Genomic DNA, 117,925 nt, shown 5'->3' on the forward strand with positions numbered 1-117,925 from the left:
TCTACCCCTTTCTATACTCCCTCCTTCTTCTTTTTTTTCCTATATAAAATGTTTTTAAAAAATGCAATAAAGAAAACCTTTAAAATAAACCAACACAATGCTTTGAGCTGTTAATCTTCCAGAATCCCGTAGTCCTATATCCATTATAACCCTAGCTAGGCTACCGTAGGCTGCTGAGAGCCATTATTTTTATATCCATGATACTTATAGCTCTGCTACTGAGCCCTAGGGCCAAACTATTGGATTATGACCAGAATAGGGATTGTTGGCCAGGGACCACATCGCCGAGTCGATTCAGACCTCGACCCAAGGTAAAAATCAAACCTACCCAATTGACATCTGTCTGATTTTCGCCAGATATTAGTTGGTTAACCCCATACATGGGCAGATAGGCTGCTGACTCAAGGTGGCCATACACGGGCCGATAAAACCTGTCGGCAGCTTATTGTCCCGTGTATGGGGCCCCCCGACAAAAAATCCCGTCGGATCGTGGCCGCATCTGTTCGTTGATGCGGTCCCGCGATCCGACCCCCGTTTCCCATGCGTTAGGATCCGATCGTTGGGCCCTAGGGCCCACGATCGGATCAGCCCGATATTGCCCACCTCAAGGTGACATCGCCAAACGAGCAGATCTCTCAGTGTATGGCCACCTTCAGTCTTAAGGACTCAAATCTTCCTGTGTATGGCCACCTTAAGGCAGAAATGTCAAATTTGTGTTTTATACCACATGTAGCCCCCCTCTCTCTCTTTCACCTACTTGGAGGCCCTCTACTACTTTCTGAATTTAACACCAATTGGTGGTAGGGTTGCCACCTTTTCTGGAAAAAAATACCAGCCTTCCTATATATTTACTGTATCTTTTTTCCCTATTAATAACATTGGAATCAACCATAATTTTTACCGGCCAGGCCTGTAAAATACCGGCCAGGTGGCAAGCCTAATTGGTGGCCCCCGTGTTTTAACCTTATAACCTATTTTAGGGGCTTTGGTATCAAGTATTCAAGTTATCTCTTGTACCAATGAAATGTGTTAGTTACATTTATAACTGGAGCCAAACATAGACGTGTGTGCCGTATTAAAGAGTGCATGCAGTCTTTACAAATAAAAATAACATTTATATACATATTTTAAACTGCCCTATTCTCCAGTATAAACATAGCCTTTCTTTTTGTTTCTCCAGTTAATTTGACATGCCAGTGCTAAGGGATGCTGGGAGCTGTACGATACTAAGGAACCCCGTGGCTCAGCTACTAAGGGACGGTGGGAGCTGCATCATGTGTGGGATACCCCTGGCTCAGTTACAGCTGGGGGCTTCAAGCAGTATTTGTGCAGCAGTTTGACCTCATCCTTTGGCTAATTAACCGGTTACCAGCACAGATACAAAAATAGCAACAAGGGTTTTTTTGTGTGAGAAAGTTTATATAAAATGGCCACTTTCTCATGATATATATTTATATCAACTGTTTCTCCTGACCTTCAGTCATGGCATGCGTCTGCTCTGTGTTTTGATAAAGGAAGATAAATGCATTTTCCAAGCCAGTTATGTAGGCCCAGTAAAAAAAAGCTGAATTTGAAGCATTCTTGCTGATTTTGATGCCTCTGATCCTCCTGAAAAGGAAATGATTATTAACAGAATTATTAGCATTCTTAAAGGGGAAATGTTATTATATTTGCTAAACTGCTCTCAAGATCATGAGCTGGAAATACACCCAAGGCATCAACCCATTCAACTAATACACGTTACATGTATGGGACCTGTTATCCAGAATGCTCGGGATCTTTCTGTATTTGGATCTCCATACCTTAGGACTACTAAAAATCATTTAAACATTAAGGGGCTGATTCATTAAGGGTTGAATATCGAGGGTTAATTAACCCTCGATATTCGACTAGGAATTGAAATCCTTCGACTTCGAATATCGAAGTAGAAGGATTTAGCGCAAATACTGCGATCGTACGATCGAAGGATTATTCCTTCGATCGAACGATTAAATCCTTCGAATCGAACGATTCGAAGGATTTTAATCCAACGATCGAAGGAATATCCTTCGATCAAAAAAATTTAGGAAAGCCTATGGGGACCTTCCCCATAAGCTAACATTGACTTCGGTAGCTTTTAGCTGCCAAACTAGGGGGTCAAAGTTTTTTTTAAAGAGACAGTACTTCGACTATGGAATGGTCGAATAGTCTAACGATTTTTAAGTAGTCGTAGTCGTAGTCGAAGGTCGAAGTAGCGCATTTGATGGTCGAAGTAGCCCAAAAAATACTTCGAAATTCAAAGTTTTTTTACTTCGAATCCTTCACTCGAATTTAGTGAATCGGCCCCTAAATAAACCCAATAGGATTGTTTTGCCTCCAATAAGGATTCATTATATCTTAGTTGGGATCAAGTAAAGGTAATGTTTTATTATTACAGAGAAAAAGAAAATTATTTTTGAAAAATTGGACTTTTCCAGCCGCACTCTTACCTATAGCGGGAAAGGGGGAAGCAGCCGGCCGGGAAACTGGCATGGGGCGGTGGGAGTAGGTGGGTGGGTAATAAGCAAGCAGGGAGTAGGCACTCGTATGGCAGGGAGTTGGTGGTGGTTGGGAGGGAGGTTGGGGGTTGCAGTGCACGAGCCCCTCCGATGATTTATTTAGCGGGGGGTTCACAAATAGTGGGCAAATAGTGGCTTTTATTACATATAGGGGTTAAAGTATATTGGTATGGGGGGGGCAAACTATGCACCGTGGGCAAAAAATTATCTTTTTAAGGGTCTGTTATTTATGATAGAAGCTTCAGTTATTGCAGAGAAAAAAAACCGTCATTGCTTTCTCACTTATGTATAGGTATAGGACCTGTTATCCAGAATGCTCGGGGCCTTGGGTTTTCTGGATAAGGCATTTTTCTGTAATTTGGATCTCTATACCTTAAGTCTACTAACAATCATGTAAACATTTATTAAACCCAATAGGATTGTTTTTCATCCATTAAGGATTAATTATATCTTAATTTGGATCAAGTACAAGGTACTGTTTTATTACTACAGAGAAAAAGGAAATCATTTTAGAAAATCTGAATGATTTGACTATAATGGAGTCTATGGGAGAACACCTTTCTGTAATTCACAGTGCTTTCTGGATTACAGGTTTCCAGATAACGGATCCTATATCTGTACCACTTTATGCAGGCTTCAGAACTTCCCCATCATGCTGCACCCTGAATATCAGTAAATGTTGCCCTGGATCATCTCCAGACAATGGCCAACCTCTTGTTTTCAGAACTATTCTTCACTCCTCTACACAATGAATATGAGCACATTATAGAGGCAGTTTATTATTGGAATATAAACCTCAGACTCGTTTGTTCGAAATGATGATCAAAGTGTCATTCAGTAAGGAAACACTGCAAACATGGTGTAAGGTTTGTTAGGGATTAAAGCAACTTCATCTGAAAATTAACTTTAAAGGAGAACTTACGCCTAAAAATAAATATGGGCAGGAATGATGTATTTTATATAATGAACTTATTGTACCAGCATAGAAGTTCTGCAGCCCTTTAACAGCTATGATCCAGCCTTTCAAACTTGTCCACAGGAGCTCCCAATCTTAACCAACTATGAACACAGTTTGGTGGTATATACATGTTATTGACACGCCCTGACATATATTCTGGGAAATTAGACTGACAGTTCTTTTAACCTACAATGTGTTAACGATGAAACCGGAACTATATTTTTTTCTGTGTTCTGGGGATTAGCCTTGTATTTATCATGCCATGTCTTCTGGAGTATTATATGGGATTGGCCCCGGAACACTATATAGTAATCTGTGCAGAAATGCCTTTGATTTGCCTTCCCAAATATAAAAATGTCCCTCTTCCTATGATGATATTGCACATGATCAGTGTGCCCTGGGGCAGCTGCTGAGAAGCTTAACGTTTGCTGGAAATCATCAAGCGGAAAATAAGGTTCCTCAATGATAGAAGCTGACGCAGACTGCACTGATTTCTGACCTGCCATGTGGTGTGGATGTGAGTTCATTGCTCATTACTAATCAGCCTACTGTCTAGTGGTGTAACTATAGAGAAAGCAGACATGGAATGGATGTCATGTAGCACTTATTATTTCTACCTTAGGAAGCTAAACTAGTCATTCTCATGCGCTAAACTGTTTTTGAGTTGCTAGGGTCACTGAACCTAACAACCATGCAGTGGCTTAAATGACGGGTTGAAAGAAGAATAGGGAATTAACACAGGAAATAGGAAAATAATAGAAAACAGCAAATCTTTCCCATGCATAGAAGTCTGTTGGTAAGCAGAACGTGAACATTTTGAAAGTCAATAGTAACTTATTTTGGATTGCATCAGCCTGCAAAATAATATGGAAAGGTGAACTTTGCCTTTATGGTTATGGCACACCAGAGATCAAAACACTGGAGTCATTTATCAAATATAAACATGGGGAGACACGTTTGCACCTGGGCAGTGTCCTATAGTGATCAATCACTGGTTAGATTTGATTGATTGCAATGGATTTCTGACCAGGAGTAAAGTTACTCATTGTTGATACAACTCATATAAGCCCAACTATATTGGAACTCCACAACTACTAGCTAGGAACTGGTAATGGTTATACACTAACAAAGCGCAGTCTCTAGCTCTTTGCAAGATGAACATAGGGCTGGAAATCATTCTTTATTTGCTTTATAAAACAGCCATAACTAAAGTACATGATGTACTACAAGTCCCAACATGCTGAGTTACATTTCAAGAAAAAAGCACTAACTTGCATATAAAGTGTATATAACAAATATACAGTGATACCATCCCCTGCAAAAAAAATAAATAAAGTCGCTATTGTGATGGATTACCTGTTCAGTAACGTCACGTGACAGCCAAAGGAAATGTATTGAGTCTCTTTTATAAAGATTCATTTTATTAGGGTTTACAAAATAATAGGCACTAAAAAGGGGCTTCACATGAAAAATAACATGGCATGAAGCCACGGCCACCACAAAAGGGTATGATGGGAATGCTGATCCAGGTTGCTCTGTAATGTAGGGCTGGGAAAGGTGGCATCTACCACTGCAAATTACTGGTTACAGTAATAGAACCTTCCTGTGGGCCACATGTACAGTACAGAGCTTTGCTACTGCATCCAATAGGAAGCCACCCATTCAAGGTGATTAGATCAGTGTTAGTGAATAGCGGCAGGGACAACATTGCTTATATTTTCCATAAACAACTACCGATCTGGCCCGAAGAGCCTTCTTCCATAGACATGTTCGGGAATTAAGGAAAAGGTTATGTAAACAGCTTTATAAATGATTACCAGTAAACTAAAACGAGGCTACTAGTTCATGGGTGCAATCAGGGGCACGTCTAATAAATGCAAGTTGCTGAGCTGCACTGTGCCCATGATTTGACTTTCCCATGATCAGGTAACCTTAAAGGGGTGGTTCACTTTTAGTATGTCATAGAGTGGGCAATTCTAAGCAACTGTTCAATAGGTCTTCATTGTGTATTTGTTATAGTTTTTGAATTATTTGCCTTTTTCTTCTGTTTCCAGCTTTCAAACGGGGGTCACTGACCCCATCTAAAAAACAAATGATCTGTAAGGCTACAACTGTATCGTTATTGCTACTTTTTATTACTCGTCTATTTTGGCCCGCTCCTTTTCATATTCCAGTCTCTTATTCAAATAAATGTAGTAATTTGGAGATTTCCAACTCGAAAATCACAAATAAAATGAAAAACAATTGCAAATCGTACTAAAAGTTAACTCAAAGCTGAACAACCCCTTCCAAGGGACGGTTCACCTTAAATGTAAGTGCTAGTATGGTCAAGGCAGTAGAATTAGTACACAGGTTGCAACTGGTCTTATTACTTATTTTTGGGTGTGTTTTATTTTACATTATTTACATTTTGTGTTTTGCAGCTCTTGGAAATAAAACTGTCCAGTTGATATGGGGCGAAAAAACCTAGCAACCAGGTAGCAGTCTTGAAATCAAAATGTAAGATAAACCGAGAAAGAAAAAACAGGCAATAAAAATGAGAATAGCAATAAAATTGGACCTTCGCTGTCAGTCTGGTTGCTAGGTATGATGACTCTGGCAACCAGATGGCAGCTGCAGAAAAAAGTAATACGGGGAGGGGGGGTTTGTGGGAATATTTTGCATAGAATATACCCACCTATAAAACATACTGGGTACATACATAAGTTAAGGTGAAGTTCCCCTTTAACATAGAGACTCTATCATACAGTTATGGTATATGGAATGTAACCAGTTGTTAGAAGTATTACAAACTACAAGATGAATGTCTGCCCGTACAGTTATATGACAATCAGGAATTGCCGTAAAGTATCCGCTCACTTGCACGAGGAATGTGGTCCCAGGAGAGGACATTAATGGCCAGAGCATTTAGTAAAGTTTTTCTCACACTGACCCAAGTCAATTTGATCATCAGAACAGAAAAAACGTTTTTTTCTATGAAAAAGACATTTCTATGAAAAAGACATTTCACAGAAAAATTCTGTGAAATGTCTACCAGCCATAGTGAGTGTTCCTGTGTATCTGAGAGGCAGGGAGTGTGTGATAGGTCAGTATTTACTAGTGGGAAGTCCAGTATGAGTCTTACTATGGAAGAATATATAATGGCAAGAGCTGTTTGGTTTGTCTACTGGCCATCAGGGGAACCTCCCTTCATTTTGCCAATAACTGACAGTCAGTCCACACCCTTGGAGTTTTGTGCCCATCTAGAAGCCACGTTTATTGTTCCATAATGAAAGGTCTTTGCATTAGAGGCAAATTAGTGTCCCATTTTTCATTCCATAGGATAACATTTCCCTGGGTGGTTGGGGGGAGGCCACAATCCCTTTAGTGCAACGATTAGACTTTGGAATAAGATGTGGAGCTGAAGCTTGGACTCAGAATTGATGATAAAAAAATCATTTTAATCTCTACAGTCTAAGAATGGGAAATACAGAGCAGGTGTAAGACATATTCCTGCATCAAAAACCCCAATTATACAGGCTGGACCCAATGTTCAGGCCAGAGCCATAGGTTATGAGCTTCTGTGTGAGTCTCTAGGGGCAGATGTTGTTTAGCAGGAAGCAGTTTCCAAGGGTAAATACTACCCTAATCAGGTTACTTTCTTGCTGCCCCCCTCAGTTGCTCCTCCAGGAGACTGTCCAACATGGGGAGATGCAGCCCATACAGTAGCCCATACAGTAGCCCATACAGTAGCCCTATTTCTTAGGAAACACTTTTGTCCATCAGGGGCCAGTTCGTAGCCTGGGGGTAAGTTATTGAGGTGCCACAATCACTGGACAAGAGGCTGGCGGCCGCTGGGCAAGATGAGTTGGCTCCTGCTGCAGTTGCTGTCCCTCCTCATGCCCCCGGGGTAGCCGGGCAGAATGCCAGCAGGGAGGCCCTGGTAGAAGTCGGGCGATGTGACCCTGCGGAACAGGCGACCACACTGAGAAGCTCCGCCCCCAGGCGCCTGTTGCCCATCCCAGGTGTTCGCTCTGAGCAGGGCAGAGCCCGGCACCTCCAGCAGCTCCTTCTCCGGTAGCGACTTCTGCCTCCAGGAGGGGAGCGGCTGCTGGTTGGGGGGTGCAGGGGCGCAACTAGTTGAGCGATTGAGTAGCGCGCGGGCGGGTCTTTCCTCTTCCTCCGCCTTCCTGAATGGCCGCGCAAAGCGCTCCAGCACCTGCCGAGAGAGAGGCTTGGGACTCCTGCCGGCCCCGTCCCCTTCTTTGCCAGGTCTGCTGCTCTCGCGGCCGCTCAGCGCCTTCTCACACTCCCGGTTGCCGGATAAACGAGCCGCCTCCAGCGCGGACACCCCGGCCCGGTTCTTGGCATCGAGGCGGAGACCGAAGCGCTTGTAGGAGCGGAGCAAGAAGTGGAGCTCGGCGCTGCGGCCACACGATGCCGCGTACATCAGCGCTCTGTTCCCTGCTCGGTCGGGGATCTCGGGGTCCGCGTTGTGTTGCACGAGCATCTTCACCGCATCCAGGTGTCCCAGCTCACAGGAAAGACTGAGCGCCGTGCGTCCCGCCTCGTCCTGCGCGTTCACATCGGCGCCTTTATCCAGCAGGAGGCGCATGAACCTGGTGCGGAGCTCGGACTCCCGCAGACACACGGCGAACATGAGCGGAGTGCGACCTTGCTCCCCGGCCGGCGAGTTCACGATCTTCCGATCCAAAGCGTCCAGCACGAAGCGCGCCAGGTGCACCTTCCCCCCGTGCATCGCGTCCAGGAAGGTCCGAGTGCCCGAGCTGCGCTTCAGGTCCCGGGGACGGAGCATGTTTTACGGTAATTGTCCCCGCTGCGCTTCCGTAGGAATAAGTAGTCGTTCTTCAGCAGCACTTATTACACAGTTCAGAGCACGGCTTCGGTCAGTCCCCAAGTCGGGTGAGTCCTTCGGCCTCTCAAGACATCGCTCTATATAACTTCTTGTCGCCATGGCAACAGGTACCGGTGATGCTGCAGGCTGGGGAGGGGGCCGGCCACACAGAGAAAAAGTTACAGAGTCTCTTCTCCCCGGCACTTAGTGACGAATGGTACAGCCGGGGAACGGGAAACACGCCCTCGCTTTGGGGGAGGCCAGGAAGGGCTTATGGGTAGAGTTGTTGTGAGGTGAACAGAGTAGATTAAAAGGAAAATTGATCTATCGTCAGATGTGTAAAATTGATTGAAAAAGGGGATCTGACTTATGTCAGTATTTGTGGTTTTGTATAAAGAAAAAGAGGGAAAGTATCCCCTTTCAATCAAAAGATCTTAGATTCCTGCTGACTCCCAGTCTCTAATTGGGTGACTAAAAAAAAGGGGGTAATGTTTGTCCCCTATGTCTTTCTGTGTTGGACTTAACCCTTCAATCCAGTAGCTCCTTCTGTATTTATTTCCCCACTCAGTAAATAACCCTACAAAGTGCAAGTGCTTCATTTACATAAATTAATCAATTAACCTCTCTTGAGGCTTTTAAAAAATAGATTTATATTTATAACGTCATTTTGTGCTTCAATACGGTGCCGCTAAAAACTCCAATTCATTCAAATTCATTTTCAATGAATTGCTATATATAGTCATTTGTAAATTCTAATTCAGTTCATGTTACGAATGTGAATAATAAAATGTAGATGGTCAATTCCAATTCCAATACTAAAGTGCTAGAGTGCCAAAAAAGGATTTGATAAATTATCTGTTAATTGAAAATGAATTTGAATGAATTGGAGTTTTTAGCGGCACCGTATTGAAGCACAAAATCACGCTATAAATGTAAATCAATTTTTTAAAAGTCTCAACAGAGGTTAATTGATTCATTTATGTAAATGAAGCACTTGCACTTTGTAGGGTTATTTACTGAGTGGGGAAATAAATACAGAAGGAGCTACTGGATTGAAGGGTTAAGTCCAACACAGAAAGACATAGGGGACAAACATTACCCCCTTTTTTTTAGTCACCCAAATAGAGACGGGGAGTCGGCAGGAATCTAAGATCTGCCCTGGGTGGTTCTTTTGATTGAAAGGGGAAACTTTCCCTCTTTTTCTTTATACAAAACCAAAAAGAGGTGAATAGAGTGGGCAGGGGTGCTAGCGATTTGGGGTTTTCGTGTCCATATTATATCCTTTTGCAAAACACAGTTTTTGGGTGGAGATCCCCTTTAATAGGGTTATTCACCTTCAATCAGTTGTTTTCCGATAGATCACCAGAAATAAAGACTTTTTTCCAATTACTTTCTATGTGTCACCATTTTCCTAATATTGTAGTGTAAAGTGTCTTTTTTCACCTTCTAAAGCAGCTGGGGGGTCGCAGACCCCCGAAACTGTTGTAAATGGATAGATTTAGTTGATACATTTCTTATGTTTGTCCCTGCTGAGCAGAATCTCTGGGTTTCATTACAGGCAGCTGTTAGACTTGATACAATAGTTGCTAATACTCCAGAGATGCTGCTGAGAAATATATCGACTAAATGTTGCAAAATTTAACAGTTTAGAGTCTGCACCTGAATTACTGAGCTGCCAGACTCAAACACCACAGACAGGAACATTCAACTTTAAACTTAGATTTTGGAAAAACAGTAAAACATTAATAATGGAAAGTAATTGAAAAAATACTTTATTTCTGGGGAACAATCTGAAAACAACTGAACTAAAAATAGTGTTTGGAAGGTGAACAACCCCTTTAAAGGACAAGAAAGTGGTTAATCACTTGTAATTGCTCATGTCAGACCCAGGGAAGCAGCAAGGGTCGTCGGGGTGTTTGCTCTGAAACAGATGATAGAGTGTCAGCAGCACAATGACTGCTCAGAAGGAAGATTCCTATAGGAGAATGGCATCACTGCCCTGATCATTTTCTTTGTTAATCAGTGGCGGAACTAGTTGTCTGGCCATATATCGTCCAGCCCTTTGGGGTTTAAAAGCAATATGTCTGTATTTATTACCCTCAGTCACAGACATGTTACCTCGGACACCAGACAAATCGTTGCAGAAAGCAGTTTCTTGCTTTGTCTCTGCCTAATCTGCCAGTCGGTCGGTGGCAGTGGGATGGCACTTTGGATGGCATGATGACTGTGCACTTTGGATGGAGTAAGTAGCATTTTGCTGCCAGTCTGTAGGAGGGCACCGTGCATAAATAGGACTGTGTCACAATTCAGACATCTCCCCGTCCCCTCCTTTGTTACAGAAGAGGCGTTGGGGAGTGGAGCAGTCTCAGGAAACCTATCATTCTTTCTATTTTCCTTCCCACGTTAAACAATTTCGCTGCTATTAATCCATCAAGCCCCGGGGATGAGAATAAGCAGCTTGCAGATGGCAGAGAGAAGACGTGAAGCTGTGGCGGAGATGGATTTCTGTCTCCCCACTCTCAGTGATGGCTAATACCCCCTCATTATTGGGTCCTTTCGTTAGCGTTCGCTTATATAATGCAATGGCAAATGCTTTCTGGTACCTTTTTATTTATTTATTTTTTACAATTTTAATTTGAGTTTAACAACAGTTTAAATTTTCGAACACACACAAAGTTGTGCAGTTATAACATATGTATATTAATGTACCAGTTGCATACAGTAGAACCCCCTGATTATACGTTTCCCCTCATTTTACAGTGTTGTTTTGTGGTCCCACCTATATATTATGCATAATAGATTTCACTGATTTTACATTCTCCTGGATTTGACATCATTATTTTCCGGTCCCCTGAAAAACGTAAAACGGGAGCTCTACTGTATTTATAATACATATAGAAAAGAAGAAGAAGGGACAAATATCCCAAACATAAATCTCAACATTTGTTTGCTGAATCTGTCCACTGTCAATGATATATTATCTGAAGGATACTCGTCCAGGATTTGGTTTTATTAGGAAATGTGGGGCAGGTAGGAGAGGTTCCAGGCAGAGAAACCTGTGTTAGAGAATGTGAAATATTTAAATTTCAGATCTATATAGAGAGTATCCACTACGTTCTATCAATATTTTTAACAAATTAGTTATAGTATCTGCTAGGTGGGTGAATTATATAAGTATCTTATACACTTTTACATTATACACGATATAGGTCAGTTTCATGGTCTGGCAGGTTCCATCATTTTTTACAGTTCATACAATGTCTAATCATTTATTGAGGTCGCCAAGTTGCCCAATGGTTCAGTTTTGCTTTAACAGAATCTGTGTGTAGGCGAATGTCCTGCATTTCTGAAATTCATTCTGCTAATGTAGGTACCACAGTTGTTTTTCACTTTTGAGGAATTATTATTTTGGGCTGGATTCAGAGCATATTGTGTTAGAGATTTCTAGTAGGAGGAGATCGTATATTCATTTTTTAAAGATTTGTAGGCAAAAAGACCTGATTTAAGTTAGGTAGGTTCACAGACCTGTTTTAAGTTAGGTAGGTATTGCTTACATTACTGCAATGCTGGAAAAAGAGGGTCATGTGATGTCAAATTAGCACTACCCCATGCCAGAAACCTACCATCATGAAAAAGTGGCTGCTGTACACAAGTTCCAATGCATGTTGTGCACCTTCTAGGGCCCACTTGGAGATACTTTGGTTCCCTAACAGACCAGTCTGGTCCTGATATTGTGTGGAACAGGCAGATATCCATAGTGCAAGATATAAGGCCATGAGATTGGTAGATACTCATTGTGCAAGATATAAGGCCATGAGAATGGAAGATACCCATAGTGCCAGATATAAGGCCATGCAATTGGTAGATACCCATAGTGCAAGATATAAGGCCATGCAATTGGTAGATACCCATAGTGCAAGATATAAGGCCATGCAATTGGTAGATACCCATAGTGCAAGATATAAGGCCATGCAATTGGTAGATACCCATAGGGCAATATATAAGGCCACGAGATTGGTAGATACTCCTAGTGCAAGATATAAGGCCATGCAATTGGTAGATACCCATAGTGCAATATATAAGGCCACGAGATTGGTAGATACTCATAGTGCAAGATATAAGGCCATGCAATTGGTAGATACCCATAGTGCAATATATAAGGCCACGAGATTGGTAGATACTCATAGTGCAAGATATAAGGCCATGCAATTGGTAGATACCCATAGTGCAATATATAAGGCCACGAGATTGGTAGATACTCATAGTGCACGATATAAGGCCACGAGATTGGTAGAAACCCATAGTGCTAGATATAAAGCCATGAGATTGGTAGATACCCATAGTGCAAGATATAAGGCCATGAGATTGGTAGAAACCCATAGTGCAAGATATAAAGCCATGAGATTGGTAGATACCCATAGTGCAAGATATAAGGCCATGAGATTGGTAGATACCCATAGTGCAAGATATAAGGCCACGAAATTGGTAGCTACTCATAGTGCAAGATATAAGGCCATGAGATTGGTAGATACTCATAGTGCACGATATAAGGCCACGAGATTGGTATTTATTTGTTTGCTCTCAAACCTGCGTTTAAACTTGCGATAAACGCAGAAAAAAACACCCGTGTGTAAGAGCCCTTAAAGGCTGAATGGCAGCTATAGGCAATATTTGAGAACAATTTGTGCACAAAACACTTACATGCATCATTGTAAGGATGGGACCAGCTCTCATTTGTAAGAGCCCTAACCCACATTCTGGAGTTGACCAGCTACTATAAATGATAAAAAGCCATTAAGTGGGGTCAGAGTTCCTGGAATATGAGAACAGGCCAAAAATGTCTGGGGAAAAAAATGATATATATATGTCCCAGAATTGCTTTGATGATGTCTTGATAAATATGACCTGCAGTAGTTCCAGTGATTGCACTTTGGTGCATTATGTAGTCATTGCGTCATACATATATGTCTGTGATCCAAAGTTGTGCCAGGATTATCTCACTGCCCTCCTTACCATTTGCCAGTATTCTCTCTCTCTCTGTATAGCCACTAGTGCCTGTCTCACTTTCCTCCACTGGGACAGCGGGACACTGGGACAAAATCGGTGGTCCCCAGCTCAAAATCTGGCCAAATCTATCACCGCTGCCCCAGACACTGAAAGAATAACAGTTCACGGGGAGAGAGGCTTGGGTGGCAGGGCTGGAGGCAGGTTGTCCCTTTGCCAGGCTCTGTATTACTGTGCCAACATCATCTCACTGTGGGATTGTGCTCTAATTGTGTCATGTTGGCAACTTACTCTTCCTGAGCTGATCCTATGCCTTCCCTGTTCCAATGTTTATCCCACTGTTTTCTACCGACATTGCCAGTTGTCTGTCACTTAATTCATACACCAGTTCTAATTGGTACCAGTCCTGCCGTGCTGTATCTCTTACCTGCTTTATGCCTTTGGCATCTCACCCCTTTCCTGCTTTCTCCTTTGTAGAGAAATGTCCCAGCCCTCTTTTCATTTTAATAGGACTTCTAGGTGAAAATAGATATTGTTGTATTTTCACCCTTTGATAAATGGCCACGTTGATACCACATATCACCATTGGTCAGTGCCAAATCACAGACACACACAATGATGCAGACGGGGTAGGGTTGGTTGCCGGTCAACATTTTGTCAACCATCACATCACTATTATTTAACGGAGAAGGAAAGGCTGTATTTACTTGGGGGTGCCAAAAGTTAGGCACTCCCAAGGGATTGTATTTACTTACCTGACAGACCAGGCCGGTGCTCCTATAACCGGAAAACTGCACTGGTCCGGGGGTTCTTCCAGCAAACACCACAGAGTGATCGGCTTCTTTCTTCAAATTTCCCGGGGCAGACGCATACTCAGTAGAATGGAATAGCCAACTTTGTCGTTAAAGTTCGGCTTTTAGCTCCGCTGCGCATGCTCAGCTGCAGGAAGAAAGAAGAAGCAGGAAAAGGATCGCTCTGTGTTGCTCACTGGAAAAACCCCCGGACCAGTGCAGTTTTCTGCTGATAGGAGCACCGACCTGGGGTGTCAGGTAAGTAAATACAATCACTTGGGGGTGCTTAACTTTTGGCACCCCAAGTAAATACAGCCTTTCCTTCTACTTGTACCTTATCAGTGATTGTAGAATCTGTCTGTTCCCTGAACTGGTGGTTTTGAGTCCTAAAACAATGTAGCAGAAGCCATATAGACTTTAATGCAGCATCATCAAGTGCTGAAATTCTAAATAAATATTTGTGGAGTAGTCTGTGGCACCTAGCTCAAATGCAGCATGTAGGGAAGAAGCAAAAAGTTATACCCAAATAGGGACGAACACTTCTGATGCACAGGATACTTTGTATTTAGCCCTTAGCATCAAGGAGCAATGTAAATAGTTAACCTTTAATGTAGTTGTGATTAACACAAAACATTTTGGGCTGATTCCCATTGCAAGTTGTGTTCATGACTACAAACAGGCTAATTACATGCTGTTACTTGTCCTCCCCCTCATCCTTGCTAGTGGCTCTGCTGCACTTCCACTGACACTGACTTTTAACTGTGATGGTTTAAGTGTCAGCTAAGAAATAGTACAAAGTACATCTGTTACCGAGGAGTTTCATGGCTGAAGGCCTCGTATTTTTAAACAGGTCATGGAACTCCGAGGTAACTTCTAATATACAGGTCATGGAACTCCGAGGTAACTTCTAATATCCTCATATTTCCTAGCAACCAGGCAGCATTGTTCTTTGACTTTTCTTTCCCTTCTTTTTGATTTATTTTTAACTGTCTCCTTATATTTTATTATATAATTGACCACCATCCTTCCACCTCTTTTTCCACCATTTTCTAAAATAGTTTTTGCCTCATTCCAAATATTCATCTTTTCTTCCCTCCATCCTACGGCCTCTTTTGTCCCCCTCGTTCTCTTCTTTCCCATTCCCACACTTTTCAGGGGTCATTATTGGGCATGGCTGGTGTGCATTAGTGAATATATATATATATATATATATATATATATATATATATATATATATATATATATAGTGACTAATAAGGATATTACAAGTCACAGAGAAGTTCAATGACCATATGAAATCACATGGTCTTAAAATAAAAGTTTATGGGGCCCTAAAATGATTTTGCCATTCATTTCTAGTTCCATTACTGGGAAATTTGGAAGACTGGGTTCCGTTTTTAATGGGGAAATAAAACTATACAATATATTTTGTCACAGAACTTTTGGGTGACATTGTATATCTTGTTAAGGGTACATAAGCTGTGAGGACTGATGGCATGCAGAGCACCATGGAACTGCCCAAGAAGACCTTGACACACCTGAGTCCCTATCAGCTTTGCACTGGTATGAGCAGTTTGGAAGCTGTAGGAAACCACATTAATGAGCTGAGCAGTCGTACAGAACATTTTCCTCCACTGTGAATTGTGGTTATTATGTTCCCCTTTGTGCCTGAGACATTGGCTCTGGGGACTGCTTTATTGTTTACAACATTTGCTGGGATTCAAAGCCCAGGTGCCGATGGCTAATTAGAACGGCTTCAGTTGCAAAACAGCAGGCAGGCCGAGCCTAAGCCTTTATATAACAATAAGTGATAAACCCACAATCTATCATGCATTGAGCCAGCAAAGGACCGTATCATAAGGCCATCCTGCAGAACAGATCTGGGTACTTTAAGGCCTTATGGTCAGCCTGCAGAACAGTGCTTGGTACTGGATAAGTGGTGTATTTAAAGGGGGTTGTTCACCTTTAAATTAACTTTTAGTATGATGTAGAGACTGCTATTCTGAGACAATTTGCAATTGGATTTCATTTTTTATTATTTGTGGTTTTTGAGTTATTTAGCTCTTTATTCAGCAGCTCTCCAGTTTGCAATTTCAGCAGTCTGGTTGCTAGGGTCCAAATTACCCTAACAACTGAATAAGAGACTGGAATATGAATAGGAGAGGCCTGAATAGAAAGATGAGTAATAAAAAGTAGCAATAACAATACATGTGCAGCCAACAACAAAGTGACTAAGATAAGATTTAATGAGATTATATCTGACTACTGGTATTGGGGTGTCCACTAAATTAGCAATATGAAAACGAAAACCACAAGGGACTTTTAACTCAACAATGCAAGTGTCAGAAACGATCTAGAGATAATGCAAGTAGATACACATTAGAATAAAATAAAAAGCAATTTTTATTCGCCACCATGCCATAATAATCACATAGAATTAAAACCATTTAAAAACTAAGCAGCGCTGCATATGAAGCTGAAGGGATCCCTTCTCTAAGGACATAACCCCAAAGGCTGATTGTATTAATCAGATATGGGAAAATCGCATGCTATTGTGTAAAAAACTTGGTAATCCGTTAGTGTTAAAGGATAAGAAGGCTTTGGAACAATAGATACAAAATTGTAGTTATAGATTTCTTAGTTATAGTTATGGTTCAATTTAGTGAATCCATGTTGGTCCTGATAGGAAAATTCCAAAACTTAGAAACAAAACAGCATTGCCCAATATCATATAATGTGAAAATGAAGGGATTGCAAAATGCCCACAGGCCAATGTTTAGTTCAAAGATAGCTCCAATATTGAGGGTTATTGCTTTCTATGCGTGCTGGAGTCTGTATAATGCTAAGAGTGCGCTGGCTGCACCTGTGATGCACAATAATGACTAAACAGTCCAGATAATCTCCATTGGCCATATAACTATCGCAACATATACTTCCAATTAGTTACAGCGGGTTTGCAAATGATGTGTCCTCGGCGCTGCTATCTGTAGCGGACATGTGACAGTCAAACGAAATAAGGTTTATACCGACCGTATATTGGGTAGCGCTCGCAGGTGGTTTCAAGATTGAATTGAATTAGCCGCATGGCATCTCTGCCACAGTCCTCCACTTAGCACGCTAGACTGCCGTCCAGAAGAGCCCCCATACAGCGGACGCAGCACTGCACCTCAACCAGTGCTGCACTGATGGGCACAATCATTAGTACGCAGGGGCAGATTTTCAATAAGGCTTGGGGAGGCTAAGCCTCCCCAAACCTGCTTGGCAGTTAAGAAAAATGGAGAAAAAAAGACGGCACCCTTACTTACTCTGCTGGTCTGTCTCCATCTGGGGCAGAGAATGTTACTAGTAGCCAATTTTAAAATATTCATGGAAGGACAATTACTGTTTGCCTCTAAGCATTCACGATTACAGCACTATCTTCTTTTTTCCCTGTCTGCTACAGCTTCCTGTGCCAGGTCAGTAAGGGCTATTCCACACGGGGAGATAGCGACGCGTTTGCGGTCGCGGCGACAAAGCGCCGCGACCGGCGCAGGCGACAGTTTTGTATGGGCGCCTATGTAAAAACGCCTGTGCTAACCACACGAGGCGATGCGCTTTTCAACAGTCGCCTGAAAATGCCTCGCCAGGCTTTTTCAGGCGACTGTTGAAAAGCGCATCGCCTCGTGTGGTTAGCACAGGCGTTTTTACATAGGCGCCCATACAAAACTGTCGCCTGCGCCGGTTGGCGACTGGCGCGGCGCTTTGTCGCCGCGACCGCAAACGCGTGGCTATCTCCCCGTGTGGACTAGCCCTTAAAGGAGCAGTCACTGTCAAAATAGAACATTATGGGGGAGAAGAGACCGTAGGTAGGGTAGAAAAAAGTATTAAAAAGAGCAGAAGAAAATATTAAACAGAAAAAGAAGAAAATGGGTCACAGAATGTTATGGAGACTGGGAAGAAGTACTTAAAATACACAGAAAAGGACACATAAATGTGCAGAGAAGCTGAAATTGAGAGCGAGTGGATTTGGGAAAAGTGGCTGATAAACTTGCGGATGTGAGAGGAGTAGGAGAAAAAACATTAAGAATGAAGGGAGGTTCTTGTGATGTGGAATATAAAAAAAGCACAAAAATTAACTAAAAAAAATGCTGGAATAACAAATAGAAAATGAAGAAAAACTAGGGATGCACCGAACCCAGGATTTGGTTCGGGATTCGGCCAAAATTCGGCCTTTTTCAGCAGGATTCGGATTCAGACGAATCCTTGTGCCTGGCCGAACCGAATCTGAATCCTAATTTGCATATGCAAATTGTGGGGAGGGTCGGATTTCACGTGACAAGGAAGTAAACCAATTTTTTCCACTTTTTCCTTCCCCGCCCCTAATTTGCATAAGCAAATTCAGATTCGGTTAGGGATTCGGCCGAATCTTCCAAGATGGATTCGGGGATTTGGCCGAATCCAAAGTAGTGGATTCGTTGCATCCCTAAGAAAAACACGAGAGAATATGTAAATAGAGGGCAGGTAATAAAGTATGAAGCAACAAAATAGAATATGAGAAGGGTCATCTATATTTTTTGTACATCCATAAATGTATATGGTTGTGGGCCTATGATTCATGTTGCTTCATGCATAGCATTGGCTGTGTTGGTGGTACAACAATGGCAAAGTGTTTAAACTGTACCCTAGAACTGTGCTGGGGTGCTTTAGGTATCAGTGCCCATGGCCATGTATAACATGCTTGTACTGTATAATATTCTTGGGGTGCCAGTACCCACTAACTTTTATTATATTTAGGAGGACTGTACCCATTGACTTGCCATATAAAATCTTTGATACCGATCCAGAAACCAGTTTTTCCAGAAAGCTCCAAATTATGGGAAAGTCACCACCCCTAAACTCCATTTTAATAAAATAATTTTTCCTTTTTCTCTGTAATAATAAAATAATTCCTTCTACTAGAAGCTATACTAAGGTATACCAATTGTTAGGTTTAATTAATATTTAAATGTTTTTTAGTAGACTTTAGGTATGGAGATCTAATTATGGAAAGATCCGTTATCCGGAAAATCCAGGTCACGAGCAGTCTGGTTAATAGGTCCCACATCGTAGTGCCCACTGCTTCTCAACATATCAAATACTTAGTTTACTAACATACACTAGCTGTCTGCCTGTCAGTGCTTTTTGCTTGCCCTATAAGTGTGCCCATCAGACACCAATGAAAATGACTAAAATTAATTTAGACTAATTTATCTCAGACTCCATGCTTCCTTAGTTAATACTTATCAGCATTCAGGATTCAAAATTCACTTTTAGGGCAGAGACACACGCTGCTATTTCGGAAGATTACAGTTTCAACTGTAAGGAAATGGAAGGCCACAGGCACAGTTGCTGTTAAACCCAGGTCTGGCAGGCCAAGAAAAATACAGGAGCTGCATATGCAGATTGTGAGAATGGTTATAGACAACCCAAAGATCACCGCCAAAGACCTGCAAGAACATCTTGCTGCTGATGGTGTATCTGTACATCGTTCTACAATTCATACATCTGTATGGCAGGGTGATGAGAAAGAAGAACTTTCTGCAATCACGCCACAAACAAGAGTCGCTTGGTGTATGCAAAAGCTCATTTAGACAAGCCACAGTCATTTTGGAACAAAGTGCTTTGGACTGATGAGACAAAAATGTAGTTATTTGGGCATAACAAAAAAAGCACTTTGCATAGCGGAAGAAGAACACGGCATTCCAAGAAAAACACCTGTTACCTACTGTCAAATTTGGTGGAGGTTCCATCATGCTGTGGGGCTGTGTGGCTAGTTCAGGGACTGGGGCCCTTATTAAAGTTGAGGGTCGGATGAATTCAACCCAATATCAACAAATTCTTCAGGATAATGTTCAAGCATCAGTCACAAAGTTGAAGTTACGCAGGGGTTGGATATTCCAACAAGACAATGACCCTAAACACACTTGGAAATCTACAAAGGCATTTATGCAGAGAGAGAAGTACAATATTCTGGAATGGCCGTCACAGTCCCCCGACTTGAATATCATGGAAAATCTATGGGATGATTTGAAGCAGGATGTCCATGCTCGGCAGTCATCAAATTTAACTGAACTGGAGAGATTTTGTATGGACAAATGGTCAAAAATACCGCCATCCAGAATCCAGACACTCATCAATGGCTATAGGAGGAATCTAGAGTCTGTTACATTTGCAGAAGGAGACTCAACTAAGTATTGATGTAATATCTCTGTTGGGGTTCCAAAATGTATGCATCTGTCTAATTTTGTTATGATGCATATTGCATATTTTCTGTTAATCCAATAAACTTTAACAAACAATGGAAAGTTGTGCTCACCACTAAATTTTAAAACCCATTAGGCGGGGTGCAATGAGGCTGTGACCACAAAATACATACCTTTTACCTGCAACTCACTTGCTGATTTCAAGGTTAAAACTCCCAAACTTGGTTGCCCTTTTATTGGCCACCACTGGGATCACCTGACTATAGCTGGGACGGGTGGTAAAACTTAGTCCCTGTGTAAAATGTATAATGAAGCAATAGAATTTTTTATGAATTAGATGAAAATGGAGCGTAGGACTGGCCAGATATGGGATGACTTTGACGTAGTTGGCAGCTTAAATATATTGCAATATATGGACAAACAATCCCTGTTTTGTTTAAAGGGTAAGGCATTTTTTAGTAGCAGTATGCACAAAATGTCTCAATATAATCCAATAAACTTTATGTCACTGCTGAAATACTACTGTTTCCATAAGGCATGTTCTTTATTATACTTTGAAAGCTCAGCCAAAGATAAACAAAACTCCAAAGAATTAGGAGGGATTCCCAAACTTTTAAATATGACTGTATTTAAGTAAATCTTGCCCTTTTACATCTCTTGCCTTGAACCACCATTTTGTGATGGTCTGTGTGCTGCCTCAGAGATCACCTGACCAGAAATACTACAACTCTAACTGTAACAGGAAGTTTGGAAGCTAAAGACAGAACTCTGTCTTTTAATTGGCTCGTGTGACCTAACGTATGGTTTGTGTTTGTGTGCACCGTGAATCTTAGGATCCCAGGGGGTGACCCTTATTTTTTAAAATGTCAGTTTTCTATTTAGGATTACCCAATGGCACCTACTACTAGAAAAGTATAATATTATGAAAATGGTTTATTTACATGAAACAGAGTTTTACATACAAGCTGTTTTATGCAATATCTTTTTAAAGAGACCTACATTGTTTGAGGGGTATAGTCTTTCTTTAATGGGGTCCTCAAGCCCATTTTCTCCTCATTATGGTCGCGATCAGATCAGCCTGATATTGCAGCCTGATATCGGGGAGAGATCGGTGTATTTACTGACCTCACCAAATAAGCGGATCTCAATATGTACGGCCAGTTTTAGGAAACGGTTCCCTCTAGTGGCCACTCACTGCTTGGCAGGCTGTCTGCTCATAGATATTGATACAGTATACTTTCATTTATGGAAACCTTGTCTTGTTGTTCCTCAGTGCTATCATGGATCACATTCACATTTCCCACCTTGTCTGACCTGTTAAAGAAGAGCAAATAAACAGAACTGTTTAAAAATGACTTATCATAGTAAAAGATATGTTACTTTAGCAAAGAATGCAGAACGGCATATAGAGACTTTGGCCCTGGACAGCATATTTTAGTAGTAAATAAATTCCAGCTAGGATACATTCATTTCCAAGCTAGATTTAGAATTTGCTTAGTATCGATGTTGCTCTCGGTTATGAAAAGATCTTTTCTTTAATCTCATTCAGCAGCCATTACATTCTTGTGAGGAACCCCCCTGAGGTTCCTTGACTGACCTATGAAGAGGACCTGTTGGAATTATCAGCAGTGTGTCATATTTTAAGGGTCAGTGTAGAACTTCAGATATGTGTTGCACCACTGTGTTATTTCTCCTGTATTTGGGAATAACAAGTATGAGTAACCCAAAATATTCCATAGGCTGAAGCTGAAGCCATTATCTAACTATCTATCTGTATATCTATCTGTATATCTCTCTCTCTCTCTCTCTCTCTCTCTCTCTCTCTCTCTCTGTCTGTCTGTCTGTCTGTCTGTCTGTCTGTCTGTCTGTCTGTCTATCTATCTAATCCAGTGATCCCCAAACAATAGCTCGTGAGCAACATGTTACTCCCCAACCCCTTGGATGTTGCTCCCAGTGGCCTCAAAACAGGTGCTTATTTATGAATTCCAGGCTTGGAGGCAAGTTTTGGTTGTATAAAAACCAGGTGCACTGCCCAACAGAGCCTCAATGTAGGCTGACAATCCACATAGGGGCTACCAAATGGCCAACCACAACACTTATTTGGCACCCCAAAAACATTTTTCATGTTTGTGTTGCTCCCCAACTCCTTTTACATCTGAATGTTGCTCACAGGTTCAAAAGGTTGGGGATACATGATGTAATCTATCTATCAATCTATCTATTAATCTATCTATCTAGACGGCCAAGAAGGTTCTGAAGCCTCTAATGGGAAAGAGGAAATTTTGCCTTCCAGTGGGGGAAATTATGTCACAATGTTCATTGAAAGATCAGTTTCAAAGATGTTCTTTATAAACAACAGGAAATTATTTAAAAAAAAAACAGTTTTTAAAAATGTGTTCAAAAATTCAATTTGTAATTGGTGTTTGGGTTTTATAAATAGGAGAAGTTGGAGAAATCAGATATTCTGTTGTAATGGTTAGAAGGGGCAAGGATCACTGTAGGTTCACTGGCTTCTGTAATGAGAAGACTCCATTAGGATTACCCAATGGCACATACTAATAAAAAATATATTTTTATTAAAATGGTTTATTTAAATGAAGCAGGGTTTTACATATGGCGTAACTAGTTGTTACTGGGCCCCATAGCAAATTCAATTTAGGGCCCCAAAATATTTATAAACTGGCCTATTTTACCAAGATATATTAAAATTGCTAATTAATTAGGGTCTCACTGGGCCCCCTACACTCCTGGGCCCCCCTGCAACCGCAGGGTCTGCTTCCTCTATAGTTACGCCCCTGCATATGAGCTGTTTTATACATGATATTTTTAAAGAGATCTACATTGTTTGGGGGGTATAATTTTCTTTTAAGGCAGACGTTCCCAAAATTAGGGATTATCAACCCTTAATGTGTAGGGAGACCAACCTGTAATGCAGATAGGATGAGATTTTGGGAGGATGCTTAATTGCTCTCCTAAATTCTCCTGAAACACAGGCTGACAGTTAGGTACAGTAGGTTCCAGTTTGGGATGAGCACCCATTTTCTGTCCCTGGATCTATATTAATTCATTTGGGAGTCAGATGAAATGGGAGTAGGAATGGCCAGACCAGGGATGACTTAAAAAAAAAAAGGGGGGGGGTATTTTATTAGTAGTTTAATGCGCAAAATGTCAAAGGGGCAGATTTATCAAAATGTGAGATTAGAGTTCACCACACACACACATTCTGGGATTTTTTAGAAGATTTTTTATCAAATGGTGAACTATAACTTTCACCCACTGATAAATACAAAAATAGAAAAATCCAATAAGAATCAATACGGATGAATTGATGAATCTGCCACTTAAATGGGTGGTTCACCTTTAAATGAACATTAAGTATGTTATAGAATGGTCAGTGCTAAGCAACTTTCAATTGGTCTTCATTATTTTTCTAGTTTTTTTTAATTATTTGTCTTCTTACTTTTTCCAGCTTTCAAATGGGGGTCGCTGACCCTATCTGAAAAACAGCTGTTCTGTAGGGCTTCACATTTATTGTTATTGCTACTTTTTATTACTCATCTTTCTATTCACCCCCTCTCCTATTCATATTCCAGTCTCTTATTCAAATCAATTTATGGTTGCTAGGGTAATTCGGACTCTAGCAACCAGACTGTGGTAATTGACAATCGGAGAGCTGCTGAATTAAAAGCAAAATAACTAAAAAAAACACAAATAATAAAAAATGAAAACCATTTGTAAATTGTCTCAGAATATCACTCCCTACATAAAACTAAAAGTTAACTCAAAGGCGATTAATAAAAAGTAGCAATAATAATAAATGTGTAGCCTTACAGAACAGCTGTTTTTCAGATAGGGTCGGTGACCCCCATTAGAAAGCTGGAAAGAGTCAGAACACAAATAATTAAAAAGACTAGAAAATAATGAAGACCAATTGAAAGTTGCTTTAATGTCCTTAAATTGTTAATATGGGTGAATGCAGATAATCTCTTGTCCACATATCAGAATCCTTCTTCATGGGTAAAGGGGGGACCAACATTGGACTACAGAAGGGGGAGGCTTGTACCCAAAACATAAGGAAAGCGCTGCAGTAAAGGATAGTGAGTGAGGGGACCCTTCATGCATTCATTTTTTTGCTTCTGAGCACATTTTTGTAGTTCAGCTTGTGTTTTCTGGTACAGGAATAAGTGATTTCTGCAGAAGCTGTTTGGAAGTAATATGCCGGCATCAGGGTGCAAGACTAAGTGGCCAATTCAGACTGACACACTGATTAGTTTGTGCACATGGTTAGATATTGCCAGACCAATGAACGCCGAAAGGGTGCGGCTGGTGTTCCAGGAAAGTCTTTCAGCAGTTGCATCAGATGAGGATCAGGTGGAGGGGTGTCCCGCTCTGTGACCAGCTCCCCAGGCACATTCTGTGCTACAGTGTTTAATGGAAAAAGAACCACAAAAGAAAGTGTCTTGGGAGAGGCGCTCGCAGCCTGCAGCCCTTGATTGGACTCATAAAGGCATAAAATACAGTTCTGCATGATCCAAATGTATTTTCCTATGTACGTGGAAAATGCTTTAATATACACAATTTCTACATCAGAATAATTTCTATGTCAGAATAATTGGACCAAGAACAAAACAAGGCTTAAACTGACTGTTCAGAAAGGAGGCAAAGGCAAAATGTCCCAACTCTGATAAACAAAACACTGGAGGTTGCTGGTTTGTAGTGTACAGGGCACCCAGTATGTATCTATAAAGGGTGCAGCCCATGCTGCTACTGGGGGGCCTGGGAGTTTACAGTTCCTGATTACAGACATGTTACATTCACTACAGGTTCTGATCATTCCCTGAGGCTCCCGGGGGCCCTGCCCAGACAAATAGCCTCTGAGACATGATACATATGATGTGGAACCAATAGCACAACAGAGTCTACATAATGTGGCCCTTGCATGGTGTCTGCCACTGCTTCTTCTGCCATGCTTGTTTTTTGGAGGGTGACTGCTGAGTTGTGGTGTCCAGTCAAGGGCCACACTCAACGTCATACAAAGATTAAAGGAGAAAGTCTTTTTTGGTTCCAAAAGTCAGGTACCCCACTCTGTGGTGTTCGCTGGCAGAACCCCGGGTCGGTGCAGTTTTCTGGTGATAGGAGCACAGGCCTGGGGTGTCAGGTAAAGTAAGTAAATTCGCACCCCCAAGGTAAAATTATTTTCCTTCTCCTTTAACTTCATTTTGAGTAACTACCAATACTAAATGGAACACATTACATTTAAAGACACACAGCACTAAAGTGTGACCTGCTCCTGACAAAAGACTTGAGTTGTTTACAGATCACAAGAGGATGATATGCAATGGGGGCTGTATCCAGCACTGGTTTTTCCCCATAGGTGAATCATAGGTGTTTGTTTTGTCTGAGGTCTCAAAGGACAACCCAAATTCACTGTGTGGATCAGTGCAGTTTTAATAAATGGGCAAACATGGCATTTGCCCTGGGCCCACCAGCAGACTTTTCACCTGGTATAAATGAGTTTTCCACTCAAAGTCCTTTACTCTGCACACACAGCTATGAACCTTTGAGTTATTCTATAATTATAGTTATTTATTTTATATACAGGTATGGGATCCGTTATCTGGAAACCCGTTATCCAGAAAGCTCCAAATTACAGAATGGCTGTCTCCCATAGACTCCATTTTAGCTGGATTTTTAAAGGGGAACTCTACAAAAACATAACAAACTTTTTGAAAAGTAAACATAATTTCAAGCAACTTTGCAATATACATCAATTAAAAAATATGCAGACTTTTCATGATTTTTAATGGTTTGGAACAGTTCCCTAAGCCTAGCCCCTTGCTGAGCTGGCTGACTACTGTTACTTTGTATCAACAGCCATCTGTAATTAGACCACATCCTCTAAACCCCATAATTCCCTGCACATGTGATTTCAATAAGGAAAGGAACATCATAGTACAATGCATTGTGGGTTATGTAGTTCCTGCATGTAAACTGTGGAGTAGTTGTTACAATCTGTAACATCAGTGTTTAGTCCCTCCTTCCCTGCCAGGATTTCAAATGATGCAGAAAGAGAAAAACGGCATAGAAAATGGCATTTAATCATACTTTTTGAGGAAACAGGTAACTGTGATGGATATAATAGGGGTTTCTGTGTTATGCAGGCCTCTTTATCAAATTTTGGTTTGGAAGCCGGAGTTTCCCTTTAAACATGATTTATTTTTTCTCTGTAATAATAAAACAGTAACTTGTACTTGATCCCGACTAAGATATAATTAATCCTTATTGGAAGCAAAACCAGCCTATTGGGTTTATTTAATGTTTACATTATTTTTTAGCAGACTTATGAAGATCCAAATTACGGAAACATCCATTATCCGGAAACCCCAGGCCCGAGAATTCTGGATAACAGGTCCCATACCTGTATTTTATGAATTTAAGGGCTAGTCCACACGAGGAGATTCAGGGAGATTTTGTCGCCTGGCTACTAATCGCCTCGTCTTTTGAGCAACTATCTCCCTGAACTGCCTCAGCGTTTTTCCCCATAGGCTACAATGAAAAGTCGCCTGCGCTTACTGCACATGCAGCGATGTGTTTTCAATAGTTGCCCAAAGTTGCCTCAGTGAGGCAATTTCAGGCAACTATTGAAAACACATCGCCGTGTGTACATTAGCGCAGGCGACTTTTCATTGTAGCCTATGGGGAAAAACGCTGAGGCAGTTCAGGGAGATAGTTGCTCAAAAGTCGAGGCGATTAGTAGCCAGGCGACAAAATCTCCCTGAATCTCCTCGTGTGGCCTTACCCTAAAGGTATAGAAAGTAGGGATGCACCGATTCCACTCTTTTGAATTCGGCCGAATCCTTCACGAAAGATTCGGCCGAATACCGAACCGAATCCGAACCCTAATTTGCATATTCATATTAGGGGTGGGAAGGGGAAAACATTTTTTACTTCCTTGTTTTCTGACAAAAAGTCACGCAATTTCCCTCCCGCCCCTAATTTGCATATGCAAATTAGGATTCGGATTCGGTTCGGCCAGGCAGAATGATTCGGCCGAATCCTGCTGAAAAAGGCCGAATCCTGGCTGAATCCCGAACCGAATCCTGGATTCGGTGCATCCCTAATAGAAAGTAAAACCATCACTTCATTAGGGTTTCACATCCACTTTCTCAGCTGGTTATCTACGTAACCTATAACATATTAACCACCATAGGTAAAAATACAAATTGTGGAATAATGTTACAAACTGTAATTATTATATAAGAAATTTAAATTAGAACAAAGTGCATTATGATAAAAGATAACATAAAAAGCCCAGGTACAAACTGATGATGCCGGGGGGCAAGTAGTAATGATGGGGCAGGTGTGATGATGTTGGGGACTGAGTTATGACATTGGCAGTTGGTGGCTTTCTCTCCAGTTTTCACAATGAGGATAATCGGACAGAAAGCTTTGAACTGGACAGGTTCCTGGCTGTCATCCCTATGTATAACTTTTTACAGTAGCTTCTTGTACAGATGGTTTCAGGTAGATGGTGTCATTGTTGAAATGCTTGTGGATTTTTCTAGGAGAGGTTGTTACCCCATACTTCCCAACGTCCTGTTTTGAGCATAGTCCCGGATGTGTACTGATATGTCCCGAGTTTCTCTTTGATCTGTGCACTAAACTGCCAGAAAAAGATGCAAAGTTTATAACTTAATTGGCTCTTGGCAGAGATCCCAGAATATATACTTAACATACATTTGAAATGGTTTTAGATAAAATAGAACTTACACAACTTAAAGGGCAATTCATCTTCATTAGCAAAACCGTATCACATAAAAAACACAGAAATGTGTTCAAACTTTCATAACCTGCCAAATTCTGTAAAATGGACATGGTAATTAGGGGGTGTGGTCACAAAAGTGGGCGTGGTCATAACAATTCGCTGTGCTACGCACGGCAAATCTTTTTGGCCCTCTTTCTGTTTCCAAAATGTTGGGAGGTATGGTTACCCTGGGTAACCCAAGTGCAGCATGCAATGCTTGTTATATATGAAGGAGCTAGGCAGAGGTGTAAATAAGAACCATATGTGTTGTTGGTGGATCAGTCTGATTAGCAGCAGCTTTTGCTATAAAAGTCATCACCGCTGTGCAGATGCTCTAGACATGGTGTCACTTTAATTAATCAGCCTCACGGGGCATTTAAATAATAAGAACAAAAGGTTCCCTCAACAACCAATCAGCTACTTGCCTCCAGCATTCCAACTGTATGAGAAAAATGCTTATTATTGGTCGCTCCATGTTACGGGACAAGCTTTGTCCATATCACTACAGAAGACTGACTGTACTAATGGAATGAATGTTTAGTGTAACTGTTCATTAATCAGATGAAACACGTTTAATCAGAAAAAAATTGATTTATTATAACCATTGGTTTTCTAACACCCATATTGTTTATCCTATACACCAGTTTTACAACAAAAACAGCAAAACTATTTACGATTTGCTTCAGAAACCAAACACTTGCCACCCCTGTAAAACTAATAGGAAATAAAACGTCATATAAAAATAAATAGAACTTGTAAATAAAACAGGCAGAGGTACAATATTCATCAGTACAGTTCTCTTGGCGCTGTGGCTCCTGCCTCGTGGCAAATAGCAGTTGAGGATAAAAAAATAAAGACACGTCCATCAAGTTCCACCTTTTTTTTGATAAGACTGAAATCATTTGCTCTTGTTGCTATAGAGCTTTGCAATGAACATTCTTCTTTGTGTGTTTTTATTTTCCATCTGAGTTGGAGCAGCCATGTTGTTTCTTTATACTGACCATTGGATCAGCAATTCTAAGCTTTTAAATATATCATGTTATTGGTTTTTTTTATCTATAGGGCATTTAATGTACCAATACACCAGGTAGTAGGCATATGGCAGGTTTATATAGTCCCTCATTTGTATCACTGTATACTTTTATATATATAAATAACATCCTTCAGCTCCTTAGAGAGATTATGCATCATCTTATGCACAACTATGTAACTCTGTGCACTGATGGACTTTGGTCTTTTTAACCCAAATTTAGCTTACCAACATGGCATACTCTAAACCTCCAATTTGTAAATGTGGGAACTACTCTGATTTCATGAGTACAGCATATATGGTTTGGTGGATATTTGTGTCTCTTACCATACTGAGAAAGATTAATTCTGGAGAGAGTTGAGAGATTGGATTGCAGAGTTGGGAACCTGGGGAAGGTAGGAAAGGAGGAAGGGGTGGGAGCCAAGTCTTTGCACAAGAAAAGGAAAGCAGTGGTAAGAAAAATGAGCTGGAGTAAGAACTGAAAGTTGAGGAGTGAGTAAAGAGATTAGAGTTGGAAGCTTGTTCAAGATAAGATGAAGGAGACCTAGATTAAAGAGACATGGTAACTTGATCAGCCAAAGACTGTTGAGAATGTGGGCAAGAGTTGGGGGAAAGAGAAATGAACCAAGGTAGGGTAAGAGAAGAAGTCTGAAGTGAAAGCAAGAGAAGAAATGAGGAACATGGGTAAGAAATGTGGTCCAGTGGGTTAGATACTAGACCTGGGAACTAGGGTGAGAGAAGGCAGCTGATTATGAGGAGTGAGAGAAGATAACTGGTAGCTAGGGGCAATAGGAGACATCTGTTAGCTATGGAAAGTAGGGATGCACTGAATCCACTATTTGGGGGGCGAATCCCCGAACCCATGGTGAATCCCAAACCGGTGCATCCCTAATGGAAAGAGAAGACAAGACAGCTCTAAGTTTCAAGAAGAGAAGAGAGATGCAAGAGTTTTTAAAAGCGAAGAGCAGGAGATGAGATGAGGGTCAAAGTACTAGAGCAAGGGAAAGTGCATGGCTTTGGAAATATCGTCATGTATTCATTAAAATCCTGTATAGACCACATTCTACAATGTTTTTCAAAGAGAATACCTGATACCCAAACGCACATGAGAGACACCAACATATTGTGGAGGTCAGTATAATCCTCATTTCCTCTTACAATTAATAATGAATGACCAGAAAGCAGCACTTCTCTGTGAACATCAGACCTACTTCAAAAAGGCTTATGTATTTTCATGCAGAAAAGCTTATAGTTTAGTACATATTTTGAGAACGTTTACCCACCCATAGTCATTGATACATAACATTTAGACCAGTGTTTTTTTCTGGTCCATTGTTATAATGCAACACTTGATCAGGCCCTGCAAGTATGATGTCATAACAGTCACTCTTGTTATATTTACAAGACTATCTTGGATATTATTGACCCCAATCTCACTCTAGATTGCTTTTAACTCCTCAGGATGAAAGACTATGAAACTTTCCTCTAAGCTATAGTTCATCGATGACCACATTCTACCCTATAGCAGTTTGTCAGCACCACTTTCCAGTATGGGATTGTTGTAATTTACACCAGTTTGATGTCCGTGCTATAAAATGTTTAGAAAAATGACGCACAGGACTACCCATGGTGTCATAAGACACCTCTGAGTTTACAAAATAATTAAATGAAAACAGACTCCATCTAAATTTTTCTACATGACTCACAGGCTAATTGTCCTCATGCTTAGAATCTATCTTCTGCTGAATGATTCCAGCCTGCACAATATCTGTGCCAGTTACCTGGATTTTACTTGTCCAGCCACATCCCAAAGTGTTAGAGTATTTTTTGGTTTTCGATTCAACCAACAGTCAATGTATAGACACCATCTCTGCAGGTTCTTCTTCTTTGCTGTCCTCGCTACATGGAGAACATTCCTCTAGGGTTGCTGCTTTATCTGTATTTATGGAAGATTTTTGCAACAAGTTCTGTGTTTCACTTAGTGCCAAGTCTGGTGTGGAAGTTTCAGTTCGCGCTGGATCTGAAGCAGCTGTCCCGTCCCATACAATCCCCATTGCAGATAATTTTTCATCTTTTAGATCATTTGTCTTGTTTCCTGTTAGACTGGACACAAAGGTCTCTACATTGCTCACTTTAGCTATGAGAGCCTCCCATTTCTCCACTGCAGAACTTTTAGGCTCCTTTTTAAGACTTTTGGCTTCAGTAGGGAAAAAGTTCACCATCGCGTTATACACCAAGTCTCGCACTTCAGCGGCCAACAAATTTATTTTTCCTATGTATTCTTCCTGTAATTCCTTTTGAACCTGTTGAGCACACACATTGAACAAATCAATAGGTATTGGAGTATTTTCAGCTTATTTTCCTTTGACCTGCACCTAGGAGCACCGCAACATTAAAGTCAAGTACTGATATCAGGAACTTATAGAATCCCTTTAAAATATTAGAGGGTCATAGTATCTTCATTTTGTATTTTATTTTTTGTACTTTTCTGATGGGAATATGAAAGGGTAGATTTTTTAAAAGTGTTTTCTCTTTAGATTGCATAAAGGTATGAGCCTGCTCTTCTAGCATTGAGTATGCTGCCAACAACAGGCTGGGGTGTCACAGTGGGGTGTAAAATCATTGAGAAAAAAAGGGTCTGAGAAAGGTTTAGAGACCAATAGATAATGGCATACTTCTGTACAAAGATGCATAACTACTTTTCCCATGGGGGATATCTGAAATGTAAATAATGTAAAATCAGTGTTGTGTTTACTAAGGTTCCCTAAGTCTAAGATGAATTTTTTTTCTTAAAGGAAAACTATACCCCCAAAATGAACACTTACGCAACAGATAGTTTATATCAAATTGAATGACATATTAAAGAATCTTACCAAACTGGAATATATATTTACATAAATATTGCCCTTTTACATCTCTTGCCTTGAACCACCATTTTGTGACTCTATCTGTGCTGCCTCAGAGATCACCTGACCAGAAATACTACAACACTAACTGTAACAGGAAGAAGTGAGGAAGCAAAAGGCAGAATTCTGTCTGTTAATTGGCTCATGTGACCTTACATGTGGTTTGTATGTGTGCACAGTGAATCTTACGATCTCAGGGGGCGGCCCTTATTTTTTAAAATGGCAATTTTCTATTTATGATTACCCAATAGCACATACTACTAAAAAAGTATATTATTATGATAATGGTTCATTTACATGAAGCAGGGTTTTACACATGAGCTGTTTTATTCAGTATCTTTTAATAGAGACCTACATTGTTTGGGGGGTATAGTTTTCCTTTAAAGATGAGAAGCTATTGAGTGTGGGCCAAATCCTGAATGTACCTTAAAACTATGGCAACTGGGTTAAAATGTGTGGGTAAAAGGGCTATTCATTGCAGATTTCTTTGGTGGTAAGGACAACAACATCCAATGAAGATTTCCACTGTTAATGATTCCATGAGCTGCCCAGAGAGGCCCTTAAGGGTCAGGGCACACGCTCAGATTCAGGGAGATTAGTCATCCAGTGACAAATCTCCTCTTCTTCGGGGCAACTAATCTCCCTGAACTGCCTCCCGCCAGCTAGAATGTAAATCGCCGGCGGGATGGCACTCGGATCGATTCGTTTTCCGAAGTTGCCTGAAGCTTCCTTGTGAAGCAACTTCAGAAAACTAAGCACTCCAAGTGCCATTCCACCAGTGATTTACATTCTAGCTGACGGGATGCAGTTCAGGGAGATTAGTCGCCCCGAAGAAGAGAAGATTTGTCGCAGGGCGACTTATCTCTGCAAATCTGAGCGTATGCCCTGACCCTTAAGTTGATAAATATCCAGTGATTACTTTTTCTGCACTAAATGGCAGCCGCCCCAACTTTTTGTTGAACATACCTGATCTTCCCTTTCCTTGATCTTTTGCAGACCTTCAGTTTGATTTTTCTCTAACGTTTGTTGGTTTTTAGCCCATTTATCAGATACCTGAAAAGGACAGAAGAAAAGATGTTCTTGTAACTGCCAAATGGATATACACGGGTGGTTATCAGCATTGTGGGTACCATATTCTCCACTATAATGTGCTCTGTACTCCACTAATAACAATGAATATATTTACTAACTGAAATGAAAAAAATGTCTGTGATTTCTTTATAAAATGTACAAAGCTTTGGCTTGAGAAATTCACTTTTAAATGTCCTGATATTCTTATATTCTTACAACAAGGGTTTATTTATATTTCTACTCTAAACAGTAGGACATGAGGGTCATAAGTCAAAGTAGAGCTCAGCTACACAACCAGTGCAAGTCACAAATTTCCATACTTTTTAACCCACAATACATAGTTATTTCCTAGAATTCCATTGTAATTGCAAGTACCTGCAAAGTAGCATGCATCAAACTTAGAAAGTATTCTGAAGTTCTGAAATGAACTAACACCAGGCCTGGACTGGGAGTCAAAATAGGCCCTGCCATTCCAAGTACACAGAGGCCCAAACAGCCCCCTACCAGCCCACTATATGGTAACTTTCTATTGAACCACACAGCAGCCCCTCTGGCATTTGCCAGAACCCACAGATTGCCAGTTGGGGCCTGACTAACACTGTAGAACCAACTCACCAGTTGTAGAACCTGCACCACTTCTTGGATATGGGAGTTATTTATCTCTTTTTTTAACCTTAAAACACAGAAATAGAACACTATTATTTTGTGAAAATAATTACTCCGTATACAGATAAGTAATGATCAGAAATACATTGAGCTCTATGCCTGTGACTGTCACTTAGGGACTGAAGGATCAGATTTAATAAAGGTGGATAAAAAGTAGGGCTCCATTTATAAGTTTTCCCACAGGAGGACACCAATGTGAAGGTTCAACGACTGTTACTCAGTATAATATGTATTTGATCTATGTTCTTCTCAACAAAAGGGCCCCTCGGGTTCTGTAGCGGGGGTAAGTTCAGGTCAAACTTCCTCTCCACTCTAGCAAAGCAATTTTCATAGGGGCTTGTGTGTGTATTTACCCCACCACATACATCTGCAACTGCAATTACATCTATCTGGTTCTTAGATGGAGGGATTAAAAGGAGATTCCCAGGATTATTGGTCCGTCAACTCTACATGTGGAATGAGAGCTTCTGCTCCATACTAAAATCTTAATCAAATTTTAAATTCATAATAAATATTATTTGTTTCCTGACATTTCATTTCTATATGGGGATAGCAGCACTTACCTAGAGACTGAGCTATGGTAAAGTACAACCCAGCTCTGAGCAGCATCTGGACAGGATCAGGTTATACACAACTAATAAAGCAAGGGAACTTCCTGTTTCCTCTGAGGCTCCCACTCCCCAGTTCATGAGCAATGGATTCTCATCTCAGGGTGACAACGATTAGAATAACTGAATTCCTTACCTGTCCTGGGAAGCTTTTTCCATGGTATTTTTGCTCACACACTCCAGCCTGTCCAGCCTCTTCATCTCCAACTTCTTCTTCATCTGTTTAGTATCACTGCGGAAAGACGCATCAGTCGCATGCATGGACACAAACCTCCCTGTCTTTTACGTAAACCAAATCCGAACTCTGACAAAAGGCAGGTCTCCCCATTCCTAGGCCTTGTGCCTCATTTAAATAACACATTTTAGGATATATTTTTAAATAATGAATTAGAATCGTTTCCTTGGAAAAGAAGCAGGTAGTTCACATTTAGAAGCCTATTGCCAGTTTTTCTAGGAAAGGAAGCCCAGCTTCTGATGGGATAATGATTGGTAACTTGCTAAATATTTAGATAATTCTTTGAGCGAATCACATTCTGGTCCCTGGTTAATGGCCCATTACATCTTGTGGTATATAAATGAAGAGTGAGGTTGCCCATGTGAGGACAGGCATATTGAAGGGTAGGCAGGGAAAGACAGCACACGTGATTGAAAGCAGTCTTATTGTGGTTAGTTGCTCCACATGAAACTAGAACCATGTTCATAGACTTACATATGGGGAGGCAAATATCACATGCTGAAGTGGTATATTGGGGAACAAACAAGCACCATACCTTTCTGCAGATTCCTTGAGGGCTTTTAGCTCCACCACTTGCATCTCTTGTGCCAGCTCAATCAGCTTGGAGATTTGCTATTGATTGTAATAAGGATTGTTATAAGATTAGACATAACTCATACAAAAACAGAACTTTTGTAAATATAGGAAAATGTGGGTTCTGTCATGGTCTATTCACATTCTGTGGCCATGTTTGCACCCCCATCTTCCTCTGCTTGAGTACATCCAGTGTTGGACAGGGAAGTCCATCAAACCCACTGGACAACTGGTTCTCATAATGCTTTCCCTCCTGTCTCTTCTCCCATTGCTTCTTATTACATCAAGAGCGACTTATTTTAATTATCTCTTCTACTTTCCCTTTGCATCTTTTATTTTTTGGCCTTCACTCTCTTCTCACCTTCTTCTTCATACCCCAGTTTTCCCACGTATCTCTTATATATAAAAACTCAGCAGGCCAAATGACTGGCTAAGCACTAGGACCCACTGATGGGTGCAGTTGTCTGTGCAGGTCAGACTGATACTGAGTACATCCCATAGTGGACGTACCTCATTAGAATGCTGCTCTTTTTTCCTTAGAATAGTCTCATACTGCTCCTCCCCAAGACATGTCAGTTCCTCTTCCATCTTCTTCTTCATCTCTAGAACTTGGGGGTCCCCCTTGCCAGGTATTTCTCCAGCTCCCCACACTGCGCCATAATCCTCATCAGGTATACTGCAAGACAAAGAGTCAGGTGCATTTAGAAGCTTCTCATTGGCTGCTAACGGGTACTGGGGTTGGCTTTGCTATTGGGGCAGCAGTCAAGTACAGATAATGAGAATCTGTGATCAATTACCTCTTCTTTTTCTGCCCTTTACGTAAGCTGTTTTTCCTTTTGTTAGCCTGGGTGTAGAGGTCAGAGAAGACACTGGTATATTTCTGTATAATCTCCTCTCTTCTCTTCAGAGCCCTGCGCTCCAGCTCCTTCAGCTCCTTCTCTTGCTTCTTCTGAAGCTTTAGGAATCCCTTCTGTTTCTGCAACTCCTCCTCATTGGCAGTTTGTAGCTCTAAAAGTGTTATATACCAGTATCAAAACAGAGTTTAGCCATGGGCTGGCGATTCACCAGCCTCAAGTCCTCACACCATCATTACACACAGGTCATCTTTATTTACTAAAGACTAGCTAACAATAATTATATTAATGTACTCTGCTGTTTTGATGAAAATATTCAATATTATTTATTTTTATTTTACAGTATTTACTATTAATTGATATTTTGGGGGTCAATATTCACTGTCGATGATTTCATCTATATTCTTGTAATGAATTAAGGAGGGGGTCAGTAGATAAAGGACCAAGCAAGAGGGTTTGACTCCATATCTCTGCCCTTATGGTATCATTTGCTTGCACATGTAAGACCCCAGCATGAAACCTACAGGAGATAACTTCATTGACATTGAAAATGAAATGAAAGTGTTTATTTGAAGTTATTTCAACCTTATTTTGGGAACGTCTTTATCCTCCGTACCTGTAATTTCTTTTGCAGCCTCCTGTACCCCACTGCTGGGCAAGCCTGAAATATACAGAGAATATTTATACGATCGAGACCAGCGTTGGTCTAATCAGATACATCTGCACCAAGTAATAACTCCATCTCCTGCCATACTAAAAAGTAGTTTTGGGCTAATATAAGATACAGTTCTGAACGGAAACAAGACTGTACACCCATACCCACTTTACCTGCTGGTCCATTTTGCCCAGAATTGTTCAAGGATTTACAGGGCCCAGGGATACCATTGAGCTGGGAAGTGCTGGAGATCTGTGTTGGATCAACAAGAATGTTTTGCAAAGAAAAATAATTGTAACAACACAACAAAAGGCAAGAAGGATATATTTACACAAACCCAATGCTAATGAATATTTTTTTTTTTCCATACAATGGATTCTGTCTAGAAGTGTTGCTTCTCGACTGAGCTATTTCAAAGATGGAAGCATCCACACAACTATATTTATAGGCTGCTTAACCAATGCTAATTATATAAAACCAGAATCAAATACTCACCTCATCAGAAGATGTTGTTGTCCCACATTTTACTTTAATTGGCTTGCATTCATTGGCTTTGGAATGTTTGATGGGATTAGTCAGAGCATGACTGAGATCTGAAAAACAAAAAATTACACCATTCTAGTTAGTCTTTTTACATTTCAAAGGTAGACACATAATATATAGCACCAGAGAATCCCGCTTGTGTAGGTACTGTTATGGAAATCCATTAGAGGGCACAGACTGTTTCTTCGAAAATCGGCTTTATTAGTGCACACACAGTGGTACAAAAGCCGATTTTTGAAGAAACAGTCTGTGCCTTCTAATGGATTTCCAGAACAGCGTCTACACAAGCAGAATTCTACCAGCGCGGAGTTGCCGGCGTCTCGTGATGGCAATGTCTGGAAGGACACAGAAACAGGGTGAGCTCTGATGCGGTCCGAATCATATCTTTTCGCTAGACACATAATCTATCACCTAATTATACACAATAAGAGATAAACATGGTTTCTCTTAAATCTACACAGTAGCCAACCTGTGGCAGTAAAGCTGTTGTTCAATTTCAGTGACTATCCATAGCCATCTTTAGCAGAGGATAGATGTTGCCATACTTGCTTCCAAGAGACTATTATTCGCACTTCTACTATAGACACCATCTCTCCCTACTATACCTGCTATCCCACAGTCACACTCCCTTCCCAGAGACTATTATCCCACTGTTACTATAGGCACCATCTCTCCCTACTATACCTGCTATCCCACAGTCACACTCCCTTCCTAGAGACTATTATCCCACTGTTACTATAGGCACCATCTCTCCCTACTATACCTGTTATCCCACAGTCACACTCCCTTCCCAGAGACTATTATCCCCACTGTTACTATAGGCACCATCTCTCCCTACTATACCTGCTATCCCACAGTCATAGTCCCTTCCCAGAGACTATTATCCCACTGTTACTATAGGCACCATCTCTCCCTACTATACCTGCTATCCCACAGTCACACTCCCTTCCCAGAGACTATTATCCCACTGTTACTATAGGCACCATGTCTCCCTACTATACCTGCTATCCCACAGTCACACTCCCTTCCTAGAGACTATTATCCCACTGTTACTATAGGCACCATCTCTCCCTACTATACCTGTTATCCCACAGTCACACTCCCTTCCCAGAGACTATTATCCCCACTGTTACTATAGGCACCATCTCTCCCTACTATACCTGCTATCCCACAGTCATAGTCCCTTCCCAGAGACTATTATCCCACTGTTACTATAGGCACCATCTCTCCCTACTATACCTGCTATCCCACAGTCACACTCCCTTCCCAGAGACTATTATCCCACTGTTACTATAGGCACCATGTCTCCCTACTATACCTGCTATCCCACAGTCATAGTCCCTTCCCAGAGACTATTATCCCACTGTTACTATAGACACCATCTCTCCCTACTATACCTGCTATCCCACAGTCACACTCCCTTCCCAGAGACTATTATACCACTGTTACTATAGGCACCATCTCTCTCTACTATACCTGCTATCCCACAGCCACACTCCCTTCCCAGAGACTATTATCCCACTCTTACTATAGGCACCATCTCTCCCTACTATACCTGCTATCCCACAGTCACAGTCCCTTCCCAGAGACTATTATACCACTGTTACTATAGGCACCATCTCTCCCTACTATACCTGCTATCCCACAGCCACACTCCCTTCCCAGAGACTATTATCCCACTCTTACTATAGGCACCATCTCTCCCTACTAGACCTGCTATCCCACAGTCACACTCCCTTCCGAGACTATTATCCCACTGTTACTATAGGCACCATCTCTCCCTACTATACCTGCTATCTCCTAGTACCTTCCTTGTCCTAGAGGCGAATGTCTGCACTACTTCAATAGGCATTCTTATGCTGAGCCTAGGGCAGTTGCAATAAGCTGTAGGTGTGAAAACACAAGCCACAACACAATGTGCACACAAATAATTGTAGGGCTGACAGAAAAAAAAATTAGAAAAATTACCTGCCCAGACATCTGGTACATAGTCTTTTACTTCCACATACACAAAGAGAGAAGGCATGGTAAGAGGCATGTTACTCTCACTGCGAAGGCAAATATGATGGTATCCTGGGAGCAAGACAAACATACAATATATAATTCATAATATTTTATGACATTTCTAGGTCAGATTTTGCCAGTGGAAAAAAGAACTTATAAATTCTAGAGAAACGGGAACTATTTTTGGTTTAGACCCATTTCTGCCATTGGTATTACAGACATGCTGGAGATAGTAAGTGAGTGATTGGTACCTGATCTGATGATATCAATAGGAATGATTCGATGGCCAATAAACTTCCCTCCTTCTTCAAATACTGCAACTCTAAGGGAAGCCAACTCTGGCATTAGAATCTGAGGGGGGGAAATAAGGGATATGTTACATTAAAGTAAATCACAATTTTATTTGTATGTCCTGCTGTTTATTAGGAACCTATTTTGTGTTAAGTTTTAACACCAACCAGGAATTGCCCCAGAATGGGTTTACCTTTTCAAACACAAACAGCTCCTCTTTCCACACTGGGTTAATGGTGTTTGGTACAGATGTTAATTTGGTTTTGTATTTACGCTTAGGGTCTCCAGGCAGCCCAAACAACTCTACTTCTACATAGGTCTTCACACATTTTTCACAGAGGAATTGTCCTGAAAGGATCTATTGAGATACAAAGAAGAGCAATATATTGTAATAATACAGGAACATGCAAGGGGAGTTAGACCCTGCCCTAGTTCTAGGGACGCCATACTTACTGTTATTGAAACTGTATTGGCCACCACTACATCAATCCGATCAACTGTAAATGGATCAAACTGTTTATCAACCCGACGCATAAACTCGTGTTTCAGAAGGTAACCGCTGCGGCCATTAAACTCAAACAGCGCCATGTTCTGCTGCATAGGTATGTCTGAAAATGGGTAATGCATTAAAACTATTATGGTTTCAACCACTTATATAGTGCAAACATGTAATGTAGCTCCACACATGGATATAAAACATATAGACCAACCAATACAGGCCCGGCCTGCCAGGGCTTCTAATCTACAGGTAATCTTTTGCACCCCTTAGTGCTCTTGCACTTCTGTCCAGTATTTAAATCAGTGAACTCAGTGTCTCACAAGCAACATGTTGCTCTCCAACCCCTTGGATGTTGCTCCCATTGGCCTCAAAGCAGGTGCTTATCTTTGAATTCCAGGCTTGGAGGCAACTTTTGGTTGCATAAAAACAGAGCCTCCAAATAGGGGCTATCAATTGCCAATCACGTCCCATATTTTGCTCCCCTGTGAACTTTTTGCATGAAAATGTTGGTCTCCAACTTTTTTTACATCTAAATGTGGCTGGGGACCCCTATTCTAAATAATAACCCCCTTAATGCCTTGATGTCCAGACCAGGCCTATAGTCAGTACTGTACATTAATAATGTGCAGGTTGGGTTTTTCTCGACCCGCACTCGCCTGAAGCCTGCCCCTACCTTCACCCGCACCCACCCACACCCGCCTACCGGCTTCCTTATATAGACCCGCACTGACCCGCCCATGATGTCACAAAAGGGGCAGGGCTAGCAGGAGCAGCGTCTATAAAACAAGAACTTAGAAGCCGGCAGTGCTAGGTGGCCACCAGTGAAGAGGAGTGCGAAGTTGGCCCGAACCCGCCCAACCCACGGGTCCCACGGGTATCAGGCAGGCCAGCACATCACTACTGTACATTATTCAGATAAACATTAGCTGTGTCTCTCTTTGAGCCTCTTATAGACATTATCAGTAACATCACTACAGCTCACCTCTGGTGCCCCCATCGTTTAAAGAAGACAAGCAGAGCTTTGTTTTAAAATAAACAGGAATATAATGTAGATCGTATATGCATGGATGGATTATAAAGCAGAAGATTTGCCATCTGTCACTGACCCATGGTTTGGAAGTTGAGTGCCACCATCTGACAGCCGGCATTCCAGAACATCTGGGGCATATAATTTGACGAGTCCATCCTGGTGCCTTTGGGATAAATACGGCTCATCTGCCTCTTGTTATATCTGCGCCAACTGTATAGGAATCAGCCCATAGCAATGCAGTGCCTTCAGTCGAGAATTTCATTTTATTTCAATATTTTAGTACTGAGATTTGGAGCAAGACGTAACTCAACTGCTAAATGCATTTACTTGAAAAGTAGTGTGTCTCTATACAAAAGTAAGGTTCTGGTTATAGAAAAGGATACTCAACAAACTGTACTGGGAACTTGGTCAGTAACTCATAGGCTTTGGTCTCCACGAATGAAGAGACAACATAACTTTGGTTCTTCTCTGTTTTTGAAAACACGGAATTAGAAGATAAAGCAATATTATTAGCATGTAGCCCTACAATAAGTAAATACTAAGGATCAAAATATAGTATTACTTTGTAGACCTATTTCTATGTATTTGTAGAAACAGAAGAGGAAATTGGTTCATTGGATCTTTGGAAACCAGGCAAGAAAGTCTGTCAACTTCATGGGTTTTAAGTTATCCTCCAGAATCTGCCCTTGTGGTGAAATGTGTTGGGCAAGCTGATATCGGTGGACTGTGGTTTAGAGTGGCCCCCACCAGTCCCAACATGATTAGGTTTGGGAACTGAATGTGGAAAAGTGGGTGGTTGGAGATGGACAATATGTGGTGAGCCGGCTAGGTGGATAACTATAGGCACTCCATAGTGTGGAGTTCTTTATAGTATGTGTGGCATTATATCTTAAATTTTCATTTATTCCTAAATGGGTCCACTAGGGAATGGCAAACAATGTATGGACTTGACATTGCAAAATATTCCTGATTGCCCCCAAAATATTCCCAATATTCCCAAAAATGATTTAAGATTATGCTGCCGGAGCTCACTCTCACACATTAGTCTTACGTGCTGAGACTTCAAAGGAGTCGAATTTGATTGGCTGAATGTAGTTGACCAAACTTGACATCTCCTCATAAGCTGTGGCCTCCTGACTTGCAGTACCCTGTGTGAATAAAAAGCAAAGATGAAGGATATGGGTATAGGAAAAGGTCTTGAATATGATTTTTGGAATTGTATTTTATTTTTATAAAGCTGAACAGATATGGGATCTATTATCCAGAATGCTTAAAACTTGAGGTTCTCCAGATGATGTTTGTTTTCCGTAATTTGGATTGCCATACCCTAAATCTACAAAAGATTGTTTAAACATTAAAGGAATTATATACTAAACCTGCTATGTTTTACATTTGAATATTGTAATCTCACTAAGGATTGTATAAAATGTCACAACTGCCAAGCAAAAGTATTGTAATAAGACTACCCACAAAGTTCTGATTTGTATTTTATTTTTATTTGATTTATGTTTTGTAAAAGCAATAAAAAAAGATTGCAAAAAAAAAAAAAAAAGGAATTGTTCAGTATAAAAATAAAAACTGGGTAAATAGGCTGTGAAAAATAAAAAATGTTTCTAATATAGTTAGTTAGCCAAAAATGTAATGTATAAAGGCTGGAGTGACTGGATGTGTGACATAATAGCTAGAACACTACTTCCTGCTTTGCAGCTCTCTTGCTTTCCACTGATTGGTTACCAGGCAGTAACCAATCAGAGACATTGTTCATTACTGTTTGATTCTGAATCTGAGCTGAATGCTGAGGATCAATTGAAAACTCACTGAACACTTATGTCCCATGTGGCCCCCCTTAAAGTCACTGACTTTAGTAGTGTTCTGTCTATTATGTTAGAAATCCAGTCACTCCAGCCTTTATACATTACATTTTTGGCTAACTAACTATATTAGAAACATTTTTTTATTTTGCACAGACAATCTATTTACCCAGTTTGTATTTATTACATTGAACTGTTCCTTTAAATAAACCCAACTAGATTGTTTTACCACCAATATGTATTATTCATTTATGTTTACAGAACATAATATTAGAATTCTTTGCCTATCAGAGATTGTCTTCCTGTAATTTGGAGCTTTCTTCATATTGGGTTTTTGGATAAGAGACCCCATACCTGCATTTGATTGCTATAAGTTTGGCGATTCTTGCTGGGAGATTATTTTACAGCCTAAATGATGCTGAAATATTTAAGGGCTTAGATTAGTTTAGAACTGCTTAATAGAGTAGAGTAGAAAAGAGTATGAGAGAAAACATACCTCATCTGACTGTATCTGCTTCATCTCTTCTTCATCTGTGTTTTCTGTCATTTCCTCATTTTCTGCCTCTTTCCCCTCTTCTGGCCCCTCATCTAGACATAAACATTACATTTTTATCTCTTTGTAGGGTTCACAGCATCCATACAATAACTTGCTTACATGGGAAGCTAAGAGCATTAAACCAACTTCTGGTCTTTGCCATCACAGGTTCAGGAAAACCTGTAAATGACTTAATGATTCTGGATAAATTCAGGAAAAAATATGGGCTGTAAATATTTTTGGTTTATCACATTTCACCCACAGTCTCTCTCATTGCAATATATATAAACTATTGGTTCGCAAACTGCAGGGCTGGTTCATGAGAGAGTCTAGATCAGTGATCCCCAAACTTTAGAACCCGTGAGCAACATTCAGAAGTAAAAGGAGTAAGGGAGCAACACAATCATGAAAAATGTTCTTGGGGTGCCAAATAAGGGCTGTGATTGGCCATTTAGTAGCCCCTATGTGGACTGGCAGCCTACATTGAGGCTCTGTTTGGCAGTACATTTGGTTTTAATAATTAAATTATTTAATTAAAAAATAAGCTCCTGCTTTGAGGTCAATGGGAACACGAGCTACAGGTTGGGGATCACTGGTCTAGAGCAATAGGTTTGCCCAATCTGAAGGCCAGTTTTTGTGGAGAAATTCATTCGGAAACCTGAAACCTAAATTCAGCCTGAAACCTTAGTTCTCAGCCAAACCAATTTGGAATTTTGAAAAACACTGCCTTAAAGGAATGCTCTGTGCATATCCCACGCTCTCATGCTTTACTGCATGTTGAAATGTACATGGTAAATCAGCTTATGAAATATAGCAGAGATGTCTATGTGCGTAAATGTGTCAGTGTAGATAAATAAAGGATAGTCGTAACATCAACTAATTTTTTCAAAGCTCTTGAATTAAGACTTGACAATTTGTTGTGGACTGGAACAGTACATAGTAAGGCATTTTCAACAGACACTTGGACAAAAGCTTTGCTCCAGCAGTGCTGACATGTCAGTAGGAGTCTATGTTTGCTGCATATTCATACAAGATAACATAAACTGGGAATCAACAATACAGGTCTGTATTTAGTAAAAGTCCAATGCTGCCCTAGGCACTGGACCTGGGCAGTGCAGCTTTCTAATGTCCCCAATCCTAGAAATGAACCATATATGAGATATGTATAAGCACACAGACAGGAGACTCCAGGGGGCAGATGTATCAAGGGTCGAATTTCGAGGGGTTAAATCCCTCGAAATTCGACTAGGGAATAGAATCGTTAGGGAATTCAGGCGAATTTACGCGCTGGCGAATAGTCGAATGGGCTTATATTCGAATATTCGATCGAAGGATTTTCATTTGATTGAATGATCGATCGAATGCCTTTTTATTCGATCAAAAACGTAGAAAAAAAGCCTATGGGACTTTCCCATAGGCTTTTAAAGCAATTCGGTAGGTTTAATCTGGCTAAGTAGGCAGTCAAATTATTTTTAAAAGAGACAGTACTTCGGCTATCGAATAGGCGAATAGTCGCAGTGTTTTTTCGCTCGATCTATTCGAATCATTCTACTCAGGCGATTTACGCCAATTCGATAGTCGAGGAGCACAAAAAACTCCTCGAAATTCGAGTTTTTTTCCCTTTATTCATTCACCCGAGCTTAGTGAATGTGCCCCTAGGTGTGAGAACATTGTCATTTGGGACAGGGGAGATGTGGAACACATTTTACCGCATTGCTTTATCCAAACAGATCTTTACTGAGTTGGCTGTCTGTTTACCCCAGTATATGGGAATAATTTATTTTCTATTTATGTACCGGAATTTTCACTGGAAAGGGAATTAGTCCGCTCTGTAGAGAAGGAATCGCAAACGTTTGCTTTTTTGTCGGTGTTTGCAAAGGACTGATTCTTTTTATTCTTTATCAGGATCTTTCCCAGCAGCTCCTGAGGACTTGGCAATGGGCTTCCTGGTTTTAACTGTGGGGAAAAACAGTTATAGGATCAAATTCAGATCTGTTCCTTATCCAGCACAGACATTTCCGCTTTCTGAAGCATTGCCGTGAAGGGATCATTCAAACCGCAAAAGCCAGTCCATTAACCCAAGTGCTTCAAGTGTATCCAGTGTTATCAACTCATCCCCTTGGTCCAGAGGAACAGCAAAAGTATATCAAGCTAATGCTTAATTTGTACTGATTTGTTTTTAATTGGATTCCTGACGTTCTGCCCAAGCTACATGTAATGCTCCTAAACACATTTAAAGAGATACTGACAATATTTTAAAAAAACATGCAGATATTATTCCCACAACGCATATGCTGATATAAATGCCAGCATATATGACAGTACAGCCGCTTGATTATGCTGGACCAACATATATAAATCTGCATTCTCTAACTCAAGCACAACCCTACTCCCTAAATTGACCCTGGTCAACTTAATCCCAGGTCCGGTTTTAGGTTAGGGCAGAAATTTATTTTCCAGGAACCCCAGTACAAAATACACTGTGAACAGTAAAATAAATGTAAATCACTTCTACTATATCCACAACAGATGTCCAACTTTTTGCCTACCAATTGCTCCTAACCTGCAACTTCTAACACCCCACCAGCAGCTGAATGCAGTCAGGGGGTCCAGGTAGTAACAATAGCTGCTCACTTTCCCCTGAGCTTGGGGCTCCTGAAGGACTTAGTTAGGTTTGTACATTTAACAACATATAGATAAGGGAAACATTCTGGAATCACATGCACCTTGCACCATGTACAACTTACCGGATACTTCTCCAGAGGTTCTGTCAGCAGCATATCTCCAAAAATGGATCGGCAATATTCTGCCATTTTTGCTTGTTGCTTTGGGCTAAACACATGAGCAAAGAACACACATGCACAAAAGGGAAAATACATTAAAATCCTGTATGGTCGGATTTAGTACAGCTAAATGGACATGTGCATGGAAGCAGGCAAAGAGGTGGTAATAGGCAAGTCACTATAAAGGACTTTCTATAAGAAAGGCTAAATAGGGAGTCTCATTTTATGGTAGCCTGATGGCGTTCAAGGATTCGTTCATTCATTTATAATGGGAATATATGCTCCATCTATGCCATTCTCCACTACTATTTAGTCTGGTTACCTTTGACCTTTTGGAGGAAAGTATACCTTATTGGCCCAAGGGTGTTATGACAATGTCTATAGTTTATAGGAGTGAGTACATGGCTCTTCTTCTTTGGACTCTTTGGACTTTGAGCAAATCCTTTAGTGAAGTTGGGCAGCAGGGTCCAAGTTAATGAGGTTTTAGATACAGTGACACTTACAGCTCTTCAAATAGTACACCCCAGGGATGTAAGACTGTAATGATAGCTTATCAAGTGCAGCACTTGGCTTCAACCAAGTAGCTCTAGGTAGCTCTATCAGGCTACACCTTATCTAATGTGAAGGTAAACTTGTTTGGAAATGGACTCAAGCCAGGTTTACTCCATGAGGGGGCATCGCCTGGAGGAGATCTGGACCATTAGCAGGTATCTCATTAATGGTGACCTTAAGTTACAAGTCCCATCTCCTAAATGGTGTCTGTGTCTGCATGTGTACCATTTATTTGAATGTCACTACTTTCTCAACATGGGGCTTGATTGTAATAAGTGAGCACTGCAAAATGCTAAATAAACATCGTAAAGTAGCGCTGGTGTAGTAAGTCATTACTAATTCTGTTTGGAATGACCCCCCGGCACAGGTTCTGTCTATGCAGCAGAAAACTCCCTCCTCATGTTCAGTGTCTCCGCTAGTACTTCATATTAGATATGACAAAGATACAGCTACTTACGAATCCACATGGTTCTCAAAAGACAGAATCAATGGATACGGAGACGTTTTGAAAGCAGATTCTGCAATGGCTTCAATGACATCCTATTGGTAAGTAAATTGTAAAGTGTGACTGAAAATCTAATGTTGGCTAACTGTATGCACAGAACCTTTCATTATTCCTGGAAGTAGCACATTTAATATGATTTACAAGGACACATGGCTTGCTATACTGGAGCCTCTCTGTGCCTTATTCACTTTATAAAGACCAATGTCAGGGAAGGACCCAGATTATTGGTATGATTCCGTATGAACAATCAGAGAACCTCCACGATGAACCAGTTTCCCCTTCTACAGGAATAACATGGCTTTGAACATGCACTTCTTGTAGAGTTAAGTAATTCTGTGGTTGCTCAATTGAACCAAAAGCCTGGTAGTATCAGTCTAAAATGATATAACACTAAATTAAGTACGATTATATCAATTCATTTGAAGGGTTTACTTTAGATCTACCTTTCAATTAGGAAATATCTTATATCTGGCCTGTATTGTGGCCTAAAGTTGAGAATCCCTGTTCTAGATCATTAGTTACAGATCCATAACTGTGTCTCCCACCAGTCTCCTACCTTAAAAAGGATCTCAGTGGTCATTGTGAAGCCATGGGTAATGATTGGCTCTTCGTCTGGTGGTTTCCCCTTCCAGCAGTCAAGCTCAACACAACGGCAGCCAGAAAGCAGCGTCTGTCTGTACATTTCCGGTGACGAAACTCCAGAAAACTGACCAGCTGGGAGGTTAATGAAAATAACTAACTGTTAATGTTGTAGTGATGGGCATTAGAAATATATCTTTGTTCTGTTATTAGTGTAATTAAAATAATAGCATATTAAAAACAGAGGAGGAGGGAAATTAAGTGATAGAAAGCACAAAAATGGCTACAAGCTCATAGCTCCAGGTCCAGCAACCAATCAGCAGGAAGCATTTACTAGTCTGTTGATTAAAAGCCATTTATTTCATTACCCTCCAGCCCAAAACTGTTACTGTACTGCTGGGATCACAATAAATGTTCCTCTAAGAATCCACATCCTATCTCAATGACCAACACTTGAAAGCTCCATAAAAGTGCTGCCAACCCTATCCTCCAGGCTTCGCACCTTCCTTCTCATTGACTAAAGGGAAATGATTTCATCTCGTAATTCTGCAAAACAAGCAATTTGAGACGCATGCACCCCTGAAACTCGACAGTGAAATGCAACAAAGGAATACGACCGATAAATGCAAGATGCAACGGTGATGTCAAGCGATAGAAAATGAACCTGTCCAGTCTGGAGGATGGATATAATAAAGGCAAACCGGGAAGTGTTTTTTTTTTATTTTATTAAAGAAACTCATGATCTAGAAAGAAAAGCACATCAACCTGTTTTACTATGTAATAGTTATGAAAAGGAAGGGTATTATATTATTATAGAAAAAGGGAGCAAAGATGTTGGATTGAAATAAGCAAATACCTGTGAGGTACGTGTTGTGCGAGGAGTTGATGAAGTAGTGAGAGACGGGCTGCCTCATGTTTTGGTAGATGGGAATTTTATCTAGAGACGTAATGCTGTTCTCAGACCCACAGAGGAACCAGACCATTCCTTCTGGAGACAGCTGTCCTAGAGGAGAGAAAAGGTCAATATATCGTGGTGACAACAAAATATGTAAAATCTGATAAATTGTATTTCAGACAAGGCTTCCTTTAACTCATCTTTGGTTGATCATATTAGTTTAGCAGGAATACTAGCAACCACAGGGCAGGTGGTTTATTCAATTACCTGGTGTTATGCCCGGTGCCAGCACGCTCATTTAATCCCATTCAAAACTGATGCATTATGGGGCAGGAGGGAGTCTGAAGCACAGTCAAGGGATCGGAAAGCCTACCCCCCCTCCTTACCCAACAACAGTAGACTATCTACAGTCCCATCCCCATACCTCCCAACATTCTGGAAATGGAAAGAGGGTCAAAGAAATTTGCCCCACGCAGCGTGGTAACATTTTTTGACCACACACTTTTGCAGCCACACCCCCTAATTACCATGCCCATTTTACAAAATTTGCCAGGTTATGAAAGTTTGAACACATTACTAACTTCTCCCAAAGGACAAAACTGTTACAAGTGTTATCTTAACTATATATTCTGGGCTCTCTGTTAGAAACATTGTATCTTTTTTGGCTGTTCAGTGCAGAGAAATCGGGACTTTCGTGACAGTTGGGAGGAATGCCACCCCCATTCAAGGCTGTTCACTTTTCCTCAAGGGAGCCCTTCAACTTGTCCCCTGCCTCATGTTTTCCCCAATAATACAAATGACCTGGCTTGAAATGGTCTGTATGAGAGAACTATGTTAATAAATAATTTTAAATAAATACATTTAGCCTATGTTAATAAATAATCCCCATCATCTTGAGTTCAAGCAGTGTAATTATCATGAATAAGAGGGTGGCTATCTTGAAGTCTTACTTTGGAAAACTACCTTTACATTAAATTACACCAGTCCACCTATTACATTAAGATATAAACCAGGTTTTAGCAGGATTAATTAGACTTAAATAAAGACAGTAGCCCTACATATTTATATATTAACCCTCCCAGGGTAATTTGTCCTTTATTGAAATCTCCCATTCTGTTATACATTATATTCAAGGATTGACACAAACCTATATATCATCATTGCACCTGTGTATTGTAATTACAGTACTTTTTTGGCTTTTTTGGTTTATTGTTGTGTTGTGCTTTCCTCCTCAGCACTGCTGGTAAAGTTTAGCTCACGGCATCGAGGCAGACTATGTGAAATGGTTCTACTGCTCTCTACTGGGAAGCCTAACAAATAGCACTGGCAGTAAATAAAAATAAGAAATATCTGTATAGCTCGGCTAAACTTCTCCACCCCCCATAAAATCGAATCACATACAAAATCAGTAGAGATACCAGTTCAGTATCATGTCTCCCTTGCTACCCTACAGTCATTAAATTCAGCAAGTTAACCAAAATCAGTATTTTTTTATCTACTTTAAGTAAAAACTGGAGGAAAACCAGCATGACAGAAAGATTTGCCTGTGAGAAAAATATACATATCATCATATACTGTAGTTCTTCTGCTACCCTCTTCATTTACTCTTTGTGAATAGTTCCTGAGTGTCATAGTGGCTCAGTAGCCAACAGATACATCCCCCTCCTGCATTGCTCACCACCTTTCTTCCTTTCTGTATAGAGATCTGATTCTCAAAGCCTCCATCTCCATTGCAGCAGTCCATGAATGGTAGGGAAACCGAGTCTGACTTAGTGACATAGGCCTCATATACACCCTCTGACTGTGACCTCTGCAGTTCTTATATATTATATTTATATTCTAGAGAGCACCAGAGTATCCATATGTTGGTATATATCCAGTTTGTCTGCTCCACACTACTTCTTTCTTCAGTCCTTGTGCCTTACTAACCCATTCAATGAATTTAGCATTGTAGGAATTTGGAAGAGGCTTCTGAAGAAGTGTCCATGTCCTCAACAGAATCCCAAATATTTGACTAGCAAAATCAATTTGTCATTTTACTGTTCTCTTTGAAAAATCTCATGGCAATATCTTGTTTTTTTTACTTCCATATTCATCCCATATTGCCATATTCTCATCAGCCCTTGATGTCCTTCAAGGTTCTATAAATGGCCCAATCCTATATATGCACATGATTTTTCCTTAGGAAACAAAATAGAGGCCCTTTGCTTGTAAAATGAATGCAATGACCCACAGGACGATTAGTTGCTGTTTTTTTTTTTTTTTAAAAAAAACAACAGATTGTTCCGACTAATTGCGATGGCATTAGTAATGGCAATTTGTACTGGCCACTTACCAGCCACTATATTCAGAAAAAGGTCCAGTGGAGAATTGGGGCTACAGTGATGACTTGTATGTTTGTGTATAGGAGAGGATCTTTGGCAATTAGTTGGTGCATCAGGGTTTTTACGAATTGAGGCGACTAATCGTCCAATATGCCATTGCCCTTAAATTATAGTCTTTACAATAGACTGGACACTTTGAATTTCATTGTCAACACATGACTTTAGGCATCAACAGGCATACCAACATACTGTACTTATGTACAGTCTAGACTTGTCTTTGGGGGGTAAACATTGGGTCGTCTACCTGGGTCCCACATAGCTGGTATCCATAGGGCAGCAGTTGTAGGTGGAAAAGGTGAAGGACATCAGGTATACCAGGGTATTATAGCAATAGTACCACAATATGTCAGTGTTGACCATCCAGTAGTGGTAGTTAAAGAACTATACAGTAGCTCAGAATCTCTGTTGCAGAATATCCCACAACAAAATAAGAAAGGATAGACCACTAAGGTTTAGGGTCAGGGCACACGCTCAGATTCGGGGAGATTAGTCGCCCGGCGACAAATCTCCTCTTCGTCCGAAGTTTCCTCGTGAGGCAAACGAAGCGCTCCAAGTGCCATCCCGCCAGTTATATTCTAGCCAGCGAGAGGCAGTTCAGGAGATTAGTCGCCCCGAAGAAGAGGAGATTTGTGTTTTCTTGAATGATTCAGTTGCTCATGCTCAGATCTTAGACAAAAAAAAGTCAGCAATGGAACAGAAACTCACCTCTCTGTACATTAATAACGCTGGGTTCATATTTCTCTATAAGCCCTTGTACTTGCTCTATCTTCGCAGGAGGAAAAAGCAGCTCGTTTAGGCGAGAATCCCTCTGCTTGTTGTTGATAAATTTGGTGAGATGTTCCTTGGTCATGTAGGGTTTGGCCTTGGAGTGACTGGGTGCCAGGGAGAAACACAGGGAGCTTAATATGTAGTTTACATTTAAAAAAACAAAAACTTAAAACTGTATTTTGTATATCAAGATGTGAAAAACTTTTTACTCAAATAGGGCTCTTGTATTGATGTTCTCCAGGTTGGCATCACGATTGTCCCACTTGATGCCTCTGCTATTTTCGATAATGTTAATTACCTAGTACAGGTATGGGACCTGTTATCCAGAATTCTTGGGACCTGCGGTTTTCTGGATAATGGATCTTTCTATAATTTGGATCTTCACACCTTAAAGGGATACTGTCATGGGAAAATGTTTTTTTTAACATCAGTTAATAGTGCTGCTCCAGCAGAATTCTGCACTGAAATCCATTTCTCAAAAGAGCAAACAGATTTTGAAATCTGACATGGGGCTAGACATATTGTCAGTTTCCCAGCTGCCCCAGTCATGTGACTTGCACCAGCACTTTCGGATGGAACTACTTTCTGGCAGGCTGTTATTTCTCCTACTTAATTTAACTGAATCAGTCTCAGTGGGACTTGGCTTTTACTATTAAGTGCTGTTCTTAGATCTACCAGGCAGCTGTTATCTTGTGTTGGGGAGCTGTTATCTGGTTACCTTCCCATTGTTCTGTTGTAAGGCTGCTGGAGAGGGGGGTGATATCCTTTCAACTTGAAGTACAGCAGTAAAGAATGACTGAAGTATATCAGAGCACAAGTCACATGACTGGGGCAGCTGGGAAATTGACAATATGTCTAGCTCCATGTCAGATTTCAAAATTGAATATAAAAAAAATCTGTTTGCTCTTTTGAGAAATGGATTTCAGTGGAGAATTCTGCTGGAGTAGCACTATTAACTGATTCATTTTGGAAAAATCTTGTTTTCCCATGAGAGTATCCTTTAAGTCTACTAGAAAATCATATAAACATTAAAAAACCCAATAGGCTGGTTTTGCTTCCAGTAAGGATTAATTATATCTTAGTCTGGATCAAGTACAAGCTACTGTTTTAAAGGAGAAGGAAAGCTATGGAGGCATTTTATTGCCAATAGATTAGCTGCAATAGTGAAAGCTAGAATGCTATATTTATTTTGTAGAATATTTTACCATACCTGAGTAAAAAGCTCTAGAAACTCTGTTTGTTTAGGATAGCAGCTGCAGTATTAGCCTGGTGTGACATCACTTCCTGCCTGAGTCTCTCCCTGCTCTGGGCTCAGATTACAGCAGAGAAGGGAGAGGAGCAAACTGAGCATGCTCAGGCCAGGGGCAAGGAGGTTTAAGATGACGGCAGGAAGTCTGATACAGAAGCCCATGTGTACACAATAGAAGGAAAGAAATGGTGTTTCTTTTGACTCAGAGCAGCATTACTTTGAGGATTTACTGGTATTTTTAGGTGGCCCTTTCTGATAAGACTTACTTAGTTTTAACCTTTCCTTCTCCTAATTTGGATTATTTTGATAGAATGGAGTCTATGGGAGACGGCCATACTGTAATTCTGAGCTTTCTGGATAATGGATTTCCAGATAACGGATCCTATACCTGTACTTCAATTCTTCCAGATTTCACAATGATTTCCTGGATGGCATAAAGCCATTACTCTGAAGTTTTCTATCATGTCAAACCTATGCTACAGGGAAAGAGATAGTACCTGGGAACTCTATACATTGGGGGACAAAAGGGACATTTTCCAGATAAAAGCTGTACCATTTTCATTTTATACATAAGTAAATTACAGTATTTGGGTGTCAGTTGGTATATTCTGTTAATGAACTCACTAAGAGGTAAAGATCTCATCAATTTCAGGCCGAGGGCAGAGTTGCATGAGAAACGTTCTGAAGACGGATTCAGGGAAATCCTCTGGGTTGATTGCGTCATTCTGAGAGCAAAATAGAGGCACTGAATACACACAAACATGTTGTTTATATGAAGACATGGAAAATGCTGAACAACGGTGGTTAATATAAACCCATCCAGTTTTCTGCACAGATTGACAATTTTTGAAAATTCAAAATGTGAGTTAGGCCAAAAATAGTCAGACACCAGGAGACCCAGTGCTGCAGAGGACCCATGCTGGTCAGGTAGTGAGGGCCTGAGTTTCATGGATAGTGGTGATTATCCCTATCATTTTAAAAATGATCGTTTGTCTAGTGCTGTGGATGAGGAAAGGTGGGAATTCCACAGTCAAACCCTTGTCCTTATCCCACCAAGACACATGACAGATAGACTGACAACACTGACAGAACGGCTGTTTTTATAGAAAAAAAAAAAGCTAGCCATCCTGATACAACTATCCAACGGCAAGTAGCGCTATTGCAGCTCTCTGGCCTGCCTGGCACAAACCTTTAAAAATGAATAAATATACAAAGTAGGGATGCACCAAATCCACTATTTTGGATTCGGCTGAACCCCCGAATCCTTTGCGAGAGATTCGGCCGAATACCGAACCGAATCCGAACCCTAATTTGCATATGCAAATTAGGGGTGGGAAGGGGAAAACATTTTTTACTTCCTTGTTTTGTGACAAAAAATCCTGCAATTTCCATCCCGCCCCTAATTTGCATATGCAAATTAGGATTCGGTTCGGCCAGTCAGAAAGATTCGGCCGAATCCTGCTGGAAAAGGCCGAATCCTGGCCGAATCCCGAACCGAATACTAGATTTGGTGTATCCCTAATACAAAGCAGATCACCGGTTTCATGTATGGCTATGCATGTGATCCCCAATTCCCACAGACAGACCCTATTTCCTATTGTTCTATCCCTGGCAAAAACAGTATCCCTGAGCAAAACAATATGATCATTTTGCAAACTAAATGGGCACTTGAAATCTAAAAGCTAGAAAAGCATTTCATTGGTGCCCATCGAGTTGGACATTAGATGCAACATGTCAGCCCAATCGGTGCATCTTGGGTAAAACGTCTTAAACCTCATCTACTCTTCCATTACTAAGCCCATTAGGGGCAATACACTGTATATATATAAAGTCTTTTAAGTTTAGAACAGTATTGCTGGAATGTCTGGGGGTTATTTGCATTACTGCATAGAAAGATCTACCAATAGCACTTACTTTGCCCTTTGATAGGTGGCAAGAGATTAACGCTTGTTCCACTCTCTTTCTGTCGGCAGGAAACATCTGGTAAAAACTGGCCAAGACCAAAAAAGGAAACATAAAGGAATGTTTTTAATTAGATTATGTCCCAAGCAGGTGGGATGTGATACAAAGGGTAAATACATGTCTTATTCAGGCCTTGGTTAGAGGGGATAGCGGGAATCACTAGCCGCATGTAGTATCTTTCTTTTATTGGTCGTTATGGTCTGTGGGGTCACATATTTTTGACCCTTTTAACATTATTAGCTGTATTTGCAGGCAGGAGGACAGGTTTCTGATTCATACTTATCTCTGTAAGGCACGTTGTTATTGGTTGTTTGCCAGCAATTATAAGTGGCTAATATGTGTAATAACCTGGTTAGTTAGCCACAAGTTACCTTATCCTTCCCTTTAAATGTCACTATAATCACCAACCAGAATCGTGACTGTGGGTCATCTGACAAACACGTGTATTGTCTCTTGGGCAGCAATTGGTCCATATTTATTGAGCTTGGGCTATATAAATGATACCAGTAGCGTCACTAGAGGGGGGCGGGCCCTGGTGCCTGCCGCGCAGCCGGGCCCCGCCCCCTCCGTACGGCCGCATTTGGCCGCATTTGTCAGTGGCGCAGGGGCTGCCGGGGGGCCCTGAGGGGGTGTGGGCCCTGGTTCCGCCACTGAATGATACTAAGAAATACACTCCCTCAAAACTCAATAAAATTATAAGGTTCTGCTGAATTTGATCATGAGTGATCAAATCTCACTTCCAGCAAAAATACCGTAGGGAAGGTGTTCAATGGTTATTGATTGATGGTTATTGGTTTAAAGCAGGGATCCCCTACCAGTGGCTCATGAACAATGTGTTACTCACCAACCTCTTGGATGTTACTTCCAGTGGCCTCAAAGCAGGAATTCCAGGCTTGGAGGCAAGTTTTAGCTGCATAAAACCAGATGTACTGCCAAACAGAGTATCCCATAGACTGTCATATAGGGGCTACCAACTTATTATACATTTGAGTGTGGCTCACAGGTAAAAAAGGTTGGTGACCCCTGGTTTAAAGAGATACATCTGAGTATTCACATTTCTAAATCAAACAAAAGCAGAAGTACCTTTCCCAAGGCCCAATATGTCAAGGATAGACCTATGCTTTGTTGCTGCTTTGTCCTCAATATTAGTTTTTCCTGACACTGAGTTTAGCTCTGGTTGCAGAACTATAACCCCCCCATTATGCAATATGTGGTGCTGAAACTTACTTGCGCACAGGAATCTTCCCCTCGGAATTCAGTTGTAGCTGCAGCTTCACGTGTCTGTAACAAACAAAAACAAGAAATGAGATTCATAACAAATTGGATACCAAGACATTAATTGAAGCAGTGAAAAATTAATTAAAGGAGAACTAATTATATCTTCTCAAACCACATTGGTGCCAGGAAGTAGAACTCCATGGGTCCCCATACCAACTCTGTCTTTGGTATAGTTTCTGCTTAAAACAACACTTACATCTTCTCATAGAAGCAGTACCGGCATGCGTTGGACACCAGAGGGTTTGTGACAATTGACAGAATATCCGCTGCCCAGGCCTGCAAGACAAAACATGTTAAAAACGAAAATGTCATACGAGTCTGGGAGCTCTTATGTCACATGGGTATGGGAGGTATGGGAGCTGTTATCCAGAATTGTCTTCCAGATAATGGATCTTTCCCCTGATTTGGATCTTTATGCTTTAAGGGGGTTATTTATCAAAATCCGAATTGATCTCAACATTTTCTGCTACAAACTCTGATCAAATCCGCTCGGGTTTTTTGAGCTAGTTTATTATTACATTTTCCTGAAAATTTGCTTTGTGGGAAAAAACTGATTTTCACAATATTTTTGGATTTTTCATACGGTTTTTCAATTTTTTTTCGGATTTTTCACCTGAAAACTCAGATTTTTGGCCAAAAACTCCGAAAGGGTATTGAAACCCAGCGCACATCAAAACATAATGCCGGATTTTCTGATTCTGACTTTTCCATCCTCGGGGTTTAATAAATTCTGAAAAATTTGTGATTTTTTAAAAGTCCGATTTTATTAAAAAAATCATGGTTTCTGAATTTGGAGTTTAGTAAATAACCCCCTTAGTCTCCTAGAAAGTCATGTAAATATTAAATAAACCCAATAGGTTGGTTTTGCTTCCAATAAGGATTAATTATATCTTAGTTGGGATGAAGTACAAGGTACTGTTTTTTTAAGATATAATTCATCCTTATTGGAAGCAAAACCAGCCTGTGAATTTCTAGTAAATATATGAGACCCCAGTATGTGCAGGCCCCTGGGTAGTTAATCAGTTTTTACCCCTCTAAAGACAGGTCTGTGAATAAAGCCCAAACACACCCCAACAGGTTCACTGTAATACTTAATCTCAAAAACTAGGGTCACTACCTGGCAATTTTACCAATCATAGTGGTAAAGCTGATACTTGCTATAAAGTTATGTAAGTCATGTAAATATTAAATAAACCCAATAGGATTGCTTTGCTTCCAATAAGGATTAATTATATCTTAGTTGGGATGAAGTACAAGGTACTGTTTTATTATTACAGGGAAAAAGAAAAATTTGGAATATTTTTTTAAAAATGGAATCTGTGGGAGGTGACCCTCCCTAACTTCTGAGCTTTCTGGATAACGGATCCTATATCTGTGTTACTTTTGCGTCCAGATGTTGTGCATCAGGTCAGTAAAGCTGAAGTGGAAGATCTTTTAACCACTTGCATACCTGCTACTTTTCCCTTTAAAATAACACATACTATTTGCTTTCAGGGCCACAGTTACAGAGTTATAATGAGACTTCATGGAACATACCATCTCGCTGTAATGGATTCCCATGTTGGAGGAATGGTTTGTTCCATAATGCTTAGATTCAGCTGAATAATGACAAAGTAACTCTACAAAGTATTTGTTCAAATACCAAATACATGCAAATCCTAATTTGCATACACATTCACATTTTGAGCAAAATCATTATGTAACATTTGCATTACCTAAAATAAATGTCAGCATTCAGTTGTCCAGTGATGAAAAATCATTAAGGGTTGGATACAGTTTGTCCACTCCCAAATGATTTGTCTAAATCTAAACCCAGTAAAAAAATAAGAAGATGCAGTTGTATCCCATAAAGCGGCTTCATTTTTTTTACATTGAGTCAGGATGTTAAACCTGTGGCCCATCAACTATGGACCTTTAAGGGCAGTGGCCGACAGGGAAATTTGCATTTTTTTTATAAGTGACTGTGGGTGACTAAACTCCCTAAAATGCCCCTCCATTGCATATAATTGAAATTGCTTGCGGTATGACCGACATATCGCTAAATCGCCCGAAGTTTCATCTGGTGGCACTCTCTTTGACTGCTGGGAGTTTAAGGGCTGCAAGTTGGGCAACATTGATATAAAGTTTTATAGTACAGGTATGGGATCCGGAAACCCGTTATCCAGAAAGTTCCAAATTACGGAAAGGCCGTCTCCCATAGACTCCATTATAATCAAATAATCCAAATTTTAAAAAATGATTTCCTTTTTCTCTGTATACTACAACAGAAGCTTGTACTTCATCCCAACTAAGATATAATTAATCCATACTGGAGGGAAAACCAGCCTATTGGGTGTATTTAATGTTTACATGATTTTCTAGTAGACTTAAGGTGGGAAGATCCAAATTACAGAAAGACCCGTTATCCGGGAAAACCCCAGGTCCCGAGCATTCTGGATAATAGGTCCCATACCTGTACAGGTATTGGATCTGTTATATTGGAACCCGTCATCATAGACTCACCCATAGACTCCATTTTATCAAAATAATACAAACTTTATAAAAAACGATTTCCTTTTTCTCTGTAATAATAAAACAGTACTTTGTACTGGATCCCAACTAAGATATAATTCATCCTTATTGGAAGCAAAACCAGCCTGTGATTTTCTAGTAAATACACGAGACCCCAGTATGTGCAGGCCCCTGGGTAGTTAATCAATTTTTACCCCTCTAAAGACAGGTCTGTGAATAAAGCCCAAACACACCCCAACAGGTTCACTGTAATACTTAAAAACCTGGCAATTTTACCAATCATAGTAGTAAAGCTGATACTTGCTCTCTATGTTATTAATAGGGAAGAATGGCACCAGAGCAACAGACAATGTGACCCGCATCCCATTGAGATTAAGATTTATCTACCTTGCCAACATTTTCCTTGTAGGACACAAAATTATGGAAGGTCAGGTCCACCATGTCAGGTCCAGATACAATAGTCAAGGCTTTGGCAAGGAAGTTGTTCTCTGGAAAGTCCAAGTTAAAGACCTCTCGGAGTTTCTGGCTCTAAACAGAAAGAAAAGAAATTCTATGAGATGGACCAGTCACAGACCTAGTAACATTTAATTATGTCTGATGGTTATAGAGTTATCTTATAGTAACAACCTGGGTCACCACCATATCAGTGCCACAGATAGCACATGCCCTGCTTTTGTTCCTTGGCCACTGATTGGTTTTTGGATCAACAATTCCAGCTGTGCTGTCCCTTATACTATTATATGTATTATATTATAAGCAAATACATAGAGTAAATGGCCTATACACTAGTTGCAGATAAAATGCATTTGCATTTCCTAATGAGATAACAAGCAGGAAATGAGAATATGTTTCAGCAGATGGGATTAGCGAGTGTACACAATGCATTAATATGGCAAATTGCTACCAGACTGGACATACAGTGACTCCTGCTCTGCACTCACAACTGCCAATTCTGTCCTACAGACAAGCAAAAAATAAGAACATACACACACACATTTAATACATATTTAGACACAGGGCTTAATGAGCTATTTGAGTCCTTTCTACCATCTTGTAGGGCAGTGGTCCCCAACCAGTAGCTCGTGAGCAACATGTTGCTCTCCAACCCCTTGGATGTTGCTCTCAGGGTCCTTAAAGCAGGTGCTTATTTTTGAATTCCAAGCTTGAAAGCAAGTTTTAATTGCATAAAAACTAAGTATAGTGCCAAGTAGAGCCCCTTGTTGGCTGCCTGTCAACATAGGGGCTACAGAATAGCCAATCACAGCCCTTATTTGGCACCCTAAGGGACTTTTTCATGTTTGTGTTGCTCCCCAACTCTTTTTACATTTGAATGTGGCTCACAGGTAAAAAAGGTTGGGGACCACTGTTGTAGGGGAATATATATATATATATATATATATATATATAATCCATTATTATTATTACTGTAAGTGAATGGGTGGAAATATGAGGGCATTGCCTTACCATGCTATTTTGTGAAAGTCTTTGAGCTTCAACCCCAAGGCAGCTAGATAGATAAGGCCTCAAGTATCCCTACCCCAAGGCAGTTTGATGAATTAGGGCCTGAGTATTTTCATTTCAGAAACAACAGTGCTATGAAATATGTTGGCACTATATAAATACATGTTAATAATAATAATAATAATAATGGTACATAAACCCGTTATCTATAAATGAAATAACTAGAAGTGATTTACTGAATATGCAAGTGCCTGAAGCTACCTGCAGGTGGCAGAGTGGGAGTATAATTCCTACATAACATTGATTCCATGAGAATTCTATTCTTCTATTCTGATGAAGGTACACAGGACAATTACTAAGTGTGGAGTGAGATAAATATAAAGGGAGGTTTATAGGCTGCATTGTTTCCTGCAGAAAATTCCTACTGACATCAAACAGCATACGACTGTTATCTCCTTATGGAGGATTTTCGGCAGCGGCAAAGCTGCTCCGTAACTGAATAAAATGATCACTGCAATTCCTGGGGTCGTAGACATAAAGCAGGCCAAGCTTTGGTCATTGTTCTCTCCCTACGACAAAGTGCATTGCATATAATTGCATAAAGACCTGCATCAATTATTAAATACAGGTACGGGATCTGTTATCCAGAATGCTCTGGATCTGGGGTTTTCCAGATAAGGGATGAATGTAATTTGGATTTTCATACCTTAAATCTACTAGAAAATCTTTTAAACGTTAAATAAACCCAATAAGCTGGGTTTGCCAGCAATTATTATAAGGATAATTATTTCTTAGTTTGGATCGAGTACAAGCTACTGTTTTATTATTACAGAGAAAAAGGGAATCATTTTTAAAAATTTGGATTTTTATGGATAAAATGGAGTTTATGGGAGACGGCCTTCCTGTAATGAGGAGCTTTCTGGATAATGGGTTTCTGGATAACGGATCCCATACCTGGAATAATTGGGATTTGCTCAGTATCGGGAAGCCTGTATGAATGGACTCAGGGTCTTGGGGCTGACAAATTCCTTATTTCTCTCCCACAGACAGTAAATGGCACAGTGAGAAGGCTGAATGGAAAGAGTTATCATACAGATCTCTCCCAGGAGTCGAGTCTCTTGTTTCATCAGAAAGATACATCGGTTACACCTCTTTCTCTATCTCTGATTAGTAAATTCCCCCGGGTTGGGCCCTTATTGCATTGTTTTCTTTTCCAACACATGAAAGAATTTCCCTAGGGTATGACCTACAAGCCTGCATCGACGTCTTGGCCATCTGTTCCAATCTGTTCCACCCACAGTCTAACTAGTTCATTATTTTACACAGAAGCAGGGATGGATTTGGCTGAACTACAGTTCCCAGAATCCTCAGAGAGTGGTTTGTAGGCAGAAGATATTATAATAGAGCAGCACTGATTGACTAGATATAATGATAAATCTGACAGATGACATTGTACTCAGCTGCTATTTATAATGTAAAACAAAAGTTCCCAGATTATCGGCCTGAAGAAAGGGGCTTAAACTAATGGATGGGGGGCCCTATCTGGTGGCCAGTTAATGTAAGGTTTGGGATGAATGCTTATTTGCTGTCCTGGATGCCCATCCTGAAGGTTAGCTAGGGATAAGATCTAGGCTGATCACTTAAGCTGGCCATAGACTCAAAGATCCGCTCGTTTGGCGACATCACCAAACAAGCGGATCTTTCCCTGATATGCCACTAACGGCACGGCTATATCTGGGGTAATTTGAACGTTCAGCAAGGGGCTCCAACTGGTCGGTCGGGTAGAAATCAAACCTTCCCGATCGATATCGTGGCCAGATATCGATCGGGAAGACCCATCGGAAGCCCCCATACAGATAAGCTGTCAAATTGGTCTAAATGACCGATATCGGCAGCTTTATCTGCCCGTGTATGGCCACCTTTAGTTGCAGCACTAGATTAGAGCTGCCCACCTTTCCCCATTTAAGACAATTGCAAATGAGAAGATTAGTTAACCCGCGACTGTGGCAGGGGGCACAGAAATACCACATTTGGCCCACTGGTTTCCATTTGGACATTTTAGTCTAATATATTCTTGGATCGCAAGCAGGATAATTAAGATGACAAATACTGTAGGATGTCATTTTATATCTGTAACCTTGGAATAGGGTAAGGGGGTCCAACTATCTGTTGCACCACAAAGAGGGTCTTGAACTTAAAATGTCCAAAAACGACTGTTGTAAATGCTAGGAGAAGCAATTGATTCTGCACTTCTTATTTCCTATTGTCTGTAATCTTATATGAAAGTCCCCAGTGCTTGTTTCACACAAAGTCTGTACACTCCCTTGTGTTGTGGGTGCATTTATTTGGCATGGTTTAGGTCTGTTTAACCCATCCCCATAGATGGCAGTCAATGTTCCTGAGCATCAGTCCCCGGACACATGTGCAGACAGCTGCCATTGAGTTAATATAGAGAGGTGATCGGTCATTTTGTCGCCAGCCTGCAGTGTCGCTTAAATGGCTCAAACTGCTCAATGTGTGCCATTGCCCTAACATCTCTAGCTCTTTCATATATATGATGTCTGCTTTTTCAGCTGTACGTCAGGTACTCCGTCCTTAGCTAGTGAATCGGTGTATCCCTGGAGATTTATATGCAAACAAGCATTCATTAGATTAGTGCATTTGTTTATGTGGCAAACAAACCAGGAGAAGGGCCAACCTGGAGCACATGTAAATATGGAACCTCAGCATTCAAGAGTAACAACAAACCTTTTCACCTGACCGAGACACTGTAACAACAGAGAGCAGCTGATTTGCCTCCCCTAGGCAAATTTGAACTGGATTCATGGCTTACTATGCAAATAATAATAAAATTGCAAAGCATCAAGGTGAGAGTCAGATGATAGTGCTAGAATTCAATGAGGCTATGGCAGAAAGTACACAACCCCTACATAAATGTGTGTGTGTTTGTATGGTTATCACAGCAACCATTATTCCAAAAAGTCCCAGAAATAGGGTTTATGGTTGGTCACTATGATTCTCTTTATTTTCATGAAACAGTTAACAGTTAATAGATCACAAGAGAACCAGGGCAGTTTTTGTGGCACTTGGCACTTAAAAAGAAAATTCCTCATCTGTTCTATCCAAATCTTGGCCTACAACAAAGCAATTTGTACGTGTGTGCAGTTATGAGAATGCAGTGCTAGTGTGGAGGAGCTCATGGCAAACACCTGCATTTCAGTGAAAAATACAATAATTGTTCAATGTTTAGTAATAGTAAAAAGCTGTGCCTCCTAAACTGTAGGTATTGGAGAACTCCCTAGACATTAGGCACTGTTTCAATATGAAGTAAGAGTGATACACATATACTGCACAGGCGAGTTTACCTTGTTTATTAAAATTACCAGGATCTGGGGGCACCCTCCACCTTTGTCAGGTAATGACATAGTAATGCTACATTGCACAATTCACTGCAAATCTTTCCATAACCTGTTTCTAAGCGAGAAGCCTGAATTACACAGACAGTATCATTGCAAGGAGCAGCCAAGCAAGGTGAGTTGTCCCTAACGCTTCCTAGGACTTTGCCCTCGCCCAGGGTTACAACCTGGTCGGTAAAAATAAGACTTGATGACAATGATGTGAATGGGGAAGAAATATAAAAATATAGTAAGGCAAGTATTTTGCAACCCTACTCTTAAGAGATAAGTAAAGCTGCAATCCTTGGTGAGTGTCGAAAGTTAGTCACCCCCGCAGTGATCACTTTTTTGATACCCTGGACTGGTGCTCCTGTAAGCAGAAAACTGCCCGGCCTGGGGTTCTTCCAGCCAGCACCATGGAACAATCCTTGTCCTACTTCTTCTTTCTTCAGGTGGTTGCACATGTGCAATAGAGTAAAAAGCCGTGCATTAACCCAAAACAATTTTTTTCATTGTGCATACAATGGCCCCAAGGGAATGAAGAAAGAAGAAGCAGAAGAAAAAGAGGATCACTTCATGGTGCTCGTTGAGAAGAACCCCAGGTCAGGACAGTTTTCTGCTAACAGGAGAACCATCCCAGGGGATCAGGTAAGTAAACACAATCACTGGGGGTGCTCAACCTGTCCTTCTCCTTTAACTGAATGGCCAAGAAACAGAAAATAGGGCTTATTTTCTTATACCACATGCATCTTGCTACACCTAAGTTGTGTCTCTGCGTACAAGAGGGGTAGCAAATTGATGGGATGTGGGCATCCCCTTCCTTGTGTGTCATTGGTGATACAACTTCAAGCAGGGGCGTTTAAGCCCCCTACTGCCACCCTGATAGGGCCAAAGCAATGAAATCCCGACCCACGCACACTCTGCTCTTTACTTTACAGCGGCAGCATTGGGCAAGGGTGGTGCACACCACTAGCCCAGAGAGCACAATATTGTTTTTTTTGCTGCTCCTGTTATCCTGAGTTCCTCAGCTTGCCTTATCACTGGAGCACCCTTCACACCAGGGGACGCTGGGTGCTCTGGAGTCCAGTGGCACCAGGGGATGTTGGGTGCTCCGGAGTTTGATGCAAGGAACAGATCACAGTGTGTATGGGCTATAAGAAGCAGGGCTGTAAGCACTTGTGCCCCTGCCTGCAAACAGATATTACAACTTGCACAGAACTGACCAACACCTCATATTATCTTTGCATTTCAGTTACCCCAGTTGGATTTTCAGCATTTACCTTTGGAGATTTGGCAAATTTCCCAAATCTGGTGTCTCTGATGCTCGTAAGTTCCAGAAATTCCATTTCCTATAAAATAAAAACACATATATGTTACTTTAGAATGTAAAGATATCACCTTGAACTTTTTACGTTGCAAAGTCTAAAAGTGTTCCCACTCCGCAGCAAGATCAGGCACACGAGTTATGAAACCAGTGAAAGCAATAAATTGCCAAGCACACAGAGAATTTCTGCTTAATTATATTGCAATTAATCTTTCACCACTAATCCACAGAAGCACAGCAGTACATCATTATAATTATATATTACATTTGAAATGGTTGATTACACAAAATATTTAAAGAGATGTAGTTTTTATATCTAATTTCCTCTGTTTACACTGCAAATAATTCACTCTACAATATAAAATTTAATTCCTGAACCAGCAAGTGTATTTTTTTAGTTGAAATATTGGTGTGTAGACGCCATCTCAGGTCACCTTGCCTGGTCATGTGCTTTCAGAAAGAGCCAGCACTTTAGGATGAAACTGCTTTCTGGCAGGCTGTTGTTTCTCCTACTCAATGTAACTGAATGTGTCAAAGTGGGACCTGGATTTTAATATTGAGTGCTGTTCTTAGATCTACCAGGCCGCTGTTATCTTGTGTTTGGTTACCATCTCATTTTTCTGTTGTTAGGCTGCTGGGGGGAAAGGTACCGGGGGATATCACTCCAACTTGCAGTAAAAAGTGACTGAAGTTTATCAGAGCACAAGTCACATGACTGGGGCAGCTGGGAAACTGACAATATGTCTAGGCCCATGTCAGATTTCAAAATTAAATATAACAAATCTGCAGTATGCCAGCCTATCTGTGGCTACACATGGACTATCTATTGGATACTCTAGGATGGTAAGTCTTGCTATTTGGTGGTGCTAACTGTTTTGAACTTATGGTCTTGAAAAGACGCCCACATCTTGTGCTAATTGATGATTAAAATAACTAGAAAATCAAATCCCTGACCTAGAAGTTTGCTTGCCTGATAAATATACCCTTTTATGGCTTATGGGTCAAGAAGGCCTGTTACACCCTCAACCCATCATGGTGGCATATTACCGAAATCCCATCTACACACCACCATTCTAACTGATTTTATTATGCAAAACAGTTAGTTTCTATGTGAAAATCCTTCTTTAGCTACCGTTGTTACTTCTGTGTACTTCTGTACTTCATATGTAAATGCTGGCAACCCCTTCTTAGAAAACACCAGACTGACAAACATAAAATAATCAAAGTTTCCTAGAGCACAAGTGCCTCATGCAAATATTGTTTGGCTTTGCCACATGTGCAGCTTGCGCACATTTACAGAACTGGCGAACCATGATCTCAAATTGTTAGTCAGTACCTTTCCAGCATTTTGAGATTATCATTCACCAGATCAGACAGTTCTCCTCTTTGCTGAAAAATGCACCTGCCCAGGGTACCAGGCAATATTCAGTAAAGAGGATCATCAGCCTGGGTCCAGGATGAGTGATTTTCAAGGCCGGAACTAAGGGTAAACATGTGCCTAGAGCGAGTGCAGATAGCTTGAGGATGAAGTAAAGAGATGAGTGAGTGACAGTTAAGAAGAGGGCAGTTGGGTAGATAATGCAGTGGCCAGGAGTAGTGCGTGACCGTACGAGGGGGTTGTAGAGACAGCAGAAGCACTGGGGATTTGCAGGGGACTAGGTTGTCAGGGTGCTGGGTATAGTAGAATACTGTAATAATATAGTAAAATACTACTTGGCCTGGCTCTGTTGATTATAATCACTGGGGGTCGGGTTCACGTTCAGATTTGGTTCTATTGTTATCACAACTATATACAAGTACATAGTAAGACAAAATTACAAATCTTTGAACCTCCATATTTATGGAACAGACATTAGCAAGGAGAATAGTATGTAGCATTGGTTTATAGTAGGCATTAGACAGTTTTTCAGTGGGCTACTCAGTTTATAACATCCGGTTTGGGATTTCTGCGGTGCAAAATCAGACAAGAAATTCCCCTGATCGTGGTTATGTGATAGCCACGCCCAACATCACGGAAACCCAAGATGAAGAACTCAATAGAAAGATAAGCAATTAAAAATTGCGAACTAATCATTTTAAAACCACTGAAAATATTTCATTACACACTTTTTCATTATGCAAAAAACATAACTGTTTTTGGGTAGGGTCCACTTAAACGTGGGTTAAGCCCATCTGGTACTTCAAAATGATAAAAATATATTTCATATTAAGGGACTATAGGTACAGATGAGGAATGTTACTATTTTCCAGACTTTCGTTTTCAATGATGAGAGGTAAATAAAAACAGCATGGGTAAATAACCGTCGCCCATCTCCAGGGCTGTGCCGACCTGACTCTCTGTGCTGATATTGCTGTTCAACAAGTCTCAAAAGAAGAAGTGGAAATAGCAATTTCTTATCCAGAATGATTACTGTAGAAGTATGGTGTCGTACAATGGGCCTGGAAATTGGCCAGGGGAGAGACACAAAGGCAAGGAAGGAAATAATGATGCAAGCTCTGTGGTTAGCAGCAGAGAACAGAAGGAGGCAGAACACTCCGCCAAAGCAAGTACAAATTAAATAGCAGATACTGACGGGTCTCACTGCATAGGGTACGGCAGGCTTATAGCACAAATTACAGTTGGAAAGGTTAAAATGTGTTTTCTGTGATGAATTTAGTATATTATGCCCCAAACATATACAATAAAATATATCTCTAACCAGCTACAGGTAACACAAATAATCTCCCATGTAACGTGTGTACCATATTTAAGAATATAGAGCATATCTAAATGTTCAGACATGTAAAATGGAATTGCCAATCTAGACCACTGGTTCCCAAACTATGGAGCTGGTGACCCTCGGGTGGACCAAAGTAAAGGCTCTGGAGGCCCCAGCTTGAAGGCCTGTTAGGTTGAACACTTATTTGCTGTCCTATATATTCTTGGGACTATGGTTGAATGGCAGCAATGTTTTCATATATCAATGTAGCCCTTTTATGAGCTACGTGGTGCCAAAAACGTATGATCTAAACTTCTGAAACATAAAAGGGGTCATTTCCCAACTAGAAGATAGGGTGCAAAGTAAAAAGATCACCTTTTTATGTTCAAACTTCAGTGAACTGTTGTAGGTCTCTGAGCTGTGTTTTGAAGCGCAAATACCTGCCACTGCTGCTATGCATACAGTAGTACCTGCATTATGAAGCACTGTATTCATGAGGGGAGGGAGGCACATAGATGCATCCCTCCCTGTCCCATACCTTGTGCATCATTCAGACAATGACGGCAAAGGCGGAACAGGACTCAACAAATCACTCTCTCTCAAATCTAGCACTGGATTTATTTTATCCAGCATGAGATGAGCTCCTTTCCTGAGCAGTTCTGTGCATGAGAACAAAGGGGTCCACTCCTACACTTCTGCCCAGGGGCATCATAAATGGGCCCTAAAGTGTTTTTTAAACTGAGAAGCAGAAGTTTCAGAAAGATATTGATAGAGTAGACTCAAACCTGCTCTATTTTTGTGCACATCCAGTTCTTGGCTGGCGAGGAATAATGACAACAGTGATTGGAAACCTATGGTGCTCCAGATTTTGCAGACAGCGTTGTCCCAACATTTCCCCAGAAATACTGGTAAATGTCAGTATGCAGCAATATTTGGGGTACCTGAGTTCAACCATCCTTGAAACTTTAATCACAGCAGAAGTATTATGGTTGCCACATTGTCTCTTTGGCACAAGAAGGGGGCTATATTTGCAATGCTCCTGAGAAAAAAGATTATCATATCCTGGGCAGGGATTTAGTGTGGGCAGAGAAGGTCTAATGTGTCACCTAGACAAGTGCCTTGGGAGCCTGGAGGTAGGGTGACCGTGATACCAAAAGGAGACATGGAGGCAGGTTCAGCAGGGAAAACAAGAAGCTCTGACTTATCCAACCCAAAATGAAATATGAGAAACACATAGGGGCCGATTTACTAACTTCAAGTGAAGGATTCGAAGTTAAAAAACTTCGAATTTCAAAGTTTTTTTTGGGCTACTTCGACCATCGAATGGGCTACTTCGACCTTCGACTACGACTTCGAATCGAATGATTCGAACTAAAAATCGTTCGACTATTCGACCATTCGATAGTTGAAGTACTGTCTCTTTAAAAAAAACTTCGACCCCCTAGTTCGCCATCTAAAAGCTACCGAACTCAATGTTAGCCTATGGGGAAGGTCCCCATAGGCTTGGCTAACTTTTTTTGATCGAAGGATATTCCTTCGATCGTTGGATTAAAATCCTTCGAAAAGGATTTTATCGTTCGATCGAAGGAATAATCCTTCGATCGTTCGATCGTACTATTTGCGCTAAATCCTTTGACTTCAATATTCGAAGTCGAAGGATTTTAATTCCTAGTCGACTATCAAGGGTTAATTAACCCTCGATATTCGACCCTTAGTGAATCGGCCCCTTAATGTTTTTACCAATAATGAGGAATGCCCTATAAAAATACAAAAAAAAGCAGAAAAGCAGCAGCAACTTCAGGTAACAATTACGTACGATAGCAGACATATCAGTGAAAAATAATCAACATGACCTATAGGTAACTTTTAATGCATATTAATATGTATAAGAGTAGTTTTATAGTGTCAGTATCACTTTAAATAGTATACATGTTTAAAAAAAAGTCTATTAACAGTAAGAAACTGCTGGCTGGTTGCTACTTATAACTGGACCTGGACAATTTAATTCTTATATAAATCAACCATCTAGTCCCTCATCTGGGAGTTAGTGCTAAAATGTGAGTTAGGACAGAGACACACGCTCAGATTCGGGGAGATTAGTCACCCAGGGACAAATCTCCTCTTCTTCCGGAGACTAATCTCCCCGAACTGCCTCCAGCCGGCTAGAATGTAAATCGCTGGCGGGATGGCAATTGGTGTGCTTCGTTTTCCAAAGTTGCCCGAAGTTGCTTCACGAGGAAACTTCGGGCGACTGTGGAAAACAAAGCGCTCCGAGTGCCATCCTGTCGGCGGGAGGCAGTTTGGAGAGATTAGTCACCACGAAGAAGAGGCGATTATTGATGGGTGACTAAATCTCCCTGAATCTGAGCATGTGTCTCTGCCCTTAAGGTGACCATAGACACACAGATAAGATTGTACCAACTAAGTTTTGAGAGCAACAATCAAGTTAACCAGTAAGTCATTTGCCAGAGTGTAGATTTATAGTGCAGCATTACTGGATCACATTGCTTGTTATTGTCTGCGACATGACATGTGCAAAATCCAGTGGGGTTAAAATTAAAATTCCTCCAGTCCATACCTCCCAACATTTTGGAAATAGACAGAAGGACAAAAACATTTGCCGCAAAATGTGTTTGGCCACGCCTATTTTTGTGTGACCACACCCCCTAATTACCATGTCCATTTTATAAAATTTGGCAGGTTATGGAAAGTTTGAACACATTTCTGTGGTTTGTATGTGTTATTACAGTTTTGCTAATGAAGGTGAATTGCCCTTTAAGCTGCAAGTCACAGTTTCCCCAAGAGGCCTGCTTATCTTAAATAGTTACAATTGTATCTTTGCTTATCTTAAATTGTTACAAATGTATCTAGGTGCTCTTGCCACGTATTCTGGACTCTCTGACAAAAGCCAATTATGTTTTAGGAAAGTTTGTACAGTAGAACCCCCATTTTATGTTTTTTAGGGTACCAGGAAAAAATGATGTAAAATCCGGGAAAATGTAAAATCAGGGAAATGTGTTAAAATTACTTTTTCTTCAAGTTCTAAAAGGATATAAGTACAGGAGTCAGTTTTACTTTGAGATACAATATTTACTGTGCATTGTTATACTATGGGGGACATGTGCAAGGCCTTTCTGTCACATACACAACCTAAAGTAATAAGTGATTGGTGCAGGACTGTACAAGGGGCTGACTAATTGGAATTGACCATTTACAGGCAGAATCAAGGCAAAATATACATCTGGTTAGTGAGGGTCGGACTGGCCCAGCGGGAGACCTGGAAAAAACCCGGTGCACTCCCCTAATGGGCCCCATCGGGCCAGACCCCTCTGCCAATCTCCTGGGCCTTCCTAAAAAAAATCAATATGCGCGCCGCACACCGCACTTCGTGCGGCTCCAGCTGCGCATGCACACTGGTGCAGCTCCGGTTGCGCGCCAGCGCTGCATGAGAGCCGCTCTGTTGGAACACCCACGCCACTATTATAGTGGGGCCAGGGGGTCCGGAGGGGGGCCCTGGACAGCAGTCTCGGTGGGCCCAGGGCCCCCCAGTCCGACCCTGTGGTTAGTATTTTAAACCTCTTTATTTCACAAATAATATCATTCATAGAGGGAAAAAAGCAGTTTTTGGGAACATAAGGACAATATTTTGATGTAAAATCCAGGAAAGCATTACTTAAAATCCGGGAAATGCACCCATTGAAATGCGTTATAAATTGGTGGGACCACAAATAAAAAATGTAAAATGCGGGGAAACTTAAAATCAGGGTACCTAAAAATCGAGGTTTCATTGTATCATTTTCTGTTCAGTGCAGGAGATCAGAGAAAGTCTGGACATTTCAGTAACAATCTGGGACTGCTGGTTGATGCAAGCTTTTAAAGGGAATATAATCCCCAAAATAAATTCTTGCTTAATGAAAGTAAAAGTAATCGGAAGCAACTTTCCAATGTCAGTGGCTTTAAAGTTCCTTGCAAACTTTTTTACAATTGAAAGCAATATTTGCCTGTTACTTTCTGTGCTACTTTCTGACACTGTAGTAAAAGTCAGCAGACCTCCAGCCAAAATTCAGATCCCCACAATGACTTGCATGCTTTTTCACAGATCTAGTACTCAGTTGGCTTCTGCTACATTGTGTCAGGACCAGATAATAGCAGAGACATAGGTACTGCTTTTAGTTACATTGGTCTTAAAGGGGACCTGTCACCTTAAGAAATAATTCCTAATCCTATTTTATGATGTTAGTCAAGCAAAATAAACTTCACTTGAACTTTAAATGGATTAAAATCTTGTTTGTTTTTTTGTCTTGGAATTCACAATCACAGCAAGCAGGCAGCAGCTATTTTGTTAACACTGGCAAGCTTTGCGTCATGCCAAATTATGTGCCAGAATGGGACACCCAATGCCAATGTCTATGCACTGGCTACATAATTAGATGGTGAAGAAGGAGAGAGAATGTGAGGAGAGCAGTGACATCTAGGAAGTGCTGAATGGAAAGTGAAAGCAATTTCCTGCCCCGCCTAAGGCATAGAGACGGGGCAGGCAATATATGATTGACAACTGAGAGGTAATTTTAATAAAAAAAGAATTTGGATTTCATGTTTGATTTAAAAAGGACTTTTATTATACAGATTTTTATGCTTGGGTGATAGGTCCCCTTTAAATTGGAAAGCTGCATAGAATGAGTTTTTGTCATTTGACAAATTTTATTTTTGAATCTATAACCTGTAAAGCGACTGGTGCCCAGTATATCTATTAGTGGCATTACCAGGGATTTCTGTTAGGCTGATTTGGCGATATATTACATGCTGTCTGTTATTTAATGGTGTATTGTTATAAGAGACATATTTGATGTTAATGTAAATTTTCTATCTTGCTATGTTAACTAAACAAAGCCGTGGCCAAATATTTTGAGAGTTGCGTAATTATTTCTAGGGCTGCTATAGGCTGGTAGATGTGGGAAAGAATTTGCCCTTACCTGTGACTTGCACTAAATTGCCTAGAAACGATGACATTTTATATAATACACGCAATGGCTGGTGGGATGTAGGGCCTATTATATCAAACCAGCTCATCTTGATGTTCTGCTGAATATTTTCTTGGCCAGACATTTCCAGCATTACATGGCAAGGCTACTGATGAAACAGCGCAGAAAGACAGAGAAGTGCCTTACCTTGCTTTGGAAAGTCCAGTACAAGTAATAGCCCTTCGGATCGACACGTAGTATAACAGGAGATGCAACTGAAGTTTCCTGAAAAAGAATTGAAATGAATAACTGCCGCTTACAGGCCATGAACAAGAATTAAGGAATAGGGATATTAATCATGTTGTCAGAATTGAAGTTTTGCCTATATGTGCACAATTCCACTTTATCTATTTAAACGAAAGCAATATTCATAAATATTCATAATATAGCACAGGTATGGGATTTGCACATCCAGAAACCTCTAAATTACGGGAAGGCCATTTCCCTTACATATTAAAGGGGTGGTTCACCTTCAAACAACTAGTTGGTTTCAGATAGATCACCAGAAATAACGACTTTTTCCAATTACTTTCTATTTTCTATGAGTGACTGTTTTTCTAATATTGAAGTGTAAAGTGTCATTTTCCACCTTCTGAAGCAGCTCTGGGAGGAGGGGTCGCCGACCCTGTAAACTGTTCTAAATGGATACATTTAGTTGATACATTTCTTATCTTTGTCCCTGCTGAGCAGAATCTCTGGGTTTCATTACAGGCAGCTGTTAGATTTGATACAAGTTGTTAATATTCCAAAGATGCTGCTGAGAAATGTATCAACTCAATGTTGCAAAATTGTACCAGTTTAGAGTCTGCACCTGAATTACTGAAACACCAGAGACAGGAACATTCAACTATAAACTTAGATTTTGGAAAAACAGTAAAAAATAAATAATGGAAAGTAATTGAAAAACATCTTTATTTCTGGGGAACAATCTAAAAACAACTGATTTAAAAAAAGTGTTTGGAAGGTGAAGAACCCCTTTACGCAAACAATTACACATCTTTTAAATGATTTAATTTATCACGGTAATAATAAAACAGTGCATTGTAATAGATGGTAACTAAGCTGCATGAAGCCATATTGGTGGCAAAATAATCCTACTGGTTTTATTTCATGCTTAAATGATTTTTAGCAGACTTAAGAAATGGTGATCAAAATTACAGAAGGATCCCATTCCAGGTAACAGACCATATACCTGTACTATCTAAAGACACAATAGAAATCATACCAGTGCCATACATATATCCTTTTCATTTTCTCCAGTGGGTTGTAAATTCTCTAGCCAACAGCATACAGGGCTGCACCCTACTATTTACACCCAGTTATCTGCAGCCCCCTCTATAAAATATAATAATATAAACATCATGGAACTCTTTGGTGACTTCTAATATCCTATTTTTGAAGAGTGGGGGCATATAATCCCTCCTATAAATCTATGAAGTGGATTTTCTTAGTAACAGGGCCCTGCGGCTAAATCTTTTATGGGTCTTGTTGTGGTTTATGGTTTTTTTGCATGATTAATAAATCAAGATCCCCTCATGGGCCATCTATATTCCTGAGCCCCTTGGCCACTGGTTGCTGCCTCTGTTGTTACGCCCTGTAGTAGGATTGAATCCAGCCTCTGAAAATCTTTTGAATCTTCTTAAAACGCATATATTGGAAAAGCTTTTTGGTGTGTTTGTGTATTTTCTAGAGAGCAACCCTTTTAAAATAAAAAAATAACACAAGTGGTATAAAGGTGATGCCTTTATTGGCTAACTAATATAATCATAGCAAGCTTTCAGAACATTTGAGTGCCTTTTTCAAGCTGATTACAATGAAGCGGTGGTGTTCTCTGATATATATATATATATATATCTATATACAACATTCAGCTCATAGGTCAAATGACAAACAAAAAGGAATATCAATCTAAGTGTAAGGTGTCAAAGTCATTTACGAGGGAATCTGCAAGAGACAAGCAGATAAGGTACATGATAATGTTGGTCAAAGAGGCTGAGTATAAATTAGGGCTGAATTATTGGAGTGTAGAGTAGAATCAAAGGAATTCCATATGAACTTTTAGTCCATATCCAGACATGTTGGTATTTTCCTGTATTTTCTAGAGTAACTAGTACAGTTGGGTTGCATGGGTACATAACATATACCAAAAGCATAATGCAAGAAGAAAGCACCATGTAGTTAAGGTGGGTGGGTTGCACTTTGGCACAGTTCTGCTCTCAGGCATTTGCTCACAGATCTCTCTTATGAAGCTGGTTTGCCATAATGTACTACGTTATTCTCATAACCTTCAAAGCCTTTCATTCCTCTGCACCTAACAACATCTCATCTCTTGTTTCTCTATATGTTACTGGCTGAAACCTCCGCTCCTCTCAGAGCAACCGCTTGGTTGTACCCCCCACTACTACTGCTGTTTCCGCGTCAAACCCTTCTGTCTTGCAGCTCCTTATATTTGGAATGCCATTCCTGAATCTCTCCAGAGAGAATCCTCCTTCAATGTCTTTAGAACGAAACTCAAAGACTACCTCTGGTAGCACCTGGATAACACCTGAACTGCAAACTGGCACTTATATAACAGTGTAACTAACTATAACCTACAGCGCTTTAATACCCCTCCGAATTGTGTCTGTAAGTTACCCTCCCATTTAGACTGTAAGCTCCACAGGGTAGGGTCCTCTATCTTTCTGTCTCCTTGACACTGAGCACTTAATCTGTATTGTAAATATATTTTATATTTACGTGAATTGTATTTATAATAATGCTTACTTATTATTGACCCCTTGTTTGTTACTACTAATTTATCGTTTTGCTGTACAGTGCTTTGCCCTCAAGGAGTTCTATACAAATAAAAATATACATACATACATACATACAGTCTACTGATGAGAAAATAAGGCTCTGAATAGTAATTTAATACCCTAGTGAAAACATTTGCCAGGGACCATGATTTTTTTAACAAACATTTTCAATCCACCAACATTTGACATCATTGTGCAAAACAAAACTGCAGGTCCTAAACCTCAACACATATTTCCCCCCAAACCTCACCACAGGCTTGCTTCAACTTTTTATAACTAAAGTCAAGACCAGATTATCTCTGTGGGTTTATGCACTGAGCCACATTTTGCATTGTATGCTCATTCCCCAAACACATTAAGCTGGTACTTCACCAACTACTAAAGCACAAACATACCCAGTACTGCCTTAAATATGCAATAACACAAGTTCAAAAGCCTAAAACAACACTGGCAAAGAATGTGGAATTGTGGGATTCTGTAAACCACTATAAAAACGATAGGTCACCTTAAAATAAACCTTTAGTGCCAAATAGGTTGTATACTAATTAATGTGAATTTCAGTTTATTTTTTATACATTGTGTTCTACAGGTCTTTAATTAGTTGCTAGGATCTCACTTAACCTAGCAACCAGGAAGTGGGTTTACTGAGAATTGGAGGACGACTAGAAAATAGGTCTGAATAGAGAGATAAGAGACACAAAAATGAATAGTGATAAAGATTTAGCCTCAGCTTTACTGAGTGTTTTCAGTTGGTGGGACAGAGCTCATGATGACCAGATAGCATTATACAATTTAGGGCAGAGACACATGGTCAGATTCAGGGAAATTAGTCGCCAGGTGACAAATCTCTTCTTCTTCGGGGCGACTAATCTCCACAAACTGCCTTCCCCTGTGGTCCCACAGGGATGGCACGAAGTTTATGGGCGACTTCGGAAAACAAAGCGTCCCAAGTACCATCCTGCCAGCGATTTACATTCTAGCCAATGGGAAGGCAGTTTGAGGAGATTAGTCGACACGAAGAAGAGGAGATTTGTCACCGGTCGACAAATCTCCCCCGAATCTGACCGTGTGTCTCTGCCCTTAGGCTAAAATAAAGCAAAATCAACACAAACAAAAATGAAAACCACTTAGAAAAGTAAAGGTCTGAATCATACTAGAAGTTTGTTGAATCGCTATAGGGTTTTAACATTCTGTGGCTACTTGTTATGTTACTAGAGTCCAAAGAATGAATTATCCAACCATTCTGGGTATAATATGCTTGTAAATAATCAAAGCTGGTGTTAAACCCTCCTGTGCTAATGGTAACTAGTAGCAACATAAGAACCATGAGTGTAGCCAAGTGGAAGCACTTAGGAACAGGCAGATAATGGCACAACAATATGGCTAATGCTATTGACATAATTAAGTGCAGCAGCGGAACAATTGCGTGAGTTTCCACAGATGCAACATTTATTACATATGTAACATGTACATTTGCAAATGAATGGGGAGAGCTCAAAACACTCTTTGAAGCAAGAGTTATTTTCTGTACTTCTATGTGGGTATAAATTAGAGCGTCCCATCAAGAGAGACTGGAGTGGTCTCAGGGTAGAGAACGAGGGTTGGGTGATGTAGTTGGTCGGAGAGCCTGATCAGACCCCGCATGAGTTGGAAGGGAAAGTCAAAAATAACAAATCTGCAGTTATGCTGTGACATCTCTGGTATTTCAACAAGAAGAGTAAGGTCCTAGTATAAATACAAGCAAACTCAGTCATGACAGCCCAATGGATCAGAACTGGAGCTGTTGCTCCACTTCACTTCTTTATCTGCCAATGCACCATGTACTGGCTGCTATTATGCATCAGCAGATTCAAACCTGGCTATCCCCCCCAAACTTTGCATTTGTACAAAACTTAACTGATAAATATATGGCCAGTAATTACCTTGGTAAGTGGTCTGTGCTTATATAGGGGGAAAAGGTGATTGGAGGATGGAGTTGTTCCCTATCCAAGTGTAGGTGGGAAATCCCTACTGACCAAGAGATGGGAGTGCGATACAGCACTGTATAAAATACAGCACTGTTAGTGAAAGGCAAGCGAAATGTAACGTACAGTATACTAAAACCAGGGTTGGACTGGGGCGGTGGGGCATCAGAAACAAACCCAGTGGGCCCGCGGCTCTGATGGGCCCTGCTGGCCCAAATCCGCACCCTGTGGTTTCTTCCTGCAGTGATTTCCAGTCCGGCCCTGACTAAAACCCAGAACAAACCCCAAGGTCCCGGTCTCGGCTCATGCTTCTACCTATAACAACCGCCTTTCACTTTGGGAGGAGTCCTCTGCTACTCGGATGCTGCCAGGTCTTAAAGTGAGAGGACCAAGGGGGAAGTTCTGGGCAGACAAGGGAATCATAATGTATACTGCAAGGATGGGGAACAGAGAGCATAGTTGAAGGTCAAGCCAAGGTTGATACGAATCAGGCAACACAGTACAGAATCTGTAACCAGGAGTGTAGTCAGGACACGGGTCGGGGTCAAACCAAACAGAAACGCAGTACAAAGTCAGGATCCAAAAGAATGGTCAGGAACAGGCAACAGCCAAGACAGGCAATTGTCAAACAGATAATCAGACATGAATCTCACCCAGGAACTATCATGAAACAGACTTGGACAATCAGGAAATAGACTTGGGCAATGAGTCCAATGAGTAGGATTTTTTGTTGCCAAACTAATGGCTTAAATGGATCACCTGTGGTCAGATTAACAACAAGTGAAAGGAAAGCCGTAGGAGTGAACCAGTCCAGGACCTTACATGGGACAGAAGTAATGCAGACAGCATGGAAACACCAGGCCACTGGTTACACAAGGCTGGAAGACTACTAGTTAATACTATATATATAAAAGTCCATAGAACTAGTCATCAGGGAAAATGGATGGAAATCCAAGAAAGTGTAATTAATTGACACAACCATGCCATACCGTATTTGAATACACCTGCAGATTTTCAAAACTTTGTAAGTGGTGATACTTTTTTTTGCATTGATTTGCATAACAAATAAAAGACAGGGATGGTAAAACATGCTAAACACACACATTATACATACAGCCTTTTAACCCCATACATTAACCCCTTGTTGAGAGAGAGCGGGGGCCTGTAGGTTGGCTTGTGTTTCTTACTAGCAATCAGTTACAGCATTCCTCATATGGCTTTTCTACACTGACCTGTAAAGAAAATGAATATGGGGTAATGGATGAGATCAACAGCATTTTAAATGAAGCATTATTTATGTGAGTGGAATTAATTTGGGGTCATTTATGAACTGAAGGTGCTTTCTGCATTTTGTTGGTCATGATTGTGCTCCAGTTACCTCTGCCCTAGCATGGCTTGCAAGCTCAATATTCTTCATAGAGATACAGTGGAGTTTGTCTGAACTATCTCTTGAGCTCTATGGCCCAGTCTCAATCACAGATTGTCCCGCAATGGTGGTTAATGAAATGGGAGTTTGAGAACCAGGTTAACAACCATGAATGGTGATCACCTGCCCAATTAATATGCAGAAACCCCACTGGGGCCAGAGATATGACTTTACAAATTCAAACACAGGTGCTGAAAAATTGATAAAGGTACATTCACATTTACATAGTTGCCAATGAGTCCAACCTTGCTCTTCTCATGAATGGTGTTCAGCTGTGCCTCTATTGAGCTGCCATCACCCTGGACCTGGAGCTTCCAGGGTGACTGTACTGGGTTGCATCTATAGGAGCTCCAGAATCGCACCCAGTAAAGTGGATGCATATGTCAGTTTGAATGAGAATTTGCAGGCTGTGACCACTGGTTCTCTAAACTGTAGCAGCTAAAAAAGGTGTTGTTGCTGTAGTTGTGATCTAAAATCTCCTTTGTCATCATTAGGGCAGAGACACATGCTCAGATTCGGGGAGATTTATTCACATCTTCTTCGGGACGACTAATCTCCCCGAACCCGGGTTGGCACTTGGAGCGATTCTTTTTCCGAAATCGCCTTAAGTTTCCTTGTAAGGGAACTTCGGGTGACTATGGAAAATGATTGCCATCCCACCGGCGATTTACATTCTAGCCAGTGGGAGGCAGTTCGTGGAGATAAGTCGCCCCAAAGAAGAGGAGATTTGTCGCTGGGCGACTAATCTCCCCGAATCTGAGCGTGAGCGTGCTTAATTTATATAGTGCTAACAAGCTATGCAGCACGTCACTATAATTATCCAAGGGTCTTAAAATAAATGAACAAACAAGGGTTACAGAATAGTAGAGTAGGATTAGAGGGCACTGCTCACAAGAGCTTGTAACCTCAAGATCCTACTAGAATCCAAGTAAGTAAATCACTTTTTCTAGAGATAAGGAGTAGAGTGGGAAGGAGAGGATCAGATTACATGTATGGAGTTGTGGTTGAGATGCTAGACTTTGAGAGAAACTAAATTGAAGCTGGTAGTAGAGTTGGGGATCTGAGAATGGGGGAAATTAGCACTGGTTTAGATGAGGATGGAATGAACCAGAAGAAAGTGGAAGGTTAATTAGGTGATTGAGTGTATGGTGTAGGGCTAAGTGTATTTCACATTGTGTTACATGAAGTTACATAAAGCCACAGCAGTGTTGGAAATATGGGTGGGGATTAAATAACAATTTCTGTATCATTTCTCTTTTTATATTACTTAAGCCACATGGGTTTTGAGTAATGGCGTGGGGGATATTGGGGAATCTCTGCATATTATACATTTTTATATTGCACGAACCTCACAGTGTTGGGTAAATGGGTGGGGGTGACAGTGGGAAAACGTATAATCCTTCGTAGTTGTGTCTTGTTGTAGGGCCCCGTTATATGTGGTGTAAATGGCATACCTCCATCTTTTACTGAGCTACAACTGCAGGACAGGGTCCAAAGGGCAAATATGTGCCCCATGGTACTCGTGCAGGGGTGTTAGTAAATGACCCATTTTATGCCCTACACCCTGACACTATCTAATATTATTATCATTTATATCCAATGGGGCACAATGGCATTTCATAACTTCCCCCAATGTACAAATGCTATAATATGATATATATATAGGAAAATTATCATTTTGCACAGTTGTGATGTGTTTGTATATGTAGGGTGGAAGGAGGTTATGGCTCCAAACTCAAAGACTTGTGGATCTAAATAGCAGTCCAAGCAACCTCTGATTACACTGCACTATTAAATGTCAGTATTTGTTAAACAATTGCAGGGAATTTTTTTAAATTTCATTCCTTTTATCTATTCACTTATCCCAAACCCTGATCTCAGGACTGTGCTAGTCCAGTTGACAGATTTTTATATTCCATTCTGAAAGATTAAATTTTTAGCCCGTAGGGCCCCTTAAGTTGCGGGAGCAGAAGAGAATTGTCTCCCAGCCAGTTATCTAAGAAAATCAGACAATCAAATCTTATTGTTATTAGTGATTGTGTCTACGGAAATGTCAGAGAAAATACTCAGTAGCAGTATGAGCAATATGACACAAATGACTCAGAAGAACAGAGTGAGGAACATCTTGTTCCAATTTAGATCATACAGACCGAGGAACAAATTATGGCTAAACAAAGAATTGCTGAAGAACTTTGCACAGTGCATGTCTAGTTTATCTGTTAATAGCTCAGGTCACATCCTTTGTATGTTTGATATGATATTTATATTGTATATATACATATAGATCCATAATGAGACCTGAAGAGTGACAGAAAAAGAATCTGCTCCCACCAGGACATGGCAATGGCTTCTCTATTACGAAGCAGACAATTTCAGTTTAGTTTAACTCAAGTAACCTCTCACACACACAGAAAACATTTCAGGGGATAGCAATACTCACATCATCCCATTTGATGAAACGTTCTCCTTTGGACAAGTAGGGTTTGACCTCCACGGGAGCAAGAATGGGAGTTAGCATAGACATCCTGCACTGATATGCAATGTACCAATGCTCAGTCTGTATCTTTTGGGTCGTCACATCATGCAAACCCCAGTCTTTTATTCATGCCTCAAGCACCGTAAGCAAATGATCTAGGAGCCATGGATCTGCAATGTAAATGAGCAGGCTGGGGAAGATAATATTCCACCTCTTAGGACACTTAGCATGTCACGACTGCAAGCTGGATGAGGGCAACAGACAATGTGGTAACAATACAGGCTGCAAACAACAGCAGGGACTTCCCTTTTTCTTTGCTTTTTTTTTTCACTTTAACGCTGTCTTCCGGGAACTCCATTTATTTCTCTTGCCAGCCCTGACAAGATCTGTTAAGAAAATGAAAGGCCTTCGTGGGGAAATACAGAAAAGGAGACACGTCTGAGTCTCTGAGGCACCAGGGTCTGTGAACCATTACCTGCTAATGGCAAGCTCCATAATCCACAAGTGATGGGCAGTCATTGATCAACGCCCAACAGTACAAGCTTTTTTTGAAATCTGGAATAGGATAAGGCTAGTGGCCCCAAAATGGGAAAAGTCAGGTAAATTTGCTACCGTTGTTCCAGAAGTCTCAGCCCTAGCTATTCATAACAATATGACAAGTGTATGTAGTGTATATAGCACATTTGTACACAGTCACCAAATCACTGAGCCAATTCACAATCTCCATAAAAACTATAGAGTTTCAACCAACCACTGTAGATGGACATTGTCCTCTGTAGCAGAGGTGGAACAAGTAGTTTGGAGGTCTCTGCCCCCACCCATTTCTCTCTCTTTTATTTTATTAAACAGATTTAAGGAGAAGGAAAGTTAGGCACCCCCAAGTGATTGTATCTACTTACCTGCCCCCCCGGACAGGTGCTCCTATCAGCAGAAAACTGCACTGGCCCGGGATTCTTCCAATGAGCACCACGGAGCGATCCTCTTCTGGCTTCTTCTTTCTTCAAATTTCCCGGGGCAGACGCATGCGCAGTAGAACTAAATATCTGGCTTTTTTGTTAAAGAGAAGCCACGGGAAGAAATAAGAAACCGGAAGACAAACGTTTTGCGGTGCTCGTTGGAATAACCCTGGGCCGATGCAGTTTTCTGCTGATAGGAGCACCGGTCCGAGGTGTCAGGTAAGTAAATACAATCACTTGGTGCCTAACATTTGGCACCCCCAAGTATAACATGCCCTTCTTTCTCCTTTAAATAAAGGATATCACACAATATATATAAATTACACTTTAGCATTCATTGCAATAAACTTGAAAAAACGTGTCTTATATTGTTTGTATTCCCTTTATTTGGTGCATTGTATGTCTCCCCCTCTACTAAGTGACCAGGAGCACTACTAACCATGTCTTGGATAGCGATAACTTTTGCATCTTGTGCAACCAGTTACAATCTCAAATTGCCCTATGGATCACCCGTAAGCCTCTGCAACACTTTTCCCCAAATGTTTTCTGTACATTCACAATTTCCTCTCTCTGTACCCATATGCATTGTGGTGTAATCTTGCATTTAGGTTAGGTATGTGACCTTCTCATGCGACAGAGAGTGGCATAACTAGAAGCTTATGGGCTTTAATGGGAATTGAGGCCCTAGGCCCTCTACTGCACCATACGACTGCCAAAAAACCCATCACTAACCCCAGGCTTTTATCCACCTGTAGGGATGTGAAAATCTTAGACACCCTTACACTTTACAGACAGGCACATGCCTAGTAATATGGACACCTCAGTGGGTCCTTATGGGGACCTTGTGCTTATGTAACCCCTGCAGTTCACACAGTGTACACTAGTGGCACTGTGCCAGAGTATAAAAGGTTTAGGAACCATGTGCTCTGGGTCCATTGCTTAAGCCCAACCAAGCAGGCTGGAAGGGAATGGGTAGTGCTGACCCTAGGCACCTTGGCCCTAGTAATTAGACAGCTATACTCATTTTATAGATCTCTCTAGGAGTGATAGAGAGGTTATTTAGTTGAGCAGCTCAAGGCTCCGCCGAGGAGATTAGAGGGATTAAGATCCCAGGGTATTACTGACCCAGAGTAGGGAACCAAGTGTTGAGATAGGGATGTCAGGAGTTCCCCTAGTCTGCCACTGGAAGATATCCTGAAAACTGGGCAATACCCATCACATGCTGTCAACTTACTCTCTGCTGTATATTCCCTAGCCTGTGGGGATTCAGCCTATACGTGCTGTGAGTATATGCTTCCTTTATGCTGCTGTGTATGTTCTATACTCCATTGTGGATCAAAGTGCTAAATGATCTATGTGTTATTGTTCAATAAATACTGTTCTTCGTTCAACTGTTAAAGAACTACTGGCGCCCATCATTGTGCTATCGCACCAGGTTACAGTTACACTAAACCCTGCCTCCACACCATTGCGAGGGCTTACCCCTGAGAAAGAGAGCTCATCGGTGGTCTCAGCCCACCAAGTTGAAAGTAGCTTAAACTGCCCTAGCACAAGTCAGTTTACTATAGCGCTACACACCCATATGCTTTCATATAGGCATGTATAATTGTGTATTGCATTTTTTTCAATAAAGCGTCCAGTAGAAAGGATTGAGGCATTTGTTCCCAAGGGATCCCCTGATGTCCCTGGTCCCAAGTGCATTTAGTCAATATAGTGAATCAGCAAATACATGCTAACATCAAATGTTTTGGGCTCTGAATGTCTTCAGGGTGAGCAATAGAGACTAAAAATTTCAACACTAAACTTAGGCTCCATCACTGTGATGATTCACTTCCTGGAGGCATTATTTACCCTACTGGTGTCTGTGTGTATCATTGCCCAAGAAGCAGAGAAATGTCACACTACTCACCGGGGTAAGTTAAAAAAAATGTTGAAACAGACTTGGATTCCACTTAACAGACTGCATCACTTCTTGAGAAAACAGAATCCGTTGAGACCAAAGGAAAGTGAAATCATTTTCAGTAGAGGAATTGCAATCACACCACATTGCACCTTTACTTTTAAAGCATTTACATGACTTTTATAACATTTTGTAGATAGGAAAATATTATGTTGTAGTCGGAAAATATAAATGATATTTTTTGTTTATTTTGCCACAAATGTTTTGTTTTTAGCAACGTCTGCAGTGGAATACATTTTTCATAAACATTTTCTGAAAATTCTTTAGGAATTATATGTTTATTACCTTAGGCCCTAGGTTGTATTCAGACCTACATCACCCGTATGGTGTGAAGAGTTTTTAATTGCTAGCCTTCTTTCCCTATCCAGATGACGGCCATACCTGGACAAAAAAGTTGGACCTGTAGTTTATATGAGGATGCAATTCATTAATTAAACTGGTTAGTGATGAAAATCATTGTCTCAGCTGCTTCAGAGACCAAATAGTATCCAGTGACTTTGTATGGAAGGAGCACACCTATGGCCAATGTTTTTTCAATCCATTTATTGCAGCAGAAAAAAAAACACAAGCTTTCGGGAGATACCCCCTTTCCTCAGGTGCAATTCACACTCAATGAAACCATATACTTAAATACATTTCTTAACATGTAACACCTTCACTTGATCCATTAACCCTTTTAGGTGTGCTCCTTCCATACAAAGTCACTGTATGAATAGAAAAGTTGTTTGTTCCCTTTCAGCCCAAGGTTTCAGCAATGGGGAATAGCTAGCACCATATCCAGTACATGCATGTGAATCATGTTATTATTTGTAACGTTTTCCATGTTCTATGCACAGTGTTTAACACCCCAACTGTTCTTTTTAAGTTTCTCTTTACCAGAGGTACTTTATTATGTATTTGTAGAAAAAGAAAGAAAAAGTGTCCTTTTTAATTCATGGGAAATGCAATTTCAATGGTATTTTGGACTTGTCCAGCTAAGCCTGGGGCTCGCTTCCTTCATTACAAACTGTGTGGATTTATTTCCTGGCTAATTGCAAGTCTGGTGTTTATGTAACTCTGGGTTCCTCTTTCAGCAGTAATTCTGAAGCTTTCTGTTTCTCTCTTTTGCCTTCTTCTGTGTAGCACTTCAGATTTGTAATATTCTTGGGAAGCTTTTCTGTGCCCCCTTTCCAGTCTGGAGGATAATTACTAAACTTCTAAGGGGCACATTTACTATGGGTGGAATACAGTGTTGGACTGGGACACCAGGGGCCCATACAAAAACCTTAGACCAGGGGCCCAGCAAGAAAATTTAGGCCAGGGGCCCACTCTCAGTACTATTATTCTTCCTCTCCTCACTCAACTCTATTTTCCTAGTCTCTTTAGTTATACATCCTATAATCAATTATTCCATCTATTTAGCCTCTTTGTTCTCATAGAAATAGGGAATGGCCATAAAATAGGCCAAATGTTTAGCAGCACAAGGGCCCACTGACACCTGGGCCCACCGGGAGTTTTGCTGGTATCCCTGTGGGCCAGTCCGACACTGGTCGAATATTGAGGGTTAATTAACCCTCGATATTTGACCATCGAAGTTAAATCCTTCGACTTCAAATATCAAAGTCGAAGAATTTACCGCATTTTGTTCAATCGAACAATCGAAAGAAAAATCGTTAAATCCTTTGAATCGAACGATTCGAAGGATTTTAATCCATCGATCGAACGATTTTCCTTCGATCACAAATTGCTAGGAAAGCCTATGGGGAACTACCCCCTAGGGATTAGGAAAGATTACCCCTGCACACCCTGGCCTTCCCAATCCGTACGAGTCCCAGGTGCTCAGTGAAGGAGGCATTGGCAACCTCAAAGTCCACGTGAAAAGCAAGAAAACACTGGCACAACTTAGGTTACTTCTAGCAGGGAAACCCCTTGCTCATTTATTGCGGATGCAACGTTTCAGGGCGTAACCCCTTTGTCAAGGGGACTACGCCCCGAAACGTTGCATCTGCAATAAATGAGCAAGGGTTTTCCCTGCTAGAAGTAACCCAAGTTGTGCCAGTGTTTTCTTGCTTTTGACCTACCTCCTAGGCTAACATTGGTGCTCGGTAGGTTTTAGGAGGCGAAGTAGGTGGTCGAAGTTTTTTTTAAAAAGACAGTACTTCGACTATCGAATGGTCAAATAGTCGAACGATTTTTAGTTCGAATCATTCGATTCGAAGTCGAAGTCGTAGTTGAAGGTCGAAGTAGCCAATTCGATGGTCGAAGTATTTTTCCTTCTAATCCTTCACTCGAGCTAAGTAAATGTGCCCCTAAGCGTCATAGTGGTTTATACATCACTGCCTGTGGTACTCACAGGGTTCCTGTGCACCTTGTCGGAATTACACACCTATCTTTAAGGAGATCTAAAGTACAACAATGAATATGGCTAGAAATGCTCTATTTTATATACAAAATATACTGTACCAGCAGAAAGGTTTAGCAGATGTTAGAACATTCAAACTTTCAACAGTGGCACTGCACATGCTCAGTATGTACTGGGCAGCTGTAGAAAAGCTAAGGTTCAAGGGTGTTAGAAATCATCAACCGGGGGGCATGGCCAATGATGCAGAACTGAGCAGACGTGCTTCTCTTCAGCTCCATACCCGGGGATTACAATTCAGCTAGATTTGTATAGCTTGGCAAGATGACTGCAGTGGTATTCTACAGGAAACATCCCAAAAGGTCATGACCAGATGGTACTTAGTACCTGAGAGGCTATAAAAATGGTATCAATCTACTCCCTGAACATGCTTTAGAGGTTGTGGACAGACGAGTTCTTCCATACACTTGCTCCAAAGCTGCTAGATTTTGATTTGATTTACATAATGATCACAAACTTTACAGGTCTAATACTTAAGCAATCCCCATATAATACACAAAAGCTATGAATATCTTGTAAATGATATCCTTATAAATGGTGAGTTCTGATGTCATCATTTATAAACGGTGAGTTCTGATGTCATTTCTGTCACATGACTCACTGAAATTTGTGTATTATAATAAATAAAGTACCCCCAGTTGCAAAATATGAGGATATTAGAAGTTACCATGGAGTTCCGAGGCCTCGTGTTTTTATATGGTCATGAAACTCCTCTGTAACTTATAATATCCTCATAATTTACAAGAGGGGGTACTTTATTCGCTGTATATATATTTAGTGGCAAAACAGTTTACTGTCTGCTAACGACAGTGCTTTTCCACACTTGCATTAAGCTACAATTGCTAGCCCGCGTGTCCTTAGAATCCCCTACTTACACTTCCTTTGGCCACTTAACATTCACTTACATTAGATTGTCCCTAGGCTCATTATCCTCCATATACCTGTGCTTTTATACAAGTGATGGACCAATATGTACCATGGTAGAGAAGGAATGGTCATTATGGAATAACAGACTGGTTACAAAGGGTTAAGGGGAGTTATGTTTTGATAATGAGGAAGGCCACATTTCTTGCCTTGAAGTTCCTCTTATATTTAGACAGAAAGATGCAAAGTTTCCTCTTGCAAAGTTCTTCCCCTTTTGTCACTTCAGATGGTGTCTATAAGTGTAACATTTTCTCCCTTTCCATTGTGTTATCTGGTGAGGGGCACCCGCCATCAAAGTGGCAGTCACCTTATCAATCAGGAACACATCTCAACAAAAACAACTGAATCAGAGCAGAACCCCATTCTAATTTTTTCAGAAGCACTAGATGCTCCAGCAGTAACAATCCCATTAGTTCTCTGCCAACTCTGCCACCAGAGTTATTCCGGTGAAGCAGGACTGTCCCACTGGAGGCAAGTAAGATAGATGTGGCTCTCCAAAAGATTTTTATACCCTCTGGTTTGCCTATGGATTCCAGTATGGCAATCATTTTACAATAATCCTTCCTTCCAACATATGAGTATAATGAATAAAGCAAAACAGCAGAATGAATTAAATCGCTTGTGCACTATGCCTTGTAAAAAATAATTGTATAGTGGTCCAATCATGTGCCCGGCCCAACTCGAGCAGCCTGTAACTGGACTGGCTATCCATATTTCAACCTTTAAAAAGGTGTGGTCTTTGGCAGAAGTACAATTTTAAAATAAAAAAACAGGCCATTTCCCCATGACAAAACCCCCACCTTCTTGGGGGTTGTGTTGGGTGATGCCTTGTTACTAATTTTATTTAGTGATGATCCTCAGGGCCAGATTTACATAGCAGGTGCCCCTAGGCCCACTGCCGTTCATTGCCCCATCCCTTCCTCTTTCTTTGTGCACATGTGCAAATTTTCAGCATCTGGTCCGGAGTACTGATTGGTGCACAGGGAATTTTAAAAACCATTGTATCTCCTGTGAATCCCCAGTGCTTCCGAACCAATGCAGGTGTGGTTGGATGGCATGCTGCCCCCCTAAAATTCTGCTGTCCTAGGCCCGGGCCTTTACAGAAGTCTGGGCCTGGTCAAGGCCCTCATTGTACATGATTAACACACTATTTGTAAGCATTCTAAGTTTGTAGTGCATTTTTAAATCAAGTCCCCCAGCAACCAATGCTACTGAATAGTAAGACCAGTGTGCACTTACCCTTAAAGCTGGCCATAAAGGTAAGTGCCCTCCGACGGGCTTCCCTGATCGATAACTGGCCGAAAGTCGGCCAGATGTCGCTCGGGCAGGGTTAAAAATCCCGTTGGATTGCGGCAGCATCTGTTCATTGATGCGACCGCCTGTATTGGCTGTATTATGATCTGATCGTTGGGCCGTAGGGTCCACGATCGGATCAGCCCGGTATCGGCCACCTCAAAGTGGGCATATCGGGGAGAGATCGGCTCATTTGACAAAAACGCCAAATGAGAGGATCTCTAAGTATATGGCCACCTTAACGCAGGAGCTCTAATAAAAAAACAGGGAGCAGGGCCGGATTTACATAGCGGGCACCCCTAGGCCTGCTGACATTCATCGCCCTTGAGCAATGGGGATTGGCGTATGGGAAATGTAAAAAACTATTCAATCTACTGCGCATCCACATTGTTTCTGAACCAATGTGGATGTGGTTGGGCAGCATGCCGCCCCCTAAAATCCTGCCACCCTAGGCCCAGGCCTTGGTAGCCTTTGCATAAATCCGGGCCTGTACGTGAGCCCTATATTATTTGTGAGCATAATAAGTTTGTAGTGCATTTAAAATCAAGTCCCCCAGCAACCAATGCAACTGAATAGTAAGACCAGTGTGCACTTACCCTTTAAAGCTGGCCATAAGGTTAAGTGTCCTCCGACGGCTTCCCCGATCGATAACTGACTGAAAGACTGGTAGATGTCGATCGGGCAGGGTTAAAAATCCCGTCGGATTGCACTCTCACAACTCCTTTGGTATTTTTGTATCTCAGCAGAGGTATCCTGTAGAAAAGCAAGCCAAATTTCTATGTTGTAACCCCAAACTCATCCATCTAATTTTGACTGGTTTTAATGCCTTTTAAAGGTTTTTTCACCTTTAAATTACCTTTTAGTATGACATAGAGGGTGATATTCTGAGATAATTTGAAATTGTCTTTATTTATTTTTATCATTTGTGGTGTTTGAGTTAATTAACTTTTTATTCAGCAGCACTTCAGTTTGCAATTTCAGAAATATGGTTACTAGGGTCAAAATTACCCTAGCAACAGTGCTTTGATTTGGATAAGAGACTGGAATATGAATAGGAGAGTCCTGAACAGAATGACAAGTAAGAAAAAGCAACAACAATACATTTGTGGTCAATGTGTTTTTTCTATGTCTTTGTACAGGCTATGAGCAAACTTGGTGGTGGTTGTTCCTGCTGATGTTGGCTTAGTACAAAGTAAAACCTCCTATATGCTGGTATGTTCTACCTATACAGACAATGGAAATACATATCAAATTCATCATGAATAAATATGATGAATATTGATAAATATGCCCCATGGTCATGGTCATGGTCTTTCTATTTGGACAATGAGCAAAATAAAGGGCTGTTCCTGCAGAATTATACACTGCACCAGAGACTATCTCAGTTTGCATTTTGTGCACAGGCTATAATCAAACATGGGGACTGAGGTCTGGAGCATTGACTGGGAGCCCAGCCTGGGCTGCACTGGGTTGGGGCTAGAAGGGAACACATCACAATTTTGTCTGTTATGACCTACCTGTAGGTAAATATGCAACAACAGATGATTGTAGTACAGTACTCTGCATTTTACTTTAACCCTTCAATTATACAGTATAGAAATGCTGCATTCAATGCCTATATTTTACTCTAGGCCATGGATAGCCAACCCATAGCAGCCAGTGTTGCAGAACTATAACTCACCCATAATTAAAGCAAGCCACATTGGACTGAATCCTCTATAGCCCACTGGAGAGCCTGACACAATGGTCCCACCCTGATACCAATTAGAAAGAGATAGAGCCAACCGGTATATTTTTCATAAGGGCCGATGGTAGAAATATGAATGGGCTTAGGCCAGACCCACTAGGGGGTTCTTTGGTACTCCGGGAAGTCTGGAGGTGGTTCAAATCACAATAGGACTTTCAAGTTCACCTTAAAGTTTACTTTTAATATGCTACAGAATGGCTAATTCTTAGCAACTTTTCACTTGGTCTTCAATTTTCTCATTTTATAATTTATGACTCTTTCCAGCTTTCAAATGAGGGTCACTGACCCCATCTATAAAACAAATGCTCTGTAAGGCTACACACGTATTGCTTTTGCTACAAAGCTCAGAATTACGGAATGGCTGTCTCCCATAGACAAAATATATGGCAAATTGTTTATTGAAAACCCACTTTTCTCATACCGAAGAGGTAAAAGCATAGGTGATCATCTTACTAAAACAGATGTGGGGATTAATAAACCCAAAATATACTATTTCTGAAAGGGTGGGCACCTTCCCCTGCTATAACTGTGGGCATTGTAGTGGAATTATAAAAGGTAACGTGTGTACCCATCCAAGAAAGGGATCCCCCATTGAACTAAAAGATTTCGCTACCTGCAATACGGAAGGGGTAATTTACCTGTTAAAATGCCCATGTGGGCTTGGTTATGTGGGCCAAACCTCAAGGGCATGCAGGATTAGACTAAATGAGCACAAAGCGTGATCAGAAATTTTAAACCTGAATTAAAAGAGAGTGACTCAAAAAAAAGTAAACAGAAAGAGAAAGTCAAAAAAGAAACGCTATTAGCAGAACACTTTTACACACAAAAGCATACAGTGTCGCAAATAAGGTGGCAAATTCTTGGGAAAATTGTGGTACTGCAAGGCAACGAAATGAAGCTGGCCCTTCTCAAAAGGGAAGCGTTCTGGATGTGGAAACTTGAGACCGTACAACCTAAGGGCCTAAATGAGAATTTTAGCTTGACTTGTTTTTTATAAATAACTTTTCCACTTTGATTGACACTTTGTTTCTTTTTCACAGATAATCTTTGCGAGTGGGAATAATGAATGATAGAAGTAATGGTAAAACTCCCGCTGGTCGTAAGTAGTTAAACCTAATATTTGGTAACCAAGTGTGTTAATATATAGTAACCAAATTGGAATAGAATGGTTGAAATATGCATTTATGCTTGTTTTTGGATGTGAAACTGGACTTTGGACAATAATACCGGGACATGGACTTTGAGTGTCAAGCCTCACTTTGGAACACCCTGGTGGACTATGGGAAATTGGGCGGGACTCTATGTATCCCTATGCTTTAAAAATGTTTGTAGCACAAATGTTTGTATCCTGACGAAGGGAGGGTTAATCCCCCCGAAACGTTGATGCACAGGTGGTCACTTTAAATAAAAGGGGTAAGCTCCCCACCTGCAACATACATGGTGTTGTGCTATTCTCTTAAATCTTCTACATGTCTCCCATAGACTCCATTTTATCCAAATAATCCAAATTTTTTAAAATGATTTCCTTTTTCTCTGTAATAATAAAACAGTAGCTTGTACTTGATCCCAACTAAGATATAATTAATTCTTATTGGAAGCAAAACCAGCCTATTGGGTTTATTTAATGTTTAAATGAATTTCTAGTAGACTTAAGACATGAAGACCCAAATTATGGAAAGACCCATTATCTGGAAAGCCCCAGGTCCCGAGCATTCTGCATAACAGGTCCAATACCTGTATACAATATTTTTGATGCAGTTGACGTGTATTTATAAATATATGTATGAAATGATTTATTACTGGATATTTATGGCTAAACAAACTCAAATCTCACTAAATTGGCTCTTGCTCAGATATTTAGAGGGAAATGTAGTAAAAGAGCAAAACTTTGTGAATAAAAATCCACATGTTCCAATGTAATAATTCTTCATTAGGCTTTTATTGCATTGAGAATCTTAATTGCGCATTGCGAACCTTTAACACCTGCTCTGAAGTTTCGTGAAATATATATATAAAGTGTTCGCAAAGGCAACATTTTTTTACTTTGTGAACATTTATTTGCATTGCAAACAAATTACAAACGATTTTTGCGTTATTGCTTTATTACATTACCCACCAATGGTCTTACTGTATCAAAAAATGTAAAGCATGTACAACCAACAATCTGGACTGAAATGTCAGTTGTACATACTATGTACTATTTTTTTGATATATGAAGACCCTTGGTGCTGGTTTTTGTTTTATTTTTCTATTCATTGGATTTTCATGCACAGGGACAGCGACAAGGTAGCTATATGAAAGGTGGTGCTGTACATGGACTTCCTTTTTCTCTGTAATAATAAGACAGTACTGTGTACTTGATGGTAACTAAGCTGCATGAATTAATATCGGCAGAAAAGCAACCCTACTGGGGTTATTTAACATTGAAACCATTTTTAGCAGACTTAACATGTTAAAAAAATATTCCTTATCTGGAAAATCCCAGGTCCCAAGTTTTCGGGATGAATGAATACATTTATTCAGCCAGGCAAGGCTGCCCTCTACAGGTCAAAAGAAAAATGACAGAAGGACAGACAAAAAGACAGAGGAGCAAAGAGCCTAATAGCTAAGGGGAGCATAGGGCATTTTCAGAATTCCATGCACATTAGGAGTACTTAACCCCAGACAGAAGCCTCTGCTCCCATCAGCACTTAATGACATCTTAGCTGTTCCAAATAGTTAAGTGCACCCAGCACCACAAATAACACCTTGTGTGTTGCTTAATAATTATACCTGGGGGATGCCTCCTGTCCTGCAGTCCTAGTACTCTAATGTTACTTTATTACTATTATTATTTCATTACTATTATTATTTGTTATTATTATTATTAGTAGTAGTAGTAGTAGCAGCAGCATTAATTACACCCACATATATAATTATAAATATGGTTGGTAAGGTCCAGCACTCTTTTGTATTCAATTTAAAACAACAAAAAACCTCTTTATTTCACATACCACTTGTGACCAATGTTTCGGTCCACATTAGGACCTTTATCAAGGATAACAAATGGTGACTTGTGTAAATCTTAAATACCCAGAAACATTGTGAAAATGGTCAGGGGAGATCCCGCCCAATTTGCCGGCGGCCTTTGTTTTTGCTGCCCCCGCCTGCCCCACAGTACTCACCTTCAGCGCCAGACGGGGTCGGGGGAGTCCACGTCGCTAGTGCAAAGAGCGCAATTGCGCTCTCTGCACTAGAAGAGCAGAATTTCCGGGTTGAAAAATGGAAATTCAGCTCTTAGTTACCAGGAGCAATCAGGGGGGCGCTGCCGTCTGAGGCAAGTACCTCAACTCGCCTCATTGGCAGAGCGCCCCTGAAAATGGTGCCAAAACTAGATCAAACAATCAATTAATTCATGTTTCAAGTAAGTTAAATTTGATATATATACAGATATATATATATATATATAGCACCAACATGTCCTGTGTCTGTGTACACTAGAAGGATGTATATTTAAAAATATAGACATATAAACAATGGCAGATACACAAGTGTAAAAAACTCCCTGCTAAAAGGAGAAGGGGGTATGGCATTAGATACTAATTAGGTTGAGTCCCACTTGAGTGATGGTTTGGCAAAAGAGCTAACACGTTTCTCCCTGTTAAGTGGCACAGCTGCTTCAGGAGCCCTTCTGTTTTGATGCTAAATTAGCCCCTCCTCCCAAGGCCTGGCAAGTTGTCAGCGTTGCCATAACAACAGTCTTCAACCTCCCAGCCCAGCAGCGCTGACTGGATGTGCATTTCCCTTTTAAGAGCCCTCATCTCTTTCTTTCCCCTCCCTCTGTAATGTGGGTTTATGTCTTGTAGCTGTGTGCGGAGCTCATCACTGAAGGAAGCAGCTCTGTTTGCCAGAGAGGAGGATACGGGCCCGTCCTAATCCTGTGCTAATCATACTAAATTCATTATCTGAAGAACAAGAAGGCATGGAGAATTAGCCGGGAATCATTCCAGGATTAAACAGGAGCTGAGGCCGATGGTGGTAAGAGAGGATGAGTGTGGCTCGATGGTGATGCAATGCGGTGTGTCTGCAGGGAAATGATTCAGCTGAGGAGAGAAGAGGCAATGAGCAGTGAGACCACCAAGAGGCCAGGCTGCTGACTATCATCACCGTCCCATTGTCCAGTCCGAGTCGCAGAGTTGGTTCAAAACAGACGCAGCAGTGGAGCACAGAGGTAAAGCCAGGGGCGCAATGAAGGACAAAGACTTCATGCCCAATACAGAGAGAGGGAAACCTGCCACTTACACCGGAGACAAGAAGGCAAGGATGGCAGCCAAAACCAACCAAAAATGGGTACGACTGGCGACCGTCTTTGCATACGTTCTTTCTGTATCAATGGCAGCCATAATTTTGGCCATCTACTACAGCTTAATATGGATTCCCGTGACATCAGGTCGTGGCAATAGCAGCAGTGCTAACCTTAGTCAAGAAGTGACCGTCTCGCCACAAAATGAGACCATATCGCAGCAGCCCGGCCATTCTCCCTCTGTAGACGGTGGTGAAACCACCAGCTCCATGAAGGCCCTTAGTCGTGCAAAGAGGTCTCCAGAGACAAGGGATGGCTCCAAAGCTGAGGAGCCACGTCCCATTATTAGAAACGCAAGAGAAGAGGGCAAGTTCGGGCATCAGGGTCTGCAGGTCAGGGAGCAGTACACAGGGACAACTGAAGCCTTCATTCCACACAAGCCCACCAAGAACAAGGAGCCTGTGAATGACGATGAAACTGAAACTGTAGCAGGGAGCAAGTCCTTCCATCTGGGGAAGGGCAGAGCGGATGATCGTAAGAGATAGCCATAACTGTAGGACAATTGCATCTCTTAATCAACCATTGTATCCTTATATGCATGGAACATGGACAGCACACTAACATCTCTGCATTTCAGAGGAATTATAATGGAGACATGGAGGTTAAGCAGCAGCCAAGTTTGGGCCAGAGTGAGCTGTTGGCAATAGTAACATCTGGATTTTGCACCATTTCTGTTGTTGAAGCTGGCTTACTTGGCTTAAAAGGATGGAGAATTGTGTTTATTTACTAAATAGCAAATTGGGGGGGTGTCAATCACCATATTCACGAGTCTATAACTTTACAGTCATCCAGGAAGATTAACAGCTTCAAAATGATAACACCCCACCTCATCTATTACTGTCTATTTTATTTTCCAACATGATTTATACTGCTAGCTCAGTTTGGTCTGGATTTTAGACAGCCAAATTATCTTTACATGTTGAAAAGGCACATTACAATATATGGATAACATGGTTACTATTTATCAAGCAGAGAAACAACATTTAGAGGTTTTCCTATACAATTTCACAAAACAGGGTTCTTATATCTTAAATGTATTGTACAAAAAGTGCACTATGAAATTGTGTAGCCCAGAAATGCCTAATCCATATAACTCCACCTGTTGCGAAACTACAACTCCCAGCATCTATGCCAACCAGAGCAGTCTTTAGGTGGGTACATGTAGATACAACTGCCCTTGGGCCATCACATAACAGGGGGAATGTTTTTTACTCTGCATCCAAACAGGTACAATAGGGTGAGATATTGTAGCAGTGCAGCTATTAACCTCTGTGGGATAGCAGGTATAGTAGGGAGAGATGGTGCCTATAGTAACAGTGGATAATAGTCTCTGGGAAGGGACTGTGGGATAGCAGGTATAGTAGGGAGAGATGGTGCCTATAGTAACAGTGGGATAATAGTCTCTGGGAAGGGAGTGTGACTGTGGGATAGCAGGTATAGTAGGGAGAGATGGTGTCTATAGTAACAATTGGGATAATAGTCTCTGGGAAGGGACTAATTCTGAACAATCACAAATATGGTGCGCTCACCTCCCAACTCGTCTCACAGTTGCTGTGCCAGGTGCTGAACCGGAAGACCCCAATCCTGTCAAAGGGTCACATCAATACTCCAAGAAATTACCAGCAGCACACTGTTAGTCTTGCATAAGTGCTCAAGTGCAGATTTATTGTGTAGCCCATAGCATATAAAGGCAACGTTTCGGACCTCCCAGGTCCTTTGTCAAGGGGGCTTGACAAAGGACCTGGGAGGTCCGAAACGTTGCCTTTATATGCTATGGGCTACACAATAAATCTGCACTTGAGCACTTATGCAAGACTAACAGTGTGCTGCTGGTAATTTCTGGGAAGGGACTATGACTATGGGATAGCAGTTATAGTAGGGAGAGATGGTGTCTATAGTAACAGTGGGGTAATAGCCTCTGGGGAGGGACTGTGGCTGTGGGATATGGTACCTATAGTAGCAGTTGGATAATTGTCTCTGGAAAGGGACTGTGGGATAGCAGGTATAGTAGGGAGAGATGGTGCCTATAGTAACAGTGGGATAATTGTCTCTGGGAAAGGACTGTGGCTAAATAGATAAAAAGATTTTTACAGCAATGTTGTTAAATTTTTAGCTGTCTTTGAAATATATTTGGGGATGCAAGGAACTGTAGTTTACCAGGATGCTGGGAGTTGAAGTTCCAGAAAACTGAAACTGCTGTTCATCAGATCAGGCCACTGTTGTTCTAAATGGCAAATAAACAGTTCAGGGTATTGTACCTAAAGTTAAGTAACTGGGTTAAACACATGGCTTATGTTTTTCAGGAACATTATAACAGAAAAGGCCATATACACACGGACATTTGAAAAATGGCAAATGCATATTCAAACATTAATATAAAAATATACATCTATATTAATGCTCTGGCACAGGTTGATAAATGTGCTGCATGTTGATCCTGTGCAGCTGAATTGCATGTAGGTGTATCTGGTACAATTCTTGCACAACTCCTACCGCCAGCACCAATGGTCTAAATGTAAAATTGGTATTTCCATTAATAGGTACGCACCTAAGAATGCACTTAATACAACACATGCATGTATGGCAATGGCCACCCCCCACACGTGCTTTACTGCAAGTCTTCTTTATATTCTGTTTCTCAAACATACCCCAAACAAACCCAACAATTCTAATGTCCGTGTGTACACAGCCAAACCCAGCCAAGGCAGCAGGGTAAGGGGCAAGATGGAAGGCAAGAGCCTGCTCTACTAAGTCACAAACCTACCTTGCCTTACAATCTAGAAAATGCCCCAACTCAGCCAATGGCCTCATCATCTTCTTTGTCCTTGGAAGCAACAGGCTGTTACGTTTCTTTGTTTTGGTTAAACGTTGATGTTGGAACTGCTTTTTCCAGTACTTGAGCAAATAGATTCTGTATCACATTTTGATGTGATATCATTAGCTCGTTCAGTTTAATAGTATGCAGGTCATTAGACAGTGTGTTGTTTTATTGTTTCATAACAAGGATATATATGATTTCATGTGGGTTTTTTTTTTTTCCTAACCTCAGTTAACATTTATGCTGCTAGAAAAACAGGAGCCCCTATAGCTCAAGGCAGCCAGTTTTCCACTGTCTCGTGTGTTCGGTCGGATTATAATAAAATGATGATGATACAAAGAAGACTTTGGGGTCTGGCGGGAGGCATGGAGGCTCATATCCAGCATCTGTTTAGATAACCCTGGATGAGAGATACCTCCGATACCATTGGCTGGTGGATGCTTATGGGAGATGTAGTCCATACAGAAAAGCCACAAAATAAATATCTCCACTCTAGCAGCTTAAGTGTCAACTCAGGAGTTTAATTTAATAGAAAAAGAAACCATCTTTATTTTGTAAACTATTCCATGGTTGTAAACAACAGACATCTGTTTTATACTGAGACTGAGCTAAAATACTTTTGATATATATCTATCTATATATATGTATGTATAATGACATTTTACCAGGAGAGGAGCTCAGGTATGTAAAGAATTACATTTTATACAGTTGTATATAAGGTGTACAGTGTATATAATGAGCAAAGCTGTATATCCTATTGCATTGCTACCTATTTGTATGGAAACGGGCCAGTGGATTAAAGGGGGAAACCCAAGCAGTTGCACACCAAACTATGAGAGTGTTCTGTTAATTAATTCTCCGGCTGAGCCCTCCTACAGAAACTGCACAGGAGAGAGCTACAATGGTGCCAGAGCAAATGGGAACTTGCCCTTTAAATGGGGACTTGTGCAGAGGAATAAGGAACTGTCAATAAACTGATACAGAAATATAATAAATCAGCTTTTCATTATCATTCAGCATCTTATCAAATTCTAAATCAAGGTGGGATTTGAAGTCCAGCAAGAGCAGGCACTCTATTCCCCAGGGCTGGGGATGGGTTGTAGAGATCAGTATATCCAGTATCGGGTGCATGGTATATGTTAGAATTAAAGGGGTGCCTCACCTTTAAGTTAACTGTTAGTATGTTATAGCATGGCTAATTCTAAGAAGCTTCTCAATTGACCTTCATTATTTCTTCACTGACCCCCATATAAAAAGCACACCCGGCGGGAGCGGGGGGAAAAGAGGGGGCTCCTTGAACAGCAGCCCTGGTGGGTTCCCCCCAGTCCGACCCTGACTGTGGCTGTTGGACAGCAGGTATAGTAGAGAGAGATGGTGCCTATAGTAGTAGTGGGATAATAGTCTCTGGGAAGGGAGTGTGACTGTGGGATAGCAGGTATAGTAGGGAGAGATGGTGCCTATAGTAACAGTGGGATAATAGTCTCTGGGAAGGGAGTGTGACTGTGGGATAGCAGGTATAGTAGGGAGAGATGGTGCCTATAGTAACAGTGGGATAATAGTCTCTGGGAAGGGAGTGTGGCTGTTGGACAGCAGGTATTGTAGGGAGAGATGGTGCCTATAGTAACAGTGGGATAATAGTCTCTGGGAAGGGAGTGTGGCTGTTGGACAGCAGGTATAGTAGGGAGAGATGGTGCCTATAGTAGTAGTGGGATAATAGTCTCTGGGAAGGGGCTGTGGCTGTGGGATAGCAGGTATAGTAGGGAGAGATGGTGCCTATAGTAACAGTGGGATAATAGTCTCTGGGAAGGGACTGTGACTGTGGGATAGCAGGTATAGTAGAGAGAGATGGTGCATATAGTAGTAGTGGGATAATACTGTCTGGGAAGGGACTGTGACTTTGGGATAACAGGTATAGTAGGGAGAGATGGTGCCTATAGTAATAGTGGGATAATAGTCTCTGGGAAGGGAGTGTGACTGTGGGATAGCAGGTATAGTAGGGAGAGATGGTGTCTATAGTAACAATGGGATAATAATCTCTGGGAAGGGAGTGTGACTGTTGGATAGCAGGTATAGTAGGGAGAGATGGTGCCTATAGTAACATTTTCTCCTCCCGTAGAGAGTATATATTACATAATGAAAGGGACGGGTCCAATAGGTTAAAAGGTTAGCTTTGTGCAATTAGCAAAGTGGCCTGTTGCCATTGATGTGATTCACTTACAGTAAATACAAAAATTACTTTGTTAAAATGGGAGGCTCACAAAGCTAGACGGTCTGGTCACAAATAACTGGTAACGTGTTCCTTTCAGTAGCATGCGGTTGTATAATTGCACAAATGCAGGAAGATGTAATGACTTCATATAGGAAGGAACTGATGACTTGCTGCTGCAGATAATGGGAGCAGGCCCATATATGATCTCATTTAGCAGCCAGCATTCTGACACCACATGGTTCATTGTGATAATTAGTCACATGGTTGGCTCCGAGCTAATCTTTCATACATTATGTTTTACCTCTATAAAGTATATCTAAAAGCATTTATCCGCACAATAATGAGAATATTACTAAGTACTAAGGAGCCAAGATCCTCTTGGCTTTTTCGACTTAATTGCTGTATGTTTAGTAGAACTCCCTAAAAAATTAATCTACTGTATTTTTAATTGTCATCGCTATAAACATGTGCCCAAACTGTCAGGGATGTTATTGTTTTTCACAAATAGTTATATATACAGTACAGTATATTTCTTAACAGTTGCCTTCAAGCAATTTGTAGTTTGTTGACTCATGCTGGAACCAGCCAATTAGGGGGGTGAAATCCATCAGTGACTCACAGCATGAGTGTGTTGTTAGGTTGAAGAACTGACACATAAATCTCTATGTTAATAAGAGGAACTGAAATAGACTTATTGGGCATCTGCCACAGCTTTGAGACTAGGCCAGTAGGACACCAGGAAAAAACCCAGTGGGTCCTGCACCTCCTCCACCCACCCAGACCTGCACCTCCTCAACCGGAACTCTGTCCGCCATCACACCCCCCCTACCAATCTGCAGACACAAGAGGTAAACTGGTGGGATTGTGGATCTTGTGACGGGGGGGGGGCTGGAAACCCCAGTTCGACACTGTAGACACCATTAATAATATACTATAGGCTGTCTCTAGTGCCCCATTGTTGCAGTGTCCCACTGTAAATATCAAACTATGTGACCTATGGATCTTTAGCTGTATTTGAAACAGAATTTCAAGCACCCCCTAACAGACTTTGGTCTGCTCCCATGCACTGCCGTTGGTCTCAATAACAGGAGGCGCAGCCCCCTGTTTGGGAATCTATGCTATAGCCCAGGGGTGCCCAAAAGGTAGATCAGGATCTAACAAGGGTTGCCAACCGGCCGGTATTTTACCGGCCTAGCCGGTAAAACACCTGCCAAGGCCGGGGCTGGTATTACAAATTTACTGGCAATGTTGCTGCCGGTAAATTTTATATACAGCTAACAAAAGCCCATGGCCTGCTCCCATTATGGTCAAAACTCACCTTTTTGCTGGCTTCTGCCCAATCGTGTGCCATGGCTCCACCCCCTTTGAGGTCATGACCCGCACTTTTGTTCCCGCCCCCTCCACCGGCCAGTGGAAATTTTATTAAAAGGTGGCAACAGGAATGAATCTATTGCTGCTGGAGGGTAAGCAGTACATTCCAAACCATTGCACTAATATGATTCATCTCAAGGACAATTTGTTGATGAGATTAAATGTTTTTTTTTTTTAAAAGTGAAATCTCATATAACAAGCGGGAGGAAGATACCCCAACAGGAGCCAATACCCCAGTAGGAGACACCACGGCACCACCTCTCTCTCGTAGTTAATAATGAAGATGCAGTCTACCGGCTGCCAGACCTGTCCCAAATATTCCCTAATAAAGAAAAGGTTGCACAAGGCCCCACAAAGCATTCCAAGGTCCTACTCCATTCATTTCCATGTAAACAAACGTCACTTTATTGGCTCATAAAGTCTATTTGTAGCTTAGGCAGCACACGTTCCTTCCTGCACTCAGGAAAATAACCAGATAAGATCTTTATATAGATTTTTCTGTACATTGAATACCTGTGTATTTTCTCTGTGCCCATGAAAACAGAATCAAAACAAAAATGTTTTATACAGAATAATTTGGGGAACCAGGAAAAGTGCCTTCATCAAAGCTGACAGTGAAGGGGAGGAGAAAAAAGAAGGAAAGTTCATTTGTGATCCTATGATGTAACCTTCCCCATCATTGGTAATTTAGTCCAATGGCAGATGGAGGCTGCAGGTTACATATTCCTGACACCTTATCTATGGGTGATGAGTCTAATCACCACAATGTTCACTAGTACAGGTATGGGATCTGTTATCCGAAAGCCCATTATCCAGAAAGATCTGAATTACAGAAAGGCTGTCTCCCATAGACTCCATTATAATCAAATAATCCAAATTTTTAAAAGATTTCCTTTTTCTCTGCCATAATAAAACAGTAGCTTGTACTTGATCCAAACTTAGATATAATTAGTGATGGGCGAATTTGCGCCGTTTCGCTTCGCCGAAAAATTCGCGAATTTCGCGCGAAATTCGCGAAACGGCGAAAAATTCGCGAAACGGCGCCGGCGTCTCGTTTTTGACGCCGGCGCCCGTTTTTGACGCCGGCGCCCGTTTTTCCGACGCCGGCGCCCGTTTTTGGCGCCGGCGACTTTTTTCGGAAAATTTTTTTTTGACGCCGGCGAATTTTTTACCGCGAATTTTCGCGGCCGTTTCGCGAATTTATTCGCTCGGCGCGAATCGCGCAAATTCGCCGCGAATTCGCGCCTGGCGAATAAATTCGCCCATCACTAGATATAATTAATCCTTATTGGAAGCAAAACCAGCCTATTGGGTTTATTTAATGTTTACATGATTTTCTTTAGACTTAAAGGGTTTTTTTCAGATTTTTCCCCAGAAATAAAGACTTTTTTCAATTAATTTTAGTAATTCAGGTGCAGACTCTGAACTGTTACAATTTTGCAACATTTAGTTGATACATTTCTCAGCAGCTTCTCTGGAGTATTAGCAAAATTGTATCTATTCTATCAGCTGCCTGTAATGAAACTCAAGAGATTCTGCTCAGCAGGGACAAAGATAAGAAATGTATCAATTTAAAACAGTTTACAGGGTCGGCGACCCCCTCCCAGAGCTGCTTTAGAAGTTGAAAAATGACACATTTCACAAAAATATTAGAAAAACGGTGACACAGAAATTCATTGGAAAAAATCTGGTGGTATATCTGAAAACAACTAGTTGTTTGAAGGTGAACAATCCTTTTAAGGTATGAAGATCCAAATTATGAAAAGATCCATTATCTGGATAGCTGGATAAAATCTGGATAAAAGATCTCATACCTGTACTTGGAAAAGTGGGGTCACTTCTGTATGTAATGTACATGGCCCAATTGTTATTGGCACAACCTTGCCACACTATCCCCCAGTAGCATTGAAAACTCATGCAATAACAGCCCTGAACAAAGTAGAACCCTGCCCACAACCCCCTAAAAGGGACAGCATGAGTTAAATGAACAGGGCTTGAGCCAAACATACTTTTTGCCTATTGTTTTAAAAATCTGTTTCTTGTAATTTCTTGAGGGAATCAGGGAAATTGGAGCTCCTCCAACAATCCCCCTGCATAATGGACTCCTGCTAACAAGGCAATAATAGAAGGTGAAGAGAGTGGGTTGTATACTGGCAAGAAACATGTTCGGCATAAGCCCTATTCATTTAAGTTCCACTTCGGGCAACTTCGGAAATCGAATCGCTGCGAGTGCATTAGCGCAGGCGATTCTTCATTCATGCAAGCAGAAGGCAGGAGGAAGACAGTTCAGGGAAGATTGTCGCCCCGCAAAAGAGGCGATTAGTCACCAGGCGACTAAATCTCCCCGAATCTGCCCCAACCCTTAAGGCAGAACAATGTTACAATTGCGACCCTTGCAATAGTGTTGGTGCAATAGTTAAAGCCAAACTGTAATTCTCTGACTGCACTTTAACTCGTAAAAGACGTGTGATTCACCTTTACCTAACATTTAGTATATTATAGAATGGCTAATTTGAAGCAACTTTTCAATTGATCTTTGTTATTTATTATTTTGTAGTTTTTGAATTATTTGCCTTCTCACTCTTTCCAGCTTTCAAATGGGATCACTGACCTCATGTAAAAAAACAAATGCTCCGTAAAGCTACATATGTCTTGTTATTGATACTTTTTATTATTCAGGCCTCTCCTATTCATATTTCAGCCTCGTATTCAAATCAATGCATGGTTGCTATGATAATTTGGACCCCAGCAACCAGATTGCTGCAATTGCAAACCGGAGAGCTGCTGAATAAAAAGCTAAATAACTCAAAAACCACAAATAATAAAAACAACTAATTGCAAATGGTCTCAGAATATCACTCTCTAAATCATACTAAAAGGCATTTTAATAGGTGAACAACCCCTTTAATGAGTGGCATAGTAAGAAAAACAATTACAGAGGATCTGTCACACTTACCAGTAGTGGGATATATTTTAGTGGTCTGGTGAATCCTACTAAGGGTTTAAAAAATTGCCTGAGCCCCTTACCAATGGAGTGTCCCTTTACTTTAAGTAGAAGCCACCCAGGACAACAATCTCCAACCTTTTTCTCCTTGGTGGAGCTATGGCTGCTCTCACTAGCTAACAAGTCGAGCTCACAGCTACTAGAGTGTGATAGACTAAATTCTACTACCCAATTTTTACATCTCATTCATGGGTACCCTGTTGCCTGACTTCTATAAGGGGTTGGTGGCCTTAGGGCACAGTCTTCTTACTGGGGCCTTCTCCTCTATGCTCCCCATCTTATTTACCCTTGGCCCCATGTAGAGTCCATAGAGAAAGAGCCATGTGATCCTCCCGTTATATAACCGATGGGCAATTAGTAAAACCTCCCTTCAACAGGTAGGGTTGCCATATTTTCTCCAAAGTAATACCAGCCTTTGGGAGGGGGCATCGGGGGCAGATGTGCAACCTCCTATCTGCATTCTGCACCTTTCTATTCATGTATTTGCAGTTATAATGACATGATCCCAACATTTGGGCCTTTTCCGACTTCCACCTGATCATAGCCCAGCAGAATGCTAAAGGATATACTTATGTATGCAGTATATACCAGTATTAAGCATATTACTCAGCAATATGAATATTAATTTGGCAATTATGCTACTAGAAAAGGGTTTGGATACTTCTGCATAGTACAGTAACACTAATACACAGGAGTATATGTGCCTGACTAACAGGTCTGTCACTCTCTAGCAGAGGCTGATGCCTGTTCTTTCTCTTTCCTCTCATACCCAGGCATTGGATGTCTATTAATGACTCTGTTCCTACGCACCTTGCCAGAAATACACTGCCAGTTCTATAGCCTACCTGCTATATTTAAACTGCCTTAGAGGAAGAGTGTTAATATCAGCTCAAGATTTATAAATAAAGTGTGACTGACATCATATGGAGTATCATTGTGAGACACAGCATTTCTATTCTCTGTGGCAGCAGGCTGGCATACTGAGTCTTGCATTATTGAACAGCCGAACCAATAGGGTACTAGAATATTGGAAGTCACAGAGGAGATTTGTATGTTTATATAGGTCATAGACATTTTGATTCATTCACCTACCATTTTATTAAACTGTCCATGTAAATGACAAATAGTATATATTAAAAAAACATTTTTACTGTGCTGAATTCATCTGCAATCGTTAGTGGTATTTCTACTTTAATTTGGCCGTTTTTTTTTTGTATGGGAAAATAACATATTTCCCAAATGAATGAGCAAACTGCTTTCAATTCCAAATATTTTGATAATGAACTCCAATTGGCTGCCCCAAAACAAGTCAGAACTAGATGCATTATCTGCCTCTCGATACAAACACAGCTCTGCTCCCAGCCGCATTCTACTCCTTATAATTAATGCCATGGAAGCAGTGACTCGATTGTTTTGTTTCCACCCCTGGGCCATAACTGTACATTATAATTCAATGTCAGAGGAATATTTTCTGTTTTCAGGCAGGAAACATTAACCTTGTCAGTACTTTAACGTAAATAGGGTTGTTCATGCCGTACAATATTATAGCGTGTGTGCAAAAGCAAGATTATTTTTTGTGTTTCTCCTTGGATTTTAATTTCCCAAACAGTATCTCACAACAGATATGAGTGAATGAGAAAGCACAAGCAATATGGCAGTACTTACCTATGCCCAAGTTGGACATACACATAAAGATCTACTTTTATGGGCATTGGATCATTACCCAGTTTGGCCATCAACAGCCAACAAACGGACAATAATGTAGGCCTATGCACAACATTGGGACAGAACTGGATTAATGAACTGATGTTTTCCTTGTTCTGCTGGATTTTCTAACCTGCCTAAGGGTCAGGGCAAACAGGCAGATTCAGGGTGATTAGCCGCCTGGTGACAAATTTGCTCTTCTTTGGCTAATTTCCCCAAATTGCCTCTGGCAGGATGGCACTCAGTGTGATTTTCTGAAGTCGCCCGAAGTTTCCTTGTGAGGCAACTATGGGCGACTTCGGAAAACGAATCGCGCCGAGTGCGAGGCAGTTCGGGGAGATTAGTTGCCCGGAAGAAGAGGACTGTCTAGTCAGTCACACTCCTATTTATATTCCAAAATCCAAATCAGTGCACGGTTGCTAGAATTATTTGGACTCTAACAACCAGACTGCTCAAATTGAAAATTGGAGAACTGCTGAATAAAAAGCGAAATAACTCAAAAACCGTAAATAATAAAACATTCAAACCAATTGCAAATTGTCTCAAAATATCAATCTCAAAAAAGTTAACCCAAAGGTGAACACAACCCCTTTAAGATGACTGATTTGGCAGCTTTTTACCCATGGATGGGCCCTACCCAACAGTTATCTATCCGGCAGCTTTAAAACTGTAAAAATGATTTTCAAATTATCAGATAAGCCCAATATGGCCCAGCACTTTGGTGGCCATATCTGGCAAATATCAAATAGTTTAGCGACCTTAACCAACAAGCAGATTTTCAGGTGTATGCCCACCTTTACACATATCTGTCTCTCTGCAAACTGCCTGCTAGCCTGTGTTATCAGCCACTTTAGGCTCAGTCATTAGTTACAAGGGATGTACACCTAGGAAACAGCCTCTTACATGAGTAATGCCTTATCTCAGAGAGATATATATATATATATACATACAAACTGTGCCAAAGGAATGGACGGCACTCCACTTGAAGAGGAAAAAAGTCTTTATTGCAAGCTAAAAAAATATATATATATATACACACAGGACCGCCATCAGAAATCGCAGGGCCCCATACGACAAAATTTCCTGGGCCCCCTATTGGTGGTCAGGTCCCCCCATAAAAACATTTGTGGCCAGGCCCCCCCCCATTTAAAAATATTGGTGGCTAGGACCCCACATGAGAAAAAAAAAATGGTGGACAAAATTGGTGGCCAGCCCCCCCCACACATTATAAGAAAATTGGTGGCCAGGGCCCCTTAAACGTCCATGCCTTGCCGAAAGAAAGACGGGGGGCCTGGCTAATCAAGTAAGTGTGGCGTGGCCGGGCCCCCCTTACCCTCGGGGCCCCCTACAACTCTCCCCCCTGATGGCGGCCCTGGATATATATATATATATATATAGTTCTGATAACTCCTTAAAAACATGACACTTATCAGTGTGAATATTAATAGTAGCGGATTAATAGAATAACAATTTCAGTTTTAGGATTAGTGTTGCTTTAAATCAAACTGCCGCAGGTGAGGAGGCGGAGTTCCTCTTAATGAGCCATCCTGGGAGGAAAGAATTCTATTATTTTTCTCTAAGCAATCCCATAGCTAGTTATCTGGCAAAGTGTCAGACTGGCAGCTCAAATTTAATTCTTGACGTGAAAAAAGAAATTGACATTTTAACATGCGCTGCACCCTGACCAAATGAGGTCGGTTTGATCCCTTTTAGAGGTGGGCATGAGTTTTAAATACTGGAAAGTGCTTAAAAATGACAGAAGTGTAACCCTGTCCCTGTGGGTAGCTGACGGCCTTGATGAGACACAGGGGATCGCTAGGTCTGTGCACAACTCTTGTTCCCACGTGCGGCAATTAATTAGCCCTTTATTTTCATTAAGTAAAATGAAATCTAGGTAAGTGACTGGGGACTCAGGCCAAGGGATCAGTGCAATCAATCAGCAAGATGTTCACAAGCATCACACACAAACTAGTCTCAGTGATACAGTAAATGCAGATTGAAATACTTATATGTGGGCTTGTTGGCAACTGGAAACTCAAGGAGGTGAACGATACAGTGATGCATTGTGGGGAATGTAGTTTTAGAGCTTTTTATTACTTCTTCCTCCCTCAATACTCCTACTTGAATCTCTGACCTGTCACATACATCTCAATTCTCTATAGTAGCATGCAGAGCTGGGGCCTCCATGGACAGGGGACCTAAGGTCGGCCCTGTGTATGGAGACCCAAAATTACAGAGAGAGTCCTTACCTAGAGAAACCCCCAGGTCCTGAGCATTCCATATAATAGATCATATACTTGTATTTAGTATCTGCTCTCCCTAATATTCAGAAACAGGTTTGAGTGCAGCTGGACAAACATGGCATTTGACCTCAGGTCTCCTGATCCAAAAGACCACGTTAAAATTAAAAATGAAATGAGAATAGAAATGATTTGTTAAATGTTAGTTACATTTTCTTTATAATCTGGTGCCAGGAAATAAAATCCGCTTCCTTCCAGCTCTTGGCTCCTCGAGCCTTGGCTTAAAGTGTCCTTATATAGATTCTGTGTCGATATGAAATCTATTTTAAATAAAATAAATACATTCTCAGTTTAATGTTTATTTTATGCATGTTTACATACAATGCATTTGGAAAATAGAAAGAGGGACAAAAACATTTGCGGCGGGTAGCGCGGTGAACATTTTTTGGCCACACACATTTTATGGCCACACCCCCTAACTACCACATCCATTTTACTAAATTTGGCAGGCTATGGAAAGTTTGAACACATCTCTGTGTGTTTAGGGTCGAGTTTTATGTGTTATTACTAATGAAGAAATTGCCCTTTAAACTGTCACAGTTTTCCCAAGAGACCTGCTTTTCTACAATAGTTACAATTGTTTCTTTGCTTAGCTTAAATAGTTACAAATATATCTAAGTGCAGCTGCCACATATTCTGGGCTCTCTGCCAAAATCCTATTATTTAATTACATTTTAGAAACATTGTGTCTTTTTCTGGCAGTTCAGTGCAGGAGATCAAAGAGAAAATCAGGACATTTCAGTAACAATCCAGGACTGCGGGTTGAGGTGTCAAAATCTGAACTGTCCTGCGAAAAATGGGATATTTGGGACTTATGTAGTTTATTACATGTGGGTGTCTCCATGACAGGGATTTTAAATATAGGGGTGGCTTCCAGCTGTAAGAGACACATCACTGTGTATGTGCCAGGAGGCATCGGAACAGTTCCAAAGCCAGACAGATTGCATGCGAGCTCCTCACAGCAGCCTGCCTTTGGCAGAACAAATACGTTGACCCTGCAAGTTCCACTACCCTGCAGGGTAGAGGAAAACTGTTGGCATTCAGCATTTACAGGGTTAAAGCTTTGCTAATAGCAAGATTCTATCAGCCAGAGCAGACTCATAGGCAGTTCCCAAAATGGGACAAACATGCATTAATAAAAACACGCTATTTGATTGGATGAAAATCTATATCTCTATCTAAAAAATATTTACACATCATAAACACGATAAACCCCCTTTTCTTTAAAAATTCAGTTTGCTTCATCCCTGGTTTGCCGTAACTGTATTTATTGCACTCGAATATTAGGTTTACCACCAACATCATTTTAAAATGACATTTGGGAAAAACAAGCAAAAAATGCATTTTCCGTATTGGTAGGAAATGAAGGCTCAAAACAAGACGATGATACAAAAAATGATACAAACAATAATGGTTATAGGAAGAAAAAACTATTTAATTGCTAACCAGGCTGAAACCTCAGGCATGGTATTCATAACAATAGCCCTTTTCATGAATGTTTTTGGTGTGTAGATTGTACCCTGATCTCACAGCGATACAAACCAACACACACACATATACAGTATATATATATATATATATAGACACACACATATCTATATATATCTATATATATCTATTTATATATATAGACACACACACATATCTATATATATCTATATAGACACACACATATCTATATATATATATAGAGAGAGAGAGAGAGAGAGAGAGAGAGAGAGAGAGAGAGAGAGAGAGAAATATGTTGCATGCATCCTATTTTTGAGGGCCTACCTGAGCCCCCCTTGATTTACTCCCCTCTAATCTAGAGGCCACATTTCCATTTAGTCCGAATCAAACCTGCTGAGGACGGTGAAAAATAAATGAATCCGTATAAAGACGAGAGCCCTCCCTATGGGAGAGTCTGTTTGGACATTACATTATTATTCGAAAATTACAAAGAACACAAACAAAATATAATACGGATTTGGTCTATACCATTTGGATCAACATTTTGGCAGCAAACGAAGGATGTGGAGTAGGGGGAAGAGGAATTTATTTTATAAATAACATTAGAAACGCCAGTGGTCTATATTTTTCATTGCGTAAGCAAAAAAAGGCTTTTGTACTGCATGTTCCCTGAAGAGTCCTTATCGGTGACTCCTATAAGCTCACGGCTGCAGTCGTGTGTCCTGAATATGTCGATGTAGTATCTGAAGAGCCTTGGGGGCTATGGCTTTTTTCAGCTTCACTGATCTGATGCGTTAATGAGTCCAGACCTCTGCTTCCACTTGACTCCTTGTTGAGATGTGTAGGAGATACGGCGTAATGCCTGGTTTCTGTCATGTCTTGCCCTGATGTGTACCCTTCTTGGGCTTCGTTGAGTTGAATAAAAGGATCTGTAGGGATTTCTGATGTGCCAGCTTTTGCAGAGGTGCAGTGTGTGTGAGGTAAGGTCTCTGCAGACACAGTGCTGCTCCCAGTACCATGTATTGTGTCTGGGTTTAGGGCCTCCTTATTAGTGCTGAGGCTGGGGGATGGCTGAGTTTCAATATCGTTGATGCCAATAAAATGGCTATTTCTATCCAAAGGTGCATGTGGTGATGAAAAAGAAGTGCCTTCATTAAGCAGTCTGTGCTTTGTGACAAGTTTGTGATTTAATGCTGGTGCTGTAGTCCCAAAAGGTTCCAAGTATTCGGCCAGCACATCACTAGCAATGATATCATCTCGCCTTGATGACTGTGTCACCGAACCCCCACTTGCATGACTGGCAGGCGTTTCATCAAATACAACAGTTGTGCTATTGCTGAAAAAAGTTGATACCTCTTGGTCTGAGCTGCCATTGCCCCCATCTCCACTGGATCGTACTGGTTTCCATACCAGGCTATAATAAATGGCCAGTATGATAGCCGCTAAAGATACTGACAACACATAAGCAAAAACAGTCACCAGTCTCACCCATTTCTGGTTGGTTTTGGCTGTCATCTTTGCCTTCTTGTCCCCTGTATAAGTAGCTGGCCTTCCCCTCTCCATATTGCCGATGAAGTCTTTGTCCTTCATGTTGCTTCTGATTTTAGCTCTGGGCTCCACGACGTTGTCTGAGTTGAAGGATCGCAATCAATCAGAACCAATTTCAAAGCAGACGCCAGGGAAATAGCCAAGGGAAATTCATGCTAATCACATCTCAGGTTCTTGATGGGACGTAGTTGCTCCTTTTGCTGCTGCTATCACTGGATGTCATTGAATGAAACCAATGGGCAACCCATATACGATCGCTCTTTGGGTCTTCTTGAATTAGACAGCCTCAGCTGGCAGCATCTTTGTGCTCTGGCCACATAGATGTATATATGCGCTATTGAAAAGATAATCATCCATCCCAATCTTCAGCGACAGGCTTCCTTCACTCATGAACCAATTGAGCCGTTTCCTTCAGCAAGATACAAAAGACACAAGCAGGCAAGGGGGAGGAGGGCTCTTAAAAGGGCAATGTAATGATGCTGAGGTGAGGTAGCAAACGGTTACCATGGCAATAGCCATACGCCAAATCCCCATCACAGTAAAAAGCAATCAGCATCATTCAGCAAATCAATCAGATGTGAAAGCATCAAAAAAAAGTTATTTTAAGCCCAATTGGTTTGCATAACTGATACATTAAAATGCACTAAGAAATTAAAATTCACAGTCAACTTTATAAAGCTGAATATACGCAGGTGACATATTGTGTTACTATGAGGTAAAAAGTTGACATTTTAGGATCATGTTGGTGTCATTCAAAGCCACTGTACTTGCATGCCAATGATCAGTTACATCCGCAAGGGGCAGACATGAAATATTCATGTCATATTTTAAAAGGATAGAGTGCAGTAGATAGTTAAATCTATGCACATTTATAGGAGTTGATTTAATAAAAACAAATTAAAGGGGTCATGGGAAAAACATTTTTTTCAGAATGAATCAGTTAATAGTGCTGCAGAATTCTGCACTGAAATCCATTTCTCAAAAGAGCAAACAGATTTTTTTTTATGTTCAATTTTGAAATCTGACATGGGGCTAGACATATTGTCAATTTCCCAGCTGCCCCAAGTCATGTGACTTGTGCTCTGATAAACTTCAATCACTCTTTACTGCAAGTTAGAGTGATATCACCCCCCTCCCTTTCCCCCCCAGCAGCCAAACAAAAGAACAATGGGAAGGTAACCAGATAACAGCTGCCTGGTAGATCTAAGAACAACACTCAATAGTAAAAACCCATGTCCCACTGAGACACATTCCGTTACATTGAGAAGGAAAAACAGCAGCCTGCCAGAAAGCATTTTTCTCCTAAAGTGCAGGCACAAGTCACATGACCAGGGCAGCTGGGAAATTGACAAAAAATTGTCTAGCCCCATGTCAGATTTCAAAATTGAATATAAAAAAAATCTGTTTGCTCTTTTGAGAAATGGATTTCAGTGCAGAATTGTGCTGGAGTAGCACTATTAACTGATGCGTTTTGAAAAAAAACATGTTTTCCGATGACAGGATCCCTTTAAATTAGGAGACTGGTTGTACCATGACTAGGACTTGGCATACGTCCAAAATGACCACCACATTCTTGATCTCATACCTTCAGTCTGCACACAGGATTGTCCCAGAATGCCAGGATTGTCTGCACACAGGATGGTCCCCCCCACCCGCGTGCACCTCTTCTCTTCTTGATTGGGGTAGGGGGAGGTCAGAGAGCACACTAATCTAATGGCCATGGGGAGCTGGAATGGGATGGGTCCACCAGTTTTTTCCTGGTGTACTGCTGGCCCAGTCCGACCCTGCATCAGCCCTTTCCTATTTCCACTATTAGATTTAGCACTATCTACATCTCGTTGTTATAAGAGTTGGCCCTAAGGGGCCTATTTATCATGCTGCGTAGAACAATGGAGAAATATAACACACACAGTGGTGCTTCCATTTGTAAAGGTGAAAAAGTGCTTTTAGTTTGGTTACAGATCAGGAGACATTTCGGGCGCTTTCTTGCTCTCTTAAGCCTGCCTGGTTGGTAATTACAAACAAACTATTTAAACCCTCCTAATAGGGAGTGTACCATACCAGGACCCGCTCCCAAAGTACAACTCCCAATGAGTGGCGGAACTACCAGGGGAGAAGGGGTTGCAATTGCACCAGGGTCCATTCCCCCCACAGCTCGCCGGAGATCATGATGTAGGTAGGGTTGGCACTTTTTCAGAAATTTTTTACCGACCAGTGGTGGGGGCGGGAACAAAAGGGCTGAGCCACAGGCTGTACCACAAAAGGGAGCAAGGGCTTTTGTTAAGGGTATTACAAATTTACCGGCAACTACATTGCCGGTAAATTTGTTATACCGGCCCCAGCCTTGGCAAGTGTTTTACCGGCTAGGGCCGGTAAAATATAGGCAACCCTAGTGCAGCGCGTCCAGGCCTGCAAGTGATTACTTCCGGTACAGCACCCACTCAACACAATCCAAAGAAAATTTATATAAATCACATTAAGTCCATCAGTGTGAAGTCCAGTGCGTAAAAGTCCATATCTTCAAACAAGTCCAAATAAAATAATAATATATTCTGTGGCTGTGTGAAAAAGAGTACATAAATGTCAATAATTATTGAGAGAGACATATTTAACTGTTACTGCTATTCCTAACGCAGTCTGGTACAATTTTTGCGAAAATTGTAGCGAAAAACTTTAAGATAAAATTCAAATTCAAATATATAACCAAAGCTGATTTTCTAGGTAGTAAAGCTTTAAGTATACACAATGACCAAATCAGAGACAGGATAATCCTAAATATATGAACAAAATCTGTGTAAATTCTATATTTATACCTTTGGGCCAAAGTGTATTGAGTTTGTTAATCCAATACACCATTAATCCAATAACCCATCACCGCCTCTTATCAATGGGGGACACGGTTACCTGAAATTTCAGTTGACAGGGTGCATGTTTGGTCAAGTGAAAGTTTTCAGGTATTGGTTGTTCCAATTCACCACATCTAATTGTGGCTTTATGTTTGCAAACTCTGTCTCTGACTTTTGAGCTGTCTCCCCTACATAAGCCAAGCCACAAGGGCATTCGATCAAATAAACCCCGAAGGAAGAAGGATGTGTGAATTGAATACCCCTTATGATGTTATTACTTTGTGCGCAATTCACACATGTGAATGTTATAAGACCCTTAGTCCTGTGTTTTTGTGAGGGCCTATGAGGCAAATTTACTAAAAGGCAAATTTTTGCTTAGGGAAACTTCGTCCATTAGGGGCGCACGTTTGTAATATGTGCCAATAATTGAATAAAATTCTGTTGATTTGTCCACTGGCTGTGGTGCATTGACTTACTAAAAACGTGTTTATTGTCACTTTCCCTACTCCTTTCTTTTAGGAGTGATTCCCTGGGGAACTAATTGACATAATTACTCTCTGTCAGGATGCCTCTTGGGTATCCCCCTGACATTAAAGGCAGTGGCAGACAGGGAGATGTCGCCTGCAATAAAGATGCATGACTGCAGGTGAGAAATCTCCCAAAAATGTATTTCCATTGAAAATAATTGAAATTGTCTATGTGAAAACCATTGCTTCTTTCTTCTGAAGTCACCCGAAGTTGCCTCGGGAGGAAACTTCAGGTGACTTTGTGATAGAGTCCTGCAGCAGGTCGGGTACCTGCGGGTTACCCACAAAAACCTGTGGGTTGCAGGATGAAGTTTCGGGAGTGTGTATAGATGCGCGTCGGCGGTTCTCCGGGTCGCTGGTCAGGTTGCGGTCTTCTCAATAGCGAGTTTTACTCATTTTTTACTTATAATGATGTCACTTCTGGTTTCCAATGACAGCACTTCCCATTTTACTCCTTTTTTCTTATCAAGCCTACCTCGAATGTCACTTCCTGTTTCTTGATGGTCAGCGGGTTGCGGATAATGTATTTGCTGTTGGGTAGCGGGTCCAAGCAGGTAAGTGTTTTGGGCAGGGACCTCTTTAGTGCTGGAGGGTGAAAACTTGTAAAATAGTATTCCAAGCAGTTGGTTGTTTTATACCAATCAATGCTTAGTTTAGTTCCAATTTTGTGTATGTTCACATCAAGGAAAGTCCTGGTTATACACCAAGCTGAACTTTACTGTGGGAAATACAGAGTTCAGCCATTCTTGGAACTATAATAAGGCTGTTCCATATTAGAAACACATCATCAATGTAGCCTCTATAAACAATACAGTGTGTTTGAAAGAGGGAGTAACTATACTATACATATATATATATATATATATATATATATACACTAGTTCATCAGAATTATACCCAGATTTCTTGAGGATGTCACTATACCCTAGAGTCCCATCTCTTGGGAGATGAAAGTGTAGAGACTCCACATCTTAGGTTATATTATATAATTCATTATCCCTGGCAAGAGTTCAAGCTGCTTGAGCACCCCTCCAACAAAGATATTTTTAAGGCGGTTGATACTCTCTGTACTTTTACAATAACAGTGGAGAAAAACATCACTGGTTATGTTGCCTATAATAACCAAAGATTTGCTTTTGTTTTCTAATTTGTAGGAGACTGTTGATATCTATTTGCGGATTGGTTGTTAGGACCATCACCAGTGAAGTTTTTCTCCAATATTTTACACAGGGTTATAAATCGGCCCCTAAATGTCATTCTCTTGTCGGCCCAAGGATCCTCTGTATAAAACTTCATATTCCCATCGCCTTCAATTGCTATTTTTGCTCCAAGCAGCCCATCTACACTGAAACATTATAATCTTCTTTCAATTTGCCCTCCCTCATCAGGAGAGGAGAATATCAACATGTCAATGAGACTCTTGCTCGACTAGCTAATCAGCTGGACAGGCCAATCAGCAGATACCATACCATAGTTCAGGAGAGGTGAAGCATGGCCAATTGCCCAGAGGAAATTAACACCAAAATAAATTCCACACAGGTGTTCATATTTATCCATGTTTATTAAATATTTGCCAATATGAGGGTATATTTAAGAGCTGCCTGTTAGTTTGAAACCACATAGTCTTCTGACTTATATTACAACGGAAACAATACAAATAAAAAACCCCTCCATTAGTATGTAAAGCTGCTGTATTACACATCTTTGAATATACTTCCCATCACCGGGGTGAATGCAATGTCTAATACTCCGTATTATCGAGAGAAAAGTCAGACTTTAATAGGCACAAGCTGAATGAATTAGGACCACTATTATTACTGCTCAGATCAGAAATAAATGCACTGCCTATTCTACACATGCCAGATTTGTGCTGCATGATTCTATTTTACAAGTTTAGTGTTCTTTAAAAATATTAAACTGCAGCTCCTTCATCCACAGTAATGTATATAAATGGCAAGGGGGGGGGGGGGTTTCCAGTGACGCACTGAAAAAAGCCGGGTTAAAATAAAGCACACCACTTCAATCTATTTTGGGACTTAAGCAGACACAAGAGCATGTGAATAAGCGTGGAAAAGAAAAGGGATGTGGGGAGAATTTGAGAAAGCTATTCTCCTTTCTAAGAAATAGCTGCACAGACGCCTACACTGCTCATTTCCCAAACTATGCTTTCCTGCAGGAACCCACTAATCCCAACCTTTTAGCCAGTGATTTTCTGCTTATTTTGACTGATTGCATCAACTCGTTGGAACAATTTCACAGTGGTCAGCAGCATTCAAGGATAAGCGTGCAGCCTTCAATCACGTCACAAGAGTTGGAATGACTTAGGAAGGAACATATTTATGTAACAAAGGCAACTCTCGTTGCTGCTGCTAGCAAAGGCATGTCATTTCCGTGAGACACAAGAGCTTGCTGCTGTCTCCTTCAATGTATCAAGGGACTCATCGCCCTGCCAGAACCACAGCACAAGGTCACAGAAGTACGCCCTTTTCCCCCCCAGAGAAATGACATAAGCGGAGCTAGAAACGGACCTGCTTTAATTCAGCAGATAAAATAACAGCAAGCAATGAATTTGCTAAGGGGACACAATTATATCTGTTTCTCACATTGATTAATGGTGAAGTGTAGAGTACCCATTAGGCAAGAGCTATTAAATGTTATATATTTAAACTACCAGCAAGACTGCCTCATTCTGAAGTCATATGGGAGCTTTAAAATGAATCATCACAAACGATTACTTTTCCCTTTACAAAAATTCTGTTAATTATGAAAAAGCAGGTTAAATCTGGTGAAGTTACGGAGTAGTTTTTGCAACATGATCGATGGGCTCTCAATCGCACAATGTACACACCGTGCCTACATAAAACACAATGGAGTCATGTAACCATAAGCAATTGGCTGTTCATACATCCCACTGAGTAACGGATTCTATTCAATGACTGCCATCTGGTGGCCTGGCTAAAGAAAACAAAAATCAGAATGGATCACCTTAGAATACCCCTGCCTACACCATACTAGTTTAATTTTAGACAATTTCTATCTGCC

The 117,925-nt window shown here is 40.9% G+C and overlaps 2 protein-coding genes across 2 annotated transcripts; both read right to left on the minus strand.

The window, feature by feature from the left end:
• Positions 1 to 6,914: 6,914 nt before the first annotated feature.
• On the minus strand, positions 6,915 to 8,637 carry ankrd63.L (ankyrin repeat domain 63 L homeolog). The gene has a single exon (XM_018231226.2). It carries the CDS (start codon positions 8,288 to 8,290, stop codon positions 7,304 to 7,306), a length of 987 nt encoding a protein of 328 aa, XP_018086715.1. The 5' UTR covers positions 8,291 to 8,637; the 3' UTR covers positions 6,915 to 7,303.
• A 20,083-nt stretch (positions 8,638 to 28,720) lies between these two features.
• On the minus strand, positions 28,721 to 81,744 carry plcb2.L (phospholipase C beta 2 L homeolog). Its single transcript, XM_018231228.2, has 32 exons — positions 81,452 to 81,744; positions 72,974 to 73,051; positions 65,063 to 65,131; positions 59,314 to 59,454; positions 56,612 to 56,691; positions 56,365 to 56,418; positions 55,090 to 55,165; positions 53,800 to 53,900; positions 51,864 to 52,030; positions 48,736 to 48,882; positions 47,857 to 48,014; positions 47,253 to 47,335; positions 46,208 to 46,292; positions 45,257 to 45,416; positions 43,422 to 43,513; positions 42,166 to 42,262; positions 41,498 to 41,582; positions 41,191 to 41,315; positions 40,039 to 40,193; positions 39,779 to 39,943; positions 39,546 to 39,645; positions 39,259 to 39,363; positions 37,243 to 37,340; positions 36,921 to 36,999; positions 36,709 to 36,753; positions 36,036 to 36,246; positions 35,749 to 35,914; positions 35,201 to 35,277; positions 34,567 to 34,662; positions 33,772 to 33,829; positions 33,052 to 33,138; positions 28,721 to 31,482 (listed from the first exon to the last, which is right to left on the minus strand). Exons 1-32 carry the CDS (start codon positions 81,533 to 81,535, stop codon positions 31,030 to 31,032), a joined length of 3,777 nt encoding a protein of 1,258 aa, XP_018086717.1. The 5' UTR covers positions 81,536 to 81,744; the 3' UTR covers positions 28,721 to 31,029.
• Between the last annotated feature and the right edge of the window lie 36,181 nt (positions 81,745 to 117,925).

This window comes from Xenopus laevis, chromosome 8L (assembly GCF_017654675.1).
Source record: "Xenopus laevis strain J_2021 chromosome 8L, Xenopus_laevis_v10.1, whole genome shotgun sequence".
NCBI classification, from domain to species: Eukaryota; Metazoa; Chordata; class Amphibia; order Anura; family Pipidae; genus Xenopus; species Xenopus laevis.

Bases quoted from the DNA above. Each gene is read 5' to 3' on its own strand.
- plcb2.L (XM_018231228.2), bottom strand. From the start codon at position 81,535: ATGTCTATGCTAACTCCCATTCTTGCTCCCGTGGAGGTCAAACCCTAC. The intron at 48,015-48,735 runs GTATTTGCTTAT...TTAACCTCCCAG, and splicing joins GCACAACACGTACCTCACAG to CTGGTCAGTTTTCTGGAGTT. The intron at 35,278-35,748 runs GTACGTCCACTA...TACAATCAATAG, and splicing joins AAGAGCAGCATTCTAATGAG to CAAATCTCCAAGCTGATTGA.
- ankrd63.L (XM_018231226.2), bottom strand. From the start codon at position 8,290: ATGCTCCGTCCCCGGGACCTGAAGCGCAGCTCGGGCACTCGGACCTTC.